Source organism: Lissotriton vulgaris, chromosome 1_1, assembly GCF_964263255.1.
Source record: "Lissotriton vulgaris chromosome 1_1, aLisVul1.2, whole genome shotgun sequence".
Lineage (NCBI taxonomy): Eukaryota > Metazoa > Chordata > Amphibia > Caudata > Salamandridae > Lissotriton > Lissotriton vulgaris.
In genome coordinates, this window is record NC_141685.1 from 1,096,430,397 (window position 1) to 1,096,574,575 (window position 144,179).

General features: G+C 48.1%; 1 protein-coding gene across 1 annotated transcript; it reads left to right on the forward strand.

Annotated features, from left to right (window-relative positions):
* Window positions 1–33,580: 33,580 nt before the first annotated feature.
* PHF5A (PHD finger protein 5A) lies at window positions 33,581–101,635 on the forward strand. The gene is made up of 4 exons (XM_086963513.1): window positions 33,581–33,789; window positions 42,472–42,495; window positions 74,807–74,973; window positions 100,577–101,635. The coding sequence occupies exons 1-4, from the start codon at window positions 33,738–33,740 to the stop codon at window positions 100,664–100,666; spliced, it is 333 nt and encodes a 110-aa protein (XP_086819639.1). The 5' UTR covers window positions 33,581–33,737; the 3' UTR covers window positions 100,667–101,635.
* Window positions 101,636–144,179: the final 42,544 nt, after the last annotated feature.

Here is a 144,179-nt window from a genome sequence, read left to right on the forward strand (position 1 = left end):
GCCGAAACGCGCGTCGATACTCTTACCTTTGTACCACATTTGTTTTTAATCTTTTGTTTATTGTGTTTAATAACTGATAAATTGTATATTGTTCGCCAAATTAATTTTTTTGCCTTTGATTGATTTACTTGTTTTTAACTTTTATATTTTGTTTTATGTATTGATAATAAAGACTGTAGCTTTCCCCCTTGGAATTTGTTGTTCGCTCATCTATTATTAAATATAAAAGTAATGTTAATTGCCTAGGTAGTTTGTTTACATAGGTGACTATATTTCCTCCAGGCTTCTTCTTCCTTCGGACAAACAGACTAGATCCAAATTGAGGTCAGTGTCCTAGGCCTTCGCTCCCCACCAATATTACTGCCACACCATCCGCTGATCAATCCCTTCTCACTTTTTTCTTGAAATTTGGCACAGATATCACAAGGGAGTCAATAAAGCTTGGTCCACTTGGCAGGACAAGTTATTGGATTTGGTGGGTCCTTTGGCCTGCATGTTTGACATGGCTGAGGCTTCCCGACTGGACAATCTTGACTTTGATCCCCCTAGTTTATCTCTATGGATACAGAGAGCATTTTGTTTACTCTGTAATGCTAACGTACCCATAAGGAAAGGCCTTCTTCTAAAATTGGACCCAAAGCTAGCCAATCTAGCAACTCTTGATCTAGGTGTCAAGGAAGATGGTCTTCTATTCGTGGACTCCTTTATTAAGGACCTTAGCCGCTATGTTACTACATTCTCGCCCATTAATAAAGGGCAACAATCCCTGAATAAGATATTTTCCCCGCTTGTTTTTGTACGGGCCGGTGAAGGCAGGAGCCGCTTTACCAGTTGTTCTTTCTGCAACCAGGCATCAGGAGGCTCCTTCAATTCATCTAACTCCTATCAAGACTACAAGCCACAGTTCTACCCGCAAAGAGGGAGAGGTTGTCGTGGTCAAAGAAACTTCAGAGCCAATATTCAACAAGGTGAGTCTGTCTTTTAGTCCTCCTCGTGTAAGAGACCATCTTCTGTATTTTCTGTCAAAATGGGAAACAATAACACTGAAATCTTGGGTGTAAAATACAATACCGGGTTATTTTATAGAGCTTTACACAATGCCTTTTCAAAACAGATTCCTCGTCCTCCAAAGTTCTTAGACATGTCCATTCTAATCTCTCTCGAGGTTCAGGCTCTTCTTCACAAACAAGCAATCCAAATATCCAACCCAGATCCTTCAGGTTTCTTCAGTTCCCTCTTTTTAGTACAAAAGAAAAACAAAAAGTTGAGGACAGTCATCAACTGGATTGGATAGTAAGATTAGACTTGAGGTGTGGAGCTGCGGCCAGGGCGACTGACTCTGGAATCTGGGGCTCACAGTTCGATCCCCGGTACCGGCGGCAGGTCAGCACAGCACCATATTAATCAATCAATCAATCAATCTTTGTATTTATAAAGCGCACTACTTAGCCGTGAGGGTCTCAAGGCGCTGAGGGGATAGGGTGTTGCTACTCCTCGAAGAGCCAGCTCTTGAGGAGTCTTCTGAAGGTGAGCAGGTCTTGGGTCTGCCGTAGGTGGTTGCGGAGGGTGTTCCAAGTTTTGGCGGCGAGGAAGGAGAAGGATCTGCCACTGGCGGTCTTTAATTGGATGCGGGGACAGCGGCGAGGGAGAGGTTGGTGGACTGGAGCTGTCACGATCGCGCTGCGCTATGAACTACAGTTCCCAGCATGATGCGGTGGGAATCTACCATTCCCATGCTCCTTTGCGGTTCTCGCGAGACTTGATCACGGAAGCATAAGGAGGAGGGTTTGCAACGCTCAGCATCGGGAATTCTCCGGTCCGAGCTGTCCTGGATGAAGCGGTTCGTCGTGGGGTGCGGTAAGGGTATTTGCACCTGGATATTTGCTCAGTCGCCTTTCTGGAAACGTTCTTGGTTCGTTGTTGGTGGCTTCGCTAGCTACGCTTTTTGTCTGGTTGTTCACGGGGTCTTAGCCCCTTCCATGTCATGCGGATTTGTCCCGGTCGGCATTGTCGGCCAACGGAGGTAGTGGAATAAGAATAATCCACGGAACCCTTGCTAGTACTTTTTCTGTTTTGTTCTTCCGATAAGTTTGGGAGGAACAGAGAGTTCTTTGCTCCTGTACTTGAGTCCAGAACAGTGGGCATTACCCTAACGGAGAACGTCCTTGTGTGAGGTTAACATAGGGACGACCTCCAAATGTTTCTTTCTACTGTAGATGGATGGGGTATGATATGTATGGTATTTAATCCCTATGTCCTTTGACTCCTTTTATTAACAGGGATTGATCAGGAGTGGTGTGCTAAACTCTCGATCCCTGTGAAGTGTTCAAGGAGTGAGCTAGGGTTATGTTATGGCTTCACAAAACAATTGGTGTTAACTATTGTGTATGCTTGCATAACAGGAGGTTACAAGTCACTGTTGATTTTGTATTATTACAGCAACACCTCTATCCCATCATCTGCCATCACTTTCCTCTCCCCTGAAGGATTCTTTTTCTTTACAGGTATATAGTAAAGGTTAGGTGGTACTTGGTATTACTGTATGTAGAAATGTCAGAAAAGGAAAGTTATTCATGAGTTTTTGTTCTCTTTTTGTCTTTTCCAGATCTCCCTCCCTGCTGTCTTTTTCCTTTCCTTCCTGGTTCCTAACATTCCCCCACAATATCCCTCGCTTAATCAGTTCAATGGTCTGTGCCATAACGGCAATTCCAGTCATTGGATAGATTGAGAGGTGGAACATAATCTTCAAACCAATCCCGAGGACGCCCCGCATAACAGAATTCCCGATCCACGAATATTGTCCTCCCGGTCGGGTTGAACCTTATGGCTACCATGGAGGAAGTGATAGTTGCTTTAGCGAACTTACAGTTAGAAGTAGCAGCATCAAGACAAGAGACAGCAGACCTGCGGGCCAGGTTTGACTGTCTACCAAGAAACCCGTTTGATGTGGGCGCCCCTGCTCCTTCCATTCCTGTGGTGTTGGAGATGCCAGTCTCCATCCCTCTGGCCTCTCCTGAATGCTTTCAGGGGGATTCAGAGAAGGTGCAGGTGTTTCTCACACAGGTAGCACTTCATTTTTCATGTAAGCCTAAATCATTCCCAACCAATCAGGCTAAGGTGGCCTTCGCGATCTCTTACTTGGTGGGGAATGCCGCGCAGTGGGCTGTGCCACTAGTCAATCGAAATGATCCGCTGTTACATGATTGGGAATCTTTCAGACAGGAATTTATGAGGGTATTCGATAGAAGGACTGACTCATACACGGCGGATCGTGAGTTGCTAGAGCTGAAACAGGGTAACAAAGATTTGGTGGGTTATCTTAACGCGTTCCGAAGGTTAGTGGCGGAGACCAGTTGGCCCGATAACAAACAGGCCTCCTTGTTCCATCAGGGATTAAGCGAAGAGTTAAAAGATGTCATAGCTCAGATTGACTCGCAACCTGCTACTGTTGAGGATCTGATCAATCTGACGTTGAGGCTTGACCACAGGCTGAGCGAACGGAGAGGGGATACTCGTAAAAAACCTCTTGGAGAGAGGAGGCTGAGTACGGGCCCAGTGGAGTATAGAACCGAAGAATTGGAAGTGTTGTATGGGGAAGCACATGTGGAAAGGATTTCATTTAGCGTGATCAGGGCCCCTCAGTATGGAGTGATTTTTGGTATACCATGGTTGGAGAAACACAATCTGAGCATAGACTGGGGTAGTAGAACTTTGATCATGGAGTCTGACTACTGTTTGGAGCACTGTCATGCTGCATCTCTGCTACCTGCTAGAGCATTGTCTAGAGGGTCAAGTATTGCTACTGCTGCGGAAAAATGTGTGTTACTCCCTACAGCATACACTAAGTTCTCAAAGGTATTCAGTGAAACCCATGCAGAAGAACTTCCCCCACACAGGCAGTACAATTGCCAGATCGATCTAATACCTGGGGCAGTGGTGCCTAGTGGGCGTATTTATGCGTTGACAGAACCGGAGAAGCTGCATTTGAGGGCCTATCTTGACAAGTTGTTAGGATTAGGTTTCATCCGCCCGTCCAAATCACCTGCAGCCTCGCCCCTTTTCTTTATTCCTAAGGCCAATGGTGAATTGAGGGCGTGTGTGGATTTTCACGCATTAAATGCCATTACAGTCAAAAACAGATACCCTCTAACACTCATCAGTGTTTTACTGGAACAAGTCAAGGGGGCTACTGTGTTCACTAAGTTGGACTTAAAAGGGGCTTACCATTTAGTCCGCATGAGAAAGGGGGACGGGTGGAAGACTGCCTTTAAAACCAGGTATGGTCTTTTCGAGTACCTAGTGATGCCATTCGGACTCTGCAATGCCCCTGCGGCATTTCAATTCTTTCTTAACGACGTTCTTCGTGAGATTTTGGATCATTATGTCATTGTGTATATCGATGATATACTGGTGTACTCTGAGTCCGAGGAACTCCATCAGAGCCATGTAGAGACAGTGTTGAGTATACTTCAAGCGCACAATTTATATTGTAAATTGAGTAAGTGTGATTTTCATGTCCTGTCTGTGGAGTTTTTGGGGGTGATCCTAAGTCCGGATGGCCAGGAGATGGCGGAACGCAAGGTTTCGGCGGTGATGAACTGGCCTGTTCCATGCAATGTCCGTGATGTTCAGTGCTTCATTGGCTTTGCCAATTTTTACAGGCGCTTCATCAGTCACTTTTCAAAGTTGGTGGCCCCTATCACTCACCTGTTAAAAAAGGCTACCGTGTTCAAATGGACCCAGGAGGCGCAGACTGCATTCTCTGCTCTCAAAAATGCTTTTGTGTCGGCTCCGGTCTTGGCCCATCCTGATCCTGACAAGGCCTACGTGGTGGAGGCTGATGCGTCGGAGGTGGCAATAAGAGCAGTATTGTCACAAAGAAACACTGATACGGGTCAACTCCATCCAGTGGCCTTTATGTCTCGGAAATTGAACGCTGCCGAAAAGAACTATCATATTTCCAAAAAAGAACTTCTGGCGGTCCGTGACTCCTTCCTCGAGTGGCGGCATTTTCTAATGGGTGCCAGACATGTAGTCACCGTTTACACGGACCACCGCAATCTGCAATTTATGACGGCGGCACGTCATCTCTCCCCTAGACAACTTAGATGGATGATGTTCTTTTCTGGTTTCATTTTGTCATCACATATCGGCCGAGAGCAGAGAACCGCAAGGCGGATGCTCTTACCCGTCAGTCATCGGTGGTTCTGCCTGAGGGGGCTCCGGTGGCCAGCATCATCGACCCTGGTAAGGTCCTGTGTGCATTACAGCCAGATTCCTTTCTGAAAGATGTCGCGAGGGGCATTACTTCGTTTTCCTGGAAAACTTGGCTGCAGAGACACCCTGAATGGACAATGCATGGGGGCCTTCCGGTGCATAACAAACGGTTACTGGTACCCACTGTGCAGTTACGGAAGCAGGTTTTTGTATGGTGCCATGACTCCCCGTGTGCTGGTCATTTAGGAGAAGCCAAGACTATTGACCACGTTCTCCGTCATGTCTGGTGGCCCTCCTTGAGACTTGATGTTGATGTCAGGAAGTGGGTTTCCGCTTGCGAACAATGTGCTAGGATGAAGTCAGATCATGGTCGTCCACAAGGCCTGTTACAACCTCTTCCTACTCCTTCTGTTCCATGGGATAGAATATCTTTGGATTTTGTGGTGGGCCTGCCCAAAGATCAAGGATGTACGGCGATTCTGGTAGTGGTCGATTTTTTGACTAAAATGGGGCACTTTATCGCTTGTGCGCAGGTGCCCTCTGCGGGGCAACTAGCGGGGAAGCTTATGTCACAAGTGGTACGTCTCCATGGCTTGCCCAGCGTTATCGTGTCCGATAGGGGTGCGCAGTTTACGGCCCTGTTCTGGAAGAAATGGTGTTCGATGCTCCACATTCAGACCGCTCTCTCTACCAGTTTTCACCCGCAGACTGACGGGCAGATTGAACGTCTGAATCAGACACTCAAACAATATCTGAGGTGTTATGTGGATCAAGGTAAGGAGAACTGGGTGGATCATCTATGGCTGGCGGAGGTGGCATACAACAACGCCACGCATGGTTCCACCAAGGAGACGCCTTTTTACTGTAACTATGGCAGGCATCCCAGATTCCTTCCTTTCGTTCATCCGCGAGCTGATCCTGCGTTGCCGGAGGTTGCAAAAAGGGTGGTGCACATTCGTGACACTTTGTCTAAGGCTCAGTCACATCTGGAAGAGGTCAAAGTTAAGTACAAGGCTGCTGCTGATAAACACCGGAGACAGGGTCCGTTGTACAGCAGAGGGGATGTGGTGTGGTTGTCCACTCGGAATCTACGGTTCAAGAAACACAGCATGTTCAATCCTAAGTACATAGGGCCCTACACCATTGTCAAAAGGGTGAATCCGGTTGCTGTGAAACTGAGACTACCTTCTCATCTGCGGATCCACCCGGTCTTTCATGTATCCCTGTTGAAGCCAGCTCGGGGACGGGGTCCCTCTCGGCCTCCTTCAGTGGTGGTGAATGGGGAACTCGAGTATGAGGTCCGGAGTCTGTTGGATTCTAAGTACCGGGGTCGTAAACTATGGTATTTGGTTTCCTGGAAAGGTTACGGCCCAGAGGAGAATACGTGGGAGCCAGCTGCGGGGATTCATTCTCCTGCGCGGGTGGCGGCTTTTCATAGGAGACATCCTGCTAAACCGGGGCCTTGACGTCGCCTTCCGTGTGAGGGGGATGTACTGTCACGATCGCGCTGCGCTATGAACTACAGTTCCCGGCATGATGCGGTGGGAAACTACCATTCCCATGCTCCTTTGCGGTTCTCGCAAGACTTGATCGCGGAAGCATAAGGAGGAGGGTTTGCAACGCTCAGCATCGGGAATTCTCCGGACCGAGCTGTCCTGGATGAAGCTGTTCGTCGTGGGGTGCGGTAAGGGTATTTGCACCTGGATATTTGCTCAGTCGCCTTTCTGGAAACGTTCTTGGTTCGTTGTTGGTGACTTCGCTAGCTACGCTTTTTGTCTGGTTGTTCACGGGGTCTTAGCCCCTTCCATGTCATGTGGATTTGTCCCGGTCGGCATTGTCGGCCGACGGAGATAGTGGATGCAGAATAATCCACGGAACCCTTGCTAGTACTTTTTCTGTTTAGTTCTTCCGATAACTTTGGGAGGAACAGAGAGTTCTTTGCTCCTGTACTTGAGTCCAGAACAGTGGGCATTACCCTAACGGAGAACGTCCTTGTGTGAGGTTAACATAGGGACGACCTCAAATTGTTTCTTTCTATTGTAGATGGATGGGGTATGATATGTATGGTGTTTAATCCCTATGTCCTTTGACTCCTTTTATTAACAGGGATTGATCAGGAGTGGTGTGCTAAACTCTCGATCCCTGTGAAGTGTTCAAGGAGTGAGCTAGGGGTATGTTATGGCTTCACAAAACAATTGGTGTTAACTATTGTGTATGCTTGCATAACAGGAGGTTACAAGTCACTGTTGATTTTGTATTATTACAGCAACACCTCTATCCCATCATCTGCCATCACTTTCCTCTCCCCTGAAGGATTCTTTTTCTTTACAGGTATATAGTAAAGGTTAGGTGGTACTTGGTATTACTGTATGTAGAAATGTCAGAAAAGGAAAGTTATTCATGAGTTTTTGTTCTCTTTTTGTCTTTTCCAGATCTCCCTCCCTGCTGTCCCCTTCCTTTCCTTCCTGGTTCCTAACATTCCCCCACAATATCCCTCGCTTAATCAGTTCAATGGTCTGTGCCATAACGGCAATTCCAGTCATTGGATAGATTGAGAGGTGGAACATAATCTTCAAACCGATCCCGAGGACGCCCAGCATAACAGGAGCTGGCCGGTGGGGGTGCAGAAGCGGAGTCGGCCCTTGAGGTAGGCTGGTCCGGTGTTGTGGAGGGCTTTGTGTGCTTGGGTGAGTAGCTTGAAGGTGATTCTCTGTTCAACGGGGAGACAGTGTAGGTCTCTCGGGTGGGGGGTGATGTGGCTGCGGCGTGGAACGTTGAGGATCAGTCGTGCGGAGGCGTTTTGGATGCGTTGCAGTCGTCGCAGGTGTTTGGCCGGGATACCTGCGTAGAGTACGTTGCCGTAGTCCAGCCTGCTGCTGACGAGGGCCTGGGTCACAGTTCTTCTTGTTTCGGTGGGGATCCACTTGTAGATCCTGCGGAGCATGCAGAGGGTGTTGTAGCAGGAGGAGGGGATGGAGTTGACCTGCTTTGACATGGAGAGGGAGGAGTCTAGGCTGATTCCCAGGTTGCGTGCGTGGTCGGTGGGTGCTGTTCCTAGTGTGGTTGGCCACCAGGAGTCGTCCCAGGCTGAGGGGCTGGATCCGAGGATGAGCACCTAAATCTTGTCCGAGTTCAGCTTCAGTCGGCTGCTCCTCATCCATTCGGTGACGTCCTTCATTCCCTCGTGGAGGTTGGTTTTGGCGGTGTGAGGGAGAGGATCAGCTGTGTGTTGTCTGCGTAGGAGATGATGTTGGGATCGTGTTAGCAAACGACGTGGGCATGGGGGGCCATGTAGACGTTGAACAGCGTCGGGCTGAGGGAAGAGCCCTGAAGTACACCGCAGATGATGTTGGTGGCTTCGGAGCGGAAGGGGGGGGGAGGCGGATGCTCTGGCTCTCCCGGAGAGGAAGGATGTGGTCCAGTACAAGGCCTTCTTTTGGATTCAGGCATCTTGGAGGCGTGTCTTTAGTGTGCGGTGGCAGACCGTGTTGAAAGCGGCTGACAGGTTTAGGAGGATGAGGGCTGATGTCTCGCCGTTGTCTAGTTGAATCCTGATGTCGTCTGTGGCGGCGATGAGGACCGTCTCTGTGCTGTGGTTTCTTTGGAACCCGGACTGGGATGGGTCTAGAATGTTTTTGTCCTTGAGGTAGCGGGTCAGTTGCGTGTTGACGACTTTCTCGATGACCTTCGCCGGGAACGGGAGCTGGGAGATGGGCCAAAAGTTCTTGAGGTCCTTTGGGTCCGCCTTAGGCTTCTTGAGAAGGGCCTTGATCTCGGCATGCTTCCAGCTTTCCAGAAATGAGGCTGTGTCGAGGGAGATGTTGATTACTTTCTGAAGTTGGGGTGCGATGGCTGCGTCTGCTTTGTTGAATATGTGGTGTGGGCAGGGGTCTGACGGTGATCCTGAGTGGATAGAGTTCATGATTTTGAGAATTTCATTGTCGTTGATGTTGGTCCAGGAGGTCAGGCGGTTGATGCGGGTGGTGTTCGCCGGGGGGGTGGGGTCTGGCGCTGTCAGGGCGGTTGTGGTGTTGAATCTGTCATGGATGTCAGCGATCTTGCGGTGGAAGAAGGTGGCCAGTGAGTCGCACAGTTCTTAAGAGGGCGGGATGTCGTCGGCGCTGGGGTTGGAAAGTTCCTAGACGATGCCAGTGGAGTTCATTGGTGTGGTCGAAGGGGACGTGGGTGCTTGTGGAAAAGATGGGGTCGAGCGTGTGGCCGGCGGCGTGGGTGGGTGCGGTGACCAGTTGTCTGAGGCCGAGGTTGTCGATCAGGGTGGCGGAGTTGGCATTGTTGTTGTTCTCGAGGTGGAAGTTCAGGTCTCCGAGGAGGATGTAGTCCGTGGAAGTGAGTGTGTGGGTGCTGACGAGGTTGGCGATGGAGTCGCTGAACTGTGGCCGGGGTCTGGGGGGGGGGTCTGTAGACGAGGGTTCCTCTGAGGGTGGTGTTGGGGATCGGTGTGGATCCGGAAGTGCAGGTGTTCGGCGGTGCTGAGCGTGTCCTCTGAGTGTGTGGAGACCTTGAGGGAGGACTTGTGGACAATGGCTATTCCTCCTCCTATGCCGTTGGTGCGGTCTCTGCGGGAGAGTTTGTAGTTGTCCGGGGCGGCAATGGCGATGTCGGGTGCCGAGAAGTCGTTCAACCAGGTCTCTGTCAGGAAGGCGACGTCTGGGGCGGAGGTATTGACAGGGCCCAGAGCTCGACAGCATGTTTGCGTGCGGAGCGGGTGTTCAAGAGTATGCAGGAGAGGTGATTGAGTCCAGTCTTTGGTGGTTTGGCGGCTCTGTTGCAGGTGAATCTGCAGTTGCGGCAGGAGAAGGGTCCCTGGGTGCGTTTCGGGGCGGCCTCGATGCAGGTGTGGTGTTGCCTGGCGTTGAGTGAGTGGAGAGTGCTGGCGTCGTACCGGAGTCTGGCGTCGTGGTGGTCCAGGGGTTCTGCCGCTGGATGCGGTCCAGGCGCGGACGGGTGCAGATGGGCTTGCCTCTGGCGCGGCCGCGCAGCGGCCACCATTTAAGGCGGGGAGGGAGGGAGGAGCAACTGGGAGGCGGGAGCGGGGCAGCGAATGGACGGGCCGCAGGGGAGCAGCGGGGGGATCAGCAGAGGTTACAGAGGTGAAAAAAGGGGGGGTAGGGTGGAGATGAGCAGGACGCAAAGGCAAGAAAGGCAAAACGAAGTACTAAACAGGAAAGAATGCACAAAAGAGCACAAAACAATGGCAACAATAAACTCAGCTACAGGGGCACAGCGGACAAACAGCAGCGATCAGGGGGCACAGCAGGATCAAACTCACGCTCAGAGGGGCAGAGAGGGGGAGAGGCACTGGCACACAGGTGGAGCTGTGCGGCAGGAGGGGAGTGACCTGGCCTGCAAGCAGGGTATGGGGTCACTCTCACTGCCGCGCAGCGGCCGCCATTTAAGGCGGGGAGGGAGGAGCAGCTGGGAGGCGGGAGCGGGGTGGCGAATGGACGGCGAGGGGGGCGGGCCCGCAGGGGAGCAGCGGCGGGATCGGCAGAGTGCAGAGAAGAGAAAAAAGGGGAGAGGGGGAGACGAGCAGGACGCAAGAGCAAGAAAGGCTAAACGAAGTACAAAACAGGAAAGAATGCACAAAACAGTGGTAACAATAAACTCTTCTACAGGGGCACAGCGGACAGACAGCAGCGATTAGGGGGCACAGCAGGATCAAACTCACGCTCAGAGGGGCAGAGAGGGGGAGAGGCACTGGCACACAGGTGGAGCTGTGCTGCAAGAGGGGAACGACCTGGCCTGCGATCTGACATGACTCTGGGCAATAGCTTGCTTAATCTTACAGACGGCCCCCAGCGCCGGGATGCCTTCGGGTAACTGTTCGCGCTTTACAAATGCTGGATTTACATTTACTTACGGGATGCTTATCTTACAATTTCTGTTCATCTTTCTCACAGGAAATTTCTTCAATTTCAGAGGCTGGGACAAAAACTTACTGGTTTTCTTCCTTTCCCCATTGGCCTTTCTTAAGCACCATGGTACTTCACAAAAGTAATAAAGCCAGTGGTGGCATACCTCCAGTTCTTTGGGATCAGATTGATAATTTACCTGGATGATACACTGATTATAAATCAACATGTCCAGATTCTTCATTCCCATCTTCAACTCACTTGTTCACTTCTAGCAAAGTTGGGTATCTTGATAAACACAGAAAAAATCTGTCATGATTCTCATCAAACCGATAGAGTTTCAAGGTTTTCTTGTCAACTCCTTAACTGCTACTCTTCATCTTCCTCCTGAAAAAGTAAGGTCAATCAAAACCGAAATTCTTCACACGCTTCACAGTTCACAAATGTCTCAGGTCATTGGCGAGGGTAGTAGGCCTTCTCGCTTCCTCCATTCAGGCCATCTTTCCGGGCCTACTTCATTATCGGGCTCTTCAGCGTCTCAAAATCTGTCATCTGCAGAACGGCCTAGCCTATTCTGATTCTATCTACATCGACCTAGAGTCTCACCTAGAGCTTCAATATGGGATCAACCATTTAGACGCCTGGAACTTCAGGACTATCTTTATATCAGCCCCCAATCTTGTGTTAGAATCAGATACAAGCTGATTGTCCATTATCGACTGGAGGTGCATTGTCATCAGAGGAGTTCATATTGCACATCAACTGTTTAGAGATGCTGGCAGGCTACTTTGCAATCCAAAGTCTAGCAAAAGACAGGGTTCAGTGATCCACTCTCCTCCGTATGGATAACATCTCAGCAGTCCGTTATATCAATCATCTAGGAAGAACAAAATCCAAACCTTTAGCTGAATTGCCAAAAGGTTTTTGGGAATTCTGCTTGCTGAACAAGATATTGGTTTGAGCAGAATACTTACCATGCATTCTCAATTTCATTGCAGACTAGCACTCCAGTCGTCTTTGGGGTCATAGCGATTGGAAACTCCACCCATCAGTATTCCAGTCCTTTCAGAATCGATCTGTTTGCCTCTTGGCTCAACACTTAGGGCCCGATGTAGGTAAAATTGATTTACCGATTTTCAATTACCGAATTTTACCGATTCGGTAATTGAAAATCGGTAAATCAATGTGGTGGACATGTAGGTATTTCCAGATGTGTAAATACCGAATCTGTCACATTCGGTATTTACGATTCTGTAAATACAGAATCGGTATTTCCCATTGATTCCTATGGGCTTCAAATACCGATTCTGTATTTACAGAATCGGTAAATACCGATTTTTGCAAGGGTGCAGGGGGTGTCACATTGACACCCTTTGGCACCCCACAAATAGGCATGTGCGCCATGTGGCACACAGACATGCCCAAAGGGCATGTCTGTCTGTCACATGGCTAGGTGTGCATGCACACATGTGCATGCACACCTGAAATCGGTATTTTACCACACAATAGGATTGTGTGGTAAAATACTGATTTTGTAGGGCCTTTGGGACTCAGAAGAGTCCCACCTACATCTGAGATTTACCGAATCGGTAAAAATACCGATTCGGTATTTTACAGAATCGGTAACTTTACCGATTCAGTAAAGTTACTGATTCTGTAATAATGTGCCCCTACATGCCAAATCTTGTTTACCGGTCGGTAACGGCCGAAAATACCGATTTTCGGCAGTTACCGACCGATCTACATCTGGCCGCTAGTTACCTAATTTCTTCATTTGGCAACCGGACCCTCTTGCCTAAGCTATAGAAGCCTCTTTACAGGACTGGTCCCTCTCAGTCAATTTTGCATTCCCTCTGTTCCTTATGATCAACAGGGTTCTAGCTCAGGCCAGGCTTTAGCAAGCTACCCTGGTCATTGTAGTGCCATTCTGGCAATCTAAAATATGGTTTCCTCCACTTCTCGAACTAGCAATAGACTATCCTATTCTTCTTCCATCGTTTCCCAATGTTCTTCTGGACCCTATGGGCAATCCTCACAACCTGGTGCTTGACAACTTACACAGTCTCTCGGCCTGGAAGATAGCAGGCTCAACCAATCTTTCCATTTCATTTCGCCAGAAGCTTCAAAATGTATTAACAGAACCAAGGCCACAGGCACAACTAAAGCTTGTAAGTTCATTTGGGCCATATGATCAGGTTTGGGAAATGTATCAATCCATTTTCAGACAATATAATCTACATTGTGAATTTCTTGCCAGCTGAAGCCAATGGATGTAAGTTATACAGGACCATCAACTTGTACAGATCGGTAATTTGCATGAACCTTCCCTGTATTGATGGCAAACCAGTAGGAGAGCATCCACTCATCTGTTGCCTATTGAAGGGAGTATAAATGTATGTTCCTCCTTTATCAAAGTATAACAAATTGTGGGATGTTAATGTTGCACTGAATATATTTATTTCTTGGCCTGACAATGCAAAGCTTTTTCTAAAAATGCTTTCGGCAAAACGTACTAACTTGTTATGTGTTATATCTGTCAAACGTTTGTCGTATGTGAAGGCGTTGGATGTTTCTTCTTGCCAATGCATTCCTACGTGAGTGATGGTCACTGTTAACAAGAGCACAAAAACAAACTTAAATACTGTGTTTCATCCTTATTTTTCAAATCAACCGAAACTTTGTGTTGGTCAGTGTCTTAAGGTATGTGAAAAGCAAACACTTGATCTCAGAAAGTCCTTTCATTCCCAGCTCCTCATTTCCTTTCAGAAACCCTACAAGCCTATTTCGGCTGCAACCATGGCTCGTTGGGTTAGATGGTTCATGTCTTTGATAAGTATTAATACCTCTGTGTTCGGGGGCTCGTTCTTACCGGGGTGCCATGGCCTCTAAAGCTTTCTAGGCAGGTTCCAGACTAGAGGACCTTCTGAGATTGGCTGACTGGTCTAATGATAATGTCTTTAGAACGTTCTACTGTAAACCTGTTCATACTGCAACTTCTATGGTGATTAACATGCTTTAAACAAGCATAATAGGAGTCTCCAGTCTAGACATAAAATGTAGATTTTCTTAGTAAATTATGAAGGAAAGTCTATTAAAGTTTATTAAAGACAACTTAGAGAATATTATCCCGCCTTAAAACTCAGTAATTTCTGGTTGTTTCCCTCCTGCATAGCAGCTCCAGCTTTCCAAGCTACTTCCTTTTCAGGATGTCATGAGCCATAAGGATCCTTAACCTTTTCTTTTGCTGCAACGCATCCTAAGGACCTTTTGCTTTGCCATATTGAAATGTTGCATTGGCTTTACTTTTACATTGGCATTTTCTATTGTGTTCTTTATTTTTCCTTTGTTTTCTGGTTCTATCTAATTTCTTGAGCAAGAAAAGAGAGAGGGGGGGAGGAGCCTAGCTGGCAACCGTGATGGCCGCCTGAACCCTCGGCTCCGCCGACCCATCCGCTTCCCTACCGAGCCGCTCTTCCTCCTGTGAGCTATCCTGTCTTCGTGAGGCGGTATCGGACTTGGGAAGCGACGCCGGTTCCAGCGATGTGCTCCCCGTCGGTCTTCCTGCGGTAGAAGTGTCAGAACGTCCTTGCTCTCTTGCTGGTGTTTGCCGACGGGGACGGTCCTTTGTTCTCGGAGGCGGCCGGCTTGCTTCAGATACCATCGGCCATTGAGAGCGTGACGGAGACGGCCGGCGGGACGCGGCAGCTGTTCGGGATCCTCCGCAGCAGCGCGACACTTCTTTATCGGATGCCCACGCTTCCACGGCTCCATCGCCCCATTGCAACAATTGTATCTGTTTCCCCGGATAACTCTGTTAGTCTTTTATCCTCCAGCGAACTGAAGGGGGCCATTTTGGACGGAGTGCTCAAAGCTGGTAATTGTTGCGGGCGCTTGCTACGATCGCCGCTGTCCTGCCACTGTGCACGGCGTTGGAATGAAGGGTGCTACCCAGGTCCCCTCGCCTTGGCTGCACTCGCCGGAGTGCCGATGCTGTGACCGGCTGCTGGGAATGGATGCTGGCGGCTGGGCAGGGGGATTGCACCTCGCCTGTGAGCCCCATGTTCAGGGAGCTGCACCATCATTCTCTCCCGAGACGCCCTTACATATCGGAGATGTCTTGAGTGCCCTGGACGACTTGCGAGCTGCCTTGTGTTGCGGTGCCCGGGACCTGGGGGGCCGACTAGAGGCCAACCTGCCCCCGCACTTCTCGACTGGCCGAGTTGGCGTTCGCGTGCAGAGCACTTCGCCACACCCTGGGTTCGACTGTTGCGAGCTGCCTCTCCAGAGCTCAGAGCTGCATGGAGGCGCCGAAGGTGAGAGAACCGTACACCATCGCGACATTGCCTGCCACAACAGTTGAGAAAAGTATGCTTCCTGAACTTGTACCGACGCTAGGGAGTCGCCCCTGGACGCCATGTCTGGTGCCTCCTTTGAGAACTGGTGGCGTATCTGGCACTCTTATTCTGGGCATGTTGCTTACGCTATGGTTGTTCACATCTGGAGGATTACTGCTGTACGCTGCTTCGTTTGGTACACTTGTGGATCAAATGGCTCTGCAAGGGGTGGATATTGATGGACGGTGCCTTGTTTCGCAGTGGTCATCCCGGCTGCTTCTCCTATTCCACAAGGCTTTTCCACTATTATACCTCACTGGAACACTGGACCGCAAGGGACAAGGTTGACGTTGCTTTTTCCCTTCTTACTCACTGCGGTTTGCATTGCCAAGACTGTTAGGGATGGACGGGGGAGCTGGACGTTGGCTGTGTTTCGATTAGGGGTCGGGGTGAGGCGGCCGATAATGTTCATGATGGTTGTTACGGATACATACGATCGGCCCTCCTCCGGTAATACGTGTTTTCTTTTTTCTTTCTTTCCTTTCTTCTTCATTTCGGGTACTCTTTTTGGGCGACAGGCACACTGCTAGGGGGGGGGTAGGCCGTAGCCTCTGCATGCGTGTAGGGTGGGGGGTAGGGGGGGGGGGGATTTATTTCATCCGTTTGATTTCTATGGGCCTTATTTTTTCTCTTTATTTCTACATTTTTTTTCTTTCTCCTTCTTCTTTGGGTCAATGGCGTTAGTTGTAAGGGGGTGGGTCGCAACCGACACACAACGTATTCTGCAATGGTCAATCCTTGTGTAATGTCTGTGTGCCGCCATTTTGATTGGATCTCAATGCTTGCTGGACTTATTTGATGCACATCGCCCACTTCAGTTTTGGATGATATGTTTGGTCCTTGATCCTTTCTAGTCTTTACAGTTTAATATTCTTCATAAAAAACTTTTAAAAATAAACCTTCACTTCTCCTGCTTCCCAGTAGTACGATCCTCTCCAGTATGCCCCAGGTCGATTGTAGTTTGTTTACAGTACTACTGAGTTGCCGTATTGTTTGCTGCTGTGCTCCGTAAGGTGTCGAGGCCGGCCGGATGGTTGTAGGCCCGTATTTGTCTCTTGATACTGTGCAATAAAGGTTTTCAAAAAATTAAAAAAAAAAAAAGAAAAAGAAAAGAGAGAGGGCTCTTCACAGTCAAGTGGGAAATTATACATGGTACTGCAATGCTATTGGATATGGTGTGCATTACGTATTTTATTCCCATTGGCTAACCTGTTGCTAAGCCTCTTGGGATTTATAGTTCTCACTGTTCTTGACTGCTGTTATGCAAATTAAAGCAAGATTAGATAAACATAATACGTGCATTTGTGTCTTAAATAAAATTTACTTTGAAAGTCTACATTTTACCTACTCAGGTATAACTGGCAAGCTTGACCAGTCCATTTTTAGGTCTCGCCTAGGCAGCGCTTGCGCTGCCTCTTCAAGACATGCTGTATTCAGGTATGGCCTTTAAGCTCCACCCATTTTCCGCCGATCTTTTCAACTGGCTCCTGTTACTGTCCTTTGTAAATGGTGGTTTTTTGATTGGTGAACAGGCTTAGTAGTCCCTCCTTAGTTCCTAATTTTCTCCTGTTGTAACCTTCCATTAGGACTCCCCAGTTACAAGTGTACGTTTTAATTACATTCTGTGAGCACTATTTTCATAACCTCTTCAGTGCGTCGGATGGCCCTGGCCGTCTGACGTCACGGTGGTCGTGTGCGGTTGACGGCCTGGGGAAAATTCCTCAGCACCGCAGGGGAATTCTGGCCACAGAGAAGCATTTAAATGACTTTCTCTCGCCTGCAATACACGCTCTCCCACAACCACTTATTTTTTTTATAAACAAATTTTTATTGATTTTAACAAGAAATACCAGCCAATCATCAAGATGCCATGATAACAGCAGGATGTGTGCAATGTTCTGGACAATCCGAAAGTTAATTACATACAGAATCAAAAGGACAACTCCTGGAGCATCCCCTACGAAAATTAACCAAGCCCCCCACCACTTCCCCCAAACCCAACGATACTTCTTGGGGGCAGGTATGCGCTGCATACATTGTTTTCTCCTGCGTGGCGCACCAGTCGCCATTTCCCCACAGTGGGAGGGTCAGGACTTTTCCAGAGAGAAGCTATGTCCCTCTTAGCCACCACCATCGCTGAAGTATAAAATAATTTTTCATTTCTGACCCATCTAACCCGTCCATGATGCCCAAGATCGCCTGCTTCGGGTCGTGTGGGATCTCCCACCCCAATACCTCAGTGAGTTCCTCCTCAATGTCTCCCCAGAATCGCACCAAGCGTAGGCACAACCATACCATATGGAGAAAGTCAGCTAGTTTGTGACCACACCTCGCGCAGGTGTGGATTGGTTGGAACCCCGCGTGGTGCAGGCGTGCCGGTGTCAAATAGGCAGCATGTAAGAAGTAAAGCTGTATTATATTGTGTAGGTGGGCGGTCAGCGGGCTGGAAAAGCAGGCAAGGAGGCCGGATATAGTGGGCAATAGTAGTCTTTTATTGCACACGAGGCAGCTCTTTTAACAAAAAACAGGGGTGAACAAAAGATATGGCTCCCCTGTACAAAACGAGGTGAAATGTCTTCTTCCTCCTCCGGGTGATGTAGGGTCTTGGGAGGGGTCCGGGTCTTGGGTGTAGGTGTCTTCGGGATGTCCTGGTTGGTGGGGGAAAGGTCCTCGGATGGCAACAAGAGAGAAAAGAGAAGGAGCTGTTAGTCCTGCTGGGGCTTGAGGTTTGCACAACCGTTACCATCACCAAGGTGTGAGGAGTCAGAAAGGACCGTGAGAAAAGGGTGGGGAGGACGGGGGAAGGCAAAGCAAAAGAGGGTGTCCAATGAGGGTCGTGTAGGGAGAGTCTTTTTACAGTGCGAGGTGCTGTACACTTTATACACGGTGCCGAGCTACTAAGGAGAACGTGCCTAGAATAGAGGGAGTATTTACAAAAGGGGGCGGAGTATTTACACTGAGCACCTAGAGTGCTTTAAGGAGGGTAGCTGGTACTCACGCGCTCCGCCGCAACTCTCCGTCGAGTTGCGGCCGCTCTTCAGCCACCTCCTGGGGACTCCACCAATCTTCGGACCACTCGTCTGCTTCTCCGCTCCCGTCTTCTTTTTCCGCAGCTACAGTCGAAATCTCCAGCCACGATACTCCGACGACGTCTGGATCTCGGCTTCCTTCTTTTCTCTGTCTTGACGTCGGCGGTGAGGCGGGACTTCCGGGGTCAGGGTGAAGCGTTTCCTGTCCGCGGCATCCCCGGATTGGGTCCTGCAACAGAGAGAGGGGCGGGGTTCCAGTTGTCATGGACGCTTTCGTGGCTGCCTCTGGTCGCGGTTCCTGGAAGGGTGAGCATCGGAGGGGCGGCAATCCTAGCGGGGTGAGTAAGGGGCTCACACCCCACGGGGCCGTATCACACATACGTAATCTAGCAGAGGCAGTGATTGTCCTAGGTGCCATAAGGGCATCGCGCCAGTCTTCCTTCTTCAGGGAGCCCACCCATTCCTCCCATTGAGTCCGCAGCCGATCAAGCGAGGGTAGGGGTATTGTTAGTGAGTGTCCGGTAGATGCGGGAGATGTCCCCCTCCCCAGGTCTCCCAGCATGATTTGTGCTTCAGGTGGACTGTGGTCCGGGAGACGTGTACCAGTCGTGAGGTGCACCTGAAGGGTGTGGTACAGCTTTAAGTATCTGTAAAACTGAAATTGATGTAGGGAATATCTAGCCCAAAGGTCCTGAAAGGAGCGCATGTGGTCACCCCCCCCAAACATCACCCAGCTGTGAAATACCGATCAGGTCCCATGACCGGAAGCCCTGGAGCCCATTGACTTCCCTGAACCAGGTACCCTGCCACAAGGGTGTGCATTGGGTCAGTATGCGGGTCCATTTGGTGTAGAGCGCGTCACTTCCGGCAGACGAGATGGGACAGGTACCCCATAGATCATCGATTGGAGGTTGGCCAAGCCCAACTCACTGAGTTCCAACCTGTAGGCCGGATCAGACCATCCCCCGTTAAACCAGTCATGCAGCGAGAGTAAACGTGTAGCCAGGTAATATAGGTATAAATGGGCCATCCGTCAAAGGAAGGAATTTGACAGACGCCCAGGGCCAAAAGGGATCTGCCCCTCCCCAAAGAAATTTGGAAGCCATGCTGTCAAGCTCCCGGAACCACGCTCTCGGAAAATTAAGGGGAGTACTTTGAAGCATGTAGAGAATCTCAGACGAATCATCATTTTAAAAAGTGCAATTCTTCCCATGGGATTCAGAAGCAGTGGCTGCCATTTCGACAGGTTTGCCCTAGCCCGCATCACCAGGGGAGTAACATTGAGAGCCCAACTGAGTTCAGGGAGTAAAGTCACCCACATCCCTAAATACTTAAATGACTGGTGGCGGAGCGGTATGGTGGACTGCCACTCGAAGCATTCTCTGGAGATGTGGAGGGGGACCAAGACCGATTTATCCGGATTAAGCCGGATGCTTGTTCAATAGACCGGAGGATCCGGACGTAGTGGGGGCCCGAACTCGCGGGGTCCGCCAGATAAATCAGGACATCGTCCACGTAGAGGGCAATTTTGTCTGCTTCTGTATTGGGCCACTCCCAGCCCTGCACCTGTCTGCTAGAGCGTATCAGGACCGCCAGGGGCTCCATCACCAGAGCAAAGAACAAGGGAGAGAGGGGGCAGCCCTGCCTCGTTCCCCTGCAGATCCGGAAGGATTCAAATAGAACGCCATTCACCAAAACACACGCCCGCGGACGAGCATACAGTACGCGGATGAGACCACGAAAACGGGGTCCGAAACCCATCTCCGTCAGGACGTCGTCCAAAAACCCCCAGTCTACTGTATCAAAGGCTTTCTCAAAATCTACCAGGAGGAGTGTCAATTAGGGGGTGATTAAATTGTGGTGGGCCAGGGTTGAGTGAAGCCTCTGCAGACAATGTTGGGTACCACGTGATGGCATGAACCCGCATTGGTCTGGATGGACCAGTGCGTGTAAATGGGGTTTGAGGCGCTGAGCAAGTATTGTGGCATACGGGGGGCGTTAGAGGGCGCACTGCAGAATGGCTGGCGTGTGAGTCGGCTCTGCCGGACGGGTGCGGAAAAAGCGATCCCTTTGCCCCTAAAACTGCGTCCCCACCTGCCACGAAGAGAAAAATGGACATCGGAAGGTGGTGGCGATAACCTGTCGAAATTGCAGCACTGTGGCTGGAAGCCTGAATGAGAAATCGGCAAATATCTTGATGGAGGTGAGCGGCGGAACAAGATGGCGGCGACCGCGACTCATCGCGACGAGACTTGTAGGAGCTTGTTGCCTCTAAACACACTGTGAGCTGCGAAACCGCCACCCCGCTGTGGCAGAGCTGCTGCGCTGCCTGAGACAAAGCCTTAAGTGCCCCAAACAAACGGTACCGGACCGGCGGAGGGGCTGCGTTCCACACGAAACAAAATAGCGGTCGCGGTGAAACGCACGAGCGGCGGACCCGCGAACAGTACTGCAAGATTGCTGTGGCCCCGGGAGACTGCTCGAGAGACCGGCAGCGCCTGGTGAGCGAGGTTGGAGGCTAAGCAGGGACGACTGGAGGAGGGGCGGATGGTGGGAGACTTCGCGTACAGCGCCAACGTACGCCATTGAGAGGCGAGCACCGCGGCACACGCGCTGCGCGGCGGCTGCACCCCAGCGGACTTCATGTAAAGGCGGCAGTGGGGCGATCACGCAGGGAAGGAGTGCTATTGCTTGGCAATCGACGGAGCGATTGGGTCTCTGCAGCACACCACCTAGCACAGCTCTTCATCACGACTTCCAACTGTAAGGAGAATCAGGGCACAACAGTTGGCACGGAAACGGCACAATAGATCCCATTGCGCATAATGGCAGGACAGCGCGACTGTCGTAGACACAGCTTCTGGTGACACAATGAACAGTGTAAGGTCAAATGCATAGACCCTTGGCAGTGGGGACGCAAGGCAATCTACAAAGGCGTAAGCGGACAGCAACAGTGCCCACGGCCACGGCCAGTCCGGAACCACGAATAAGTAGTCCAACTGCGGCTCTCAGCGGCATGGGGAAACCCGATAAAAATCAATCGAAACTACCCTTCGAAACCAGGAAACAAACACAAAAAACTGTACCCGCCACGGAAGCAGAAGGGGAACAAGACCTGGGAGGCAGTACAAACATGGAATCGGTGCTACGTGCCATCCAGCAGAGCTTGCAGGAGATGAACACTAAGATGAACGCTGTCGTCCTGAGAGTGGACTCACTAACAGCAAAACTGGAAAACCACGAGGAGCGGTTGGTAGAAGCTGAACAACGGCTCTCAACGGTCGAGGATCTCTCCAGGGACACAACGAAAACATGCGGAAACATTGAAAAAACCCTGGAAACCCTAAAAGCGAAGGTGGAGGATCAAGAAGCCAGGTCTCGCCGCAATAATGTGCGCATTTCGGGCTTGCCGGAGACGACCAACACTGGCAAGATGGAGACCTACGTGGAAACAATGCTAAAAGACATATTCGGTGCGGGGAGCTTCTCGGAGGTTTTCCTGGTCGAGCGCGCACACCGCTCCTTGGCGCCCACCCCGAAACCGGGGGCCACCCCTAGGATGATTATTGCCCGCGTCCTCAACTACAGGGACAGAGACACTATACTCAGACTTGCTAGAGAAAAAGGAACAGTCGCGTATCAGGGAAATACCCTGGAGTTCTACCCTGATCACACCATGGCGGTGCAAATGGCGCGGAAGGAATTTGCCTCAGTCAAAAAGAAACTCAGGGACATGGGAGTCGGATATGCAATGCTCTACCCCGCGAAACTCAAAATTCTTACGGAGGGCAAACCAGTGATTCTCCCGACGGTGCAAGCTCCACAGGAATACGTCAAGAAACTGGGCAAGCGCCGCAAGGAGCGAGACAGGGAAGACAGAATGAGCGACAACGACTGACGACCTTCATGGCGGACTAACGCGAGTGATTTAGCCGTTGGATTTCAGTTGGCAGTGCTTTGTGGACACCGAGGCTCACGATGACAATGGAATGTTTGGTGATGCGCCATGTGGACGGCGGTTTGCTTTAGACACGACGAGTGCCAGCACGAATGTTGAACAGTGACTATCTATCGCACTCTTTGCTGCACGATAGCTGAACGAGACACATGGGAAGCAATATTCGGGGTGCATAGACTACGAACTACTGGGCCAACACCACCGCACTCCAGAACTCTGCTGGACCCTTAATTGGTGAGACAACGTGGGTATAATGGAGCCCTCTGCCGGCCATTGCTTAAGACATAGTTGAAACGTTACTGGGGGAGGTGATAGGTCACCGTATGTGTAACACGATGGGATGGAAAGGGACAGACTTTGTTAACTATGCAACTGAATTACGCACCCGTCCACATCCACTATGTGGATGGAGATGTGTGCTCCTGGCGACACCCCCATGCGGGTGTACCCCAATACAAGTTCTGACACTGGTTTAAAGTTTCTAAGGGGATGGCTTTGGCAAAGTTTGGGTGCTGAAGTGGGAGGGGGGAGGGAAGCGAAGTTGGGGAATGTTCGCGTATATGCACTGTGTCTGAGAGGCATTGCGACTTCATTCATTGCTTTTACTGATACTGATATGACTACACTCCTTACCAGAGGACTAAAGCACACACGCAGCCGAGAGCTGCGAACCCGTATATCAGACGCTCTGTTTGGCGCTAACACACAGTCTCATCAACCAGACGCACAGAAATGACACGTCCTAGTACGCTGAACTTTATTACGTGGAACATACGAGGCCTAGGGAACCCAAAAAAGATACGACACATGTTTGCGTACCTGGATAGAACTAATGTGGATGTGGCCTTCCTGCAAGAAACACACCTGGCACCCACTAGCACGTCAAAACTGGGGAGTAGGTGGGCAGAGTCGATCACTAGCTCAAACTACTCAACTTTCTCAAGGGGCGTCAGTATTCTGATAAAGAAGGGGACCCACTTTCAGATTACAGACACACGCAAAGACATGGAGGGCAGGTACATGGTGGTGGTGGGAAAGGTGAGACAACAGCAGATTGCTTTGGTAAATGTTTATAGCCCGAATATAGATGACCCCACCTTCTACAGAAAATTGGGGCACACGCTAGCAGATATAAGAGCAGATAATATATTATGGGGAGGAGATTTCAACGTTACGCTTAAGGATGGGCTTGACAGAACGCTACATACACTGGAACCACATGTAAAGGCGAGGGAGGTGTTACTAGACGCGATTGCTGACTTGCACCTGGTTGACATGTGGAGGATATCACACCCTGGAGAGCACATAGCAACACACATCAATGCGGCTAATAGTAGCTGGTCCAGGTTAGACTTCTGGTTAGGCACACAGGATACATTAACATGGGTGGGGGACATTAAGCACCTCCCCAGAACACTATCGGATCATAGCCCTGTGCTCTTAAAGCTGCAAATCCCGCATTATGTATCGCCGCCTTATGTGTGGAGATTTAACGCACAGGCCCTGAAAGAGCTGCTGTATGTTGACACAGTACTGAAAGCGATCACAGACTATTTTGAGCTAAACACGCCCACAACAGAGGACCCTTGCCTCCTGTGGGAAGCTTTTAAAGCAACTATACGAGGTGTATGTATAAGCACAACTTCTGGTATTCTGAGGGACATACGCCAACAATTGCAGAGGCAGGAGGAGGAAATAAAAGAGCTGGAAAAGCGATACACGCAGACGGGCGATACTGCTTTGTTGGGGGATATAAGGGCCGTATTGACAGAACACCACAAATTTGCTGCAGATGAACTAAAATATATCTTCAAACGGACGACTGCCAGACGGTACGGTGAGGGTGGTAGACCGGGCAGGGCACTGGCTGAAAAAATCTGTACAGGCAGGGCACTGCAACACGTTGAGGCCATACAAACTGCGACAGGCGAACGAACGCATGATATGAAGAATATCATGGGAGAGTTCATGGGCACATATGGGGCACTGTACGAGGCCCGACCAACCATACCGCAAGAGGTCCTGTTGGCCTATATGGCAGATGTGGAAATAGCGTGGTTGGCGGACGGGCATAGGGAATACCTGGCAAGACCTATTACAGCACAGGAGGTAATAGACACCATTAAACAACTTCCCAACGGAAAGGCCCCGGGGCCGGACGGTTTTGTGATCGAATTTTACAAAGCATTTGCGGACATACTTGCACCACATCTCATAAGGCTATATGAAGCCTCACACGAGGCGCAAACACTACCGGCCTCGATGAGGGAGGCGCTCCTCATTGCCATACTGAAACCAGGCAAGGATGGGTAAAAATGCGACTCTTATCGCCCTCTCTCGTTAATAAATGTGGACACCAAAATACTGGCGAGTATACTAGCGGACAGATTGAAACCACTCATGCCGCTGTTGATCAGGCCTGACCAGTCTGGCTTTATACCAGACAGATCAACCACACATAACACCCGTACCCTGTTCGCGCTGGCGCACTACCTGCCCCCAGACATAAAAGCAGTGGCGGTCCTACTGGACACAGCCAAAGCCTTTGATATAATTGACTGGCCCTTCCTCCATGTGGTACTGATACGAATGGGCTTTCCGCCACTGTTTACAGGCTGGATTACGATGCTATACACAAACTTAACAGCGCGAATTCGAATAAATAAACATCTCTCGGACCCGATAGCAATTAGACGCGGCACCAGGCAGGGATGTCCGCTCTCGCCTATGCTGTTTGCCCTTATACTCGAGCCTTTGGCATGTAAGATTAGACAACATCATCACTATTCGGCCATCCAGCTCCCAACACGACCCATACACATATCCTTATACGCTGATGACATGGTCCTATATGTTAAAAACCCTGACCAACATCTCAACCCGCTGCTGCGGGAATGCATTAAGTTCGGCCAGTATTCAGGGCTGCAGATTAATTGGTCCAAATCCCTTGTGCTGGCATTAACAGATGGTACCAAGCCTACTGCACTGGACTATCCCCTGGAGTGGCAGGACGAACCAACTAAATACCTAGGTATATGGTTCCATAGGGACCCGGAATTAGTTATCCGCACTAATTACGGGAGAGCTATATCTTCACTGGAAGACAAAATCAAGAGGTGGGTTGAGTTGCAGCTGTCCCTGGCTCGCTATTGTGAAAATGGTGCTCCTACCTAAATTTCTGTACCTGTTTAACAACATACCTATTAAACCCCCAGCGGCAGTGTTCCGTAATATAAAATCTCTTATACTGTCATTAATATGGGCGGGTAAACAGGCCAGTTTAGATTTACAAACAATGACCCTGCCATACGCTAAAGGAGGATTTAAGGTTCCAGATATTTACCTATATTATCTTTGCGCTCAGGCGCAATTCGCGCATTACTGGTTCTATGAGATACCATTCCTGACACACGTAGCGGTGGAACAGGGTGATGCGGATCTAATCCCACTGACAAGTATTTTGCCCCATAACAGACCCAGATTGCATGCTCATGACATTAACCCGGTAAATGCCACAATTGAAGCATGGCGACTACTAGGCAAGGCAGCGCGAAGCACGCCACTTAACGCACCAGCTCTCCCACTGGCTCACCATCCAGCCATATCTGTAACTCAGGAGCAGGTCGGAATGGACCTACTTAAACATGCTGGCATAGATAGATTGGGCGATCTATACAAGGACGGGAAGTTTGTAACGCTACACGCACTGCACTACATTCAAAATCCGACATTGCTCTTTAGTTTCAACTACTATAGACTACAGAGGGCAGTGAAAGAATACTACCCGACATTCCCGGACGTGCTAGCCCCTTTGCAACTAGTCCTTACCACACCCTCGGCCTCACACTTGGTGTCTAGACTTTACAACAGCGCGCAGACACACATAGGGGGCAACACTGAACGGGCCCGGGAAAAATGGTGCGCGGCGCTAGATGATACCCTCACAGAAGTGGAATGGGAGACATCCTGTATACTGACGGGAATGCAGACACCGAATGGCAATCTGAGACTCATTCACTATAAATACTTGCATCAAGTGTATCAGACACCCCACAGATTACACAGGTACGGCTTGAGGGATAACTCTAACTGCGCAAGGTGTGGGCAGGATGATGCGGACTTTATGCACTTAGCATGGCACTGTAACTGGGTAGCGCAGTATTGGGTACAAGTGATAAAGGCCATTAACGACATGCTGGGGGCGACGCTGCCATGCACGGCCAAAATCTGTTTGCTAGGACTGGTGCCGCAGCTGAAAGCGCAGAGGCGGCGACTGTGTGTGATCGCCCTGCTAATGGCGAAAAGGAGATTATCACTGCACTGGAGCAGTAAACTGAAACCCAGGGTGAAAAGTTGGTTGGAGGACTTGGCATATTGCTGTGACACACTAGCCACATACGAGGAGGAACTGCCAGCGGGCTCGCGCCCCAGAGACTATTGGGCGCCCTTTAGACAATACCTGGTAACGATTGCTGCAGACCGGGACACACAAACAGAGCTAAATTGACACTGACCTCATGTTGGAAAGGGGGAGAACTCGGCGAAGTGATGGAGGGGGGAGAATTCTGTGATGCAGTGCTTTAAGTTTGTTAGGGGTTGTGTTGAATTGTTCCTCTAAGTTACGGAAGTTGCAAATAAAATGAACAAAATGTAAGACCATAAGCGCCACTGTACCAGTGTACCACATTGTCGCATTACACACTTGATAACTACGGCATGGACACGCCGCCGGACCTACGGTTGTTGGCTGATGGGCCGTGTATGAGTAGCGTTATGATCCATGACAACAACAGAATGTTGAGCCGGCCTCATCAGGTTGTAGGCGATGTAAATGTATATTAACTTTGTGACAATGTGAAATAAAAGTCTTACACCAAAAAAAAAAAAGTATTGTGGCATACAATTTCAGCTCTGTGTTAATAAGTGAGATGGGACGATAGTCCGTGCACCGAAGCAAGGATTGCTGGGATTTAGGAAGGACCACGATGGTGGCCACGTCAGTCTCTGGCAGAAAGGAACCCTTCTCCACTGCCTCACTGAATAGCTGGGCAAGGTGTGGAGTCAATGTCTCGCGAAACAGGGCATAATATTCTTGGGGGAGACCATACGGACCCGGCGTCTTGCCGGACGAGACAAGGGCAATCGCTTCCCCAATCTCTTCACGGGTGAGGGGGTGCTCCAGGACCTCCTGAACAGCCTAATCCAGATGAGGGAGTTGATGTTTCCAGAGACTGGGAGGGGTCCGGGCCGTGTATAGCTGGCGATAATACACAGCAAAGGCCTGGGCCATGTCGGCTGAGGAATTACATACCGAACCATCCCGATCTATGATTTCGAGGTTTATATGGTTCGCTCTGGGGTAAGTGGCCAGCCTGTCGAGGAGGGAGCCTTTCCTGTCTCCCCATCCATACACCCTAGCGATAGAGGAGCGCCAGAGTAGTTTATCCGCAGCCATCGACAATTGTCGAATCTCTTTGCGTATGTGGGCAAGGAGTCTCACTTCTGAGGCATCAGGGTTCAGGGCGGTGGACCGCTCAAGGCATATGGCCTGTGCCTCGCGTGAAGTGAGCTGGTTCAGCTGCAATCGCCGCTGGGTTTTGAGTTGCCCGTTGGCGACTCCACAGATCGTGCCTTGCCAGCCTCCCAGAGGGTACCCGGAGACGACACAGACCCCTCATTGGTCTGGAAATAATGTTGGAGTTCCCGTCCTACCACTTTCCGGAATTCCTTGTCTTGGAGGAACCATGCATTCAATCTCCAAGTCTGACACATTGAAGCAGGAGGGGCACCCACGGTGAGTATATCCGGAGAATGATCGGATATACCCTGCTGGAGGATAGCGACGTCCTGTAGCCTAAGGCAGTCGGTTGACGGAATGTAGATGATGTCTATACGTGTGTGTGTGTTGTGCACGGCTGAAATATGAGTGAACTGCCTGGAACGCAGGTGCCATGTACGCCATGCATCACAAAGACCTAGGGATTCGGCCCAGCTCGTTAGGTGTTTCGCATGCACCAGTCTGCCGTGGGAGGGGATCCCAATCGTGTCCAGATCCGGAGAAGGGACCGCGTTGAAGTCACCCCTCAGAAAGGTGGAGCCCGGGGGCAGAGAGGCCAGGAACCCAAAGGCAGCGGCAAGGGTCACGCCAGCCGCGCTGGAGGGGAGTATAAACCACCAAATTAAGGGGTATGCCGTTCAGAGTGCCGGACAGGGCCAGGAAGGTGCCCTGGTCGTCATGAATGACACGTGTTGCCACGAATGGAAGGGAGCAATGTACCAGGATCGCAACCCCACGGGATCCACGAGTGAAGCCCAAGTGCCAAACCCTGTCATAACCTTAGCGTGTTAAAAAGGGACAGTGATTACCCAATAGGTGTGTCTCTTGCAGCAGTAGGACCTCGACCCCAAGACGCTGCCCGTAGCGAAGTCCCGCTGTGCGCTTGAGGCGAACAAGGAGACCATTGTCGTACCAGGACAGAAGGCGTAAAGATACCCCTTGTTGTAGTATGTCAGCCATCCTGGTAGACTGTCCCAGAGAAGGGGGAGATCCCCGAGGGAAGCTCAACCGGATGCAGGGACAAGGGGATGCGTGGTTGGGAGCCCAGACATCAGTTACCATGTCCCCTGAGGTGCAAAATGTGACTTCCTGCGAGTGCTGGTGTGATGAAACAAGGAGCCAACAAGAAACAACAAAAGGAACTCGGGACAACGGTCCCCCCACCCTATACTTCAGAAACAGAAGCATCTGTCACCCTAACAGTGATAACAACATAGGACCAAACTAAAATGCTTGGGAATGTGCAAAGCGTGGAGGACCCCTCCTCATTGCAGGATGTTCATACACAGTTCAACAAGAGAGAGAGCAGAAGGAAGTCGGCACGGTGCCTCCGGCCGCGGAGCTAGGCCCGGCGGGCAGAGACGGGTTCAGGCCGGATTGCTGAGAAGAATTGGGCTGCGAGAGAGGTCAGTGTCAGGGAGGTCAGGAATGGAGGAGGCTGGCGAGGACCCCGCCCCAGAAGACCAGAAAAGCCGGAGCGTCGCACAGTTGGAGGGTCCCCAAGCGATGGTCCAGACAGTTGGGAAAGATTCAAAGGGGAGTCAGAGCGGGCCCTCCTGTGTCCACGGCGCCTCCCCAAGCGGTTGCGCCGGGGCCTGGGGTCTGGAGGCCCGGTACGAGTATAAGCACCCTCCACGCCATCTTGCAGGGGAATCTGACTGTTGGGCCGAAGGGGACGTTCTTCCATGGCCCAAGCCCATGCATCTGCCGGAGAATCAAAAAATAAGGTTTTATTGGCGAACACCACTCGGAGACGTGGCGGGAAAAGGAGCCGGTACTGGATGTTGAGGGCTCTTAATTTCTGCTTGACCTCACTGAACGAGCGACGTTGACCCTGGACCTCCCAGGTGTACTTCGGAAAGATCATAATCGAATGGTTTACGTAAGGGAGGCGTCGCAGCTTGCGTGCTTCAGCCAGGATGGAGTCTTGGTCTTTGTAGTTAAGGATTCTCATTATGACTGGTCGGCGCAGTGCTCCCACCGGAGGCCTAGGGCAAGGGAACGGTGAGCTCACTCTATAGCAAACCAAGGGGAAAGAGAGCCCTCCGGGAGCCAGGATTTCAACCATTTCTTTATGAATTTGGCGGGGCGGCCCTGCTCCGCCCCCTCCAGGAACTCCACCAGGCGAGGGTATTGCGGTAGGATCCGTTTTCTGCATCCTCTGCCCTCCGATGCAGCTCCTGGGTGTGTGACTGGAGGCGCGCCACCTGCCCTTTAAGCCTCTCCTCTAGTGTCTGGCACAGGTGGTGGTGCGCACGGGCACAGGCCGAAGGCGTTCAGCGCCGGATGAAGAGGCAGCCTCAGTCTAGCACGGGCCGGCCGGCCACTCGCGCCGCAGCCAGACGTTCACCAGCCCCACCGCTCGATATAGCGGTCGAAGATGTCTCTCCGCCGCGGGACACCTGGAAGTGACCACAGGGATCTCCAATGGAAGGGGGCTCACTAGGCCGCCCCGCGCCAACTGCGGCCTTCAAGCCTGGCCAGGCCCCTTGGTCTCCCGCCTCCAGACTGGCGCCACAGGGAGGGGGGAGCACAGGCAGCGTTCTGGGGCCCACGGCACACTGCTGACCCCCCCAGAGCCGGGGGCCCTCATCAGCCCCTCCACGGAGCGCGGACCGATGAGCAGCTCAAGAGATCCGGGGCCGCGGGGAGCGCCGCTCAGCTCTGACAATGCGCATTTTGCCTGCCGGTCCCAGCCGGCCGATCTCGCCCTAGAGGTGCCCCTTAGACGAATGCAGGCAGCCGGGATGCAGCCGGAGGGTTGACGGCTATTGAGCCAGTAATTATGCGGTGAGTTGGCTCTCTGGTGATGCGGATCACAGGCGGATGGCAGAGGGGTCTGGGAGCGCACTCAAGGTGCGACCGCCATCTTGGCTCACCATGCCCCGCCTCACCACTTTATGTGCGGCACATACCACGCGACACACGCTTCACAGCCGCCACACTTTATCACACAGCATGGTGGCCGCTTGGAGAGACCACACGCCTTTTTTTTTATGCACGGCAACTTTTTTATGCGTAGTGCGCTTTATTATGTACCTATCTACCACACATCGCTGTTTCACAGCAGCCACGCTTTATCTAACAATGCAAAAAGAAAAGATGATGGACAGAATGTTGACTTATTCAAACATTAACCCCCAGTCACAGATCTGGGTTAGATCCATTGTTTTTTTTGCATACCATGCAATTCCAGTTTAGACCCAGTCATATGCAAATCAATCTTCTTCCTGCTCCCTTTGGGAACAGTCTAGCCTAAACTACTAGGCCAGGTTCTCCTGGACCAGAAACAAGCAACCTGGAACCGGTTTTAGGGTAACACCCGTCATCAGCCAGGTTAGCTTGAATCAGGTGGCGTAGCGAACACTGGACCCACATCTGGGCGTAGCCTTCCCACTTAGGACAACAAATGCAAAAAGAACAGATGATGGATGGAATGCTGAATGCCACTGGATTCAAGCTAGCCTGCCTGATGAATGTGTTACCACAAAACCAGTCCAAGGATGCTTGTTTCCGGTCCAGAGAAGACCTGGCTCGGCAGTTCGGACTGGACTGTTCCCATGACGAACAGGATCAAGAATGATTTGCATATGGTTGGGTCTGAACTGGGGTGGCGAAGTGAGCTAAAGAACGATGATGGATTCACCCCAAATCAGTGACTGGAGGTGAGTGTCTGAAAAGTTTCAGTGCTCCCATCCATCATCTCTTTGTGTTTGCTATGTACGCTTTATCACACAGCACAACAGAAATAAAGATGTTTATCCAGGGCACCAAATCCTTGTCCATTGCACGCTTTGTGCTTCCGTCTGACGGCTGTCTGTAGAACCTTCAATGGAGCTACAGTGAATCGTGTTTATACTGTGAGGTGAGCATCTTTCTCAGTCTTTAACCTGGAAAGCAAAGTCATTTTATTTACTGTCCTTGCCTTACCCCATACCTTAATGTTAGGCGTCTTTTGGTAGGACTCGCACATGTTTGGGCGTCTTCCCATGGTTAATCCTGCTTGTCTTGGATTTCATGCCTGCCAACACATGGAAACCTGCCGTCCGGACCCAACCTGCCCGCCCCTACCAGTAAGCTAGTGCTCAGACCCGAGGCGGACCTGAAGACACTGGCGTCTCCCTTGTATGGGATTAGTGCTGGCCTACACCCCTTTGAGGTCGCTGCTCATTTTCTCTTTTTTTTGTAATTACCGCTTCACAATCAATCAAACAGCATTCACATTTTAATCTCCCTGTGCCGTTTCTCCCCGCCCCCTAACGCCTCCCACAAAACTGCTTCTTATTAGTTGCTTTCCAACTTTGCTGATGCCATAGCGCACCACATCAGCTCACTGTTGCCATTGGCTACGGAGTGCCTGTACCTACCATACAACTAGTGTTGTGCCCCTTTGGACACAGCGCAAGGAGCATATTCCTAGCTGCCCCAAGTGACTCCCTAACCTTCTGGAAATACTGTCTGCCAGAGTACCTTTCTTTATTGCTGTTTTGGTATACCACTTTTGTAGTACACACCACTGGCTGTGCATTACTCACCTACTGGATTGGACCTAAAGCTAAACTGCACTGCCGGATCTGCGGAACTCTACTATACTATGGTGGCTGTGTTCAGACACCTCAGTGTGCATCAAACACCCCCTGCCAGGCGCGCAACACCCATTGAACTCACCGGGCTTCAGCCCCCCCCCCCTTCCCCCCCCCTCCCCCGTCGTGTGTGGCAGCCCAGGATGAGACAGATCCTGGGCACACACAGAGCCGCACCCTAACGTTTAACAGGTCTTTAAAAGACCAATTGAATGTTAATTAGGCCTTGCTGTTGTTTCACCCCTTGTTGGAGGCCCTGCAGCTCCACTCTGCCTACTGATCAATGGTTCAAACCCCCCCCCCCCCAGAAATGTTTTCTTAGCCCCCCCCCGAAATTTGGCTCTAGTTGCGCCTCTGCCCCCTGCCAATACACCCTTTTGACATTGCAGCTCATGGGGTGAGCACCGCGTATTAGTGCCCACAGCAGAAGTCTACAACCACGGTGATTCCCTCTTGAAAAAATATTGGCAAAGCCAATACCTTTACACTCACAAACCTATTTCCCATTATCTGGTTCTGCAGCGCTGCTAGGTTATTGGAATGGCAATAGCGCTATGCAAATATTATCACTCCACTGCATTAAAAAACCGAAAGTAAATAACATTGTCATTTTCAACGCAGTTATTTTACAAATGCGAGACCGATTGTATTGCAATTGCTTGTTTTTTTCCTTATTCTGGGTCTTTCTTTATTCAATTATAGATCCAAGACTACAGGTGCAGAATTCAAATAAATAAAAATCCTGGACTCAAGTAGGCTATCTCACTTGGAACTGGGAACCGATACTACCAACGACTCCGCCGCACTCCATGTAATCGAACTGATGGAATTCCAGCAGAAACGTAATCCATTGCCCCTTTCAAATGCAGCCGCCCTGTTTACGTTAATTGGCGTTACGTAAACTCGCACGCGCATGTGCGTCTTCCGTTTTCAATGGCCTGCAGAGCACCACGTGTTTCTCGGAGACGCGTCACAAATACGCGCCCAAGTGGATTTTAGTCGTTCGTGTAGATGCGTCATCTCTGCAGTTGTGTTTGCCGGTAACGTGTTTTCGCAGGTCTGAAAGGTCAATAGTTTCGGAACCGATCGCCATCTTGGAGCAGGAAAGGAAGAACGTTGCAGAGACATGGCCAAGCATCACCCCGATTTGATTTTCTGCAGAAAGCAGGCTGGCGTGGGTAAGCAAGTTAAATATCTTGGGGGACGATGTTTACATAGAGCTCCACCGCGCATGTTGACGTTGTATTCAGTTCTCCCTTATAGAAGCACGCACTGTTCATTATTGAGAGGAGGGAACCATTCCACGACTTAGAATCTTAGTGCGAGTTGACAGTCAAATCTAGTGATCCTTTGCTAGTCCTACCTATACTAAGTTGGGGTAATACTCCCTTCTCAGTGGAAGAAAACAACTTTTCCAGCTTTCCCGTGGGGATGGAAGTTAGGTCGATGGGACTACACAAACCACACTAGTGGCCCTGTCAAATTACCCTAATTTGGTGGGTGCCGCTCTCTTCCATTTAATATTCCACATCGCGATAAACCCAATGCTTAAACGTGCGTCAAATTCGGTCACCATCTTTTCACACCTTTGTCGTCCAAAAAATAAAACAAAACTGTACATTACCTCTACGTCGATCCCAGTCATTATAACGAGATGAATCCCACCACCAAGACAGGAAATCAGGATAAGGAATGCACTGTACACCCAGTCCACCCTTACCTGGGTACGATAAATGGACGTAGTTTCTACAGCCCTTTCGTGTGTGCGTTTTTTTTGTTGTTATTCCTGTATACTGGGACAGCGATGTAGAAATTCAGTGCCGGGCTGTGTCCTCATCCGTTGTCTATCCACCCTTGCTGGGCATTAGTTTGGGGGACGGTTCATTGATGGAGCTCCAAGCCAGTCCTGCCAAGCGTCACGCAACAGGTGTGACACTCCCGCATTTCAGTGCGGTGATCCGCATCACCGCACTGAAATGCATTGTCACGCATATTGCCACCGCCTGCCAGGCGTGCAACCAGCGGCGCCTGTGCCCGGGCTCTCTGCTGCTCGGACGTGCTGCTTGCTGAGCCCAGTTCCTAAATAGTTAACCAATCTGCTCTCAGCCGTGGAGTGGCTGAGAGCGCTACAGTGTATCTCTGCCCAGGCTCACCTACTGTGTTTTGCCCTGTAAACAAATAAATGTGGCGCCGGCGGTTCGGGGCTTACTCATCACGCTGTCTGCAGGGGGAGATAGGGGCTGCCCTGTCAGCATTCAATACTGCTGTCAATCACTGAGGCACCATGGGGCCGGGATTAATAATCCGGATGTGCCGGTGGTACTGTGCCATCACATTCGGAGGAAGTAGGTAGAAGCAGCGGGGGAATCTAAGTGCAGGCACTGGGAGACTCGAGTCTCTTTGCGGCGTGGCACTCACTCCTTGGCCACGAGGCAGGCCTGGTGGAGTCGGGTATTGTCTGCTTTTGTTAAATCGCTTAGTTTGTAATAGCCCGCGCTGACTGAGGTGCTGTGGTCTTACCTCTCTGGGTCAAGGGAGAGGAACAATGTTAGAAAATAATAAAGTAACAACCGCACCAGCCTCCTGTGAAACCTGTCTCCCGGTCCAGGCTGCGTTTTCGATGGCACGCTGCAGAGAAAATGAATTCTAAGTACTGCAAATGTTATTTAATTTCCCTTGATTGTACAGTATGCGTTTTCAGTATATTGAAGGCTTACGTAGAGGACATTCCTCTTTTCAGCCCCTCGTTGTCGCAGCTAGGTTAAGTAAAGCCAACCGGGTGTGATTTTGAATGGTTTCTCTCCACTAGAGAGCGGGTTCTTTTATAGAAGCCACCGATTCCAAATCGCCCTGTTAGGGTGCGCATTTATGGAGGCCAGGCAATTGTGCTGTATAACTTAATGTGTTGCATAATTCGATTTTGTCAATTTCGTAGTTTTCCACTTTCCCTTCTCCTTTATTCTTATTTGGCTATCTATGCTCTCGTCCTCTGTCTCGTCTGACCTTCCAGACCCCCCCCACCATCCCCACGGTAACAACCGCACCAGCCTCCCGTGAAACTGATGCCCTTTGTGCTTGTGGCTGTACTAATAATTTTCATGCTCTCTGCCCCGCGTCTGAAATAAGCTGGGGGCCAACAAACTCTGTGCTGGTGGAGGGCTCTCTGCCCCGCGTCTGAAATAAGCTGGGGGCAAACCAACTCTGTGCTAGTGGAGGGGCTCTGTATCGAGTGCGCGCACTGGATATTTTTCGCCTTTAGAGGGGTCGGAGCACCATCTCACATAGCGAGCTCTCCCCTCTATACTGGTCCCCAGCCCCCTCACCCGAGACCACTTTAAATTTGCAGATCGATTTACAATTTCTGTTTTTCACACTGGAGGGTCAACAACATTCCAATTAGCTTGCCATCTCAGCATCACCTCGTGGAAAGTGTACAGTGTGACCGGGGTGCCTGTAGTCTTGGCACATGTGCACACGTAAAAGTGCTGGGCAGCAGTGGTCTGCCAGTTCAGATGCACGACAAAGTGATAATCAGGGGCCATATTCGGAGGCTGCCCAACGTCAGACACACCTCACACTGGCCCTCTTATAACCAAACAGTTCTTGTTCAGCGCCAGAAATCTGCTTCAGTGACTGTGCAGCACCTGCCTGTACAATACGAATGTTTATTTGTAAATTGTAACAGGTGCAGAGTACTCAATGAGTATACGGTCTGTCTGACATGTCGGTTAGGGCCCTTCCATTTCTGGTGCAGCAGTTTTAGAAGCGCCCCAGTTTCTCATTCCTCGAACGGCTGTTATTTCTAATATTTATATGTTTTCCTCGTCTTCATTGCTTGATTTTTGCTTGCAAGAAAGTGTCACTCATACTCGTTGAATGTCACTCCTAATTATACTGAAATTTTGAAAATGTCACACATAAGCGATCTGAAACCTTGGCAGCTATGCCAAGCATTGTAAGGTTTTGTGATAGATTTCCAACTTTTCTGGTGTAAAAGCAGGTTCTGCAAAAGACACACAATTGATGGACGGAATGCAGAACAAATCAAAACATTTACCTCCTCAGTAAAGAGATCCGGGTTAAATCAATCATTCTTTTGCTCACCATGCCACCTCAGTTTAGACCTTTGTGATATGCAAATCAGTTTTGACCCTGTGTCTTGTGGTAACAGTCCAACCCGAACTGCCAAGCCAGGTCCTCCCTGGACCGGAAACAAGCATCCCAGGACCAGTTTCGGGGTTTCACTCATCAGCCAGGATAGGTTGAATCCAGTGGCACAGTGAGCCCGGCACCCACGTCTGGGCATACCAGGCGCACCTAGGGCAAGAAAACAAAAGACACCCAATTGATGGACGGAATGCAGAACAAATCAAAATATTCACCTCCAGTCAAGAGATCTGGGTTAAATCGTCATTATTTTGCTCACCATGCCACCCCAGTTGGTGGTTTTTGTAAAAGTAGGTTCTGACTTGCTCTCATCCTGTGATGGGCTCTATATCATTGGTTATTGTGCTTAATTAACTATGCTGCAGAGTTCCCAGCTCAGCATCTCCTTCCTGTAAGTTTAACCATTTATGTTTGTGAGCATGGCACCTTTTTTTAGGTTTTGCCGGAGACGGCGTATGCGCTGTTGGCAAAATCTTTTGTAAACCAAAAAAAGCTTCAAATGTGCTTTTAGCCGCCCATAATAACCATTGGTTGGCTTCTACATCACTCTTGTTTCCTTGCTTCTTATTGGTCAGTCCCTCCTGCTGAAGCTTCAGTGTTTGTCCTGCTGTGGAGCATGGACAAAGTACAGCTTCCGGTTTGTAGCCAGTTTCCTTTCACATGCACCTCCGGGTACTTTACTTTATTTCCATGCACTCTGAGTGCATGTGTCTGTAGTTCATTGTTGCCACTCCCTCCTCCCCTTTGAGCTCCCTCACGTGGTGCTATTATACATCTCACCTTTTATTTTCCAAAAGAGCTGTAAATGGCTAATGTGAGATAGCACAGAGTGGATGTAAAAGAGCAGGCAGCAGGTATGTCTGAGCATGTTATTGGACAAGTTCTCTGTATGTGCACATGGGTCACATGATTGAACCTGTCAGAAATATTAGCGGGAATGGACGCCTGTGGAGAAAGTGCGTCACATGTAGGTGAGGTATTTTATTGCCTAAAAGTAATGAGCACGGGTCACCAGTACCAGAGTGGCTGATTTCGGCCAGTGTGGAAATAACGCTCCCACCTCAGACCTGTCTTCAAAAGAAACTTCCCAGTGTTTTCAGATGATGGCTTTAAAAAAAAATGTATTTGGCGTAAATGATGCAGTTAAGCCAAGAGTGATCTAACTTGCACACTGTACATGCCAGTAAATGAAGCCCTTTCTTTGGCTATTTTAGCTTTAATTTCCCACTTTGCACAAAGCCCCTTTTCTGCAGCGCTTTCAGAAGCCCACTTCGTAAGAGTGTTGATTGCTGTGTGATGTGCAGGGCAGCAGCTCCAAAGTCAAGCAAGACTTAAAGATGTAATGTTTTTAAAGGACATATTGTCTTTTTGAGGGTTTCTTTAAAAACACTTGGTTTTAGCTAGGAAGGCTGTGTTGGTCCAAATCGACCGCTTTCTTTAGTAGCAATTGTGTCCTAAGTGAAGAATATTCAAAGTTCATCCTTGGGGGTTATGCTATGTTAATTACTTCAGAACTGTAAATAAGTCTTGCCCGCTTCCTAATGCCTTTCATATTGCTGCTCCTTCTTGCACCTCCCTCGTATTTCTTGCTCCCCAGATCTTTTTTTTTTTTTATTTAAAAACATTTTTTTTAGACAGTGCACAGCAGGGCGGGCTGCTGTGCAACATGAATTAAAAGTTTTAAAAAAAGCGCTAAGACAACGGTCAACACTGGCTGCCTCATAAGCTTTAAATCATTTATATTTTACTTTAAGCCATGTTGCAGAGCAGCTGGAGCTGCTTTGCAACATGTCGAAAAAAATGACTACGCTAATAGATCCTACATGGGTGAAGCCTATATGCTTTGCCTGTGCTTGTTAAATCACCTATGTTTCTGGTTACTGTGGACCTTGGTGGGAATCTTTTTCAGTGAGGGAAGACCTGTAGGGCAGTATGCCTGGCTCTTGGGCACATACCCCTTTCTTTTGCATACATCTTCAGAGATATTGGTCTACGAAATCTCTGTTGTTGGAAGTCACATTGTCTATTCAGTGGCATTTCCACCCAGAGAAATTGGCAACAGAAAACCGTATGCATCTGGATCCACCATTGAAGCTATTGGCTGATGCCAGCTCCATTGGATGGGGAGTAATATTGGATTCCCTGCCAGCGCAGGCCAAGTGGACCAGAATTGTGTATTTCAAATCATCAGACCCTAGAGAACTGACTGCAATACTAAGAGCCTTGCACCATTTAAGCAACAACTTCAAAGAACAATGTGTTGGTGAAATCAGACAACGCAGTAGCCTGTATAAATCTTCAGGGCAGCACTCACCCCGAAGCTATGAACAAGGTGGCAGAGGCTCTGGGTTTATAGTCAGAGAAACCTCTATTCTCAATATCCTCAGTCCACAGCAGAGGTTTGTTCAGTGTCAAATCTGAAGGAGAGCAGGCTTTATTTTCCTCACATATGTCATTGCTGTCCAAGACCACTTCCCAGAGACATGGAAAGATTTGGTTACACATATCTGGACGTTTCTGCCCGCAAGGACAAATCTCTTCTTCCCAGATTTTGTTCCGGCGAACCAGAGGTAGGACCATGACTGATTGGTGCACTTCTAATCAAGTGACCAATGAAGGTATTGTTTTCATTCCCTCGGCTTCTCTAAATCCAAAAATGCTTCTCAATATTCTGAGAGACAGCAGAGGTGATTGGAGTTGTTCCATACTGGTCATGCAGCGGTTTTTTCCACTTCCCAAACCATTAAGTGTCTATTTCAAGACCTATTTCTCATTCCATAGGTCCTCCTTGGGATCGCCCTGTGGTTCTCCAGGCTTTGCAGCGTTCACTCTTGTGAACCCCCTTCTATTTACTGACTTGAAGTTTCTGTCTTAAAAGGTTGGTTTCCTTGTAGCCAATACTTTGGGTTGTTGGATTGGTAAATTATCTGCCTTATGTCATTCACATTTTCTTTGTTTTCTAGAAGATCTAGTGATTTTAAGACTAGACTGATCTTTTACTTCTCAAACTTAATCAATCTTTTAATGTTTGCCTAGAGATTCTTACCTGTCCGCTTTCCGTCCTCTTCGTCTAATGAGGAAAGATTGTTTTAGTAGTAATATGTTAAATGGGCATTATACACTTTTCTTGTCAGATCTTGCTTCTTCAGAAAACTGTCATCTGTTTTTCACCTTTGGTAAGACAGCAGAGGTAGGAAGGTTTCAGAAATGACTCTGAGCAGAAGGATCACAGAGACTATTTTATTGGCCTATCCTGAACAAGAGGAATTATACCCTGTGTGTATTCACGGTAAATCAACAAGAGTTTTCAGCATCTTGGGTGGAACTTCGGCGAGTTCCTCTGCATGAAATCTGTAGAACTTGGACCTGGTCATAAGATTAAATATTTACTAGACATTATCTTCTTTAAAGGATTAGTAAGTGGAATGGGATTTTTGGATCTGATTTTTTGCTTTCTGCTGCATTATAATGTTTGGCTGGTTGAATGATTTATGAATTTTTGGGTGAATTGGGTATATGAATGTACATTAAAAGTGGGGTGCATTATATGATGTACAGCTCACTTTGAGATCAAAGGCCTGTTGGCTTGTACCTTATGTTGCAATGATTGGGATGAGGATGTGGGACTTGGAGGCAATGGTCCGAATACTTATTGGTCCTTAAGTCCCTCCTTTGCTTTCAGGTTTTGATATGTGCTTGGGGATAACCGGAAAAGGATGTGGAAATTTAGGCCCATTTCTAGTGCCCACTCAGGGTGGGCGGGGTTTATTGTGCCTTTTTTTTATTTTTTATTCTGTCTTGGAGGTGGGATTTCACCTCGTGTTCTAATGATGAGTACGAGTGGCACTAGGAGTAATGAAGATTGTAGGCCATTATCTGCTCATTGTAATGTAATCGCCCTTATGGAAGTCTGACTCCACCCTCGTTTTTAGAGTCCAAAAGCTGACAGGTTTGCATGCTAATTTAGTGGGAGTAGGCAACAAATGGAGCCCTCCTATGTTGGTGCTTTTTTATTGGTCAACCTGTTTATTTCTTATTCAAATAAGGTTTTCGTAAAAGCCAACATTTTACACTTATGATCTGCAATTTAAATTTGGCATTGTTTAATGCCCAAAAAATATTCTCACATCCTACATAAACAACTAGATTGCAGCAAGTGCTCAATCAATTTGAAATTTATTGTTGTTGTAATTTCCATTTACTAATCTCAGTAAAAGCAAGATCGTGAGATTTGATAAAATCTAAAAAATGGATTATCATGGCAGTACTAGGCTGAAATCTTAGTTATTGTTACAAAATAAAACTACTTCTATCTGGCCATTGATGGATCTTTGTTTTGGAGACTGATGCTTGCTATGAAAAATACTATGTCTAAATCTCTTATGAGATCTCTAGTATTAGCTTAACATTTGACTCTTGGCTCCTTTCTCCAGACCTACAACTTTTTCTTTTTTCTATTCACTACATGATTGTAGGTGAGCCACTGAAGTCTGCAACTAGCTTACAGTTCCATTTCTGTTCAAGCCATTTGCCTGGAGTTGGCCTTTTGCTTTGCTAAAACGAGTGTTCACCAATTGTTGTGATTCTTTGAAGTTCAAAGAGCAAAAAAAAAAACCTGCTGTCTTATTTAGCCAAATACTCCTTTAACACTTGGATAAAAATAATACTTGGCGGAGCTGAGGGTGTGAGCTTTACCATTATCATAACCAGTGTACACTACTGCAAGAACTATAATGAGGTGGTCATGCTAGAGAGATTTGAATTGTTTGAAAATGGAAGTTACCATGATGTTTACCAGCCAAAATTGAATGTTTACAATGGCCTACATATTGCAAAGCATTCATGAAACAAGAGTTTAGATGTATTTATGTGGTGTTTCAGTTGAAGCAGTGGCTAATACATTTCTTAGGAACATGGTATAATATTCAACCTGAACTTAAGGTACTGTAGATTTTATGGTATTCAACCTAAATCTTTGTAATATATTATGGTGAACTGACCAAAGAGATGCTTTTGTAGTATCTTCCTTTGTGGGTAGTGTCTACCATCAGGCTTACTCGCAGACTGTAGAAATACTGACAATAGAATTGCATTTTAATAAATAGCTTTCTTCTTCAATCTTACTTAATTGAAAAAATGTCTGGTTTGTATTTGAAACTATATATTTAATACATCTTTTGTAATTCACTAAGAGTAGGCAACCACTCCAGGACTGTTTTTTGGCTGAGCGCTAAATGAGTGGGAGTAGGCAGCCTCTCAATTGCTCCCTTCTCGGTGTGCAGTACCTTATTCAGATTAAGCCAGAACACAGGCACTCATTTAGAAGTGTGTGTTAATTTGGTGGCAGTAGGCATCCACTCCAGCACTTCCGTGTCGTAGCATTCAGTTGTGGTGAGATTTGCCTTTACGAGTCTGCGTTGAGCACATAAACGTAGAGGAAGCAAACACTCTGTACCGCGTTTTTAGCCTGACACCATGGTGATATCTTTCACTCCCCACTCCATAATGTAAAGGTGAGGGAAGGTAGTGTATTGTTTACATAGGTGTGACAGAAGGAATGTCATCTATTGCATAGAATTGTTTCTTCTGAGGGAGAAGGGGTTTCAGTAGGATTCACATGGAAACCATAGCTAAAATAGGTATTCTAGATGTTGCAAATTAAGCCACTAACTTTTTTCCTCTTTTTCTTTCAGCTATCGGACGCCTTTGTGAGAAATGTGAGTATTTTTCTGCAACAGTGAAGGAGGGTGTTGGAGCACATTGAACTCCATTTCGTTGCAGCAACCTTGTGATGATTTCTTCTCATGCTTAAAAACAAGCTCATCTTCTTTCTGCTTTTTTACAAGTGTGGGAATACCAATGCTGTCCATGCAGTCCCTTTCTGAGCCATCTTTCCTATTAGAGGGCAATTAGAAGCATCTCCACATGGCACTTAACAACTCTAATAAACCTATTAACAGACAGAAGTCGTTCAAATATTCAGGACTCCTTAAAAAAAATCCTTAAGTACACATTAAGTTATTCATTTTTTTTCAATGATGCACAACTTTGTACCTAGCAAGACTATAACACTTCCTTTTCCTTAACCTTTCCCAGAGATATGGCAGTGCTGCATCCCTTTAGCTTAGATAAGTTACATATCAGAAACACTGTGACCCATCTCCACATGCATAGTAGCTCTAGTCTTGAGCAGTCCATGTCTATTTGTGGCTCCCTTATAAAGTTGAACCCAAACAACCCTTCTCTCCAAAGAGATCCAACCACTCTGAATTATCTTAACCAGGCCTCGAAAAATGTACTCCCCCCCCCCCCCCCCCCCCCCCCATTTGCAATTGCAAGTAGCATTTTATCAGGTCGAGCTAATTTTGGCACCTACTAGTCCCATCTTCGCTGCCATAGCATCTATCCTATATTTTTAAACCAACATATAAAAAACACACTATAGACAGGCACAACGGACACCACCAAGGACGCAGAAGCTGGAGCCAACGGACAACTTATATACACAACATCACAAACCACGAAACCCAAAACTCACTGGGATCTCAGCAAAACCGCCACTTGGCGCAAACATCCGACCAAAATCATGTCGCAAAGCAAACCAGCCTGACTACAAAAGGGTCGGAACACAAAATAGCCCTGGCGACTGAAAACAATAAAACTATCGTTCATGTACACAACGAGCAGTCAAAAAACTTACTAAATAGGTGGCCAACCAACGACCCGGGAATCAATAAATTCTGCTTGGCGGAAGCATTTGCCCAATACAACACCATCATTAAACCCCCAAAATGCTCAATTACGAGCACATCATGATGGAAATAAAGTTGTCCAAGAATGCGCTAGCATAGCAACCAACTACAGCAGGAGAGAGAGAGTGAAAACACTGCTTCAAAGCGATCAACACAGATACAGTACACCGAGAAGGATTACATAGCACCATCCACCACTCCGGGCCAAGCACCCACACTTCAACATCAGATAGCCAGCGCAACTTGACTCAGACAAATCTGAGCTTCGTTGCTACCAACAACAAAACCCCACGATCAAGAGACGAGGCTGCGACAAACCCGAAATCAGATACCATCAATTCATCACCCGACATCCAGCATAATCTGCTCCAGGCGTCACGGCTAAGCGAAGAGGCAACAATAAAGCCAATATTACACATGATCAATGTAGACAACGTCGGCTGCCAAATAATTTTTACCCCCGCGTACGTGACCCAAGGCAGACACGACATCTTAAACGGGAATAATATCCTAAAATTGTCGAAAGAAATTAAGGAACTAAGCGCCATTAAATCGTCCGACTTGGACCGGGTTTAATTTCTAACAAGTACTAATGCAACAACGTATGAACAAACAAGGACAACATGGACCTCTGCTGCTATAGCACAAGCTATTCTAGGGCAAACAGAGATTTTCCAAGCATGGGGCATTCAATTATCACAGCCAACTGCCCCAAGATACCCGCTTCCTCTACAGACAAATAGTGGCACGCAACTTACAAGAAGACTGGCTGACCTTGCCCCGAAAAAAACAGTCTACTCTATATTGCACAACGCCAAAGGCAGAAGCGAGGCAGAACCTACAGGCAAAGAGACGGACTCAGTTAACCCCTTCCATGCTGATGACGAACCCCAGCCGTCATGCACTACGGTGCTCGTGTGCTGATGACGGCTGGGGTTCGTCACGGCCCGCCCCTGTTCGTGCTGTTTACAGCACACCAGGGGAATCGCGGCAGCATGGAAAGGGTTAAAGCAGGGGAACAGTTAACCATAACTGACTCCTGGAAATGGCTTCCCAGCATATTAAACAATAAACGACCTAACTGACCGATCTGCCAAGAAAGAAATAAAGCAGTACACAATAACATACATAATATTTCATGGAATATAGCGGGCGCAAAAAGACTGCTGGACGATGGTCTCTCCTTGGATGAATGGGACAAAGCCGACATAATAGTCCTACAAGAGACATGGATGCAGGAAGAAATTGCATTGGCGGGCTACATCCACTACACGGTGCCAGCGGAAAAAAAATTAAAATCTACGGGAGAGCAATCGGAGGCCTAACGGTATATGTGTCGACTGCTCTTAAAATCAAGACCGAACAACTCCAATCGCCGGATCCAAGTTTACAGCTAATTAAAATGTCAGGCCAGAAAACGTACGGTCATAAAACCATAATATTGATCAATTACTATACCCAACTAATCTGCAGGTAAAAAAGACAAAATATACTTTATTATGCAAGGAAATACTAAAACTTCGAAGCTCTGAACCAACTTGGAACATCATTCTAACAGGAGATTTTAACTCCAACCTCACCAGAGGGAGACGAGATATTAACCTCAGATAACATACACTGGAACGTCCCCCAGCAGGCAACAGCTGCAACAAAGAGCCGAAAGGACAGCCTAGCCACTCACTTAGTAACAGACCTAGAGTACCTAGGTATGCGAGTACTGAATGGCAGGACAGAGAAAGACAACCCACCAAAGAAAACGTTCTGGGGTCCTTATAGTCAATCCACATTGGACTTTACGATAATAAGTCTTCCATTGATTCCTCCATTATTCACTTTTTATATCGAATACACAACAATGAGCGATCACAGCATGCAACACCTGAAACTCAACTTCTTTTCAGAGACACTGCAACCTCTGTATTCCCTGGAGGGCCAATTAGGAACAATCAACCAGAAACTAATATACTGGAACAGTTCAACTAAACAGAATTGGACTTTAATAATAAAGGACGCTCTCCAAGAGGGAAACGGAGCTACAACAGACAAGATACAAGCCTGGTCTTTTTCTTGCAAAATGAAAGCTAAATATGAAACCAACAAAAATATTGGCAAAAAATAAGCACCCGACTAAGCAACTGCCCTGGGCACTAAATTAACAAAGAGGGGCCTTATGGAGAAGCCAAAAAAATCTGCCATTAAAAGCGAACGATCCGAGCAGCTTGAATACGTTTCTTGCCCACAGAAAATTATGTAAAATAGGGATCTGGGAGCTGAAAAAGAAGGCGAACGACGACTTTTGGATTAACTTACTGGCCAGCTCTAAGTTACAGGATTCAAATACATTTTGGACCATAATAAACCAGTTGACAAGGCCACGAAATGTTCTGTCCTCAAATATTCAAGAAACGGTATGGTCAACTTTCCTGTCGACAACATTTGAAGGAAACCGATGGAAAGCTCCTGAACAGATACTGGAACCAGCTGAACCACATTTAAACAGATGCGGAGAACATCACAACACTGACTGTACGACAACGGCACAAAGGACAAATACGTGTACTGCAGCCACAGATGGCTGGTACACGGCAGACGAGATTATCACCATCATTAGAAAGGGAAAAAGTAATGGAGCGCCGGGCCCGAATGGCATCGCACAAATTGCCTTTAAGGATGCACCAGATTTTTGGGCACAACATCTCGAAGAGCTTTTTACAGACGTTCAAAGTTACAACCGCATCCCAAAAAGCTGGAAAGGCTCTATCATCACCCCAATACACAAAGGAGGAGATAGAGCCAACCCTTTAAACTACCGCCTAATAACACTCCAAGACATTGAAGCTAAATACTTTGCCTCTCTCCTCTTAAAAGACCTAGTAAATTGGGCAGACGATAAAGCAATAATCCCAATAAACCAAACCGGCTTTAGAGCCGGCATCGGAACTACATCTAATATATTAACAATAACCATGATAGCGGAAAAATGCCAGCGCTCGAAGCAGGACCTGAACCTCTGTTTTATCGACCTGAAGGCGGCCTTCGATAGCATCGACCGCACGCTATTATGAGAAGCTGAAAGCTTGGGCCATTCCCGAGAAAATACTGAGGGGGCTACTCCTATTCTACACAGATACTTGGATACAAATCAAGTTGGGGGACGGATCACATCTATCAAGAAAAGTATACACATCGATTGGACTAAAACAGGGTTGCGTTTTAGCACCACAGCTTTTTAACCTATTCATATCAGACCTCTCCGGAAATTTAAACATTTGTAATGCGCACGCAACGAAACTTGGTAATTTTCATCTTACCCATTTGGCTTACGCCGATGACCTTGTGCTTATGAGACTAACTAAAGTGGGCCTGTCCAGGCTACTGGCAGTAACATCACAATTTTTGACGGCAAATAACCTTACTCTGAATTTATCTATGACAAAAACGATGTCAATAACTAACCGTCGTACACTCCAACTTAATATCTCACTTGAGGGAAAATCACTGGAAAGAGTAACAAACTATAAATACTTAGGATACTACCTAGATGACAAGCTCACTCTGAACGCACAAAAACAATATATGAAGCAGAGAGCCAGAGCATTAACATTCGCACTTAGCTCACTGGCAAAAAAGTTGCAAGGCCCCTCGCTGAATCCTCTATTAACAGTGATGGCAACCAAAGTACTTCCAACACTATCCTATGCCAGTATAGCCATGCAGGGCAAGGATGATATTACCTTAAACAGCCTTGCTGCAAAAATCTACAAGAAGGTCTTGCAACTCCCACGCTCAGCTTCACCCGCCCAGATGCGTTTAGAATTTGGCCTGATGAACGAGACACTGGGAAGACTCTATACAAGCATTAGAGTTTGGTATAGAATTAAAACGAACTCTACAAATAACACCTTGGACAGCTTGTTATGGCAGGAATTAGAAAATCAACAAAATTCTGCCGCAAACAAATATCTGTCTGGGGCAAACTTGCACAGTAACCTTGTGGGAAAAAAAACAACCATTCACGTCCTTTAAACGGGTTCTAAAAAAAAAGCGGCCTAATTTCATTCATTAATTACGGATAAAGCCATCTTTGCCGCCCGCTCCCACTCATGGACCGTGATTAATAGTTATAACAATCTCATCCCGGCTACCTACCTTGCATCAACGTACTCCGTATTCATTAAAAAATGGCTGATGGCAGTGAGATTCGGAAAACTACCAACTCTGGATGACGAGCCTGTCTGGAAACGCTCGGATGCAAACACCTGTCGACTATGTGGCATTACAAAAGAAGATATAATCCACATTATATGCCACTGCAAAACACTGACCCAGGAGCGAACACTTTTTCTAAAGAACATTTTTAAGGCCAAAGGTCTACACACCTGTAGATCGGCCATTATTGGTGCCTTAGACTCAACAAACACAATAATCAATTGCAAATTTATAAAGTTCTTGATAGCCTTTGAAAAGCGGCTGAAAGCTCTTGATATTTTAAAATAAGATTTTCAGCATTTTTAACGACGAGCAATCTGATAAAGCTCTGAATCAGCATCATCTTAAATTTTGTATTTTAAACTGTACTAAGTAGAATTTTATTGACTTTATTGTAATGGTAAATTCTCTTTATCTTCGTTTTGTTATGGTTTTAATTAACTAAACAATAAAGAACTAATTAGAAATTAATAGTCCCATCTGGCGAGTAAACTTAGGCTGGAAAGGCACAGGTGTTCAGTTCATTCAGAAAGTGAATGAGCAATAAAGAAGCCATTAAATCTTGTTTTTTTTTTCTTGACACATTTGTGAACTGTTCAAGGATAGAGGTCAAATCTAGTTTGTCTTTAATTGCTGATTGGAAAATGAGGATTATTTTTCGCTCTCTTACTAGAGTTAAAGGTTTCTGTCAAGTGAGCGGTCTGAAGATGTCAGTTATTTTTCTCTAACACAATATTTATATAAATAGCCTGTAAATTAATATTACAAATAATTTCCAAATATATCAGGAATTACAAAAAAAAATTGCTTTTGTAATTAAGAAGTGTGATGCAAACAGTTAAATAGGAGCAAAACAAACCAGAACACTTTACTTGGTGATGTGCAAATGACACATATTTGCAGAAACTCCATTACCAAACATAATAGTTTGTACACTCTATAGTTTTATCAGTAAAGGCGCCTGTCCATGGGAAAGTTTGTGGCCATTTAAATGTAAAATCTGGGGGGCGTGGCTAAGATGGCGGCGCAATAGGACGTGGAATCCTGTCCCTCTGGTGCCGCCAAGTTTTAGCTTTGATATATCACCCACCTGGTGTGCCACCCGGTGATATGCAGTGCTGGAGCGACCTCGGCGGCTGATCCTGCGACAGTGGGCCGATTCTCTTTTGCAGCAACCCCATAATTGTGGTCCTCTGCAGCGACGTGTAGTGACGGCCTATAGCTGTGTGCGTCCCGGAGCTCCCGTATCAGTCGTCTGAGAGTGTTTACCCGCGGTGGGGATCTGAGCAGCGGGCCAGTAGAGTATCCACCTGCGCGTGACTAAGTCGAGAGCAGGCAGCGGGGCGGCCAGTGCTGCTTTTGTGGTGAGGAGAACCGGGTCTGTGCCATTTTGGGGCTCTTTTTCCGCTAACTGGCCTCACCTCGGGCGGGAGTTAGTGTGTCGGGGCCCGAGAGGAACGCAGCGATTGCTCCTGACCGGCTTCCCGGTGGTAGCCCGCGGTGCTGCTTTCTACGAGCCTGGCAGTACTGGAGGCACCAGGTTTTGTCCTGGCCCTGGATGAAGAGGGGCAGTTGGCGGCAACGAGTGGCGAGTGAGGTGAGGAGCGAGCAGTCCTGAAGTGAAGGGGGTTGCTCGGGGGTTTTGCTCTTGGTCCGCGGACAGTGAACGCTGGTGAGAGGAGCTGTCAGCACACCTACACAGAGATTGTGGTATTTCGCCGGGGGGGGGGGGGGTGGATTGGAGTGTCATCCTGGGAGGGCCCCCTCTGCTGAGGTTGGTCTGCGGTGCTCCACGTACAGCCTGGCCGTGTGATGAGCCTGTTCGGCGGCGAGGGGGAACCCCCCCCCCCTCTTGTGGCTGAGACTGCGGGAGCACTGGGGCTTGAGGCTCCGCGGCCTGGGAGAAGGCGGTATTGATGCTCTGCGTGGCCTACAGGGAGTGAGGATTGGGTGCTCCCCGGGTGCTCCTTTGATAAGCCAGGTGGTGCAGCAATTCTGGGGATGTCTTCCTGCGTGCATGGTACGGGCAGAGACCCAGTGAGGAATGCTGCCTGGTGTCGGTCCGGACGGAGAGTGGCGGTAAGGAGGGTGCAACTGAGCAAGGCTGGAGCTTTGGTGGGCTTGATCGATCCATGGATCGGCAGACGACACGCACCTATTCCGTATACCAGTTGGTTGCTGTTGGCTCGGGCTTTGCATGAGGTGATTTTGTCCCCCAGGGAGGCGCAAGGGTGGCTGATCCCTGGACAAAACGCTGAATTGGGGGTGACTTAACGCAGTGGTGAGCCCTTCGCAGTGCATATAAAGGGCCTGGGCTGACTCTCCGTGACTTACGCTGTAACACTGGACAGAAGGGCTGGTGGGAGTGCCGAATGACGTCTGTCAGCCCGGTAGCCTGGCTTGACATCGTTGAGTGACAGGGCCGAAATAGCGACAGCGAGGGCACGCAAGGAAAAGTCACTAAAAGAACTACTTCTCAAGCAGTCCAGTCACTCCTCTATGCAGGGAGAGAAGGGTGCAGGCCAGTCGGAAGGTGATGATGCCCCCGTAACAAGCCATTATGGTAGAGTTATTGACAGCCATAAAGGAGGACATTCAGAAGCTAAAATCCCAGCTAGCTGCAGATGTCAGAGAGATGCGGCGCAACGTGGATGAAATGGGGGAGAGGGTGGCAACTCTGGAGGAGCACGATGGAAGTAGGGATGAAGAATTACACCTTCTGCAGCAGGACGTGCTGCGTCTTCGTGAACAGAACGAAGATCTGACAGCCTCCACCCTGGTTAAGCGACACACGTTTAAGCCTGTGACCAGCTATCTCAGCGAGAAGAATATCCCTCACTCCTGGGGCCACCCGTTCCGCATCCTATTTAAGCTCCAAGGAAAGCTCCTGCAGCTCAGATCTCTTGAGGAGGCATTGGAGACACTGGGCATCGACAGCGGCACGGCAACGGAGGGTGCTGAATGGCGTGGCTCCTGACGTGCTCGGCACAACTCGGCTTGGCAGCGAGTGGGGAGGGCGTCGCCCATCTACAAGCCCTACCAGGCTGTTTGAGCGAAGCAGTGATTTCCTCCCTGTCCCAATCTGCAGGGAGCCCAGCTCCCCCGTGACATGATGGCCATGTGAGGTGTTTTTGGGAGGTGTCGGGGGGGGGGGGGGGGAACCACACACACAACCCCCCCCCCCCACCCCCCCCCCCCCCACACACACACCCACCCCCACACACACACACACCTCCCACATACACCCACACAACCCCCCCCCTACACACAACTCCACACACACAAAAATGCAAGTGTCCGTCTGTAACACAACTGGTGCTCATGTAAAGAGCTCTGATACCTTTTGGCTCTAGTTTGCTCAACAAAAAAAGTTTGGCAAAAGCTGCATGATAAAGCATAAAGGATGTTTTCTACCATTATTTATCAATGTAATTGCTTTCTTAGAATTACTCCTTGAGGACCCCCATTTCTCTCCCCCACTACTCATACTTCTGCAGATGTCATCTAAAGCGCAGCCTCTTTTAGGCAATCTTTTATTCCCTGCAGTCCATCAGGGGTTAAAACATCTGAAATAGCAAGCAAGGATGAAACCACGGCATGAAAAAGTCTGTCAGACCAGCTGCTTTCGCGTTGCGTTATAGTTGATACACTGTATCAGGCGCGCAACACCCATTGGCATCAAAGGGCTTCAGCCCCCCTCCACCCCATGTCGTGTGTAGCAGCCCAGGACCGCTCTCAGCCGCACCCGAGCACTTCACAGGTCTTTAAAGAGCTTGTGCATGTTAATAGGGCTTTGTTGTTGTTTCACCCCTTCTAAGAGCCCCTGCAGCCCGACTCTGCCGATTGCTGGCCGACATCATCTCATCGCGCGGCACACCTACATATGTGTCGCGCCACAGTAATGTGTCGCGCCACAGTAATGTGTCGCGCCACAGTAATGTGTCGCGCCACAGTAATGTGTCGCGCCACATAGTGTGGAAAGCTGTGCCTTAGGGCATGTATGTGTGCCAAATGTGCACCTATGCATATTTCAGGGGTGCAACAGGGTGTCCTTTGGACACACCTGCACCCATGAAATTATTCTCAATTTGCGATTTAGCAAATTGCGAATCGCAAATTGAGAATAACTTCCCATTCATTCCTATGGACCTCCTGGCCATGGAAATTAATGGGAAAGTATTCCTTAATTGAGATTCACAATTTGCTAATCGCAATTAAGGAATTTTAAGAAATCGCAAAAAAATGCGATTTTGTACATAACCTATTTGCGATTCTCAAATAGCGATTTCTATTTTTTTTTAAACTTGTTTTTATTGTTTTATACATGGAAGGCGACGAAACATACAGTTGCAGTATCTTAAACGTATACAGTACATTTACAGTCGGGTCCGCATCAATATAGCATCTGCACAGCATTAGGAATTCCATCAGGTCAGAAAAAAAAACAATGGATAGCATACAAACTGCAATTAGAACTCTCAATCTGAAAGGGCATCTTCCACGTCAAGCCGTGGGGGCTCACGTATATCTCCCCTGAACTTGTTCCATGCACCCCAGATTTGCCCCAACTTCCCCTGGCACCCCCGGTGGACACATACTGCTTTTTCGGCCACCATCGCATCATCCATGTCTCTGCACCAGTCCCGCTATGTAGGTAGCACATAAGAGCCCCACAGCCTAGCTATGTTGCGTTTTGCCATCATCATACCCAACATGGCCCAATCTTGCTGACGATGGGTTAGGTCCGTAGCACTTACAGAAAACTATTTTGAATTCATGGGCAAATTTTATCATCAGACCCAAGGCACCTCTATGGGCAGTACATTTGCTCCCTCGGTAGCCTGTTTGTATATGGCCCAGTTTGAAACTACACACATAGACCATGAGTCCAACCCTTTCCGCAATAACATCCAAATGTGGAAACGCTTTATCGACGATATTCTGATCTTGTGGAAAGGACCCACAACTTCCCATGAGGCTTTCCTTGTGTGGTTAAATGCGCTAAACCCACATTTGAAGTTTACCATGACTTCATCACCCGAGGAGATTGCTTTCTTGGACTTAACCATAAGACTACACGAGGGGTCTATAAGCACCACCATGTATCGGAAACCCACCGACCGCAACAGTCTCCTCCACTACAAAAGCCACCACCCGAAGGCCCTGCGCACCAATTTGCCCTTTGGGCAATTCCTGCGTATTAGGCGCAATTGCAGTAATGTGCGTGATTACAAGAAGGAATCCACAATCCTGTCTAGGAACCTTCTCGACAGGGGTTATCCTAAAAGCGATGTCCTGAGAGCTAAGAAACGGGCGAGGAATAACAATCGCGAGGCACTGCTTGAACGCAGGGAAAAGGCCCCAACTGAGAACCAACCCATCACATGTGTGACCACATTCACCCCCCTGTCTAACCAAATCAGGAAGACAATCAAACACCACTGGGGAATATTGAACACAGGTGACATGACCCTGGAAGACCCAAGGTTCGCTTTCAAAAGATCACAGAACCTAAAGGATATTCTAATTAGCACCCGACCCAAGAAGGCCAGAAAGGAAACGCAACAGACACTGTGGCATCTTCCACCGGTCACGGGCCACTATCCCTGTGGTATGTGTGGAGTCTGCCGGTACACAATGACAATTAAAACTATACAGCTCTCGGAGAATTTCATCTGGGAGTTGAGGCACCATACCAACTGCTACACCTCACACTGTATATACCTCCTCACTTGCCCTTGTGGTTTGCAATATGTCGGAATGACAACCCGCCCCATCAAAACCCGTATCATTGAGCACCGTAGCAATTTCCGCTGCAAAAAGACACACACAAAGATGTGTAAACACTATGTAGACCAAGGCCATGACGAGGATTCTGTCAAGTGGGTGGTACTTGAGTCCAGCCCCAACTGCCCTAAGAATGCCCTCTTCCAGAAGGAACAGAGATGGGTCCACCGTCTTTCCTCTGATAGATTGGGTCTCAATGAGGACATCCCGTGGCACTCACTGTGAGCCATCCAAACTCCAACTTATCATATTGTTGCCATGCAGCCTCACAACCAACATCTGGCTGCAATCTTTAATTATACCTCCCCCAACTGGGTTCATATCCCATAGTGAGCGTTACACACAGTGAGCACAACACACACTGTTAGATGCGACCTCCCAGACTGTCGGCTTCACGACCAGAATTAAAGTCACAGCACTTTAGGGGCTATGCATGACACACTCGGAACTGATGACTGTGCCAAGTTTTTTCCACTATCATCCTTCATGAGCCATCTACACTCTACCCCAGATGAATACACACCACAAGCTTCAAAACAAAACCGCCTAGAACATGCTAGGTCCATGGATCCACTCAGGGGTTAGGCTACATAACACCAGTCTAAGATGGCCGCCGCAGTACTGATCGGCATCATATTTGATAATAATGTGCGACCAATTATTTTTTAACTCTGGAGCGAAACCCGGCTCCCATGGAACATAAGCTGCTGATTTATGGGTATCCTAACTCTGCAAAGCGGTGCGCTATTCAGCGTCATAGCCCCCCCGTAGCTACCGATCGACTAGTCTAAGATGGCCGCCCCGCGATCGGCACAAACCACGTGACACGCCGATAGGCGGAGACGCGCGATCCGTGTTGATTCGCTGCCGCCAGTGTAAATAACCCTCCCCGCCGAGCTCCCACATCTACTCGAGCTCGGCGGAGAAGGGTAGGTCACGCAGCGAAGGCACGAGAGATTAGAGGTAAGTGCTGTAGCGGGACATTAGGGCTCTAGACCAGGAGTTCCATGTGGTTTTAGTCACTGCCCATTTACTAATGGTTGCCTGGCGGTTTGTCTACCTTGACCCCAGTTTCAACCTAAGGACTCATCCTTGATGCTAGATCCCGCCGACCCCTCATGTGGCTGTTAGTTCTTGACAGTTTGGTGAGTCCACAATGTTAATGTGTTAAAACTTAGGCTCTTTTAGAGTCAGTGTGTGTGCAACTCTTCACCTATTCACTTTGATATTATTATGGGTGTCCTCCTCGCGTTTAACTGATGCAAAAACACATGGTATGAACCCAGTTATACACTTGAACCTGGACAGCTGCTGCATATCTTTATTTTAAAACCTTTTAAACTTTTTATTTTAACCTCTTCACATGTCACAACAATCCACCTCACCCACTCAGTGATTGTTCAGTGTTCCACACTGTAGACACTCGGCATACATCACCACTGAGGCATGCAATGACTGTTACTTGAAGCACTAGTACAGCATGCCACATTATTCACAGGTCTTTCCCTTGGCGTGACCTATTCTGCTACCTGCAAATTGTTTATAATGATTGTTGCTTTATCTCCTTTCTATGTCTAGGCATAGGACAACTCCCACAGAGGTAAACACACACAAAACTCACACATGACACCAGCATGTTTTAGATCACCTTGTTAAAGGTCCTGATGAATCGCGGGCAACTTTTGCCCACAGCGAGAAACATGTCGACCGTCTTCACCACTAGCCCCATCTAGGTTCACCTGACCTTACTCGTTGAGTCCTAGTGAGCTAGCCCCCTGGTTTTTAATTGCAGCTAGGGACCCCCTGAATAAAGTTGATTCCGGTACCCTGAGCTACATTTTAAATATCCCTTTTCACCGTCACATACCTCCCTGCCCACACACCCACACCTCACCATAAGGCTGTTGGAAAAAGATCTCCGCCAAAGAGCCCCTCTTTGAGGTGAGCCCGTCGGGGACTGCATCGCCTCCCCGACGAGGAGCAACCGCCGATGATGAAGCATGACATCCTTCGGGGTGTGTGAGGCAAATCCATCCAACAAAATGGATGCCCTTGGGTGTTACACTTACACCTTCGGTCACGCCAATTAACTTTTTCCCTAATCACGCCTAGGAACAGTCCGGCACCCCTCCTTGTTAGGTCCGTTGCTTCCCATACATTTAACAGGCAGCGCCAGGGATCAGGCAACAGGGAAACGATTGTGGTTTGGGAAATGGTGCGCATCACAGCAGTCCAGTACATTGCCACCCGACCACAGTCCCATATAGTGTGATAGAATGTTCCCTCCTCCCCGCATCCACGGAGACAATACACATGGGAAGCCTTTCCTATCTTGTAGAGGACTGTTCTGGTGTAATATGTGCAGTGAAATATTTTCAGTTGGACCAATTTAAGCCTGGAGGGGATATCTGTCTCCCGCGGTGAGGAAAGGGCCTCTTGCCACTCCGAGTCACGGAGGTCACCGATATCTCTAGACCAGCTCAGTCTCAACTTAGATAACATGTCAGGGAGGTTGTTAACCAACTTTCGGTATGTAAAGGACGTTGCTTTGCACGACATGTGTTCTGTCAACAATCTATCTTCAAGAGGGGTGGATTCCTGCTGATTCATCCCTGCCGGGATGGCTGTTTGCAGCGCATGTCGATATATCTAAATCGTTCCGACTGCGCCATATCGTAATTGGTTTGCAGGAATGAAAAGTCCACTACCGTGCGTTTTTTCCAAAGGTCTCCCACCACCGAAATGCCTGTGCTGTCCCAGGCCTGGAACCCCTTACTGTTGCGCAGGAAACCCAACCTATGCGAGTCCCATAAGTGTGTCATTTGCGTGATAACATCAGAGCGCTGAAGGCGCCTATGCGCTTTATACCAGAGTTGTGCTGTGTAGGGCCCAATAGGTCTGACGACACGCCACGACTGTAGAGGTTCCCCAACAGGCCTCTGGATTCCAAACACTGTCTGTCTGCTAAGTATGCAGGCTCAGTCTGTGGGGCAACAGCCAATAGTTGATTTGCTTGAGGTGGGCCGCTCAGTAGTGCAGTTCGATATTTGGGAGTGCGATACCCCCGTCGTACCAGTCTTTCACCAGCTTGGATTGCGCAATACGTGCTGGCCTCCCATCCCATAGCAAGGTAGAGACCGCCGCCGTAATCGCTGTAAAATAGGAGACCGGGAACGGAGTATTTTCAAGGAGATACAGGAAGCGAGGGAGTGACCTCATTTTGAATAGTGCAGCTTTGCCCAGGAGGGTGAGACGGAGGGAGCGCCATACCTTCACATCTCGTTTGAACCGGTCCAGTGGGGGTTTCAAATTTAGGGCGAAGAACTCGTCTAGGTCCGATGACACATAGACACCCAGGTATTTGAAAGCCGTCTCGGTGGGACGTAAAGGGCAGCTCGCAGGGAGCCGAGGTGGAAGGCCGGCAAGAACGAACAGGACTGATTTAGTCCAGTTAATCCTATATCCCGACACTCTCCCAAATTTTTCGCAGACATTAAGGAGTTCTAGAATTGAATTTTTGGGGGAAGTGAGATCGAGAAGGATATTGTCCGCATATAGGGATCCTCCCATACATCCGACCACTGGATGCCCTTAATGGAGGGCTCCCATCGGATCCAGATTGCTAATGGCTCAAGGATCAGTGTAAATAACAAGGGGGATAACGGCCATTCCAGCCTTGTCCCACGTCCAAGTGGGAAGTCTCTAGAGATGTGACCATTTGCTGCTACCTGGGTCAGGGGTTTGGTATAGAGTAGACGGATCCAGGCGCAGACCTTAGGGCCAAAGCCCATGTGTTGAAGCACCGCGAACAGATCAGGCCATTCCAAGGTATCGAACGCCATAGTGGCGTCAAGGGAAAGGAGGACAGCCGGTTCCTGTATATGTTCCCTGCGGGCCAGCACCGCCTGCAGGCGGCGCAGGTTGAGTGTTGTACTACGGTGTGGCATAAAGCCAGACTGATCTGGGTGTACCAGATTGTTAAGGTGGGGGGCCAGCCGCAGCGCCAGTAATTTGGCGAGGACCTTTGGTTCCACATTTATTAAGGAGATAGGGCGATAGGAGGAACAGGACATCGCCGTTTTGCCAGGTTTATGGATCGGGACAATCGTGGCAAAATGTTGGTCCCTAGGCAGTTCCTCTGCTTCTAGACTATAAGAAAACATATTAAGAAGATAGGGGGCCGTTGTTTGTACATTTTTCTTATACAGTTCCACCGGAAGCCCGTTGGGGCCCAGTGCCTTACCAGACGCTAGCGCATAGGTTGCCTCCTGTATTTCCTCCGCGGTGATGTCTGCCTCAAGGAGGAGCACTGCTTCTGGGGAAAGGTGAGGGATCGTCAGATCTTTAATATAATCGTATGCCTCCTCTATCGTGTAGGGCGCTTGGGGAGCATATGTGTTTTCAAAATGGTCGGCCAAAAGGCCAACTATAGCCCCAGGATCCGAGGTCGTATACCCCGAGGGGGACGACAGTTGCGCAATGACTCTACCTGCTTTTTCTTTTTTGTCCAGCCAGGCCAACATCTTCCCCGCTATATCCCCTAGCTCATAAACCCTGTGACGGGTCGTCTGCAGTGCATTTTTTTTTTTGTAAGACTTTATTTGCATTTGACAGTTATACAGTACATCATTCGCGTGTATAGAGGATATTATCACGCCGTAGGCATTCCGGTGTTCATGATACACAGCTATTCAGCCGACAACCTCTAGGTCCGGCAGCGATTATGATCATGGTGCGTCAAGTTTTCAATTATCATATACAGTATTATTAGTCTTACTTTTTAAATTATTTATTTAAATTAAAACAAAACTGTAGACTCATCAGGAATTATGAACAGTTCAATAGAGCTTCAATACACGGACATTCATCTATATCGGTGGGGCTTTACTGATGTACTACGCTGTATTCTACCCATGAGTTCCCCGTTGTCTCCTACCATCACACCCATATCCCTCCCCGTATCCTAATCATGAGTATGTATTAGTTCCCAAGTACATCCTCCTCATCAGAGCTATCCTCTCCCTCCTCCGGCAAAGGTTCACACAGTTCACCTCTATACTTATTCCAGGGTAGCCAGATCTTGTTCCACTTGCGAGGGTTGGCCCTTATTTTATAGACTGCACGCTCTGTAACCATCAGTGTATCCATTTGTTTACACCACTGCGCTAATGTCGGCGTGTCTGCCGCCCCCCATTTCTGTGCTATATCGCGCTTGGCCACCATCGCTCCTATCACCACCCACTGTTGACCTTGTCTAGATAAATCTGTCCTCCCTCACACATTCAACAAGCAAACCCACGGGTCTGGTGTAAGTGAGACTTCCAGTGTTTGTGAAATGGTTCTCATAATCCGCCTCCAGTATTCGCTAATGACCGGACATCCCCAAAGTGTGTGAAGGAGTGTCTCTTCCTCTCCACAGCCTCTCAGACAGTTCGGATTCTGCGCTCTATGTATTCTATACAAAGGGGTTCTTGTGTAGTAGACTCTATGGAGTATTTTAAATTGTACTAGGCGGAATCGGGCCGATACTCCGGCTTCTCTCGGGGATGCCAGTGCAGCATTCCAGTCTGTTTCGTCCATTTCTCCCAACTCCGTCTCCCATTTATCCCGTAATTTAACTAGTGGGTCCGGTAGATTATTTAATAGTTTTCGATAGGTGAGTGATGTAGCTCCTGTTTGCATATAGTCAGTGAGCAGGCGGTCTTCTAATGGAGACGATTCAGGGACTTTGGTCCCCGGCTCTATAGCCGTCACCAATGCGTGTCTGATCTGTATGTACCTATGTCTCAGTGGGTCCTAGGTCATATTGTTGTTGTAGGAGTGAGAATGGGATCATACCGTTACTTGTCCATAGGTCTCCCACTGTGGAGATTCCAATGTTGTCCCATAGGGTAAATCCTTTGCTATTTCTCAGGCAACCCAGTGCTTTAGTGTCACACAGGGGTGCGAGTTTGGTTATAACATCCCCCCATTTTAATCTAGCCTGCGCCTTATGCCATAATATTACCGTGTGCTTTGTCGGACCTATCAATTTAGTCAACAGACGTTTATTATATAGTGGTGCCAATAGGCTGTGTGTTCCTAATTGGGTTCTGTCAGCCATATATGCTGGGTCGTCTTGTGGTGCGTGGAGCCATTGGTTTATCACCTTAAGTTGGGATGCCCAGTAATATAACTGTATATTTGGCAGCGCTATCCCACCGTCGTACCATCCACAGTTAAGTTTTATATGAGCCACGCGAGCCGGGCGTTGTCCCCATAGCAAACCTGAGAGGACTGCTGTCACCTTCTTAAAATATGAGGGTGGGACAAGGGTCGGAGTGTTCTCCAATATATATAAAAAACGCGGAAGCGCCTTCATTTTAAATAAAGCCGCCCTGCCCAGAAGCGTCAGTGGTAAATTCGCCCAGTGTCTGGTATCTGCCTGCAAGCGAGTGAGATGGGGTAGTAAATTCTGCTTAAAGTAGTGCGAGGCGTCTCGGGTTACATAAATGCCGAGATATTTAAATGAGGTGTGTGCTATAGTCAGTTGGCATTCGCTGGGTAAAGGCGGCAGGGGACCCCTCAGTTCATATATAATCGATTTTGACCAATTTATGGTGTAGCCTGAGTAAACACCGTGTGCATTACACAGATCAAGTAGAATAGGAATACCTGCAGCCGGGTCAGACAAGTATATTAACATATCATCAGCATAAAGGGAGACCCTGTCCTCCCAATGCTCCCCCCAACTTACCCCCTTTAACAAAGGAGTGTCTCTAATGATAGTCGCTAACGGTTCCAGAACCAACGCAAACAGCAGAGGAGAGAGAGGGCAGCCCTGCCTCGTTCCTCTAGCCAGTGGCATGTCACGTGAAACGTGGCCATTTGCCGTCACATGTGCCACAGGTTCCGTATATAAGAGTTTTATCCACGCTATGAATTTAGGGCCGAAGCCCATGTGCGCTAGAACTGCGAAAAGGTATGGCCATTCCACTAAATCAAACGCCATCTTGGCGTCTAGCGAGAGAATGACTGCTGGTTCTGACAATAGGGGGGCACGCGCCAGCGCGCCATGGACTCTTCGGAGGTTAAGTGCCGTGCTCCTATGCGGCATAAAGCCAGATTGGTCTGGGTGGATCAAGTGGGAAAGGTGGGGCATCAATCTGGTAGCCAATATCTTTGCCAGTATCTTGGCTTCCGCGTTGAGTAACGAGATCGGTCGGTATGAGGCACAGTCTGCTGGTGGCTTACCCGGTTTTGGGATGGCAACTATAGTGACCAGCCGCTGATCCAGGGGCAGTACCCCCTGCTCGAGGCTATCCTTGAACATCGCCAATAATGGCTCACTGAGTGTGTCAGACATTGTTCGATACCATTCAACCGGGATTCCGTTGGGGCCCACTGCCTTTCCAGTGTGTAGTGTGTGAATTGCTGCCTGAACCTCTTGTACTGTCAGGTCTGCCTCCAGATCTTCCACTGCATCTTGAGGCAGGGTTGGGGTGCGAACCGGTTGGAGAGCCAGCGTCTCATCAGCCTCCGTAACTACCCTTTCAGGAGTGTATACCTCTTGAAAATGATCTGCGAGGAGGTCAATTATTTCCGACGGTTGCAAGTGTAGTGTCCCACTGCGGTCTGCCAGTTGTAGTATGGTCCTGTTACCTTCTTTTCTCTTATCTAACCAGGCCAGCAATTTACTGGCCTTGTCACCTATATCATATATTCTATTCGCTGTTATATTCTCCATCGTTTGTAGGCGGATATGATCAGTGTGGGCTTGCTGGCTTAGTGTAAGTGTGTGTAATGTTTCCTCCGTCGGGTGTTCCATGTGGGCTACGTTTGCTATCTCTAGGTCCAGTTCTAGGTCCCGCAACTCCTGCTGCTGCATGCATTTGTGTCCCGTTATTGTTGTAATGGCATGACCTCTCAGGACCATTTTGTAATCTTCCCATAAAGTAGTGGGGGAGGACACCGAACCAGTATTTTCGGCAAAATAATGCTGGGTCGCCTTTTTCAGTTCTTTCCGTACATGTGGTACCTTGATATACCCCGGATAGATTGGATATAGTCTTCTTCGTACCCTTCCAGAGCATAAAATGTTTAGTAGTAAGGGGGAATGATCCGAAACACCCCTGGGCCTAATCTGCACATCACTAATTGTAAGGTGACCGTACCCCAATGTAAGAAAGTAGTCTATACGGGACAGGCTATTATGGGTCGCCGAATAATACGTGTATTTCCGATCCTCAGGGTAAAGGTGCCGCCAAACGTCCACCAGCCCTTGTGCATCAATGAATTCTTGGAATCGGGACGGACCAGACACGTGCGCTCTGGCCGGGTATCTATCCTGCGTGTTGTGTGCCACTGCGTTGAAGTCTCCCCCCACCACCAGGTCACCTTCTGGGAGATCTAGCAGCAATTTCCCTAACTCGGGAAGAGTGGTTGTGTGCAGTGCCGGTGGAATGTATACCGAAACCACGTTAAGTGGTTTACTCTCCCACTGACCTATCGCCACCGCAAAGCGGCCATATTCATCGGTTCTCGTGGAATGTATTATAAAACTAGATGCCTTTTTCATCAGTATACCCGTTCCACGAGATCCGGAGGTGAAGTCTGAGTGTACCACCATACTGTATCCCCTTCTGTCCAATGCTTTGCTTGCCGTTCCCACTAGGTGTGTTTCCTGAAGAAGGATTAAATCTGGATTCAGTCTCTTAATTCCCTGCAAGACCAGCCCTCTCTTTATCTTATCCCCTAGACCTCTCACATTCCAGGACATCACTTGTAGTGGAGGTATCGGGCCTGTGCTTATATTCTCATGTTGAGGAGTAGATTGTGGGTTGCGTGCCATGCATACTTATCAGGTTTAATCTGTACATTCCAACATCTACGTGCCATAGTACTCAGTACATACCCCTGTAATCTTTCAGTTTGCCGTGTTGCCTATTAATTCCCGAGTCAAACAAAACGAAAAACCACAACCCCCCCCCCCCCACACCCTGAACTACCCCCCTCCCTGCCCCCCTGCTATACGGACTCAGAACTGCCCGGCCCCCCCAACTTAGCAGAGTGCCTGTCCCATTCCCCACACCAAATACTTGCTCGCGGGGGTGACGAGTCTCCGGAGCCGGCGGCCCCTCATACACTCCATGGAAGTCCTCAGCCCAGTGTCCTGCAGCCGGCCCCCAGGCAGAATCCAAAACTAAGAAACAAAATTGGTATGTCCTTTATGAAGATTAGTGTCCCTTGCTGGCGCCTTCCTCCACCGTGTCTTCATCTTGTGAGTTGTCTTCCTCCGTCCTGTGAGACGTCTGCGAGCCCTCTGGGAATCCCACGTGTTTGTCCTTTTTTGATCTGTTAGATTTACGGGGTTGTGTCGCCGGTCTCCACCCATCAAGCCAGTCTCTCGCAAGGTCAGGTGTATCAAAGAACCACGTTTTATTGTCCGATACCACCCTCAGTCGCGACGGAAAAAGCATGGAGATGGGGATCGCTCTCGCCCTCAGTTCCTTCTTGACCTCCAGGAACGTACTTCTTCGGCGCGCAACTTCCGACGTATAATCCAGGAAAAAGGCCAGAGTGGAGTTAAGGATCTTCACTGCAGGGGACACCCTAGCCGCCTGCAAAATGGCGTCCCTGTCCCAGAAGTTGAAGAGTCGAGCCAAGATGGGTCTCGGCGTCGCTCCCTGCTTAGGTTTGCCCCCCGGAACTCGATGTGCTCTTTCCACAGAGAAAAAGGCAGACAATCCCTTGGGTTGGAGCTCTTTTTTAATTAGGTCTTCCACCTTCGGATTCCGGTACGCCAAGAATTCGTATGTTGTTCCTTCTTGAGCGACCTTCCTGGTCATCCAGCTTCTCCCGCAATGTTCTGTTCTCCGTCGCCAGTTTTTGCATCTCTGTCTGGAGCTCAGAGACGTCCCCCCACTAGGGACTTCGTGACCACTTCCATCGACTTCACTTTCTCAGACATTTTTTGGAAGTCGGCACGGATCAATGTGATCTCAGTAGAGATTGAGCCCACGGTGGCCTGTACTTGAGTCAGTGTCCTCATGACATCGTCCAATGTTGTTTTTTGCGTGTTCGCCCCTTCCGCCATCTTGCCGGCTGAGGCCGACGGGGAGGATGATCCCCCACCACTGGCAAATCGATCAATTCGGGTCTGTGTGGCGCCTCCTCTTACATTCTTTCCAGCCATTATCACCTCTTCGTACCCTAGAAGCCTCACCGGGTACTCCGTCCAATCGTTCAGGGCGTCACAGAGAACTGGTGTGTAGGTGGTCAACACCTGTCTCCTTATGTGTGTAGCGGGCCAACCCCTCTCCGCACGCCCAGTCCTCGGTTTACTATTCCTTCAGCGGGTCTGGTGCCGGTGCCATGAGGCCGGAGGTTCCACTCTCAAAGTTGATCTCGATGGGAAGGCGACGATGTCCAAAGACAGTCGACTCGTTGAGTATTATGCGCCAAGATGGCGGACCAGTCCTTTGTTCTCCTTAGGTTTCGGTTTCACTTGTCAGCCGTCCGGAGGAACTTTCTCCTGATCTCTTGGAGAACGGTTCCTTAAATGTAGTCATGGCTAATGAAGCCAGTTGAAACAAGTTTTGCCGCTCCCGAGCTCATGAGCCACTTCCCAGATTGCGGTCGTGCATTTCCGGTGGAGACGAACCGAGCCTCCCCCGTCTCTTGTCGGCCGACAGTTCAGGACACGTCCCGGCTTCTCATGGCCAACTAGGCCTCAGTGTCGTCTCGACGTATTTTCTGTTTCCAGTGTTGGAAAGACTTCAAAGTTGTTGCCTTGGGTCCCACCCGGTCCTAGGCTTCGGAACCCTCCGTTAGAGCTTCTTTTCTGCACGGATAAGTGGTCGGATATTAGGAGAGGCCGTCCGGTCTACGGAGCTCCTCTGTTAGGCTGCCGCCATGCTCGGCTGCTAGCCACGCCCCCCCCTGCAGTGCATTTTTAACCATTTCTTTCTGGTATGTCACCCACTCTGTACGTTTCAGGCGGACCGCCTGGGCGGTCCTCAGCGAGGGGTGAGTCTCCTGTTCGTGAATTGCAGTGGTAAGAGCCTCCTCGAGGGTGTCAAGTTCCTGTCGTTGTGTTTGCTTGTGACCAGCGATGGAGGCTATCGCCTGCCCACGCAGAACTGCTTTGTAGGCCTCCCATAGGGTGCTGTGAGAGTCCAGGGAGCCAGAATGTTCCTGAATTTTTTTTGGGTGGTGTTGGTCAGAGCCTTCACAAGAGGGGCAGCCTGTAGATATCCCGCGTGAACTGGGAACATGCGACGCCTATGGATACGGTGATTTTTGTATGTGAGTAGCAGCGGGGAGGGATCAGAAATTCCCCTGGGGAGGATATCCGCTTCCTCAATGCCTTGTAGTCCATCTGCAGACATCAAAACCTAATCTATCCGAGAGAGACAATCATGGGCCGCGGAATAGTAAGTGTATTGTTTCTCATGAGGGTGTTTGTGCCTCCAGCAGTCTGTAAGCCCCAGGGCGTCAAGCAGTCCAAGGAATCGCCCCCCCCCCCCCCCCCCCCCCCACTGCCTTTGTGTGTGGATATCTATCAATCTCATCGTCTGCAATATCATTAAAGTCGCCGCCTATCACCAACGTCGTTACCGGCAAAGCCAATAGGAATGTCGTGAGGGCAGCATGTGCTGTAGCATGTAGGGCAGGAGGGACATAAACGGACACAAAATTGAAAAGACGACCCTCCCATTGACATGTCACAGCCGCAAAACTGCCCTGGTCATCTATTTGCGTCTGTTGGCACACCAGCGGGAAATTTTTCCTTATGAGGATCCCTGTGCCCCTAGAACCAGAGGAAAAGTCTGCATGTGCAATGAACTTATATCCCCACTTATCCATTGCCTTTGAAGCCGATCCCACCAGATGTGTTTCCTGCAGTTGGACTATCTCTGGATTACAACGTTTCAGGTATTGCAGTACAAGACCTTGCTTCACCTTGTCTCCCAATCCCCGGACATTCCATGTTAGGACGGTTAAGGCTGACTGGTGGGAGGGTTGTGCCAGACGAGTCTCAGGTGTACCTGTCGCGTGTGTAGCCATCTACAGATGAGAGTAGTGATGTGCAAATCAATAGGGGACCCAACCTGCGATGCACCTTCATTAGAGCACCATGTCGCCTTCGCTACTATACAAACAACAAAGGTAACACAAGAAAACAACCCATCTACCCTCCCACCCAAAGTCTCAAGGGACCAAAACCTAGTAACATTGCCTACCCTTCCACCCCCTTCTCATTCTCTCTGCTGAACGGACTTGCAACTGTCCGCCTCCCTATCTTAGCAGTGAGTATATCAACAGGAATTAGTCTACGATTGTTTCCCCCCAAGGCCCCTCCTTCCCCCCCTGCTAGACTGACTCACAACCGCCCGCCACCCCAACTTAGCAGAGTGCTTCTTCCCGACCACACTACTTGCTTGTCAGGGGTAAAGGGTCCAATGGGAGCAGTAGTCCTTCCTGCCCACCAAGGCCCGCCTCAGTCCAGCGTCCCAAGCGGGTTAGACCTTGGATGTCCATATGTATCATGAAAGTATCGGGAGACACAGTTGTCTCAGCGCTATTCTAGTTGTTCATTCTCCGCCGCCAGCCCTGGTGAGTGTTCCATATCTTGGCTTCTCGATTCCTGACTTCCTGAAAATTCTTCTCCCTCTCTGCGGCGGTGCGATCTGTTTCCACGCCTGTCGTTACTCACTGTCCTCCATCCTTCGAGCAAGTCGTGTGCTGCTTCCGTGGTGTCGAACTATGTTTTCCCGTTTGCCACCACCCTGAGCTTTGTGGGGAATAGATTGATTGATTGATTGATTGATGCTTTATTTCGATATGCACATATCATAAAAGCAGTACAAAAAGATAAAAACAGCATGTCGAAAAAAGTAAGACTGTACATTTAGTAAAAGGATAAAACACATTAGGTCAGCATAAATTAGATAAAAAGAGAATTAAATTGATATGGACAGTCTTCTAATTCTAATCAACCAAGCCCATTTTAAAAACTTAGCGACAGCACAAACAATGGGAGGGGCTGTGTTAGTTAAGAGGATCCGGAGTGCAACGGAGTGCTGACGAGTACCCAGTTCTCTGCAGATGGGACCGAGCCAGCGTGATCTGGGGCGACCGTAGTCCGGGCATTCAAAAAGAAAATGTGGCACCGTCTCTGGCTTGTCTTGACAAAGAGCACAGTAGCATGATGTAGACTGGGATTTATTCCACCTCGAACAGAAGTCGGCCAAGGGTAGGGTTCCTAACCGAAATTTAATGTACAGGGACCTATCCATAGCCACTGATATAATGTCCATGTACGGCTCATACATGACAGCGTCTTTTAACAGCAGAAAAGCTGCAGTGGTTTTGCAGTGCTGCTGGCTTCTCAAGCGCTTCGTACAGACCCACTCCCAGAAAAGTTTTTTTAAGGTCTCCTTTGGAGGAGCGGAGTGGCTATGCCAGCATGAGTCCAGGCCTAGGTCCCCTAAAAGTTGTTTTATATCCTTCAGCCATTTGATGCTACGCCAACCGTCAGAATGCATCACCTCTGCCAGACCATTGGCATAGGATTTTAGCTCTGGGACCCTCCACAGACGTGCCCACAGCAAAAGGGGTCGAAGCCGAGCCTGGTCCCTTATGGCTTTACAGCCCGTGTCCATGAGCACTGGGATGGTCGGGCTACTCGATGGAATGGCAAGGAGATCCTTGATGAATTTATTTTCAGCCTTGCTCAGTGAGTCGACTTTGCCCGAACCCCACAGTTCCGCTCCATAGAGTGACGCAGGGACCGCACGTGCTTTATATATCTCAAGTAGAGGGGCAACACAATGTTTTGAAGAGTTGTTAAACTCCTTAAGAATGGCGCCACCCACCCTTTTGTGGGCCAATGTCATTTTATCAATGTGGGCGGTCCAGCTCATCACATCGTTCAGTCGGATTCCCAGATAATCAAATTCTGCCACTCTTTCTAGGGGTATAGAGTTCAGGATGGGAGGGCGGCCAAGTTTGCGAGGTGGATGTATAACTAGGTACTTAGTCTTATCTACATTGATAACAAGGCCCTTAGTGGTACAGAAGTCCTGAAAGCGGTTCAGCAGTGTCTGGAGACCTTGGGGGGTTTTAGAGATGAGGAGGGTGTCGTCGGCGAACAGCAAGGTTGGAATTTTTACACCTCCCAGGGTGGGAGCGTCTGCTGGTTCGACCAATAGGTGATCTACCACCCCGTTAATGTAGAGGGAGAATAAGGTAGGGGCCAGAACACAACCCTGCCTTACTCCCCTCTCGACCCTGATCTTGTCGGTCTTTTCCCCATTCAACCCCCATCTGACCTGGGCATAGGTGTTGGTATGCAGGTTAATAAGGAGGTTTAATATATACGGGGGCATCCCTAAACCATAAAGGACCCTCCATAGTTCCTCCCTAGGTACCAGGTCAAAGGCAGTCTTGAGGTCAATAAAGGCCAAATAAAGACTGCCTTTGGCCAGCACCACCACCTTCCAGTATACTAGCAAGAGCCTGAAGACCTGTTCGATGGTTCCTGTACCTGAACGGAACCCGGCTTGCATATCGGACAGGATGTGATTATCGTCCACCCATTGGGAGATCCTCCCCAAAATGGCTTTCCCCGCCAATTTCTGGCTAGAGTCTATTAGGCTTATAGGCCTATAGTTCCCGGGTGAATCCCGACTGCCCTTTTTATAGATGGGTACCACCTCCGCACCTCTCCAGGAGTCTGGCACAGGGCCTCCCCCAATGATTGCGTTCAGGAGTGCAGTGATTAGTACCCCCCATTCTTCCGGATAAGCGCGGAGGATATCGCCTGGTAGGCCATCCGGACCAGCTGCTTTCAATGGAACCAGGGTTTTGATCTGCTTTGTTACGTCCAAAACAGAGAAAAGTTCCAGGTCACGATCTAGGGTAAAGGGTGGGAGGTTAAAAGAATCGTTTAGTGGGCCTTCAACAGCAGAGTAAAGTTTTTGGAAGTGAGAGAACCAGGTCTGGGCATTAATGGTACAGGTCCTCCGGGTGTCGTCAGGACGGTTCCTTTTGCCCACCAAGTCCCAGAAACCTTTGGCATCTTTCCCACGACTGGCAGCCAGGAGGTCCTGCCAGAAATTTTCCTCCCACTCCCTCCTCGCATTTTTTTGGCAGAGTGCGTAGTATCTTCTTGCCTCCCTAGCCTTGGACGGTAATTTGGACTTGACTGCCTCAATAAGAAGTGACTTCGCCTCCCTACACTTCTGGTTGTACCAGCCCTGTCCCGTTCGTGAACCTTGTTTCCCTCTGCTCGAATTAGCTGGGATTACAAAGAGGTCACTAATAGCCTTAGTTATGACACAGAACCTAGGTTCCACCTCCATCAGCCCTTCGTCTTGGTGGTAGAGATTGACTAGGGCTGAGGCAAGGAGCTGCCTAATGGCAGAAGTTTTCTCCTCTGAAAGTGCCAACTTCGCCCACTTTAGCCGTCGTCCGCAGTTTGTGACCACTGACAGGTCCGGGGCGGGGTTACTAGGAAATCTACTCGCGGTGTTGTTGAGACACCTGTAGGATAGGGTGAGGGACAGGAGATTGTGGTCACTCTCTACCGATGGTACAATCACCATGTCCTCCACCATGCTCCACAGGTGTCTGTCAAGGAGAAAATAGTCGATCCGTGACATGTGCCCTGGCCTGTTGTAGGTGTGGGCCCCTGCTTTATCCGACCTTGTCCTGCCATTAGCAGCCCTGAGACCGAACTCCATAGCTAAAGAGTTGATCTGGAGGGCCACTTCTGTCCACTTTTTAATAGGACTAAGCTCGAGGGGCGGAATCCCCCACCCACTATCATGTTCCTCTTGGTCTGTTAGGATTTCTAGATCCAGAGGCTCGAAAGTGCAGTTCAGGTCACCCGCCAACAAGGTACAGGACCTGTGGGAAGATAAGCGGAGCTGAGCCTCCAGACAAGCTATTACTGAGGATTCTCTACCCCCCTTTGTGCCTCTGGCGTAGATGTTAAAAATATTTAAGATGACTCGGCCCTGGGAATTTCTCAGCAATATATTAAGGAGATCCGGGCAATTAGTGTCCCGCTCCACCACCCTGCAATTAAGATTTGAAGCCACCCAAATAAGTAGGCCACCCGAATAGCATGGAGTAAGGCAGGTCTTGAGATCTCAACGCTTTTTTTAACCTCCAGGAAACTCCGTCTGCGCCTAGAGAACGCCACTTTATAGTCCGGAAAGAAGGTGATGGTGGAGTTTTGGACCCGTACTGGAGGTGCAATTCTCGACGTTTGCAGGATGACGTCCCTATCTCTGAAGTTGAATAGTCTGGCGAGTATCGATCTTGGGGGGGGGTGTACCTGGTTTGGGCCTGCCACCGGGAACCCTATGAGCTCTTTCCACCGAGAAGAAGCAGGAGAGTCACTAGGGTTGTAGTCTCGTCTTCACTAGATCTTCCACGTATAGGCCCATTGCTCGTGTGCCCTCAGTCTTTGGAATACCTAGGATGCGAACTTTGTTGCGTCTCAAGCGCCCTTCCTGGTCATCAAGTTTGTCCGCGAGCAGCTTGTTGTCCTTCTCCAAGTGGGCGACGGCTGTCTGTAGTTCCGAGGTATCCACCACCAGCGATTTGGCGACTATTTCTACTCCTTTGACCCTGTCTGACATCTTGTGAAAGTCCGCACGCAGTAGGGAGATGTCAGTTGAGATTGTTCCTATTGTAGTTTGGACGTTCGACAAGGCCTTCATAATGTCCTCAAGCGTGATCTTCGTTCCGTCACCGTCCGCTCCTTTACCTGTAGGCGTGCGGCCCTCCGTGTTTGAGTGAGAGCCTTTATCAAAGGCATATTTATCCAGTTTGGCTTGCGCCAGTTGATTCCGCGTGCCTTTGCCCGCCATGGCGCCAGCGAGGTGAGTCAGGCAGATTGGAGTGTATTGGTAGCTTCTCCCTTACTTAAAGAGCTTGTGATGGGTTGCGTGCAGGGTGTCATACTGATCGCTGCTTTTCAGAAAGTGGGGACAGGATGTGCGTGTCTCCCCGTGTACCAAGTCTCAGTGTGTGCCAGTATGTCGTTTTGTGTCTGCTCTTTGCAAAATGTAGGCATGCCACCTGAGGCACCTTTCTCGTTCTGCACCTCACACTTTGCTGATTGCTATTGACCAGTCTCTCGATTTGGGGGGGGGGGGGGATCGGATCTGCAGCTTTCCCACCGATCGTGTAGCGTTCCTGTAGGTGAGAGCTATAGTTTTTTTAAACATTTTTTTTCCCCCCAATCTCGTGCACCCGGGTATAGCGTTCTGAGCCTCCCCGTGCCGGTGTCTCGTCACCGCCCCTCCCTCGTTAAGAACTGCAAGGCCGTGTGAGGGCCGTGGCTCGTTCCTCCTTACTTGTGGTGCCGGTGCAATGCCCAATTATAACGCGGTATTCTCCGATGGGCCCCACCGGTCAATCGGTATGGCCGCTCGACAGGATGCAATTTCCGCGCTGTTTCTATGCCGCTGGGCCCCTCCGCTAACGCGTTCTACGTCTCGTGTATGGGCCCGGAGCTCTGGTTTTCTCCGCTTCCCCAATGAACCTCTTCAACTGCAGCGGCGTGTGTCCTGCGTTGCCGGCCTGTTGTTCGCAGCTCTCTGCCGCTCCTACGTCACTTGCCCAGGCCTCCGATGACTTTGCTCCCCGGTCTCGACTCCCGTGATAAGCTGTTACTGGAGCTGCCGGCTTTAATTTTCTTCCGGATTTTTCCCGGTCTTCCCCGCCCGGTCCCGGACCTCGGCTCTGGGGTCGTAAAAGACTGCAGATTACTGCTCGGATTTTTGTGAAGGACAGCAGTGTCCCAGGAGCCCTTCAGCTACGCGGCCATCTCACTTGGCTGCTAGCCACGCCCCCCCCCAAATAGCGATTTCTTAATCGCTATTTGAGAATCGAAAATCGGGTGGATGATACATATGGCCCTAAGATGCTTTAAAATTAACAATTGTAGAAATTAATTGTTGCTTTACAAGATTAGGGTATTTATAGGGCCCCTACAGTCATAAATAATTTATAGCCATGAACAAAAGACCTCTTTTGGGGATAAAATATGAATGATGATATGGTTCATTATACCAGGATAATGAAGATTTATATTAAGAATAACAATGTTGTGTATCTAACAGCCCTGAAGAAGCTATGTTGTCGTGAAGCACCTGTTGGCTGTGCTGATTATACATTTGTCACCTGGATTTTTGGAGTTGGGATCATTGATTCACGGAAAAATATCGACAAACTTCTGAATTGTGGTGATCAGTGTCCAAAATGGAATAAAATACCTTTAAATCAAAATCACAGACTGGTTATGTTGAAGTAAATGAGTGTTCTTAGATCTCAAGGATTCAATTTTATATGGACATATACATAGCACTGGTTTGATTGTCCATAATCTGAAATTTGAGTTTCAGGCTATTATTCCTGTAAACTAAATTGAGTTTTACTTGATTATTCTGTATGTTAGCAGACTTACAGAAAGAAGGCAGGATTACACAGGACCTCCATACAGTACTCACATGCTCAACTGTTAACCGTTTTTGTTCATTGCAACAAAGCTCCAGACTTGCCAGTTGAGCCTTGCAGGAAGCATGTCTGAAACTCCTCCGTACATTTCTGGAGGAGTACCTCACAGTTATGATCAACACCTCCTTTCATCTTGGAATCCCTATAGGACCCCAAAACATGCCGTCATTGCACACCGCTTTGAAAGAAAAAATACCCAAAACCATTGAGCCCAGCTACTGACATTGCCTTTTAAAGAATTTTCTGACTCCTGAATGGACCATTGGGTGAAATGGCTAGTCTCGTCTCGTCTCGTCTAAGGCAAACCTGTCTGCATCCTGACCATGGCAAGCACCAGCCACTATGCCTGGAAGACTCCAAAGGTGCACCTGCTAATCTGTCATACCTCTGAGAGTTTACTTAAACTACACCCCCTCCACTTTGCAATGCAACAACCTGAGGCTTCTCGAAGCGAAGGGCCAATCTCTGCTGTCGCTACGTAAAACGCTATTGCACCGTCTAGATTTGGGTGATGGTAACAAAAAGGAACACTGAGTTACCTCCAAGACACTTAAAGCTGCACTTATTAATGTCTGTGTTCTTATTCATCAGGTATGTTACAGAACCGTTGCTTCCAGACAGTTGGTCAATGTTGCACTTTTGTGTTCACCACGGTCTCCTTTGTCTGCCACATGCAGTGGCAAATGGCACAAGCCGATTTTACATTATTCTACTCTGGCATTGATATAAAGCAGTTCCACGATTGTATGTTGTAAATTAACTGTTTTACTTAAGTGTACTACTTCAATTACATCTTTTTTTCCATATGTTTTTACTTCGTTGAGTCTTTAGGAACACTGTGTTCTTTGTATCCCACCCCCCCTTTTTCAGGTGTCCAGATTTATAGACCTCATATATTAAATTTTTAAAAAAGGTTGAATGTTGGAGCCTGTACAATTTTTTTTCTTCTGTACCTATACTGCTCCTCTTGAAGTGTTGTCAAATTATAACTGTTACTGGGGGAACCTTCTCTTTTTTAATTTTTTTTATTTTTTATTATAAAGTTAGCCATTTTGAAAAAAGTTATTGAAATATTTAATTACATAGGAAATTATACACTATTCTGCCTTCTACAGTCAGCCCTCCCACCTCTGGCGCCTTTTGCATCCCATCCTCCCCATGGTTGCTTCATTGCAACATAAATAGTCTTTTAACACCAATATGATGTCATTAACATTTCTCCATGACCTAAATGTGAGTTGAGCACTTCCGCTAAATGAATTGTAACCACATGCTCATGCCTGAACAAAATCACAAGAGACCAACTAATTGACAGTTATAGAAATAACTACTAATATAAACTTAAATTAATTTCAAACTTTATCTGCAGGACATTGGGTATTACAACCTAGTGATAAGTGAGCAGGTCGGTACCCACAAGATATATTCCATCCCATGAATGTTGGGCAGAACACTCATCCCAAACAGGGCCGGACTGGGAACCAAAACCGGCCCTGGCAAAGTGCTCGGCCGCCACCCTCCCCTCTCCCCCTCCGGGGGTTGTGTATGCCGCCGAGCTCTTTACCGATTGTTACAGGACCGATTATGCAGCTATGCTGCAAAAACGACCCTGTAACAAATACGGCACCCAAAGGCCCCAAACCGACCCCCCCAACAACCTGTGCGGCGCACCGGGGGATTGCCCCGCGCCCCCTACAGCCAGTCCGGCTCTGATCCCAAACCATTCTGACCTCCTGTAGTTGAGCTCATACCATAGTCTTTTAAAATTTTGCACCTGTAATCCACCTAACATACTTGGGTAATCATATTGCTTTAACTTTTCCCCCATCTTTCCTTGGCATGGAGCCTGGTGTAATTCGTCCTCCACAAGATATCGGTCCAGTGGTTGTTAACATCCTGCTGTTCTAAACAGAGAAACTGCCAGTGTCTAACCATAAATTGTTTGAAATGCTTGGTAAGGAATACATGTCTGATTGGGATTTTTTTTATCTCCCTGCACCATTTTTTTCTGCTGAATGGTCTAAATTATTGTGTTTTAATTTACAATTCTTTCCCCTTTTCTACACATTGATACTCTCTCATCTCCTAGACCGTGCCACTTGTTGTCGAATGTTCTAGCCAAATTGTGTGCACCATGTCAAGCCAGATATTCCTTTAAATTGTATTGGTGCCTGATATTCCTAATCAAAAATGTGCTTCTTGTGCTGTAATTGTGTACTCATCTTTGTTGTCCTCTTTTTGGGACAAGGGTTGTTACTTTAAAACTTATTATTGACCTGTATTTTCACCTTAGAAATTGCCACTACCAGCCAGGTAGGTAGCCAGTCTCTCCTCCCATCTGTGTTCTGACTTTTACCCCATTTTATTGCTGCAATCCAAGCCAAATTGTTGGTAAAGCTTGTTTTACCTACTTTGTGACAGGATTTCAAATAGCAACCCTCTGTAAACAGTGTCCCAATAGAGGGAGGTTAAGAAACTTGAGGTGGGCTAAACTCTTCTCTGCATTATTGCTCCTGGTTAAAAAATTTATTTTTTTATTTCTTGTGTCCTTTTAGTCCCCTTATTATTGCCTTCCCGGTACCTGGCTCCCTTGTTTCCCCTCATTATCATAGATTTTTTTTTTTGCTTTGTCAGTCTTTTCCGCTGTTTCAGAGTCTCCTTGCTGTTTCCTCTATCTGCTCCTTCTGTTTCTAGTTCTTGTAGCAGTGTCCTGCCCCATAATGTTGTGGAATAAATTGGTTGTTTCTTCTCCCTCTCCTTGTAGGTGATGGTAAATGTGTGATCTGTGACTCGTACGTCCGGCCGTGCACACTGGTTCGTATCTGCGATGAGTGTAATTATGGCTCCTACCAGGGTCGCTGTGTGATCTGTGGTGGCCCGGGCGTCTCTGATGCATACTATTGTAAGGAATGCACCATTCAGGAGAAAGATGTGAGTACTTAACTGTTCAGCATCCATTCTTGTCTGCGCACTGGCCTGTCACTACATAGTCACAGCAGAATGGGGCCCAAGCAAATTTCTGTTGATGAACTGCTGCTCCCCTTACTATTTGGATTTGGTTTTCAGATGCAGCTCTTCCAGTGAACCCAAGTTCTGCTCTGTGGCCTCTTCCTTCCTATTCTAGTGTGCACTAAAAGCATACAAACAGGGGTCTGAAGTAGTGGCTTTCTTGGGGCTCACAGCATTGTCGAAGTTGGGAATGAAGAGGGAAAATAAAGTGCAACTGTAATAGATTGCCTGGCATTCATGAAGAGGGCATGACGTTTTCATATGCTAAAGGTATGTGTGTGTGTATATATATATATCTCCTAGTGTTGGTCACCTCTTGATAGTTCTACATGGGGCTGCTTTTACATAGACGGAGCGTTTGTTGGTTTGTTAATAACTTTGGCCCCATTTGAAAAATCTTCACACAACTCCCCCCCCCCCCCCCCCCAAAAGTTCATCCACCGCAGTTCCTTTCTGGAAAGTTTCGGGGTGACCCATCAAGCAGGGAGCGAGAAAAAAGTGTGTTGGGGTGTGAGATCCCAAAGAACAAAATCCCTTTGCATTTTACATAGACTTACTTTAGTTAGACAAGGCTACAGCAAAAACTGCTGAATAGAATTACACGACAGGCAGCTAGATCTTGGACCGCCAATTGTGCGTTTTGTGATTTAGCATAAATCCGTTCAGTAGTTTTTGAGATATTGAGGGGCAATAAATATATAGATTTTTGAACGATTGGGCTTGCGAGAGTTTGAATTTAAAAATGGAGCCCTGTGATTGGGCGAGAGGCACGTTTTTCCCATTAGCCTTCAAGCTCTCCCAGAAGCGTGAAGGCTTGTGAATCTAGCAAGAGCACATGCTCTGGTTGTCTGTTGGAGTTTTAGAAATGAAATGGCCTCCATTATTGTTTACCATGAAAATGTGCAAATTTGTGGAAATTAAGTGAAAAAAGGGTATAATTGGGCAGCAGAAAGGCATCCTGTCCCCCTAGATGTGGTGAGGAGGTCTCTAAGGCATAACTGCTGCAACTAAAATAAACTATTTACGATCTCGCGGGATAACGAATACCAAAAGGAGTCGGTGAGTTCTCAATGCATTCTTCTAGTAGAAATACATATTGTAGCCCTTGTTATTAGGAAGAAGTTTCTAAGACATAAGTATTATGATGAGTAGAAAATTAAATTGTCCTTTTTAGGTCGAGGCCTCGTCCACACTGCTGTAAGCAGTGGTGGGCGGAGCCGAAGATTTAATGTTGTCTAGTATGGGGGCTTGAACCCGCCCCTCTTCTCCATTGGCTGGACTCGTAAATGCAGGCCAGCCATTGGAGGAGAGCGGCGTCACTCGGTTCTAGCCCCGGCTTGAGCAGATTCGGGGGCGTGTTTTTTTGCAGTTTTTAATCAGTGATGTCATCCATCACTCAACTGCTAAAAACACGCCCCCGAATCGCAAAATGGCGGCGCATTTCTCTGAGGCATTTCTGCTTTGCCTCGGAGAAACGTGGTGGTGTGGAGCGCTCCTCGGGGAGACCGGTGCCAGTTGCATTGCTCGAATGCACAGTTCACCTCCGTTCCCACAGAAACCTGGAGCTTCTCTGCTTGTGCCACATCAAAGTCGTCTACGTATCCCATTTCAAACTGGAGTTTGCACGAGTATTGTTTTCCTTTCGCATCCTTTGCTCGTCGGGGGTCTGACCTTCCATTACAATACCCGCGCCACACCAGCATTCATTCCCCTGTGGACGTCGAGTTTCCGGGGCGGGGTCGGGATGCACAGCAGACGGATCGCAGACCGCGCTCCCCGACAGCCGCCGCCTCTGGCAGGAGAACAGGAGAAATGGCTTGTCTTTGCGCGTCTTGTTAATACTTAGTTGTTGAACCAGATTTAAGGCTGTTGTGTTTGTAAACCAGCTGGGTTTAAGTGTGTGCAATATGAATGCAGACACTGTTGTGGAAGAGGCCTTCTAGTGCAAAGAGCCCTCGCGCTGCGTATGACTCCGGCTGCGCTGGCAAATAGTGGAACCCAGTCATGGCTTGCTCATGATCACACACAGTGGAGAAGCCGGGAGTACACGATGGATTGCCTGCTCACAAAGTGAACAAGGTCATCAATAGTCTGATAGAATAAATGAGAGGTGGGGGCGGGGGGACGTTCACAGTCGATGGGCGAGGGATCGGGGTGTAGAAGAGATGACAGGCTGACAAATGTCGATTGGCTTCAAACACTCAGGAGACCTGGGACTCTGCTGCAATACAGTAGGAGGAGACGCATACAGAAGTGGGAGGTGTGTAGAAAGAAATAAAGCGAAGACAGCTGGGAAACAACCCTCATTCAGAGGGTAAACCAGTGAATTGTGCCACAGAGTGTCCCAGCAGCAGCCAGATGCCAACACACAATGGGGCATCTTGGAATCCTATTAAAAGAGTTTGTCGGTGATCCAGACGGGAATAGGCAGAACTGCTGTCATTTCTTTTCTCCACGGACCCATAGCATCTGTTATTTCGAAGCCTCGAAAGAATCACCCCAAACCCCCTTTCCCCTTTCTCCCCCCCCCCCCCCCCCCCCCTTGCCGGCATAAACTATAGTGCCATTATATTAGGTACGCTGGAAAGTACAATTGAAGGCGCTATATAAAGCACGTTATCGTATTCAACACAGCAAATCCGCACATTCATTTTTTTATCCAAACCTTATTCTAAATAGAAAAAGACTTTGTATGTTCAGCATGGGTTGGTCATATAAAGTAAATAATGCACACATTATACATGAATGATGTAATGAGGTATAGTGTCTGATCGTTTATAAGATTGCACACCTCAAATCGCCATCCAAAATTACACATGCGGTACATTATGTATACATCTACTCTTAACGAATTATAACAGAAGGGGGGAGAGAGAGAGAGTCAGTGGATTCAGTCTCCCTGAATGTATACATAAACAAAGTGGAATCCACTCAAGGTGGTGGTGATCCTTAAAGTGATGGGAAAACACACAGTGTTGTTTAAATGCCCCTCACACACCAACAGGCCCCTTGGTGTCATGCTTCATCATCGGGGCCTTCGCACCCCTCTACGGGATGCGGCGTGCTACGACTCGCGAATACGCAGGAGCACTTTGAAGTGGACTATGTGTGGGGGTGTGTGTAGGATCAGAAATGTGAGTGAGGTGAGGTGAAAAAAGTGAAAAGTTAAAAAATACCTGGCACGTGGGAGGAAACTTTTTTTTTTAATTTAATCCCCGGCTGGTATTATTAAAAGAAGTGCAGGGCGTGGTTAGATACGAGTTAAGGTATTAAAAACCACTAGTATAGTGTCAACATGTTTCGGAGGTCACAGCCTCCTTCTTCAGGACAAGGGTTATGCACTTACCCTCCCCTTACTCACATGCAGAATGTAAAAGTGTATTCAAAAATTAATAAAATTACCACAATGTGTAATATTCCTAACGGTGTTTTTTGTGTTAGCGAATGCAGTTGCGCCCAGTTGGCGAAAGAACCTGCGGAAAGAAATGCATAAGTAAATACATGCAGATGTCACAAGACCCTCATTGGAGGAGAAGAGAAAACCTTATCTGAGTATCACCAGGTCATACCAAAAATAATGGGACCCTGTAGATAAAAGAAAAAGCACACAAGTGGACATGACAATACTGACACACACACATATACAAAACACATAATCACTCTCTGCTCTGATTGAGAAGAGCACATGAAAAGAAAGAGAAAGTCTTACTTAGAGTTCTAAAATATAAGACCTCTTGAGCCTAAGCGTATATTGGGGATCCTTCCTTCCTGCTCAGAAAAGACCTAAAAATATGAATGAACGAGGTTCAGTTGGAAACGGGGCACAATATTCAATCTACCAGGCTACAGGGAAATGCTAGTCATTGACACCCATAAACTCACGGTTACTGCATCAGCAATTCGCCTGCCTTCCCTCAACGCGGCTCCGATGAAGTGAGCCTGTGTAGCGTCAGGGTCCTGATATATATACTATCCCTCCTACTAATTAGAGATGGTAAATTGGTTAATTGGGATCAGTGTATGCCCAAATACGGGAAAAACAAACACCGAAGGTCCGGTACTGCGCTCTAACTGAACGTTGATGGCGCACATGCGCACTGCCGCCTGTCAGTTTTCATCCACGTCATCTGAGGGAGAACCTTCCCTATGGGCAGTTCCTACGTCTTCGACGAAACTGCAGTGACATCGCCAAGTTTAAATCTCAGGCTGAGGATCTGAGTGTGAAATTGAGACAAAGAAAATACCCTGAAACTGTAATCAGAAAAGCATCAAAAAGGGCAAGGAACAACAACCGAGAGGCCCTCCTGGAGGATAACCCTCGTAGGGAGGAAGCCGAAAAAAGAACAGTATGTGTCACCACATACAGTCCAGTTACCAACCAGGTGACAAAGCTGGTGAACAAACATTGGCGCACTCTGACGAGTAGCGGTCTGACCTTGGAGAAGCCTTTGTTTGCACATAGAAGGGGCAGGAACTTGAGACATGCTAGTCCACACAAGACCCCCTCCAACCAAAAAGGACCAAACAAGACTTCAAGGCATACATGGTCACCACCCGTGTGGTAATTGTAACAACTGCCACCTCACCAAAAAAAGCTTGACCTTGACCTTCTCAAATGGAACACAATGGGAGCAACGTGTGTTCACAAATTGCAACAGCAAGAATGTTGTATATTTAATCACGTGCCCCTGTGGTAAAGAATATGTTGGTATGACAACAAAACCTGTCAAAGTGAGATTAAATGAACACAAAAGCAACATCAGATGTAAGAAACTCACTACCAAGATGTCTACCCACTTTATTGAACACCAACATTGTGTGAATGAGCTGCAGTGGACTGTTATTGAACAGTTACCCTCAGAAGTGGGCCTTTTGGAGAAGGAACAACGATGGGTGTTCAGGCTGGGAACTGACACAGTGGGGCTTAACGACTCTATCCCTTGGAACCTTTTGAGATAGTAATTGTCTCTGATACAATATACTGTCCGGATCCTGAATTATGATGCATATGGTTCATCTGGCTATATTGCAATCGCTTTACCAGGCACACATGGCCTCCTTCCCCTGCAACTGACATCACTCTGTATACTGACCATGTCAGTGTCTATCTTTGTTTCCTATTTATAATAGGTTATTTTCCTCTTTGTATAAATTCGGGGGTTTAGATATTACTGGATTTTATACACCGTTCTGCAGTACTGTATGAATTGAATACCTATTTAATAACATGTTTTAGGTTGTCCCTCAATATTGCAACATGTAGATTTTGCCCGTTTTACGAACTGAGGCCAGTAAATACACGCGTTTTCCGATAAGGCGTTAGGCACTGTAGAATGCTCCTCCGCGTCTTTCATGGCACAATGAGTAGCGTGTCTGCCTCACGCGTGCGCGGTCGTCCCTTTCGTCCGCGCATGCGCACCTGACAGGCGGCAGTGCGCATGTGCGCCATCAACGTTCAGTTAGAGCGCAGTACCGGACCTTCGGTGTTTGTTTTTCCCGTATTTGGACATACACCGATCCCAATTAACCAATTTACCATCTCTAATTAGTAGGAGGGATAGTATATATATCAGGACCCTGACGCTACACAGGCTCACTTCATCGGAGCCGCGTTGAGGGAAGGCAGGCGAATTGCTGATGCAGTAACCGTGAGTTTATGGGTGTCAATGACTAGCATTTCCCTGTAGCCTGGTAGATTGAATATTGTGCCCTGTTTCCAACTGAACCTCGTTCATTCATATTTTTAGGTCTTTTCTGAGCAGGAAGGAAGGATCCCCAATATACGCTTAGGCTCATGAGGTCTTATATTTTAGAACTCTAAGTAAGACTTTCTCTTTCTTTTCATGTGCTCTTCTCAATCAAAGCAGAGAGTGATTATGTGTTTTGTATATGTGTGTGTGTCAGTATTGTCATGTCCACTTGTGTGCTTTTTCTTTTATCTACAGGGTCCCATTATTTTTGGTATGACCTGGTGATACTCAGATAAGGTTTTTTCTTCTCCTCCAATGAGGGTCTTGTGACATCTGCATGTATTTACTTATGCATTTCTTTCCGCAGGTTCTTTCGCCAACTGGGCGCAACTGCATTCGCTAACACAAAAAACACTGTTAGGAATATTACACATTGTGGTAATTTTATTAATTTTTGAATACACTTTTACATTCTGCATGTGAGTAAGGGGAGGGTAAGTGCATAACCCTTGTCCTGAAGAAGGAGGCTGTGACCTCCGAAACATGTTGACACTATACTAGTGGTTTTTGATACCTTAACTCGTATCTATCTAACCACGCCCTGCACTTCTTTTAATAATACCAGCCGGGGATTAAATAAAAAAAAATGTTTCCTCCCACGTGCCAGGTATTTTTTAACTTTTCACTTTTTTCACCTCACCTCACTCACATTTCTGATCCTACACACACCCCCACACATAGTCCACTTCAAAGTGCTCCTGCGTATTCGCGAGTCGTAGCACGCCGCATCCCGTAGAGGTGTGCGAAGGCCCCGATGATGAAGCATGACACCAAGGGGCCTGTTGGTGTGTGAGGGGGATTTAAACAACACTGTGTGTTTTCCCATCACTTTAAGGATCACCACCACCTTGAGTGGATACATCTACTCTTACACATAAACACTTCAGTCATTTCAGAAACCTGCAGCTCCGTGTTTAAAATAAGTACGAGGCGCTACGTTGGCCGAGGCGCTCGCATTAACCCAGCTGTGTAACACTGCCCTGAAAGGGTAAATTGTAAGACGACCCGCGCACACGTACATAACACGTTTATTGCTCACTGCAGGGAGTTTACTGTCGTCAGGGCACATTTCATTTTAATAGTCCGCGGTTTTCCTCTTTCCACCCCTTTCCTAACACTCCTTTCAACTCTCAGCCTGTAAAACACATTCTCTATAAAGTGCATTTACGTTACAAGGTGTTTACGTTACAACTGCACCCTGGTGTGTGTGTGTATGCATATTTATTATGGGGCTCACTAAAGGAAGAATTCATATATTAGGTTCTGACACCAGTGACAGGTAATGCAATTTTCAGGTCCGAGGGAACAAAAAAATAATGCAACTAAGGCGGTAAAAATGAAGACGCGGCCACAGTTTCAGGTGCATTGGTACCTGGACATTAAAGCTAGGGCGCTCCTCTGTTTCTTGTTCTAGTTTTGTAAAGAGGGAGCGCTTGTTCTTTCAGTTGCATTTTGAACCACGAAACAGACGTTGAACCTCTCAAAAAGCACAAGGCGGGGAACTATGTGTATTTTCCAATTTCTCTTATGATTCTTTTTATTTCCATTTATCGTACGGTGGATTGTAAATTGTGCGTTATTGTTCCTCTGCACACGACGGATCTGAATACTATAACTGCAGTAGGTTTGTTTTACAGCATTTTTATTTGCACGTTTTGTCGTTTTAATAAGGCATAGTGTGACTTGGGGTAATATGTGCCCATACATCAAATTATTTGCTTCATGATTTGCAACATAAACGTGGAAACACTCTTTACTGGCAAATCCCATAGAAATACGAATACATAGCTCACATGCCCTCCCAAGATCACGTAAGTTAAAATGGCTCCTTTATGTATCATTTTTTTGTCTTTTGTCTGTGGGTTTTGAGAGGGAGGCTCCAAAAGTCGCCATGTAAAGGAGTTTTGCCTTAAGAAGATTGGCAGCGTTCCTGTGCTGCTCGTGCCCAGGTCGCTAAGTGGTTAATTTAAAGCTGTGCGCCCCAATAAAGCTCCCCATGAGCATCCGGGGGGAGGGTTCCGGAAGGTCGTAGCCGAGTGCATGGATTTAGAGTGCACTTGTCCTCTGCGCTCTGCCCCCTGGCCCAAGGGTGAACTTGGCGCTGTGCTCCCCAAGGAAAGCTACTGCTGAGCACCATAGGGCCGAGAAGTTAGTTCTTCATAGAGAGACTCGACAGAGCAGAAACAACTTTCCCCCCACTATTGCCACGCCAAAGCATCAAACACCAGATTTGTAATTTGGTGTTTACTCTGCCAGCTCTCAGCAGGAGACATACAAAACATGACACGTGTGCTATAGGCAGCAATCAGCTGAGATGAGTTCTATGGATTGGCTCTAAGTGATGTGAAAGGCAGCGGTGTAGAACCGGATTCCATAAAGGCTGTTCACAACTGTAGATGGCTGTGGGATCCATATATGACGTTGCTTTGGCTAACATATGCCATTGTACCATTTACATTTTCATAATGTTTGGGTTACCTACATGTGTTGTTACAATAGCTCCTATTTTTCTTTATTATTTAAAAAAAAAAGGATAGTGCAATGTTTTTAAATGAAGTAATTTAATTTTGTTTCATGATCTAAAACTAGGAACAATTGTTATTAATTGCTCCCTATTTTGTAATTACATTTCTTATATTTGGTAATTATCTTTTTTTTATTTTATTTTGGTTACGGTCTATGAACCGATACATAAAACACATAAATTTAGACACACATACAAGAAGTTAAGACTAAAATAATTAAGAGTTCAATTTGAAAAAGTGCATACGATCAAACAGCAATAAAATAATGTAGTAACCAAAAAGCAATTTCTACAGATTAACTAATTGTACAGGGTTATCATTTCAAAATAGTCAGTAAGCAGTGTGTGTGTGGGGGGAACTGTGTGTGTGTGTGGGGGGCTCTGTGTGTGTGTGTGTGGGGCTCTGTGTGTGTGTGTGGGGCTCTGTGTGTGTGTGGGGGGGGCTCTGTGTGTGTGTGGGGGGGCTCTGTGTGTGTGTGGGGGGGCTCTGTGTGTGTGTGTGGCTACGTGTGTGTGTGGCTCTGTGTGGATAGCTATTTTTGTAGGTGGCTCTGTGTGGATGGATCCATCTGTGAGGGTGGCTCTGTATGTGTGTGTCGGTGGCTTTGTGTGTGTGGCTCTGTGTGGGTGTAAATGCAATAGGTCATGCATTTGCCAGCGATTAAGCTATTGGCATTATAAATGACAATGCCATTTATTTAACGATTAAGCTATTGGCAATGTAAATGACAATGCCATTTATTTATGATTAAAAAGAATATATATATATATGTCATGAGCAATGCCAATAGTGATACCTTTTAATAATACAGAGACCATTGCATTGTAAATACTTGTTTAAATGTTACGATCCCACAAAACAAACGTGAAAAATAGGGAGGAGTAGGTGTTGGGTTTAAAAAAAAAAATAGATTCTGGTATACACACCTGTTACTGTAGGATGGAGTCTTATTGGAGATTGTGTTTATCTGAGACTACTATTTACGACCATTGGCTTGGGAAGAGTTGAGTGTAGAGTTAAGCCTGGTCCCACACCCTACTACGCACAAAGGTCATCCAAGATAGCGGTCTCCTTGGAGAGGCCAATCCCTCCCCACACCCTACTGTGAACATCCATCATCTGAGATAAAGGTCTCAAAGAAGAGGCTAGTTCGTCCGTTCATCCTACTATGCACATCTGTCATTTTGAGAGAGGGGCCTGCAAGGATAGGTCAGTCTATCCACACACGCTACTATGCACACCTGTCATCTGATCGAGAACTCTGAAAGGAGACCCCAGTCCCTCCCCGCAGCCTACTACGCACACCAGTCATCTGAGCGAGGGGTCTGAAATAAGAGGGCGCCCACACCCTACTACCCACACATTTTAATTTTAAAAAACTAGAGAAAAATTAAGCAGTTCTAGTTAGCACCACTGTTTATGGCCTCCCATATTATAGATAGCAGAACAGAACCTTCTCCTTTCCAAATATGGTTCCTAGGGCAGGGCAAAAACTGTTATCAGAGATTAGTCCCCCACTCCCTGCAATTGTATTCTTCCTTCCATAGTTCGCAATCTCTCATTCATCCATATCAATATAATTGCGACCCGTAAACCAAATATTGTTTTACTTTTTACTTTATTTTTATATTTTCATTTGTTTATACAATGTATTGAAAAAACATTAGACACTTTTGTATCAAAACCTTCATTATAACAATGTAAATAGGACACTGTACACATCAATCCACTTTTGATCCTTTATACACTTTATTTTGGTTGAAAATGCGAGAAGTATCACTTCTGTGTGTGTGTTTTTAAAAATTTTATTTTACTTTATTTAAAACATCTACCATATTCATTCATCCACATGCTTCTCATACAAACTTAATTTGTCCCTAAGATCACACACATACCTCATACCTTTTGATTAACTAAAAATAGTGATCAATAACAAATTTCAAGACCGGTCTTGAAAAATTACATGAAATTCTATCATTTCTGTTCATTCCTTAGATCTCTTTGCTTTGTACATCCACTCAAAGAGAATACCAATATTCCACACTATTTTCTTAAATTTTCTTTATACATCTATTAATCCCATTCCATAGTGCGTTATCTTCTTTGTTGTGGCTATTTATATTAACACCTTGGCTGCTAGTGATATTTTCCTCCTGTGCTGAAAATGATATTTTCCCATTGTTCATGACGAGCTCAGCTTGCCATGAGCACAGCTCAACCGTGCCTCATGATGAGCTGAGCTCGTCATGAGCAGCGAAGGGGTTAAATCCAAATGCATTTCGGCGACCAACACCTCCTTATTCTGGATTGCCACAAAACAAGACCCCTTTGTACCTCTCAGGCCTATAAAGTAATAACGGAATCCTTAATGAGCCACACATGTATTATGACCCAATTGTTGCAATTTACTACACCAGGTGTTTGTGCCACCACATGGTACACTCCTCAATCCACATACCTTCACCAGTTATTGATGGAAACACCAACACCTTATATCCCACAGGAGTACCAGCCATCATGTCGGGTGCCTATTGTCTTTAGTCACAATCCACACTTCTCCCTCATAACCTATTTTATGTCCAATGCTGTGTCATATCATCTTGTTTTCCCTGCGAGGTGGAGATGGAACACATCTCCCTACTCTCGCTGGTAAGTCATCCTTTCAGCTAGATTACAGCAGCAAATAGACATGAACTCCAACCATATTGATGAAGAGGAATAGGTTCCAACCAAACTCCTTGGTAAAAAAAATTACATATGCTCTGATGAGACTTCCTGCTCCATTATGATTTTCCAAATGTCATTGTACTCTGTGTTATACCTCTGAGGGGTCAACCAACATTTGGAAAATCATAACTAGCAGGATGTGTCCTCAGAGCACACACATTTTGTTTATTGGCACCCATTCCTCTTCTCCAATTTGGTTGGAGTTCATTTCTATTTGGTGCCGTAATCTGGTCGGCCTACCTGTGAGGTTAGGTTAATGTTTTGTCTCCGCCTCGCAGGGAAAGCAAGGTGATATGCCCCAGTATGGGACATAAATGGGTTATGAGGGAAAAGTGTGGCATGCGATTAAAGACAATAGGCACCTGGGTTATGGCTGGTAATCCTGTGGGTTATAAAGTGTTAGTGTGTGCAACAACAGTTGGTGAAGGTTTGTGAACTGAGAAGAGTAACCCTTGGTGGCACTTAAGCACCTGGTGTGGTAAATTGCAGCAGTTGGGTCAAAGTATATGTGATGCTTAGTAAGGTTTCTGTCATTACTTTGTAGGTATGAGAGATACAGTTTTTTGTTGTTGTTTTTTTGGGTGTAATCTTGAAGAAGACAGTGTTTTTTTTAATCACCAAAAAGCGTGTTGATTAGATTCTAAAAGGCACAACAAAGAAAATAATGCACTAAGGAATTAGATTAATAGATGTATAAAGAACATTTTAGAAAATAGTGTGGAATATTGGTATTCATTTTTAGTGGATTCACCAAACTAATAAAAATAATAAATGTCCAGAAATTATAGAATTTGGTGTGAATTTTGTAGACATGCTTTGAAACTTGTTATTGATCACTATTTTTATGAAATAGAGGGAATGAGGTTTGTTTGTATACCATGGGGCAAATGAAGTTTGTATGACGAGCATGTGAATGAATGACTATGGTATGAGATGCTTTTAAAAAAGCAGAAGTGATCCTTCTCGCATTTTTGACCTATATAAAGTGTCAAAAGAATAAATAGTAGTGTTGCACTCAGTGTCCTATATACCTTGATCAAATGAGTGAATGAAAATAGTGTTCTGTGTATTTTCAACACGTTATATAAACAGAAATTAAATGATGTAAAAAGTAAAACCATACCTTGTTTTTCCTGATATATATATATATATATATATATATATATATATATATATATATATATATATACATACATACATGTATGGATGAATGAGTGTGAACTATTGATGGAAGAATAAGTTTGCCGGGATACTAATCTCTAAGAATATGACCTCACATATGACATCACTCACTGTTGTATAACAACTTTTTTCTATATGCAAATGATGTTCTGTTGCATGTCGAAGACCCAGAGGTCAGTCTTTTCCCCCTTCTCACAGACGGTACAATGTCCTTTGGATTTTCTGATTTGGTGAATGGAAGACTCTGTGAGAAATCTGGGCTTTAAGGTGCTTTGTTAGGTGTTGAGGGTCTTCGATGGTGCCTATATAGCATTCCAGGCTAACTGACAGAGAGCTGAGCGTTGAGTCAGGCTTCCCCCCGCAGGTTGTGTCACTATAATGAAGATGGTGATACTGCCCCACCTGATATGTTTACTCCTACCAACATCCTGGAAGTTATTTGACTTCCTTGGGTCCTGTGAGAAAAGAACACTTTTTTTTTTTTTGGCGTGGTCGTACCCATTTTCATTTTTATTTTTTTTAATTCGACATTGTGGCACTGCTGTCTAGTGCCCAGGTTAAACACTGTGACCTGTAAAAAAATATCTGATCTCTGATTGGGACTTCGCAGTCTCCTATAAATCCATTGTATATGATGATGAAACTACACCAGTGACATGGAAATTAAATTTCACCTGTGGACTGCAACACTTGTGCCATCTACTAGTTTGGCAAAGAAAGCATGGCTTCAGGTCTGCCTTTATAGCCTGACTTATTAGAAATCGTTTTCTTTTTAATAATGTCAAGTTCAAACCTATATGTTGAGCATAAGTGAGCCCTAGAGCATCAAAAGTGAAAACCCATTTTTTTTTTCTTGCCTGGGAGTATCGGGCCTCGAAATCTACTCACCCAATCGCTTTGGCGACTGAGTTTTTATCTAGTTGAGCTATTTTTGAGGCTTACTGACCACTTCTGGCGAGAGCGCTTCAGCTGGGAAGAACAGGTCTTCTGTTCTTTAAGAAAGTGAATGAGCAATACGACGCCTTTAAATTTTGTTTATTTCGTCATGCTTGCTGTTCATTCAAAGACGGAGGTCAAATGTCAGCTAATGTCTTCTTATAGTTGCTGCATACTTTATCAGGGAGATTGGTATTTGCTTTCCTGTCTTGGGCACCAAAGTTAGATTTCTAATTGTAACTGTTTTTGACAACCGGGCAGGCACACAATATTTAAATAACTTGTAATTGATATGTACAAATATTTCAAAATCTATTTCAGTAATTAGAAAATTACTTTTTTCTAAGTCTGAAGTGATATGGAAAAAAGATTTTTTTAGGATCAACCTAAATCAGAATATGTTACTTGGTAATGTGCGAATATTACATATTTTTGCTGAAACCTGTTGTCAGCACATTATCATTTGTACGCTGTGTAGTTTTACTAGTAAAACTGCATGTCCGTGGGAAAGTTTGTGCCAGACTTGCTGAACTCACATATTTTAAGGTGCTCTTGCATGTCATAATGAAGAAGAAAAAGAATGTGATTTTTTTGCCTAGGATCACACAATTGGAGATTAGTTTATGGGTCAAGCTCATTACAGGTGGGTTAAGCAGATTATTCAAGTATTTAGGCCTGCAGGTCTGGTAAAGATTTTCTGATTTTTCGAGGCCTGAGTATTCTCCAACTGTCTTAAAAAAAAATACATGGTTATCAAAAAAGCATACATTAGGTCTGTATTAACATGGTCAATTTTCATGTGACAACATACAGAAAAAACGGAAATAAGAAATGGAGATATGAACTATCATACAACAACTTGATACTTAAAGAAACCTTCATGACAAGTCCTCCCTTGTTAACATACATCAGAATTGGGCCACTTCCCATCGGTCTGTCACTATACGTTTTCCATTATTTCCATAAAAGGCTGGGTATCTCAGTTCTCCTACAGCTCCCCATCATGTCCTCCTTGATACCAAGTTCCAAAATCAAGTCAAACCATCTTCACAGCTTGCCAATCATCTCTTGGTGGGACTGGGCTCAGAATTCACTCGAACCAATCCAATTCTACCTTGTTGTTTGTAGGTACAGGTGCAAAGTCTTAAATCCTGAGTGTTCTCTTGTAGCCGTTGCTCCACTTTAAGACATCCCTCATCTCATCCCTGTCTGATCTAGATCTGTCACCTGGGAACAAACATAGTGCCTGCTCTGTGGAGGAGGAATACCCTATCTGAGGGAACTACCTAAATTAATCACTGCCACCTACCCTGATTAATAATCCAATGTATTACATTTTCCTCTTTTTTTAATAAAAAGTCCTAGCAATAAATAAAGATGCCTTTAAATTCTGTATTTATCTTGTCGCATTTACTGCGCTTCAAATACAGAGGTCTGATATTAGGCTATATCTTCTAACAACGTACTACTTTTTTTGTTGTTTATTTAAACATGGGGGATTGGTGTATACACATTCTTCTAACTTTGCAGTCAGAGAAAGAAAAGTGAGTTATGTGACAAACTTGCCAGGAAAAGGCTGCAAGATGTCTTTTTTTTTTTGGGGCAACCTACAACATTATGTAAATTAACTGTTTTATTCGTCACATATACTACACTACTTCCACCCACCTCTAGACTAAGACATTTGTTTCTCACTTTAGACAACGTTTATGTACATAAATTTGATATGAGTGAAAATACTTGGCTGTTGCAACTAACAGAATATTTCTGCCTGTATTATCAACGTACAAGTGCATTTGTAGTTTTTATTTCTGATATGTTGGTAAAGTATACGTGTAAATGACTGTTCTCTAAGTCCTCGTAAAGCAAGCGTTGGCATTCAAGAGTGAACATGTTGTATTAGCCCTTTACTGTTTTGAGAACATGTTTGGAATTGTGTAAATACTAATAAATGAAGCTTAAAAAAAATTAACAAAAAAACTATTTGCCCTGCAGACTATTATGTGCCCACTGTCATACATTCCTAGAGCCAACATTGTATGCCAAAGAATACTCCCCATTACGAGTCGCAAAGCAAATCAGGCTATGGAGGAGCAGCGGTTCTAAACTACTCCAGCACAAAGTTCACTATTGCGAATAAGGCAAGGAGTGACTTATCCTATCTTCCAGGATCTGACAGGCGGCAGGGACCTGATGAGTTGACATTGGGCCTGATGTTTTTACAAATGGCACAACTGCACAGGGACTGTAAAGAGGACCCATGCTTTCTTTCTACATTTCATTAATCCTCATTATTGCAGAGAGTGTTTAAAAAATACAACGTGTCCTACCTTTGGGAATGACGTGGTGTTTAAAAAAATTTTTTTTTTACAATATATGTCCTTTTACACTTGAGAGTGGTGAAGACAAGCGGTTTAACAATCTACCCCTTGTTAATTGTTGGGCATGGGAGGTGTGTACGAAATACCCAAATCCGAAATCCTTGGTCCAGGCAAGGTGAAGGGATTTAAGAGTTTTCTGCTTTGTCCTTTGGCAATGTGGAGGTGTGGGAGAGGGTTAAAAAATGGACTCCCTCTCCATAACACAAGACAGAAGGGTTTAAGGAAGTAGAGGAGCACCTCATTTTTAGGTCGATCCTTGGCACAGCACGCATGCGCTGCTCTAAGGAGAGGGCCTCTTGCAGCTGAACACCACTTTTCACAAGCTGCACGGGCTTGTGTGGCCTAACCAGTGCGGTTATGCGCACGGGTGCCATCTGTTTCCAATTATCGTGACCAGACGCGGGCACGATAATTGAAAACAGATGGCCTACTGCTCGCAAGCGCGCGCACCACTCGCAGGCTTGTTTCATAAGCTCCCACTGCTGCTGCTTTCAAGCCCTCAATCTGCCCCAGCTGCTCTGTTAAGTGCTGTGCGCACTGCCTTCCGGGACATGCAGTTCCTTGTGACATGCCGGAAACTGCTATTCGCAAGTGCGGACTCTCAGCGTAGAAGTCAATAGAAAATGTGTGAGGCTATGTACACGTGCGCAGAGCAGATGGCTTGACATTTTTGCGTATGGTTGGACAAGATTGCTGAACTGCACACGCACACCGAGAATTGCTGCAGGGTTGATGCACCCGTCTCTTCATACACAGAGCCTGTTTCCTGACCCTTATGCAGTTCGCCTCTTTTCTCAGCCTATCCATGCACACCGAGCTTGCTCTTCATGCACAAATCTGTCCTACTATGTCCCCTAACAAACTCCGCAGGTCTTTTCACACACAGATCTGTCACCCTCTCCTTCACACGCTAAACCGATCGCTTTGAAGTGATTGTCGGGGTGTGGCAATTCCTTAGTTCAGTGTAGCTAATATGTCATAGACTTATAATTCACAAATTACAGGCTTAATGCAAGATTCGACAAAGATGGTTGAATTGCACTTTTCTAGAACCAAATAAGGACAAATAGAACACACCACAAACTTAAAATAGTTTTTCCAAAATGACAATTGTATTGTATGAATATGGTATTTACATGTTAATTAATCTGCCTGTCGATAAGGTAATAAAATATCCAGCGATTAACGTGAATAAAGTGCAAACAAGGTGACTTGTGGTGATTGGTGAAGAAAGTGCTATACACATAAAATACAGACAAATAACAATTATGTTGATCTGTTCGTTCTTTTTCGCATGAATCCTAGGCCCAATATGTCTTCAGAGTAGGGTCAGGGAAGCTGCATGGACTAGCATGACTACAACGTCTCGACCCTGGGTGGACGCGCAGCTAATTAAGCGTCAGAGGCGGGTCTTCATCGGGACTTGGGTGGGGAAGCAATTGTTGACAGCCACATGCAATAAATGAAAAAGATCCCAATGGACCTGGATCGCTTGCAATTTCAAAGTATTGGTAGATCTACACCGCCAGCTTGTGGTCTCAGGAAACGATAAAATCTCGAGAGAGCTTCACCAACCGGTTGGGCCTGAGAAACAATAATTCCACCACGCTGCCTATGAGCGATCGTAACGTTGAGAAGGGACGTGAAAACTTCTGTCGCACTAACTGAATCGGAAGTAGACTTGTTTAACTGTGCATGCTGGATGGTCATGTTTAGCCAACAAAGAGTGAAATGAAGAATATCAAATAAGCGGGCCTGAAGAGGATCTTCTGAATTGGCTATAAACCGCTTCACAAACCTATTGCATCTCACAGAGTACACTGTTTTGGTAGAGTGTCTTGGGGTTCATAAGAGAACATCCACAAGGCATTCAGGTTATCCTGCTCAATCTACAGGCATGAAGATGGAGGCTCTAGTGGTTGGGGCCAGAAGCTGCCCCAGCGACTGTGAGAGGTGGCCTATCACGTGAGGGAGACTGATGGGGGGGGACACATAAAGAGGTGCATCAGGTCCACATACCTCACACCTCTGCAATTCCAGGGCATTTAAGATGACTCGAGCTTATCTAGGCAGATCTTCCGCAGGACCCGTGGAACCAAGGGTATGGGAGGAAATGCATAGAGAAAGGGAAAGTTCCAGCTCAAGTGAAACATGTCTCCCACTGCTACCACAGTGGATACTGGAAGGCACAGTATATCGGGCAGAGAACGTTGCCCAAGTGGCCAAGAGATCAACCAGGGGTTGCCTCTTAGGTGGAAGATGTGTTGGGCTACGTTTGGATGAAGTTAATCCGTTTATATTTTGGTTGCTTAAAACCATCCAAAACACACTCAAAATAAGCAGCAAAAATCCGAGTCCAAACCAGTTTGGCAAAGTGCAATCAACGTTTAGATTTGATAATTGAGATAAAAATACTTCTGTTAAAGTGCAACAGTGACGTTAAATAATTGCAAACCTGTTTTTAAACGAGCCTGACATCTAAAACCACAATAATTTAAAAAGAACCATAGGAGGAGCTACGTCAGCAAACCAGATGGCTGCTTAGGCTCCCGGCTCCGCCGACCTCCGTAGTCCGCCGCGATATCCTGTACGTTATCCTGACTTTACGCCTGGTCTCTGTGTGCATGAACTGTTCCGCACTCTTATGGTGAAATCCGGAAACTTTTATCGGCTTGTTGGATGAAGTTCTGTCGTGTTGAAGTCTGCGTCCTGCTCCAGCGGTGAAGCCGGGGCCTCGAGTACTTTCACAGCCGGGCTGCAGTGCAACAACATCGGCCAGAAGAACCAGGCTGGGTCCGGTCAACCAGAGTGGGGGCTTTGTTTGGGCCCGAATTTGGTGGCGATCATCTCTATTGCTCATTATCGATGGAGGAGTGATTCTGCTTATTGCTGGCTGTGAGTGGGGGTCCCCGTCCCGCGGACCCGGTATTGGGGCCGCCGAGGTTTGTGATTCGGGGCCTCTGGCCTGCGGCCTTAATGGTGTGGACCGTGGCTGCGAGCAAGGACCAGTCACCCTCCGCATCTGCACGTTCGCAATCCTGTTTGTCCCCCCGGGGATGCCGGATTCACCCGGGGAGGTGATTGGGATTGGTGTTGGGCATGAGACCGTGGATCGGGCGATGCATGAGCCATCGCTGAGGTCGGTACTGGCGGAAATTTGGGCGTTTCGCTCACAGGTGGACATCTTGTTGAGCAAATTGGACTCGCGCCTATCTGAGATGCTCCTGGTAGAACCGGAACCGGCCTTACGGTTGAAACCGGAATCTGCAGCCATTCAAACCGTGGCCATTTTGACTCCGTGCGAGAGCCCCGTGAGGAAACAAGCATTGGAACCATCGGATGGTGCCCTGGGGGACGGTGTTCCCGAGGATGTCATGGTATCCCTGAACCTTCCACCACTATCGGCTCTGGAGATATCAAAAGGCGTTCCCCTCCCGGAGACTTCTGTCTGTGACTTTCCTTTCACTTTGTGGTCATCTTCTCCTTTCTTGGTGACTCTACGACTCCTGTGCAGGATACATTGGGACTGTTCATCCATGAGGGAGAGATCTTCAGCGTCTAAAGTTCCCGTGGACCCACTGCCTGCGAGTCGCCATGGATTGATTTTTGATGACTCTTTTCTCCTTTATTACCTCTTTGTGTGCCTTTGGGTCTCGATTGGGGGGGGGGGGGGGGGGGGTCCATGTTCTTGTTCGGAAGGGCCAAGGTTAAGTTTGACTAGGTCGGGAAGGGTTGGAGTGGCTTTCACAAGTGTTCGACCTGCAACGGTTTGCTTTAAGAGGCTGGGCGGTGTTTTCCGGTACCCTCTACTTTCTTCTACAGTGTTGTCATAAGTGTTCTTTCAGTGATAGTGGGTGGCTGTATCTGGCGGGGGGTCTAAAGGGGCTGGGAGCCCAAATGTATATGCCCTCCTCCATTCTTTTTCCTTCCTTTAGGGTTTTAGTTATTGGGGGCGACAGGCACGCTGCTAGTTGGGTTAGGCTGTAGCCATCTGCAGGGGTGCAGGGTGGGGGGCTGGACGTTTTTTTTTTTTATTTTGCCTTTTTTATTTTCTATGGCCTTTCTTTTACTTCTCTTTCTTTCTTAAGGATCAGTATAGCTACGAATCATTCGGACTTTTTTCGTATGCTTGTATCTAGTGCTCATGCTTTTATGATATCCGATTTCCGGGTGGGTAGGCTCCGAGAATTGGCGCAACATGGAATGTATATTGTGTGTTCCTTTGCATCGATCTGTATGCTTTGGCGCCTATTCTCTATCACAGTGGTTATTATAGGTCTATCCCAGAGGTCTTCAATCTGTGGGGCGCGACCCCCAGGGGGGTCGTGGGGTCCTTTGAAGGGGGTCGCAGATTCTGTCCCTGGCTTGGGCTGATGAGGGTGCTCACGGCGAGGCCTAATTCACACCGAGGTGTGAAAAACATCGAAGCCTCATTAACAAGTAAAAGACTTGTCAAGTACTCGGGTGTGGCTGTGTGTGTGTGTCCCTGAAGCCGTTTAGAGCTGGGGGAAGTGGGGGAGGGGGGCTGGGGGAGCAGGCTGTAGTGTAGCCTGCCCTTTAAGGTCAATGGATATTGCGCGCCTCGAGCTGTGGGTTCCGTGACACATCCCCCGCCCCCAGCAGGGAGGCACAGAGATGCCCTCCCATGATCGGGAAAGAAGGAAAAACACGCAGAGAGATACTGACCCCCCTCCCCTCCCCCATGAGAAAGGCACAGAAAAGGTGGGTGAATGAATGATGGGTGGATGGATGGATGTAAGGATGAAGGATGGATGAATGGGTGGATGAAAGGGTGGATGGATGAAAGGATGAAAGGGTGGATGGATGAAAGGATGAAAGGGTAGCTGGATGAAGGATGTATGGATGGATAAAAGGTTGCATGGATGGATGTGTGAAAAGGTGGGTGGATGAATGATGGGTGGATGGATGGAAGGGTAAATGGGTAAAGGATGGATGTATGGATGGAAGGATGAAAGGGTGGATGGATGAAGGATGGATGGATGAAAGGGTGGATGGATGAAGGATGGATGTATGGATGTAAGGATGAAAGGTTGGATGGGTGAAGGATAGATGGATGAAGGATAGATGTATGGATGTAAGGATGAAAGGGTGGACGGATGAAGGATGGATGGATGGATGAATGAAAGGGTGGATGGAAGGAAGGATGAAAGGGTGGATGGAAGGAAGGATGAAAGGGTGGACGGATGAAGGATGTATGGATGGATAAAAGGTTGAATGGATGAATGATGCATGGATGGATGTGTGAAAAGGTGAGGGGATGAATGATGGGTTGGATGGATGGATGAAAGGGTGGGTGGGTGGATGGATGAAAGTGTGGATGGATGATGGATGGATAAAAGATTGCATGGATAAATGATACATGGATGGATGTGTGAAAAGGTGAGGGGATAAATGATGGGTGGATGGATGGATGAAAGGGTGGGTGGATGGATGAAAGGGTGGATGGATGATGGATAGATGTGTGAATGGGAGTATGAAAGGATGGATGTATGGATGGATAAAAGGTTGCATGGATGAATGATGGATGGATGTGTAAAAATGTGGGTGGATGAATGATGGGTGGATGGATGGAAGGGTGGATGGGTAAAGGATGGATGTATGAATGGAAGGATGAAAGGATGGATGTATTGATGTAAGGATAAAAGGGTGGATGGGTGAAGAATAGATGGATGAAGGATAGATGTATAGATGTAAGGATGAAAGGGTCGACTGATGGATGGATGTATGGATGGATAAAAGGTTGCATGGATGAATGATGCATGGATGGATGTGTGAAAAGGTGGGAGGATGAATGATGGGTGGGTGGATGGATGAAAGGGTGGGTGGATGGATGGATGTATGGATGAAAGGGTGGATGAATTAAGGATGCATGTATGGATGGGAGGATGAAAGGGTGGATGGATGTATGGATGGATAAAAGGTTGCATGGATGAATGATGGATGGATGTGTAAAAATGTGGGTGGATGAATGATGGGTGGATGGATGGAAGGGTGGATGGGTAAAGGATGGATGTATGAATGGAAGGATGAAAGGATGGATGTATTGATGTAAGGATGAAAGGGTGGATGGATGAAGAATAGATGGATGAAGGATAGATGTATGGATGTAAGGATGAAAGGGTGGACCGATGGATGGATGTATGGATGGATAAAAGGTTGCATGGATGAATGATGCATGGATGGATGTGTGAAAAGGTGGGAGGATGAATGATGGGTGGGTGGATGGATGAAAGGGTGGGTGGATGGATGTATGGATGAAAGGGTGGATGAATTAAGGATGCATGTATGGATGGGAGGATGAAAGGGTGGATGGATGGATGTATGGATGGATAAAAGGTTGCATGGATGAATGATGGATGGATGTGTGAAAAGGTGGGTGGATGAATGATGGGTGGATGGATGGAAGGGTGGATGGGTAAAGCATGGATGTATGGATGGAAAGATGAAAGGGTGGATGGATGGATGAAGGATGGATGGATGGATGGATGGAAGGATGAAAGGATGGATGGATGTGTGAAAGTGTGGGTGGATGAATGATGGATGGATGGATGTGATGAGGTCTAACAGGCGCATTTATGTTTGTCAAAAGATGATGATGAGGAGTACCAGTTTCTAGAAACTTTTGTCAGAAGGGGGTCCTTACCCCTAAAAAGGTTTTACAAGGGGGTCTCGGCATCAAAGTTTGAAGACCTCTGGTCTATCCTGTTTCTTACCCTGTCCCCCGCATTATCTGGTTTGATTGTATGGCACCTGATCCTCTCTCATATAATATAAAACGAAACCTCTGACTCATTCTGGAACTTAGTTGTGCATTCTTATACCAGTTTTGTCCTGAATCGCTGCCGAACCTCTGGGTTATCGGCTGATGAGCTGTGTAGTACTGTAGTATCAATGGTTTTAATTTATCTAGCGGCCGGCCCCCGCGGTTGTAGGCCCAGGCTTGTATTTTATTGAATGCTACAATAAAGGTTTAAAAAAAAAAAAAAGAACCATATAGTCAGGCTTTGAGAGGGGCATCTCAGCACTTGTCATATACTTAACAAATCTAGTCACAAACTGAGGATATATATATATATATATATATATATATATATATATATATATATATATATATATATATATTACTTTAATTACTCTTACCTTGTGTGGTAAAAGCATGTAGGTGGTAATGGCTTGCATGGTAAAAGCTGTTTCCCCCTGTTATGAACCCCTCTGTCTGCCACAAAAGCATTAAAGTAATCCAAATGTTACTCGCATACCAAGAGCTATTTGGCTTGATCAATGCATTTTTTCAAATATACTGCGTAGAAGCACGGGCTGCTATGCAACATGGCTTAAAGAGAAATAAAAGCGATATGACGTGGTCAATGTTGGCTGTGTCATAGCACTTTTTTCCCTTTAAGCATGTGCTTCTGTGCAACAGGTCTAATAAAACATTGACAAAACCCATAGATCTTGCGTAGCCGAAACCTATTGGCTTTTCCGATGCTTGTTGCTGTAGCTATGCATGTTTTTCAGGTTTGGACTGGGCAGCAAGTGCCACCATTAGTGACTGAGACAGCTAAAATAGTGGCTCGCACTTGCAAATTAGGGCAGTTTTGAAAGGCAGGTGTAAAGGCATGCTGTAAAAGTGTTTTAGAAGGTATGCATTTGTGTTTATTGCCGACAGTGCTTGTGAAATAAGGGAGTCAACAGTGAAAACCAGCCCACCACCCCCTAAAACATGCCCCCCCCCCCCCCCCCCCCCTAATGGGCATATTTGGGGAGGGGGGCCCAAATATGCCCATTAGACCAACCTGATGACCTTCTAGACGGGTGAACCCGTGTATCCCATCAGCAGCCTGTTAACATGTTACACCTTTACAATCCCTTTTTTGCTTGAAAGGACTTGAAGAGGTTTTAAGTGCATTCGTATACTTACTTAAAGAGCTGCCTCCACACACTGCCAGCCTGAAGGGGCCCATCAGAATCTTTCAACTGGATTCCCCTTTTAGAGCACGCACACAAATAGATAACTTTGTTTCACACTGCTGCATTCTTTTTAAATGAGCAGCTGGGGATGAGTCTTTCTCTCTGTGTCGGTAATCCCATGTGAGCAACTGCAGAGGTGCTAGGTGCTGTTAAAGCGTAGAGTGTGCACACCTTACATGGAACATAGGTCATGAGTAATGTAATATGGGAGGCAAATAGCAGTGCATGGCAAGGTCTAATGGTTACTTTACGACACAAGTAGGGGTACCCTGACCCCTTGGAACATGTGTGGTCAAATTTAAAAACCAACATGGTTAGATTTCTGTGATCACGCTGGGCTTGCATGGTCCCCTGGATTCCTGCAGGAGTCCCATGGGGGCACAGAGGGCTGCACTGGCTTCTGCATTAGGAAAAATGAAGGAGGGTGGGGCAAGAGTGTCAGCTGTGGGTTGCTGTGAACAGATGAAGGTTGTGCATGGTGGGTTTTGCCTGCTCACAGGGTGTTGGACTCTGGGCCTGGCATAGGGGAGGCCCGGCAGCCAACACCATGCCACGCACCACATGGAGGGGTTGGCTGCACGCAGGAATTTGGGCATATGCCCTGCACCCATTTGCACGCCATTGGCGGCCCGTGTCTGCTGCTTGCGGATGGTTGGCATAGTTACATATGCTAATAATCTTACTTTACATTAATAAGAAAAACTCAAGTTCACTGACAAAAAATTGGTTAATGTGATAGTATAGTTAGTTGAAAATGCCAATTTAAACATAACATTTAAACAAAAACTGAAATTTAACAGTTATAGGTATTTCAAATAACTATCTTGCACCCTCGCCATGCAAATATTAGGTGACATTGTGCACATGCTGATGACTACTGAACTGACATGATATACTGTGCATGGTGGGGGTGCAAGGGATAGTTATTTGAAATAACGAACTGTTTAATTTCAATGTGGGTGTTTTTTAATTTTCTTTTCAAACATTACGTTTAAACTGAAAGTTTCATCTAACTAGAACGGCACTTTAACGTGGTGTTGTGTGTGTATATATGTGCAAAAAACAAGCGCAGGGTAGTTTCCAAATTTAGGTGGAGAGTAACTCCTGTATAGAGCACCCTACACTACCAGCGACGCACTGAATTTGCTCACCTCAAATATCTGTTTTACTTGCAATGTTAAAAAGCATAGGATTAGCTTAGTGCCATCCACGCGGAGCTAGAAAGGGACAGTCTTTTGCCATTTCTACAGCAAAGTCTTTAAGCATAGGATCAGCACAGTGCCATCCATGCCAAGCTGTAAAATGGCAAAAGCCTTTTACCACTCCAAGCACAGTATTACAGCGTTGGACTGGTAAAATACTACCCAAGCCTAGCTGGAATGAATAAAAGCAGCACCTGACACGTGTTTTGCTATCGTTTCTCTTCAGGAAAGTTTCGCTTTGCCCAGAAACAAGGGAGCACTTGTTACAAGTCACAAAAATAGCCTTTCGGGCTTAGAGTGCTGCTTAAATTATGCAAAAAAAGCAGAGAACTCTCAAATGGTATCCAAATCTGTAACACTGTCCCTGGAGTGATAGACTGTACTATTAAGGAATGCCTGGTCTGCCATATCATTTGTGTCTGTCATTCTGCTTTGATAAGACAAGTATTTGTCCCACCCTCTTTACTTTGACTATTACCTGTTTGTCTTCTGCACTCCCCCATATCCATTTTGGCTGGCCCCAACCCAATGGCGGCAAGAGCATGGTTTGTGGGTTGAAGGTTTGTAGTAGTAGTGTGGAAAGTAGTTATGCAAACTACAGGTCAGAACTAGATGCACCGAAGGACTGAGCCTTGACACCATTCTTGTTTTTTTTCTCTTCTGCCTATAACCAGAGGTACTTTGTTTTGTGGGAGCTTTGTGCTGGGCTGAGAATCTTGTGGGTGGTTCTGCATCTCCCCTACATATCCGTGTCATTGTAGCTGACTTCCCTTGTGTAGAAATAACTTATTTCTCTATAACCTCTTTATCTCTTTTTTGTTTCCCCTCAGCGTGATGGCTGCCCCAAGATTGTTAACCTTGGTAGCTCAAAGACTGATTTGTTCTACGAGCGGAAGAAATACGGTTTTAAGAAGAGGTGATTTGAAGCAACATCATTGGACTGCTTGTTGGGGGTTTGCCCTATCAAAGTTCTGGGCACTGTGGACATTGGAAACTTTTTTTTTTTTAAACGTCCTAGGTGACATTGTGCTTTTTGAAAAAAATTTGTTATAGAAAATTAAACAAATAACCAGAACCTAGCTGCATCTTTAGTAAGAAGAGAAATTGTGTGACAACAGGTTCACAAAGTTTTCAACTACATTGACTGTAAGAAGCTGTTTTACTGGCAGGTTGAGGAGTTTATACAGCACAAACGGACTCCGCAATATTAGTATGCCATAGGTTGATTGTATAATATTTTTGCAAGCCTGCCCTTTCTGAAAGGCTCAGATGCTTACACTTCACCACTAACACAACTCACATGCACTCTGAGGGTGACCATGCCAGCTCTCTACTTGCCTGGTTGGCCTACCTGGATAGGGCCCACACTCCTATTGCTATTCTACGTGATCCAATGGGCGTGCTCCTCCACTCCCAGTGGGAAATCCTCCACGAATGTCTGACATTTGAACTCTACGCAGATGATCCAGAGCCTCCTTGGATCCAAGAGGAAGAGTTCACCTCCACCCTTTCCTCAACTGCCAGCTACCTCCCATGCAGACCTAGAAGCCCTGATGGCCTTGATGGTGGTTCGAAAAAACATAATGGAGGGGACCCCTCTAACGTTACTTTGAGGTCAGGGAAAAGGGTTAGTATACTAAAGAAGTTCCCTCATGACCTATGTAATTTTAGTTACCAACATTGTTTGTATATTGCAATTATGTTCACACAAAACAATCACCTCAGGACTAGTATATAACGTTTCTTTAGTATTTTATTTCATCATTCTTTGTTTTTCATGTTCATTTCTTATAAAATATTTTTCTTTTTTATCTGTAATACATACGTTATTTTGTGCAAAACTCATATTCCAACAATTACAATTTCATAATAAATGGCCCCTTGACTATAAAAACAAATCAATATTAACACAATTCCACTCATTCAATATCATTCATTCCAACTAATAACCAGCCACACACACCATACATATGCAGTATCTGAACAAATCTTGATTCATAAGGCAGAAAGGTATTCTGACTGACTTTAAACCATAAGTTGTTAAATTTGGTTCCATGCAAGGTCGACGCGCGTTTCGGTGGATTGTCCACCACCTTCCTCAGGACCTATGCAGATACAAACATTCCATATAAACCAGAAGCCAGGGGATCTGAAATCACAAAATATATGTTGTTGTGCATATGTACAAAGCATAATTTTTAGACTAATAATTCACATGTTAATACTTGAGCTGGCTGACAGCCACACAACTGTGAACAAGTGTGATGGTGGTTAGGACTACGATTAAGGACTTGGATGCTGCCAAAAGCCTGGCACTGATGGCTTACTGCTCAAATTGTACCATACCTACCCCAAAACCTAAGCCTCGAAGGTAGAAGAGCTTTGAGACATCCTTGATGGAGGCCATACTTCCCACATCCCTTCAGGAAGAAATACTTGTCCAAACCCCCCAAACAAGGATCTTCTCTGAGGATGGCAATCGGTTTGTACAACGCTGAGTCCTCCAGTTGGGCTTATGAAATCCTCTGAAAATCGTAGCCTCTTGTATCCTACCCTTCCTTCCTGATCTGATCCACTTTGACCAGTGCAGATGTATCACCCACAGAAGTACATCCCTCAATCTATGTAAACTTTACTTCCTCACGGGGGCAGCTTAGCCTTGATCACAGAAAGGCATTTGATACCTTGTCGTAGGATTTCCTATTTGCCATGCTCCGGCATCTACGGCTTTGGCCCCTGCATCATCTTCAACATCTGTCTTATCTACTCAAGACCTATGGCATGAACGACTTGTTTCTGATTCTTTCCTGTTCTGATGATGCATGATGCTGAGTTGTACCCCTCTTCCGCCCTGCTTCTTGCACTTGCCATAGAGCGACTGGAGGCCTGTTTGAGGGTGGTGCAGTGGGCTGGAGAATCCCATTATGTCCTCGTGGTCTTGCTTTTTGCTGATGACCTCCTGATATACCTTCGGAATCACTGTTGTGATGCCACCGAACTGGGCCTTGATCCTTTGCGGTGGTGTCCCGCCTCTGAGTGAATTTGGCAAAGTCCTGTGCTTTCCTGCTTTCTCCTGCTGTTCACTCACCTGCCCACTGGCTCAGTAGGTATTTCCCCTGCTGGGAGGGTACATCGTTCCACTATTTGATGATCATGGGTCATCCTGCCGAATTTGTGCTATTAGATGGCAACCTGAGCAGGGCTGTTATCTCCCTCACTTTCAAGGTGCCACTCTGGAAGTCCCTGCCTCTTGCTCCGATCAGGCGGATGCTCATATCCTCCTGGCTTGCATATTATTTTACTAAACTCACAATTCTGCTAACCCCAAGTTGTTTCTCCTCGCCAACCAAGGTCAGTTGAGTATGGTAGACTTCAAACTCAACTAACTCTTGGTGCAACTCCAATGGCTCGTTTGTTAGCTGACAGGGCTCTCCCTTCAAGAGACACGTGCAGAGGGATCCCTGCTTCGTCTGTGTTACCGTAACACACTTCTCCCCTCCGCTGTCCTGTTCCCCACCTGCTCCAGGTAGCGCTATTATGGTCTTAAGATCCCGCCCTATGTCGCTCTAGGGGCACCCTACTGCCTAGAAAACACTCTTCCTGGTCTCTCTGACCCTTGTGGTCCCCTTTTCTGAGGTGATTTGGCACTGATCCACTAAAGATACCCATGAAAACCTATTTGAGGATGGCCGCCTCCTCACCTGTGAAAACCTCATTGATCAGTTTGCACTACATAGAGGGCAATACTTCGCAAATGGGCGAATACAGCACATCCTCTGCAGTCCCCGATCCATTGTGGACACCGAATCGGAGGCGCATTTTCTTGTCCGACCTAGCTATACTGAGTGGGACACACACGTCTCATGGTTTTACAAAGCCCTGTTGCCCAATTCCTCCTACTCTCTCAGATTCCTTAAGGAGAAATGGAATATGGACGCTAACAGGGTCTTCCATGGCTGAGTTGATGTGGGGGCTGGCCTTTCCTCGAACTGTATTCTGCATTTTCAAGCTGATTCTATACTACATTTGCCAACAATTATACCTCTCCCTATTGGCGATTAACAAATACTTTACTACTACTGCTGCTCTGCCTCTTCAATGGACTTCCAACCTATGATATGGTCAGGTACCACTCGAGCGCCATACTAGACCAAGATAGTTGGGTTGGTCTCATCCCTTACCACCAAACCTATCCCTCCCCAGAGTGGGTGGTGATAGCCCTTGGGATCTACAAGTGCTCCAAAACTGATAATGTAGCGTCCCGTTTTGCTAATTTGGCTCTGTGTGCTTACCTCCTGTTGGAAAGCTGTGTCCCCCCACTCTGTTGTGACCTGGGCGGTTGCTCCTTTCAAGACGACTGAAATAGATAGTAAATCCCTGCACAGGGAGGAGTTCAGAGGACTCTGAAAATACGTACCTCTCTTGGAAGAGGCAAGGGTGACCATTGCAAAGGCGAGCTTTTTCCCTGTTGTGAGCCCTTCCTAACCCACACTGCACGGCCCTACTATCTTTTTGACTCTTAGCTCCCTATCCACTGGTCCAATTTGCAGCATTGCTTCTACTTCCCTCCACTCTTACCTACCAACGACATACCCTCTCAGCCCTCCCTCACACCCACAGCCTTCCCCCATCTCCTAGGCTTGCATCTGTGCTAACGGTCCCAAATCCGCCTACTTGCCCCAACCCCCACACAACCCGCTGCTGGGGAGATTGGATTTTGGCTTTTGTATTGTGCCCTAAAGAAACCCCAGGTTTCTGCAGAATGGTATTACCACCAGTTTCTTTCTGTTCCCTCTAACATTAGGCATTCCTGTTTTCAAATCTGCAGTAAATGAACAATTGGAATATTTCCGATTGTACTCCAAACTACTCGTCCAGTATTGTTATCCAATCACTGAAAAGAACCACATATGGCATTAGAAGTTTCAAAAAGGACTCTGCATGTTGTTAATGGACTAGTCCAGTAGGGTGATGTTCTTTTGCCAAGTACATTTAGAACTGAAACTGAACAAGATGTGAGTGATCTTCCCAAATTGTCTTTATGGTGTGATCTGAGAACGAGTGATCTGGCCAAATTGGTGTCTTTATGGTTGGATCCAAGATTTCCAGGAGTGGTCTCTTTTTTTTTTTTTTAGGTCTGGCGCCGCAGCACTGCTCGCGCAGCGAGAGATTTCTTGTAGGGGGTTTCAAAACTGACCTAGGAATTGCACACGCTTGTGCGTGTGCTTTTCCTTTTGGCTTTGGCCCACGCTATTAGCCTTTTCGTGCGTCTTTTTAACAAAGACAGCATGCAATTGGACAAAGGCGGGCGCATTGCCCTGCCCACGGCCTATTAGTGTTGGTTACTGGCAGGCCCATCATCTGTTTTGCATTATTGTCCCGATACTGCAAAACAGATGTCTCGCTGTGGCGCGCGCGCACCACTTGCGTGCTTGTGTTGCTTACAAAAGCTGCACGATGTGCGCAGCCGGGACAGGGGCTTTGTTAATGGCGGCGCATGTTTATTTTTTGGATCACGCTTTCACTCAAACAGAAAGCGCGATGCAAAAAATAAACTCAGACCCGCTTTTACCTCCTGTTCCGCTTGTTGTTTGTTTGTTTATAGTTGAATCTCAAAACACAAAATAAACCAACTATACGCCTTTTTAAAAATAAGTATCAATACATATATTCTAAAGTAAAAAAATGAGTTTTGTTAGGAGAATATCGCAGATTTAATTCTGCTGTGATAATTTACACGTGTAAATGTGCGTAAGGGCTGAGCAGGGAGGCGTGTACTCTTGGTTACATTTCTGGCACCGGGTCTTCGCTGAATGTGGTTCCCAGACACAGGACAGACACACAAGTGGGCGCTGCACTGACACGCGGCCGTGAGAATGATCCCTCTTCAAGTTCCCCAATGGGAACACGAGCATCTCGAAATCTATGTGACAAGAGCCTCGGGGGCTGGACTGGGTGAAATGAACTGTGGCCCGTGAACCAGGGGGGGGGGGGCATTAGAGCACAGAGCAGGGAGCTCATCAGGGAACCCACAGAGCTAGTGGAAAGCAAGGACTTGTATCCTTGTTAAAAATGCAGCACATTATGTGTCAAGTTTACAGCCAAAGAAATAGTTATATTTCTAAATGTATGTCTATTTATAATACAGCCCTCTTTCCGGTGTTGGCGTTTGGATGGATACTAAAATCTAAATCTCACAAAGAATCATGAACGGTTCCGGAGAAAGGCAGGGCCAAGTCTGCACAGCCCCAGCTCTGAGAGACTGAATGAGCCGTGCAGGAGAGGGGCGGGTACCAGCCAGCACAGCTCCTGCTCTCAGTGAGTGAATGAGGCGTGCTGGAAAGGGGCAGGCTCCATTCAGCACAGCCCTTGCTCTCAATGAGTGAAGGAGCAATGCAGGATAGGGCAGGTTCCAGTCCGCACAGCTCATAGTCCGCACAGCGCATAGTTCGCACAGATCCCTGTCCGCACAGCTCCCTGTCTGCACAGCTCCCTGACCGCACAGCTCCCTGACCGCACAGCTCCCTGACCGCACAGCTCCCTGTCAGCACAGCTCCTGTTCTCAGTGAGTGAATGAGCCGTGCAGGATAGGGCAGGTACCAGTCCGCACAGCTCCTGTTTTCAGCTGAATGTGCCGAGAGGGAGGGGGGGTTCCAATCAGCACAGCTCCTCTTCCTCCTCAGGGAGTGAATGAGCTGAGTGGGAGGGGCATGTTCCAGTCAGCACAGCTCTTCCTCTCAGTGAGTGAATAAGCCGTGCAGGAGAGGGGCGGGTTCCAGTCAGCACAGCTCCTGCGTGAATGAGCCGCACAGGACAGGGCGGGTTCCAGTCAGCCCAGCTCCGTCCCTCCTGTGAGTAAATGGCTGTACTGCCTTCACTAATCCTGATTTATAGGTGCTCAGTGTTTCGGGTCTGTGCCCAGCTCTGCCTCCAGAGCAGGCAGTCATTGCACATACAGGAGGTGCGGCGAGCAGTCTGATCTCATTTAGATTTGCAGCCGCCCTCTTCTCCATTGCTATCTGCGACCACAGGCGCCTGCTGTAATGCAACCATGTGACTCGCTGCCACTCGAGCTCCGATATCACACAGAAAACACCTTGCGGTGGCCGGTCTATGGGACGCCGATGCATGATTGGTGTTTACTCTTCAATGGGCCTTGGACCGGGACCCTGGTACCACTGCACCCACCACCTGCACACTTGACAGCCGCAATGCTGGGTCAATTCTATAGTGGGAATATAATCTAATGAGGTTAACATTTTATTATGACTCGTGGTGTAGATTACTTCTGTTGGCCTTCGTGTTGAACCGGTAGATTATCCCTTCTTTTTTCTAAAACAAATTTCTCCCAAAATGTGATCCACAGATAACTGCCTGTTTCGGTTTCCACACACTTCGTTAATTGTCACAGCGGCTTGACGCCATAAGTAGACAAGCATTTGCAATGCAATAGGTCTCGTAATTACTATATATTGAGCTATTGGTATTGTAAATGACAATGCCTTTTATTTAGGGGTTTAAAAAACAGTACATAAATCAAAGGCATTGTTATTTACAATGCCAATAGGTCAAAGTTTATAAAATGCGAGACCGATTGCATTGCACATGCTTGTTATTTTTTGGGTCACTGTTCTTGGTTGGAGTTTTACAAGTATCGGATAGTGAAATGCAAATAGTATGCAGCAGTGGCAATGGTTACAAATCAAGTGCCAGACCAAGTAAAAGCTCAAAACTAGTAAAGCATACAGTCCAATATCTTAGATCATCCTTCCCAGGTGCTCTCTGCTAAACAAAGGAAATAAAAAACAATATTCATTCGGTGTAGAGGGGGAGTGGTCAGTGGATGGGAGAGGGGGGCTATAAGGGCGAGGGGGAAGTGGGAGAACAAGTGGTTCGGAGGAACCACTGCAATTACTAAGTGAGTGGTACTTCAGGGTTTAAAAAGGAATCCAATGGCTGTTTGATCTCGGCCCTGTCGACTCGTCACCACAGACCTTAAAAGTCCATCAGTAGTGTTGCTTACTGAGCCGGTCTCATCCTAACCTTTGCAGCTTAAATAGGGTGGTTTCCAGGAAATTCTCCATGCAATCATTCCGTTTGGGAAGGAGGGAGTCATAGGATACCAATTTGTACATTTCTGCTAGCCATGAGTCCTAGTTTGGACAGGAGGGTGTACGCCAGTCATAAGATACAGATTTTTGCTGTGACTAGTGCTGTGACGAGCCATCTTGATTGTTGGTTTGTAATGTCCTGTAATTGGGCAGTCATGAAGAAGGATCAGTTGAGCTGCAGCAGGCCCTCATAGGGGGAGTGTACATGCAATCATGTTAGTAAACGGATGTCCAGTAATGGACCAGTGTGCGGGCACTGGCACAGAAAATGCACTGTCTCCTTCCAGGAACCCATATCGAAAACGTTTCAGCCGAAAGTAACAAGGCCCACCTTAATCAAAGAGGGGTCGGTGGCAACCTTGTACTACTTTAAAGTAGCTACATTTTTGTCTAACCTCTCCTGATATGGCCTTTATGTGTAGCCAGTAAGTCTGCCCAATCGTCTTCTGAGTACTGGAGATCCAGCTGTACTGACATCCATTCTTTCATGGTGCAGGCTACAAGTGTAAAGTATTTTTTAGTCTGTCATTATTTGGTAGAGGCCAGACACCACCTCTGTATTTTCCCTATTTCTTCGGATATGCAAGGATGGGAGAGGTCTGTAGCGCCACGGGGAGATGCCACGCTGGACGCATAGAGTTTGGCAACATTCAGCCTAGGTTTCTTACCTCAGAGAAAGACATAAGTCAAGTTTCCAATACCTGTGATTAGTCGAGAGGTGACTAGGATCATTAGGAAAAGATAATTGAGTTTAGATAAGATGTTCATTATAAGTATCTGTGTCTTGCTCTATGTGAAGAGACTAAGTTGGGCCCATTGCTGGAAATCCACGTTGATATTGGCATGTAAGGGGCCTTCATTATTTTCCACCATGTTGGTCAATCCAAAGGAGACCATAATGCCCAGGTATTTCAGAGTGTCAGGTTTCCGTGGGAAAGGGTGCCGTTCCCAGGACAGTGGGTGTTGTGTTTGCCGTTATAGGCGTGGTGTCTCAGTTGTCAAAATTCACCTTCACTCCAAAATGCTGTAGAATCGAGAAATTAGGTCTGTCATGGCATCTAGTGAGGATGTCTGGTTGGGGAGGGCGACCAGGATGTCATGAGTGTACTGTGCACATTTGTGAATCCCCTTGGGGCGTTAGGATGCAGTGTATGTTAGGGGAGTTTCACATGGCGCCAGGGGTTCCAGGGCAAAATAAATAGGGGGAGCCCTGTCTTGTGCCCCTGTGAATAGGGAAGGGGGGGGGGGGAATATGTGGTTGTTACATGCCACCTGAGCCATTGGTTGAGTATAGAGTTTTTGAACCCAGGCCAAAACAGAGGGGCAAATATCACCACGTTGGAGTACATAAAACATATAATCCATTCTGACCCGGTTGAATGCCTTTTTTTTTTTTTTTGCATTGAGAGAGACCGGCTATTTTTGGCCTGTGTCACTGTGTATCTGCCATAGAACGTGAGGGAGGGCGCAGAGGTGAAGCATGGAGGATTGGTGATCAACAAATCTTACTTGGTTTTGGTGTATGACGGCAATTCGCTAGGAGTTTGGGCAAAATGTTGGTCTCCCCATTAAATGGGAAATTTGCCTTTAATTTGTGCACCGCAGTGGCTCCTTCTCAAGCTTGGGAATAAGAGTAACTTTTGCACTGTTGGCTTCTGCAAGCAGATTAGGAGATCATTGCATCTCTGAAAAGACATTGCTGAGTAAGGGTACTAGAAGGTCCTAATGCACAAGTTACTACTTGTGTAACAATATATCTGTAAGAGACATTAGTTAGTGATAAATTCCTTACCTTAAAATATTCCCCAGGCGTCAGACTGGATCCGGAAAGTTTTGCTTAGCAGTACCCCTGCGCGTCGGTAGGTGGCGTCGTGCGGCTCCGCATCCGTCACTGGCATCGTGAGCTTCGAGATGACATCACGGAGACTACTTGGGCACCACCCATGCGCACTGACGTCAGTTCTGTACACAACTTTACGTACCGAAAAGCAGAGCCATGCAAGTTACTGAGCATGGGTGCATAAAACTAGGGCCCTGAAAGGAGATGACTTTTTCCCTAGTAATCAGTTCGCAGAACGGGGAGGATGGGTGGAGCGGTAAGGAATCTATCACTAACTAATGTCTCCTACAGATATATTGTTACACAAGTAGTAACTTGTGCATCTGAAAGAGACACGTTAGTGATAGAGTCCTTACCTTAGAATAGATACCCCAGCAATACCAACCCCGGTGGTGGGGTCTGCGAACAGGATTACACCAGAAAGTCATGGAGCACAGAACGGCCAAAGAAGCTGTCTCTCGGCACCACACTGTCACGGCAGAAGTGTTTGGTAAACGTGTGCAGCGAGGCTCATGTAGCTGCCTAACAAATATCCTGCAAGGGAATGCCACATCCCAAGGCAGTAGTGGCTGCAGTTGTCCTGGTCGAATGGGCATGCAGCCCCACAGGAGTCGCCTTCTTGGCCAAGGAGTAAATGCTTTGATGCACAGAACGACCCACCGGGATATGGTCTGCTTGTTCACAGCCCAACCTTTTTTGGCGCCCACGTAGCCAACAAAAAGCTGATCATCCACCCGGAACTGCTGTGTTCGCTGCAGATAGAATGCGAGCGCACGTTTTGGATCCAGAAGGTGGAGCCTCTCCTCTTTCCTTGAAGGATATGTAGGCAGAAAGAAGGTGGGCAAAGTAATGGTCTGCCCAATGTGGAAGGGTGTGACAACCTTTGGCATAAAAGAAGGACTTGTCCTTAAAACCACCTTGTCCAGATGAACAGAAAGGATAAGAGGTTTGGAAGAAAGGGCTTGGAGCTCACTCACTCTTGTAGCAGAGGTGATAGCAATCAAGAAAGCTGTTTTTAGAGTGAGAAGATGCAAAGGACAGTTATGAAGGGGCTCGAAGGGACGCACATCAGAAAAGTCAAGACAATATTTAAGTCCCACTAAGGCATTATGAAGGGTACGGGTGGAAACATATGCGTAATGCCTTTAAGAAAACGGTTAACAACCAGGGACTTAAAGATATGGAAGCCGCAGAGAGGGCCGAAAGATAACCTTTGATAGTGTCCAGAGCAGAGCCCTGCTGGGCCAAAGAGAGAAGGAACAGAAGAACCTCCGAAAGGGGATCCACAGCCTTCGCTGTGCACCATGCCACAAACCTGTTCCACTTGCAGGCGTATACCATTTTGATGGAGGGACGCCTGGCTGCCAGAATGTCATCGCAGACTTCGGGAGGAAGATCGAAAGGTGTCAACTCGCACCGCTCAATCTCCATGCATGGAGGTGGAGGCTGGACAGGTGCTGGTGGAGGACCGTCCCCTGCTGCTGCGACAGATGATCCTCCCGAAGAGGCAGATGGATCGGGGGATCGATGCTCATACTGAGTAGCTTGGGATACCATACTCTTCAAGCCCAGTCCGGAGCCACAAGAATCACTTGGGCCTGGTCGCGCCTGATCTTCTTCAGCAGTCTAGGCAGAAGTGGTACAACAGACCGCAACTCCACTCGCGACGAAAAGCGTCTCCGAGCGAGTTCCGCCTTGGAAATTCCAACGCACAGAACTGATGACATTGCGCGTTCTCTTCGGTGACAAATAGATCTAACCAAGACTCTCCCCACTGCAGAAAGAGACCTTGCGCCATGTCCGAGTTCAGATGCCATTCGTGATCCACCATGTACCGGCAGCTGAGTTTGTCCGCCCTGGCGTTCAGAGAACCTGCCAGGTGTTCAACCACTAAGGTAATGCCTTGATGTTCCAGCCATGTCCAGAGGCGGAGAGCTTCCTGATATAGGGTCCACGACCCCACCATGTCCTGTTTGTTGCAATACCAGATGGCGGTGGTTTTGTCCGTGAACACCTGCACTACACTTCCACGGACAGAGGGAAGGAATGCCTTCAGTGCAAGTCGGATTGCCCGCAGCTCTAGAAGGTTGATATGGAGCCCGGAGTACGCCGGAGACCAGAGGCCGAGGATCTCCGCCTCTCTCACGTGGCCTCCCCATCCCAGGAGGGACGCATCCATCACCGCTGTGTGCTCCGGTTGGGCAAGGGAGAGGGATCTGCCACTGACCCAACACTGCAACTGTCATGCAGCGCCCTCCGAGATCTGGATGCGATCGGACAGGTTGCCCTGATGCTGTGCCCACTGGAACTTCAGGTCCCACTGCAGAACCCCCACATGCCATCTGGCATGTGTCACCAGCAGGATACAGGAGGCCATCAGGCCCAGAAGCCAGAGGGTCAGCCTGACAGAAACCCAGGATGGAGGTTGAAAGAGCGAAATCATAGCCTGAATTTCCCGGACCCGCTGCTCGGGAGGATAAACCCGCAACGGCGTCAAAATCAGAACCTCTCCGATAAAGGGGAGCTTCTGTGAGGAACTCAGGTGCGACTTCGGCACATTGATGGAGAACCCCAGCAAATGCAAGAGGTCGGCTGTAGTCTGGAGGTAGATGACGACTGCCTGGGGCGAGCCCGCTTTCAACAGCCAGTCGTCGAGTTAGGGGAAGACTGACACCCCTAACCTGCGCAGAAGAGCAGCGACCACCGCCATCACCTTTGTGAACACCTGAGGGGCACTGGTAAGGCTGAAGGAGAGCACGGAAACTGAAAATGCTCCTGGCTTACTGTGAACCGCAGGTAGCGCCGGTAAGCCGGCAGGACGGGGATGTGAAAATATGCGTCCTGTAAGTCCCACACCACCCTCCAGGGTTCAGGGCAGCCAGGACCTGAGCCAGAGTCAGCATCTTGAACTTCTCCTTCCGGAGGAAGAGGAAGCGATTGACGTCCCGGAGGTCCCCTAGTCCTTCTTGGGGACCAGAAAGTAGTGGGAATAACAACCATGTCCTACTTCTGGCCCAGGAACTTGCTCGATGGCCCCCTTGGCCAGGAGGGCCGAAACTTCCTGACGGAGAAGAGTCAAATGATCCCCCGACAGGCGATGGAGCCGAGGCGGCATGGCCGGAGGGGAGGACAGAAAGGGGAGTGTGTAACCTTGGCCGATTATCTGCAGCACCCACTTGTCCGATATAATTTTGCACTAATGGTGGAGGTGGTGGCGGACTCCGCCATCCACCGGTGTGGGCTGCTCCCTGAAGCTCGGATTAGGAAGGCTTGGAGGCGGAAGCAGCGGGGGTGGAAGTGCATTGACCCACCCGCTGGTTATCAGACCCGCCCCTGCGGAATCCATGGCCGCGCTGAGGCTGGTTCTGCACCGGCTTGCTGGAAGAGCGTGCCTGGGTTCCCCTGCCCTGGCCACGAAAGGAACAAAACCCCGGCATGGCAGGGTTCTTCGTGGAAAGTCCCAAAGACTTGGCCGTGGCCCGGGAGTCTTTAAAACGCTCCAGGGCATTGTCTGCCTTATCGCAAAAGAGGCGGGAGCAATCATAGGGCATGTCCAGGAGCGAGCCCTGGACATCGGGTGAGAACCCAGTGGAACGCAACCAGGCGTGGTGCCGCAACATCACCGTTGTGGAAATTGCCCTGCCCAACGAATCAGCTGTGTCCAAACCACACCTGATGGCAAACTTTGCCTCATCCTTGTATTCTGCAATCGCTTGGGGAAGGACAGCCTGGACCTCCTCAGAACACTGAGGCAAGACCTCAGCTACCGAATCCCACACTGCATGGGGGCGTGCGTAACTGCCCAATAAGCAGGCGGTGTTAACCGACTGCAACCCCAAGCTGGCTGAGGAGAAGAACCTCTTGCTGAACTGGTCTAGCCTGTTACAGTCCTTATCTGGTGGAGCAGTGGGAAAGGCACTCTGCAACGTCGAGGACTGAATGACCAGGCTCTCAGGCGTGGGGTGAGTGGTCAAGAAGGCAGGGTCGCCAGGCGTCATCGCCTTTTTATCCAATGGCGCCCCTGAGGCCGGTCGCAACCAAGTACCCAAGAAGACTGCGGTGAGAGCCTCATTGAAAGGGAGCAGCGGCTCCGACGACGTAGACGCCGTCTGGAGTACCTCCGTAAGGGCCACCATAGGGAGGACGAGAGGGAGAGCCGACGCAGCACCATGGTATAGGAGCACCCTCCTCCAAAGTAGGCGGAGGAGAGGCAAACCCCGGGTCAGAATACACATCAACCTCGCCCGCATCTTGAAGGTTGTCCACCGAATCCTGCTCGGAGTCACATTGCCGGGCAAGGAGGTCCTCTGAGCCGTCCCAGTCCTCGTCTGGCTCCGGATTAGAGGGAGCCGGCTGCGGCGGCAGGGCCGGAGAGGGGACAAACGGCGTCTGGAACGGCGCCGAAAACTGCGCTGGTCGGGGCCGAGCCGGAGCCTTATCCCAATGCGTATCCCAGGTCAGAACAAAATGGTCCGAGAAACAGGGCAGGGGTGGGATAAATGGCACCCACTGGCGGAGCCAAAGGCGGCGCCAGGGCCGGAGGCAAGGGCGGGGCCGGAGCCAGCGGCGCTGGAGCCGGCGCCGCAGGATCCTGTGGCGCTGGTGGCGGACACCGGTGGGAGCCCGCGGCCTAAAAAGGCAGTCCATGGCTTCAAGAAACTCTGCTCAGGAGTCGCCGACGGACCTGGATATAGCGCGTAGGCTGCGGGACTCCCCGGCTCCAGAGGAACTGCCTCTTCCGCCTCCAGGGAGCGATTGGGGGGACATTCCAGTGTGGAATTTGAGGAGTACTTGGTTGTGAGTGTGTGAATCGCTTGTTCCAGTGTATGTTGTTTCTCGAGAGCCTCCTGTTTCCTTTCCTCCCAATAACATGTATGTTAGTGTGGTTGCAGACTACAGGAAAAAGCCAATCCTCATGTGAGAATTTTACCCGCTCAGCTTACAAGGCTGCCTATTACAGACTGCTGAAATTCCACGAAAGTTATCTTCGAATCTGGAGAACAATCCTTGAATTCAACAAAAGCATTGAAGGTTGCCAAATTAAACAAATGAACAGCCAACTTCTTATACCAAATATATGATTTACGAACAGCATTGTAAGGCTCCAACCTTTGATCTACTCTAGCTACCCCACCCATGTGCTTACTGTAGTCTAAAATAGACACATGCGTGTGCACTTCAGCTACCTGACCCAAAATAGTCACAGGTGAAGTACTTTCATCAGCATGCGGACGTCTCTCTTGTCTGAAAATTCCAAAGTTAGAAGTTCATCATTCAATCAATCAATCAGAGTACTTGTAAAGCGTGCTACTTACCTGTGAGGGTCTCAAGGCGCTGAGGGGAGGGTGGTGCTGCTACTGCTGGAAGAGCCAGATCTAGAGGAGTCTTCGGAAGGCGAGTAGGTCTTGGGTCTTCCATAGGTGGGTAGGGAGGGTGTTCCAGGACTTGGCGGCGAGGTAGGAAAAGGATCTGCCGCCGGATGTTTGTTGGATGCTGGGGACAGCGGCGAGGCTGGCGGAGCGGAGCTGGCGGGTAGGGGTGTAGAAGCTGAGTCTGCTGTTCAGGTAGGCTGGTCCGGCGTTGTGGAGTGCTTTGTGTGCGTGGGTGAGGAGCTTGAAGGTGATCCTCTTGTCGACAAGGAGCCAGTGAAGGGCTCTCAAGTTGGGGGTGATGTGGCTGTGGCGGGGGACGTTGACTATCAGTCGGGCGGAGGCGTTTTGGATGCGTTGTAGTTGTCGTAGGCGTTTGGCTAGGATTCCTGCATAGAGTGCGTTGCCGTAGTCCAGTCTGCTGCTGACGAGGGCCTGTGTCACCGTTCTTCTTGTTTCGGTCGAGATTCACTTGTAGATCCTTCGGAGTATGCAGAGGGTGTTGTAGCAGGAGGCGGAGATGGCGTTGACCTGTTTAGACATGGAGAGGGAGGAGTCTAGGATGAATCCTAGGTTGAGTGCATGGTCGGTGGGTGTTGGTGCTGTTCCCAGTGTGGTTGGCCACCAGGAGTCGTCCCAGGCTGAGGGGGTAGATCCAAGGATGAGTACCTCCGTCTTGTTAGAGTTCAGCTTCAGACGGCTGTTCCTCATCCAGTCGGTGACGGCTTTCATTCCCTCGTTAAGGTTGGTTTTGGCAGTGTGCGGGTCCTTGGTGAGGGAGAGGATGAGCTGGGTGTCATCGGCATAGGAGATGATGTTGAGGTCGTGTTGGCGGGCCACTTGTGCGTGGGGGGCCATGTTGACGTTGAACAGCGTCGGGCTGAGGGAATGAGCCCTGGGGGACGCCGCAGATGATGTCGGTGGCTTCGGATCCGAAGGGAGGGAGGCGGTCGCTCTGGGTTTTGCCGGAGAGGAAGGACGTGGTCCAGTCAAGGGCCTTGTCTTGGATTCCAGCTTCTAGGCATCACTACGAAAAGGCACTGCAGTGCCCCCACTGAAGGCTTTTTACATACAAGCTCGTTAGGGTAACCTTTACCGCTTAAGTGGATTGTGCACATGCAACAGTGTCCACTTTGAATAATTCCATGAACAACTATACACTAGTGTAGAAGTTATCTACATATATATGTTGACCTTTGTTAAAAAGTCCTTAACCAAGCTCCCACACAATTCTCTCACTGGCTCAAAGTGGAAGGACAACCAGGGGGTCAATAGAAGAATCCCTAGAAGTGTACACTCTGAATTATAGACTTATCAATTAATTAATCAGGATTTGTAGAACGCTGGTGTTTCACCCGTGAGGGTCTCTAGGGACTGATAGCTCATGCTGTGGCATCACACTGCCTGTTTCTATTGGTTGTACATCCAGGTCTTGTGGGCCTCCTGAACTGCTGGAGTAATGGTGAGGCTCTGAGGTGCAGGGAGAGTGTGTTCCAGGTCTTAGCCGCCAAGTGGAAGGAGGAGTGGCCATCCAGTACTACTCTCAGACAGCATATACACCTTAGTGCAGAGGACTTCAAACTTTTTGATGCCGAGACCCACTTGTAAAACCTTTTTAGGTGTAAGGACCCCCTTCCGACAAAAGTTTCTAGAAACTGGTACTCCTCATTATCAACCATAAATGCGCCTGTTAGACCTCATCACATCCATCATTCATCCACCCAAACTTTCACACATCCATCCACCCTTTCATCCATCCACCCTTTCATCCATACATCCATCCACCCTTTTATCCTTCCATCCATCCATACATCCATCCTTTACCCATCCATCCACCCATCAATCATCCACCCACCTTTTCACACATCCATCCATCCATGCAACCTTTTTATCCATCCATCCACCCTTTCATCCATCCATCCACCCTTTCATCCATCCACCCACCCTTTCATCCATCCATCCACCCATCATTCATCCCCCCACCTTTTCACACATTCATCCATGCAACCTTTTATCCATCCATACATTCATCCATCCACCCTTCTATCCATCCTTCATCCGTCCACCCTTTCATCCTTCCATACATCTATCCTTCATTCATCCACCCTTGCATCCTTCCATCCAGACATCCATCCACCCTTTCATCCATTCATCCCCCCACCTTTTCACACATCTATCCATGCATCATCCATGCAACCTTTTATCCATTCATACATCCACGCTTCCATCCATCCATCCACCCTTTCATACTTCCATACATCTATCCACCCTTTCATCCATACATCCATCCTTCATCCATCCATTCGCCCATCATTCATCCCCCCACCTTTTCACACATCCATCCAGCCTTCATCAGTCCACCCTTTCATCCATCCACCCACCTTTTCTGTGCCTCTCTCATGGGTCAGTATCTCTCTGCGTCTTCTTCCTTCTTTCCCGCTCATGGGAGGACATCTCTGTGCCTCCCTGCTGGGGGTGGGGAGTGGTGGAGGGGGCAGATAGGCTGTAACAACATCTCACGATGAAGAACAGACTCTCAGGCACATTTCTCCCGCACAGGCGCCAGGTATGAGGGCTCCTGGGATTTGAACCAATGATTTATGGGACGTGTCACGGGACCCACAGCTCCAGGTGCGCAATGTCCATTGAACTCAAAGGGCTACACTACAGCCTCCTTCCCCGCGCCCCCCCGCTCGTGTATGTGAGCCCAGCTGAAACAGCTTCAGGGACACACACACAGCCACACCCGAGTACTTCACAGGTCTTTAAAAAACCTTTTACTTGTAAATGAGGCTTTGATGTTTTTCACCACCCTCGGTGTGAATTAGGCCTCCGCCATGAGCACCCTCAATCAGCCCAACGCCAGGAACTGTATGCTCTGACAGAATCTGGGACCCCCTTCCAAGGACTCCACGACCCCCCTGGGGGTCGCGCCCCACAGATTGAAGACCTCTGCCTTAGTGCCGTAACGTGCCCTCTTGCCAGGAATGTATTGCCTAAAAACGAAATGGCCCTTTAACAGGGCCAAAGACTGAGCCACATCTAATGCTTTCCCTGGAACATAGATCTCTGAATAACCATCTAGAGAATGATCAAGGACAAGCTAAATCTTGAAGAGACGGTCACAATCCGAGTGATCCTTTGACAATGCTGTGGCCTTCTCAACAAAATGACACCTCCAAAGCAGAAGTAAATACCGATCATCCCTCATCGTTGCAGGAAATACAGCAGTTGCCATCAATGGACTAGTAGACCAATATGAAGAAATTGACGGCTTGATTATCATTCTCATCAAAAAGTTAAACTCTAGAACTTCATCTCATCCAGGTTCATGTGTGTCCACTTACTGGTGCTAGAGTGGGACTTAAGTTTGGCACTGTTGTCCCTCACATACTTTTCAGCATAACATTTTTGTCTGGTGAACCATCTCATCCAAAAACACATCGTCCATAAGCAACTGAAAGAAATGGATAGGCAAAAAGTTTTCAGTATTGACTCTACACCCTGCAACACCACTAAAGGCATGCAACACAGGCTTTACCATTTTTGGAACAACCCAGAGTGCAGCACTTCCAATGGGAAGCCTTTACAGCTCCAAGCTGTAATCATTATCAAAATACTTTATTCGGTTTTGCAAACAGAAAACCGTAAAAATAGTATTACAGCAATAAAAATAAGCAATTTTTCTTAAAAGAATGTACATTATTCTTAGACAGATCTTAAAAGTAATTCATATAAACATTAATACAATCATGTAAAAAACTTTCCTCCCAATAACATGTACAAACTCTAAAATAAGATTTAATTATTACAGCAGTCACAATACGGGCATCGATTAATTCGGGAAGCTTTTTCTCAGTCTCAGTGCAGATTTTAAAAAGCCAACCACAAATAAAGTGCTTTCTGGCATATACATTTGCAAAAAACATAGGGCCGGGCGGACCTGGGTAAAATTCATCTTTTTTAATAAGGGTTTTAAAAAGAACCTCCGTGGGGTGTCATAATAGTGGCAAAAGCACATAAAATGCGTCAAATCCTGTGGAGATGAGTCATCGCAGCCACAGGGAGACAACATCTGACCTCTATGGCTTCTCCTTGGAACAGCAAGAAGCAGGTGATAGTAATTAAACCTGAATCTAGTTAACAGAAACCGCTCGTGGGGAGAAAGGGGCCATGTAACATATGGTTCCAGCCATAAGGTGGTTTTAAGTAACATAAAATTACGTACTCTGGGTTTTACCAATTCTACCCCATCTCCATTGAATTTTCGCCATAGAGAGAATGTTTTCTTAACATGGGCCACATCCCCAATGGTGATCGTATCAGGACTTAAAAAAAGGTCTGGTCGCCCCAAATCGCTAAAGCAGGTTTTTAAATATTTTCGCCAGGGGGTGTTAAGCATATTTTCCAAGGTCAGGGCCTCTTTAAGCAGCTGGTGATTAAGAGTAAGGTCTTTGTTTAGCCAGCACTTAAGCCAAAAAAGTAAAGGGCGCATGGCTAAAGTATCACCAATAAAAAGGAGTCCAGTTTCTTCATGAGTAACTAAATGTGATGTTCCTTTGGGTTCTCCCAATAGCTGTTTTAGGAAATTGTTCTCCGCCACCTGGATGCCCTTCACTGCTACATATCCCCACAGCTCACTGCCATAACTGCTAATTGCAACACTTTTTGCCTGGTATAACTTCAGCATTGCAGCAATTGGGCGTTTGCCCATTTTGCGTGCAAAACTGAAGATAGCAGCATTCGCCGTATGATTTCCCCTCTTTTCCTCTCCACTAAAGCGCTCCAATTTAGATGGTCATCAAACAAGACACCCAGATAGGAGAAAGTTGTAGATATAGGCACTTCTTCCTCATTTATTCTAAATGAATAATTTTGCTTAGGCCGGGTCCCAACCTGTAGTATATAGGATTTAGAGCTATTAATGTCTAGGTCGCGATCAGCCATAAAGCTACGAAATGCATTCAGTAGGGATTGCAGGCCTCTTGCAGTTCTAGCCAGGAGGACCGCATCGTCGGCGTAAAACAGGACGGGAAGACTTCTTCGCCCTACATATGGGAAGTCCACCACAGTTTCAATTGGGGACTTTTCTAGCTCGTTAATATAAAGATTAAAAAGGAAGGGCGCTAAAATGCACCCTTGCCTTACTCTCCGGGTGACTGGGAAATCCCTTGATACTCTGAGGTCCTGGGAAAATCTAATGTTTGCCCTGGTGTCCCTGTGTAGATCCCTCAGGAAGTTAACTAGAGTGGCATCCACTCCCATGGCGTCCATGGACTGCCACAATCTCCCCCGATTGAGACAGTCAAATGCGGAGGAGAGGTCCATAAACGCCGTGTAGATGGCACCCTTACGGGCGACAGTATACTTCCCGAGGATTATATACAGGTTGAGGCATTGAGCCAGAGTAGAATGCCCCGGGCGAAACCCATACTGAATGTCAGAAATGACTTTATTGTCTTCAGCCCAAGAGGACAGTCTGTTCAAAACTCCTCCCCCCACCACTTTAACAACCGAATCAATAAGGGAAATCGGTCTGTAGCAAATAGTGCTATTACGATCTCCCTTCTTGAAAATTGGGACGATCGTGGAAGTACCCCATGACTCTGGGCAGCCTTCCACCACCGCTGCATTAAGCAGGGCAGTGAGGACCGGGGTCCAGAGGAGCTGGTTTGATTTAAAGAGGTCTGTGGGTAGGCCATCCGGGCCAGGAGCCTTATTGCAGGACAGGCCAGAGATGCCTTTCTCGACCTCACTCAGCGTAAACGGGGGCAGAGCTACATTACTTCCCCCAACTTGGGATATAGCTGGGTCGTGGGGCACTTAAATATGGACCCAAAATGATGTACCCAGTCATCTTCTGTGATATTTGTACTGATGGCATCCGCCCCTTCCCTTTCAAATAAGGGTTTATTAATTATACCCCAGAATTTCGAGCTGTTACCTAAAGTATCTGGGTCAAGGAGCTCCTTCCACGTGATGTCCTTTATTTCAGATTTGAGTTGCCAAGGCCCTTTTGTAATTAAGGCGGAGAAGCCTAATCCGAGATTGACCTCTTGGGATGGACCTCAGACCCGCCTTTAACTCTCTCGCCGCACTCTAACATAAACTGTTGAACCACTTAGGGTCTCTGAGCGACGGTTTTTGTGAAGGGATAGACAACAGTGTTCCTGCCTTAGTGGCAATAGCCTCAAAGGCATTGAGTATGTTCCCAAGGGAAGAATCAAGGGACCCACATGTTGCTAAATCGGTAGCACAAGATTCTCGAATCTTATCATAAAAAGCTACAGGGTTTACCTGAGACCACTTAAGTCGGCGCCTACCGTCCGTAAGTTTCAGCACGCCAGGTGCTGCCTTCTTCCCTTGTTGGCTCAGTAAATCTCCACCAAGTCTCGCACATACAGGGTTGTGATCACTGAAAATGCTACTTCTGATTTTAAACTCCAAAAGAGAAGATTGTAAGCCAGTAGAGATGAGAACGTGGTCTATAAAGGAGCCCCCATTATGGCCTTTAAACGAAGGAACAAGCTGTTTTCTGGAGTCGTCTTTCATTGGCATGGCTGAAATCAAGTCAGACTCATTGAGTAAGTTGTTAAGTTTGTCTCCCTGCAATGAGTGCTCAAAGTGTAATCCCCCCACCTTTGCGCAGCCCAATTCCCCCATGCATGTTAATGCCGGGTCTCCGCATGGTCGTAAATTAAAGTCACCAGATACCATGAGGCGATGAGAGCAAAGGCCACAATGCTGTTTAATAAATTTGCCCAGTAAGATGATCTTGTATGACCCCACAGCATGAACTGCGTTGTAAAAGTTAATCAAGCAGAGAGTTGCATTCCCCTGCTTTAGAACAACAGCTTGAAGATCTGAGTGGGGGGAGCAAATTTCCTTTATTCTACATTTCAGCGCTAAGGCTGTATAAATAACCACCCCACCCTTAGCTCTACCCCTTGTTGAGGGCGATGCGGGAACAAAAAAATCTTTTTAGCCCTCTAGGAATAAATTACATTTCACCCTCCCAACTTGTCTGTAAACAGATCACCGGGAATTGCTTGATAAACAGCACCCACTTTGGGTCAAAGTACTTCCCGCCAGTCCTGCTACGTTCCAGGAGATGATATTATGTGATGCCATCTCTACTGGATCCCCCAAGAGGGCATTTGGTTGTACTTCTGATAGCACGGGGACACACGCCCTTGGGGAAGGCTGCCTACAAGGTGAAAGAAGTGTAGCCGACTGGGAATCCAAAGCCAAAACGGTCAAGTCAGAGCTTAGGCCCAGTCAATCACAATCTTCCAACCCTGAAAGGGCAGCGAATCTATTAGGCCCTTGAGGGAATGGTAAAAAGGGGCGCACCTCTAAGGTGGAATATCTTGGGATGCGTGGAAATATAAGCGAGCTCACATTATTTTCATTCTGGTTATATCGATGGTTATAGCCATGGGAGTTATCATTGCGAGATGACACAGGTTTATAAAAATAGCCCAGGGAAAGAGTCTGTATGTTAGAACCCCTATAGGTCCGGCCCAATGAGGACTCTCTAAATATTCTTTCAACAATTGTTCGATCGTTGAAATTTATAATAATGCAATCCCCGCCCCTGGTTTTCTGGCGTTACCCACCCAGCACACGCGGCGGACCATTAAGATGTTTCGGTCTACTGAGGTGTTATTGGAGAGCCAATGTGTAACCTTGTTCTTAACCCTTTCCATGCTCCTGACGAGCTCAGCTCGTCATGAGGCACAGTGGAGCTGTGCTTATGACGAGCTGAGCTCGTCATGAACAATGGTAAATCTTGTTTTGCAGCACAGGAGGGGAAAAGTCACAGCAGCCAAGGTGTTAAGCTGGCTAAATGCTTCATTAGTGTCTCTGGGAAGAGGTGGAACATTCCCTAAAATTACCATCAAAGGTGTTGATTCGGGGGGTAAATTGATAGATGTTCGGTTTGGAGAAGCAGCAGAGTGGTTACCCACAACTGCAATCACAAAAGAGGGGCGAGGGTTAAAGACAGTTTATACTCCGCCACCCCGAACCCCCAGAGACCTATAGTGTACACACAAAAGGGGTGGGAAGAGTAAATAATAACACCATATATACTAATACGGTGCAAGATAGAGCCAGCCCCAATAGGGCAAATCACTCTATTTGAAAAAACTGCCCTCACTCACATACCGAAGTATGTGACATGCTTCATCATTGGGCCTGCTTACAATACGCCCTGGTGTACCCCACACAGGACGGAGCATAAGGGAGGGGGAAAAAATAATAAATTCCACTTAACACAACATATAGTCAAACAAACTAAACAGACACAACACTTAACACATCCAATGAGGTGAAAATAGTGCAAACACCATGTGTTTCCAAACCGGAAAGTGCGACAAAGAAATTGTGCAGTATGAGGAGTGATTTAAAACTGATTAGAGGTGTCAACCAGAAAACAAACTTTATTAAACTTTACTTGGCACCTCTACCAGGATTAAAAGATGAGAGAACAGAGGATGGGAAAATGCCTTCAGGAGATGATTAGGAACCTCAAGGCTTCCCTCCTACCACTGCCAGAGTCAACATGTTTCGACCGCTCTTGATGCGCCTGTATGGTCACTCCGGTCTTCGTCAGGACCGTCGCATTCGGTTTCTCTCAGGGTACCCCCGTAATCCGGAGGAAAGTTATTACCCCAACAGGGAGGTAGGTCCAGTTAATCCATACCCATCCTGTGTGATATATGGAGAGTGTCCCCTTAAGTGCGGGAAAACAATCACGAGTTTATGTATTAAAAATACTCGTACTGGTGTCCGGTGTACAGGACGCCAGAGAACACAATCATTCCAAAGGCTCGTCCTGGCTGATTCTAGCACGACCCGTGGCAATGCGTACGCCACCGGTGTTGTCGCCTGAGTGCCGCGGAGCCTGGCCCTGTTGTGACGGTGGTGGAGTCGCAGCCCCGGTCCGACCCTCCCCAGGACCGCCCGCTGCCTGCCCTGTATGATTGGGAACCAGGTTTCTTGGTAGATTGGGGAGAGTTGAGTTCCCCTGACCTGCTACGTAGTGTTGGGAACCCGCAGTGGAATTTGAACTGAATAAGTCATTGTTAGGATTCTCGAAGGTAACAGATAATGGCACAATGTTCATATGAGCTACTAAACTTTTCTCTATATCATTTAATTTGGACACAATAGGTGCCAGTTTGTCCTCCAGTATGTTAATTAATAGTAGTTTCATAGGTTCTACTAAGGAATGTATATCCAGAGGTAGAATTGCAGCCTGGGTATCCCTTGTAGCTGGGGCTGGTGATAACGGGTCATTTGGTTTAATTTTATTTGCTAGTTTGGGAATGGCTTTACACTTCCTTTTTCTTGTTCCAATAGAGCTACAATCATCCCTTGAGCCCCTGGAGAAGGACAGGCCATTATTATTACCTTCATTTGGCATGTCAGTGTTCTGTTCAATAAGGCCGCCCTTCCCTGGCATAGCAGTATGAGAGATGACCTGCATGTTAGTTATTATCACTTCAGGTGATAAAGGCCTATGCGGAAATCTCCCTGCGCCCTCTGTGCCACCAGGGCTCCTCTGTCCCGCGAGAAGTTCTCCTTCTACAACTAAAGGGAGTGAGGTACCACCTGGCATTAGGGGAGAGTCTTCTAGACTCTAATTACCATCATTGCTCAAAAGATGCCAGATGCCTGTAGGTGATCTAGATAAACGTCTGTTAACCATCTCGATTTCTTTATCAATGACTAGCGCAGACCTCGTGAGGAAGGCGTCCATTGTTGTGACAGTGGATTTAGCAGACGCTATAGGCCCCGAACAGGACACCTGGGTCTTTTTCTTCCTCATTCTGAACCACCTCTTAGAAGAGAGCAGTAACTTTGCTAGTTGAAAACCAGGAAATAGTATCACTACAGCCGATGACAATCAAGGTAAAGATACACAGAGCAGACAATACATTAAATGGCAACAATTAATCTAGAAGAAAATAGCAATAAAAATGATCGAAATGACCTGGCCCAGCCCGGCCTCTTACGGCCCCTGACGGGCACAGACGGGCCCGCGCGCGTCCCGCTCCGCGGGAGCCCGCGCTCGATTTCAAAGTTCCAGTGGGCGGGAGAACTGCTGCGCGCCTCTCGCCAGACCGCTCTGCCCTCTGGGTGATGAAGTCCAGGGCAGCGCGCGGTCTGCGAAATGAGGAAGGCGGCGAGGACTAGCAGAAGGCCCCTCAGATGTCAGCAAAGGCCAAGCACAAAGGAGAATCCAACTGAGGTGGCTGGTAAACGACGGGAAGTCTAACAACTGCTCCACGCCGTAATCCAAATTCCTCTTTCTGCACTATTGGTATAGCCATGTCCTCCTCTAAAAGAGGCACTTCCTCCTCACTGATAATGGCTTAATCATCAAATGATTCCTCTCAGACAATACATTCACAGCCAGAATCTTGGACTTCATCCTCTGCCTCAGATGTAGAGTCAGTCTCTGAACCATGGTCAGAGGAAGATTCAAAAAGCAGACCAACAACTTGCTGAGCCATCAACCTGCAGTTAACCATAATCATTGCTAGTAAAAGTAACACAAATAGTAAGTGAACAATAAACAACACCGTGTAAAATAAATAATAAACTGTAGCTTTATCAAACTGAAAGTAAAACTACTGGTTTATAGCATTCTAGAAGGAAAAGGTCATCAGTACACAGCACACAAAGACCGATATACTCAAAAAACAATACCACCTACTTGCAAGATACAGCAAGACTGAAGATCAGAGGGGCGTGGCTTGCAGCCTACTGCGATGTCTGCAGCCTAAGTGTGCTCCTGCCCTTCCGTAGCTGTTTACCGACTTTTCAGCCATCCGGAACCGAGTGTGGTAAGCTGGAGGCATAACATCTAGGACCCCCCCCTCCGTATTACAGAAGAAGATCTGCCCCCTGATGCTTTGTTGGCTGGCCGACGCAGCCCGGGCCCTGAAGATCCGTGCAGAGAAAATGGCGGCCCGGCCCGAGCCAGCTGCCTGCGGCCGCCGGACGAGATTTCTCGTGCCCCCCCTGTGGTGTTGCGGCCCACCGGCGCACTACCGGCGAGCTGGGAAGTGCAGCGGAGCTCGCGTGGAGGAAGAGAGGAGGCGCCCATGAGGTACGGCGCGATCCTGCCTGAGGCGCCAGGAGCGACTGTAAATCGAGGTCCCGGCTTTTGGGCCTAAGCAGAGCCCTGGAGTTCGCCTGTTCAGAGCCGGTGAGGAGTGACTGGGGCCAAGCCTGGCGGCCGGAGATAAAGCGCCGCAAGTGTGTGCCACGGGTGGGGGCGCTGCAATCGGCCCGCCCCTCCCTTTGATAGTGAGTAAGAGTGTGCAGGCCCCAGATGGAGGCATAGTGACGCTCCGGTCTCGGGTGGCAGGACCGGCTTGCCGCAACGCGAAAGGGGCGCAGTAGAGAGAACTTGGTGAAAATCCTGGGTAGTAGCTGGATGAAGCACACCGGGAGAAACAATACTGCCCAGCGGGAGGTTTTGGTGTCCGGGCTGAAGTGTGGAGCCACAGGAGGTGGCCTGCTAGTGAAGGGAGGGCTGACCAGAGGAGGTGAAGGTGGAGCCTGGTAACCCTTCCCAGCCGAAATAGCTGTGTGGCTAACTACCCATGCACAGAGGGCAGGTCTCCTGGAGAATGATAACCGGTCTGATAGGCCTGCGTGGGGACGATGGGGGGGGGGGCCCTAAATGCGGATCAAAGAACTGTGCTGCGACCTACAGTGGCTCCTTCCCTATCTAGGGGGAGCAGTGAACTGTGGACCTTCCAAGTGGGCCTGGCTGAAAAGCTTTCTTGAAGAGGTGGTGTGCTGGTACGAATACTACCCTGCCTCTTGGGACCGGAGGTGACGAGCCCTCAGATGTAAAGGGGACGGATCGCTCTACTACCAGGCGGTGAGGGTGAAAGATGGCTAGACCGAACGTCAATAGGTGGTTGACCCGGGTAGTGTACATCTACGAAGCCTGCTCTCCGCGTCCAGCTGTGAGAGGTCTGCGGACATCTGTAAAAATGGCAGCTGGAGGAAAAGGTGCGAAATCCAGCGCCCAGAGGCAATTAGCAGAATTTGCTTGGGCTAAGGGAGGAGAAAAAGGTGATTCGCCACGATCGGACAAGGAGGGACCATTGGTGACCCAGGCGCCAGGACCTCAGCCGACTCTACATGATGTTATGGCGGCGATAGGTGGCGTACGTACCTCGGTTGATTCAGTCACGGTGGAGGTCTCGTTACTCAGAGCTGACTTCAGGAAAATGGACGAGAAGGTGAAGGAACTGAAAATTGTGACGAGTGCCCTGCAGGTGGACACCTCGGAGCTCCAGAGCCAGATGCTAGAGCTGCAAAAAAAACAGGAAAGGATGTTGCAACAGTTTGATGATTATGAAGGGCGGGCCCGCCGCAACAACATTCAAATTTTGGGGGTTCCGGAACGGACAGAAGGGCCAGCAGCGGATCTATATGTGGAGGACTTAATCACAAAGCACCTGAAGCCCAAGACATTGTCTAGCTATTTCTCTATTGAGCGAGCCCACAAGGTGCCAGGTGGACGACTTAAACCGGGCGCGCCCCCTAGGCCGCTGATTGCCAGAATTTTCAACTACCGTGACCGGGATATAATTTTGCAAACTTCGAGGTCCGGCCCCCCTGTGAAAGTGGATAACTATGTGGTATCGTTCTTTCTGGACTTCACGGCAAAGGTCCAGGCGCAGAGAAGAAGTTTTCAAGCGGTCAAACAGGAATTGAGGGAAAGAGAGGTGAAATATGCGATGTTCTTTCCGGCGCGGCTGAGAGTGGAATCAGATGGTAAATCGTGGTTCTTTGACTCACCAGAGGCAGTGTGGGACTGGATGGAGGGCTGGAGCACCGTGGAAAATCTGAGGAGAAACCGACCTGATAGACCTGGACTGCAAAAAGACACTCGCTCAGAGTCGGTGGGGACGGCGGCTGCGGGGGAAACAAGCAGGCTGGAGGAGCAAGAATGAGCAGCTCCTTGGATCCATGGCGAGATCTGGACTTGAAACTATACACAAGTAGGGGGTTTAACAGGGGAAGAGACTTTGATTCATTGAAATGAGACTGTTTTTGCACTCGGAGTAAATGATGTGACTTATCTGTTGACTATATTGATGTGATATGATGTTGCTTAGCTTTAACATTATAAGGATGGCTGGGACTTTAGATAACTGTATAGTGTGTCTGCAGGAGGGGAGACCGGTTCCCTCTGCATTTTTAGCATTACCGGGGGGTGAGAGGCACTCTGCCATGTTTGGGGGTGGGTAGTTCTAAATCCAGAGGCAGGGAAGCAGGGTGCATGAGGGGGTAGGGGGGATGGGGGTGTTGGGGGAATTGTGGATGTTTTCGAAGCACTGACATGTGTTTACACAGTGGGCAAGCTTATTTCGTTGCTAGGGGTCTGTTAGACTGTCCTCACTGTGATTATAACGAGATTTATTGTTTTATTTCTTATGTTTCGCTTATATGTGACAGACTGATAAATGTTGCGAATTCCTTTTTATGCAAGTTGTCAATGATGTTGACCGTGTTTCCGACCTGGGACATGATGTATATTGGGTCGTTAGATTATGGCTGACCGTGATTCCATGCTCTCTGTCCTTACCTGGAATGTTAATGTTTTGGGTGATAAAATAAAAAGAGGTATTGTTCAACAATACCTAAAGAGACAAGCCCGGGACCTATTCCTCTTACAGGAAACCCACTTGGTTGGCAAAAAATGTAAGGCCCTAAATAGATGGGGATACAATCTCCTTGTGCATGCTGACTACACCACTGGCTCTCGGGGTACAGATATTTTGGTTAGAAAAACCGTTCCTTTGATAGTTCGTAATACATGGAAGGACCTGTTGGACCTGACCCTCTTGGCAGGGTCATCCCTGAATGTTTTTCCTTCCTCCAATATTCTCTCTGACCTGTTTTTGTTGGTTTAATGACTCTGGGCACTTTACCACTGCTGACCAGTGCTAAAGTGCATATGCTCTCCCTGTATAAAGTGTAACTGTGTTTGGTATACCTGATTGGTTCATTGGATTTACTGTCAGTCCCCAGTAAAGTGCACCAGGAGTGCCAGGGCTTGTAAATGCCAATACTGCTAGTGGGCCTGCAGCGCTGGTTGCGCCACCCACAGAAGCAGCCTTTTAAAATGTGTCTAGGGTCTGCCATTGCAGAACCTGCGTGCAGTCTGGTACTGTCATGCTGGCTGGGCAAGTGCACCCACTTGCCAGCCCCTAAACCTTCCCTTAACTTCATATTAGTCACCCCTATGGTAGGCCCTAGGGCAGGGTGCATTGTAAGTGTAAGGTAGGACATGCCCTGATGTGTGTGGCATGTCCTAATAGTGAATTACAGCCAAATTCGTTTTTCACTATTGTAAGGCTACCTGCTCCCCTTAGGCCAGGATGGGCTGCTGGAATTATTACACTCTATAATCCCAGCAGACTCAGGGAACATGGTAGAAATTAATGTTTAGTATGCCTGAACTCAGAATAATAAAATATTTATTTTAGTAAAGTTTATTTTAATATCCTGTGTTTGCAAATGCTACTTTTAGAAAGTTAGCATTTGCTTGCCTAACCATTTCAGCCCGCCTCTGCAGTATGGGTATCTGACTGTCTGGGATGTGTGAGTGACAGGGCTGGGGGATGACAGGTGGTGAATGCAAGGATTACACCTTAGTGGGAGGTAGGAGTGCCCCTTGACTCTTAATCTGGCTGTGCTCTGCCACCACAATGCTGGCTCCGCCCCCCTGGGGAGCGACTGATGACTCCGCCTGCACCTGGCCCAGGAAGGGCGAAGCCCCATCATCAAGGTACTCCTGGCTGCCCCTGTCCACACAATGCTGGCTCCACCTCCCGTGGAGCGTCTGATGTGCCTGGCCTCACACTGAATGCAGAAGCCAGAAGTACCCCCAACAAGTGCTCAGAGGCTGAGAGCAGTTATGCAAAGGCCCCCCTGGCCTGTGAGAACAAAAGAAACTGTGTATAAAAGTAGGAGCCCTGCTCCTTGTAAATCAGAATCCTGTTTTACCTCAAAGGACCTCTACCCGACTAGAAGGAGAAGAGACGCTGGAAGGACTGGCCTGCTGCTTGCCTTGCTGAGAAAGGAGAGGAAGAAGACTTGCTTTAAAGACTTTGCTGCTTTGTGCTCTAAACATTCTCCAAGGGCTTGATTGAGCTTGCCCCCTGAACTGAACCCCAGGACCAGTGGGTTCTCCTGTGCTTTGGCTCGTCCCCTGCCTGAGGCCGAGTATTTCCTCCCGCCGGAGGTGAAATCTGCCCCCTCTCGCCCCCTCCTAGGGCCGTGGTACTCGGGAGCCAGCCTGCCCTCTTGCCCTTGAGAGCCTCGCTCCGACCGGAGTCGCTCTCTGCCCCAGGGCTAAGGCCGGCCGCTCCACTACCCCTGCCTGTCTTAACGGAGCGCCTGAGCGTGATTTTGACCCCTCCCGCCGGAATCCTGAGGACGTGAGCCATCTGTAGCCTGGACGGCCGCCCGTGCATTGCCTTTGCACCCGGCCGCCCCGCTGTGCTCTGCCCCCAGGAGAGGCCGCGCTGCACTGAGAAGGGAGCCCCCTCGCTGTACCGTCAGTACCGAGGGCCCCCTGTGCTGCGTGTCACCCCCGGAGACCCTCTCGCTGCTGCCAATGTTAGAATTGGGGGTCTCTGGTTGGCGCAAGTATGCACTTGTGACAAGCAGGGACCCTCTCCTCTAAGTCAGGGCGAAGGATGACCCCTTTAGAATGACCCTTACTCACCCTCTAGGTGCGTGGCGTGAGCAGACAAGGCTATTCTCCAGGCGTTGTTTAGTTAAGCATTTGTAATCACACACACACTAAAATACACCAATCCCCCCACAAATGGACACCAGGCTGTGAGTATATAAAAATACGCTTCTTTATGTAAAATATATATATCTCTATGCAGTTCAGACTTAGAACAAGACCAAATAACGTACCTGCCACAGGTGCCCTGACAATTCTGGAAGGGGGTACCACTCCAGGTGGGAGGGTACAGAGCCCCAAGGAGGAGGACCGAGTGTGGGAGAGCCCACCCCAGTCTTTGGTCCAGTCGTCAGGTACAGGCCTGGGGCTGGTGGGTCAGTGCCAGGATATCATACCTGGACTGACAGAAGAGAGAATGGACAAAGGGTGCCAAGCACCTGGGGCTACTGCCCCCCGCACTCTGAGGCCACAGAGGTTTGAGAGCCCTGAGAGGCATGAGGCCTGGGTCTCAACCCTGACTACTGTCAGTGGCCACTGTGATTTGATGACTGTCTGTTGGGACACACCTGTGAGCAAGTTAAGGTTAGAGGCTGCACAGGTGGTGTCCACAGAGAAAGAGAAGGGTGCCCCATGGATTAGCGGGTGAACCCTGAGAGTATGGACAGAGGATTTGAAATAGGTTCATATTGGCGTAGAACTGGAATATGCCCCTGCTGTTGCGGGCCAGGTCCAGGTTCTATCGCCCAAAGCAGGGAAGCCCATCACAGTGGTGATTGGTCTACCCTGCGTTTTGGCTGGAAGGGGGTTGTGTTGGACCTGACCCTCTTGGCAGGGTCATCCCTGAACGTTTTTCCTTCCTCCAATATTCTCTCTGACCTGTTTTTGTTGGTTTAATGACTCTGGGCACTTTACCACTGCTGACCAGTGCTAAAGTGCATATGCTCTCCCTGTATAAAGTGTAACTGTGTTTGGTATACCTGATTGGTTCATTGGATTTACTGTCAGTCCCCAGTAAAGTGCACCAGGAGTGCCAGGGCTTGTAAATGCCAATACTGCTAGTGGGCCTGCAGCGCTGGTTGCGCCACCCACAGAAGCAGCCTTTTAAAATGTGTCTAGGGTCTGCCATTGCAGAACCTGCGTGCAGTCTGGTACTGTCATGCTGGCTGGGCAAGTGCACCCACTTGCCAGCCCCTAAACCTTCCCTTAACTTCATATTAGTCACCCCTATGGTAGGCCCTAGGGCAGGGTGCATTGTAAGTGTAAGGTAGGACATGCCCTGATGTGTGTGGCATGTCCTAATAGTGAATTACAGCCAAATTCGTTTTTCACTATTGTAAGGCTACCTGCTCCCCTTAGGCCAGGATGGGCTGCTGGAATTATTACACTCTATAATCCCAGCAGACTCAGGGAACATGGTAGAAATTAATGTTTAGTATGCCTGAACTCAGAATAATAAAATATTTCTTTTAGTAAAGTTTATTTTAATATCCTGTGTTTGCAAATGCTACTTTTAGAAAGTTAGCATTTGCTTGCCTAACCATTTCAGCCCGCCTCTGCAGTATGGGTATCTGACTGTCTGGGATGTGTGAGTGACAGGGCTGGGGGATGACAGGTGGTGAATGCAAGGATTACACCTTAGTGGGAGGTAGGAGTGCCCCTTGACTCTTAATCTGGCTGTGCTCTGCCACCACAATGCTGGCTCCGCCCCCCTGGGGAGCGACTGATGACTCCGCCTGCACCTGGCCCAGGAAAGGTGAAGCCCCATCATCAAGGTACTCCTGGCTGCCCCTGTCCACACAATGCTGGCTCCACCTCCCGTGGAGCGTCTGATGTGCCTGCCCTCCCACTGAATGCAGAAGCCAGAAGTACCCCCAACAAGTGCTCAGAGGCTGAGAGCAGTTATGCAAAGGCCCCCCTGGCCTGTGAGAACAAAAGAAACTGTGTATAAAAGTAGGAGCTCTGCTCCTTGTAAATCAGAATCCTGTTTTACCACAAAGGACCTCTACCCGACTAGAAGGAGAAGAGACGCTGGAAGGACTGGCCTGCTGCTTGCCTTACTGAGAAAGGAGAGGAAGAAGACTTGCTTTAAAGACTTTGCTGCTTTGTGCTCTAAACATTCTCCAAGGGCTTGATTGAGCTTGCCCCCTGAACTGAACCCCAGGACCAGTGGGTTCTCCTGTGCTTTGGCTCGTCCCCTGCCTGAGGCCGAGTATTTCCTCCCGCCGGAGGTGAAATCTGCCCCCTCTCGCCCCCTCCTAGGGCCGTGGTACTCGGGAGCCAGCCTGCCCTCTTGCCCTTGAGAGCCTCGCTCCGACCGGAGTCGCTCTCTGCCCCAGGGCTAAGGCCGGACGCTCCTCTACCCCTGCCTGTCTTAACGGAGCGCCTGAGCGCGATTTTGACCCCTCCCGCCGGAATCCTGAGGACGTGAGCCATCTGTAGCCTGGACGGCCGCCCGTGCATTGCCTTTGCACCCGGCCGCCCCGCTGTGCTCTGCCCCCAGGAGAGGCCGCGCTGCACTGAGAAGGGAGCCCCCTCGCTGTACCGTCGGTACTGAGGGCCCCCTGTGCTGCGTGTCACCCCCGGAGATCCTCCGCTGTCAGACGGGATCCCAAAGTGCTAACCGGACCGAGTCGCGCTGCCTGTGCCGACTCGGCCCAACCCCATCAAAGAAGAAGTGATCGTGTGCTTTTGAAGTCCCCCCCCCCCGGGCTAGGGGCCCGCAACGTTTGTTTTCCCCTTTGGCCGTCCCTGCCTGCGAGTGCCCCAGGTCCTGGAATCAGCTGTGGTGCGAGCCGCCCTTTCCAGCTGACTCGCACCGCTCTCTGTGTGCCTGCCTGCAGCTCCGCGCTGCGAGAGCGCTCCAGCCCCTCCCGCTGGAATCCTTTAACTGTCGGGAAGCCGAGGCTGCAATCTGAGCCCCTGCCCGAGTGACTGGGGCTGCGCTGGGTTCTTGGGCCTTCCCTCCTCCTGGACAGCTCTGAGGTCAGTGTGTCCCCCCGTGTGGGTCCCGCAGACCAGGGGGGCCATCCGCTCCACGAGACCCGGCCGGGCTGATCGCGCCCCACGCCAGATGCGTGAGACATGGTAGGGTGCCGTGATTTCTCCCGTGTAGAGTGCACAGAAGCGCTGCGAAGCGCACAGAGGGCCTAAGACTGGCCGAAGGTCCCTGGAACCGGCCCAGGAAGCGAGAGCAAAGTAATTTGGGACAGAGAAACTTGCCAAGAAGGAATTTTAACAGAAACATCCATTTTAAAGACTGAAAGTGCAATTTAACCTACAACAAAGAACTGTTGGTGGAACATTTGAAAGAGAAGCTTGCCTATTTACAATCTGTGGTGCTACACAAACGTTATTTGGTCTTGTACTAAGTCTGAACTGCATAGAGATATATATATTTTACATAAAGAAGCGTATTTTTATATACTCACAGCCTGGTGTCCATTTGTGGGGGGATTGGTGTATTTTACTGTGTGTGTGATTACAAATGCTTAACTAAACAACGCCTGGAGAATAGCCTTGTCTGCTCACGCCACGCACCTAGAGGGTGAGTAAGGGTCATTCTAAAGGGGTCATCCTTCGCCCTGACTTAGAGGAGAGGGTCCCTGCTTGTCACAAGTGCATACTTGCGCCAACCAGAGACCCCCAATTCTAACAGGACCCGACTGGGCGATTTGCCGTGGTTGAGGCTAAGTGGGAGGGGAGAGCCTTAAATATAGTTTCAGTTTATTTGCCACCGGCGCTGGGTAGGGCAGCCTTGGTGAAGTTGGGCCAAGTACTAACCGATCTTCCAGATGGGGTTCTAATAATGGGGGGGGGGACTACAATATGACCATGAATGACACAACTGACAGGCACCCAAGACGGCAGGGCATTAGGACCAATGAGCTTATGGCGGACTTTACCACGGCACTGGGTCTCTCAGATGTGGGACGGGAGTTATAAGGTGTTCCTATAGACTTTACCTATTTCTCTAATGTGCATGGCAGCCTTTCCAGGATTGACTACTTTCTAACGTACAGGGCCTCGGTTGGTAACTTCATGCGGCCTAGGACATATCCCGTGGCCTATCAGATCATTCCCCAGTAGGGATAGACTTTACTCATGGGGAAAGGCAGCAGAGTCGAACTATAGTTATCAACCCAGGGTTGCTCAAAATCCCAAATATCACTGAGGAGCTCGGGCTGCAGACGGAATACTTTCTGGAAGAAAATGTGGGCTCAGTAGAGTCGGCACAGATGATCTGGGAGGCCTACAAGGTGGTTCTGAAGGGATATGCCCTGTCGCTGAAGGTGAAATATGTTGCGAAACGGCGTGAGATTTTAGAACAGCTTGAGGATGCACTTAAACAGCTTGAGGCGGAATATGCGATACATCCTTCGGATGGGGCACTCCATAGCCTGCCGCTCAAGAAGGAGGAATACAAATTAAAGGCTCGAGAACATATGTTGGGTAAACAGGCGGCTACCCATCACAGGCTGTATGAGCTTGGAGATAGGGCAGGAAAGACACTGGCTTGGTTGGAAAGGAAGGAGCAGGGTGCTAGATGGGTGCCCCGATTGACGCTGCTGAGTGGGGAAGTTCTCTACCGCCCAGGTGAAATAGCAGATGCATTTGCTAATTATTTCGAAACCGTATACTCGCCCTCAGCCGTATATACAGCGGAAGACTCACGTCAATTGCTGGCAGAATGCGACGTGCCGACTCTTTAAGAAGTGGATAGGGAGCTACTGGAGGCGGACCTTTCTGACGAGGAGATTCGGAAGGCCATTGGTCAAATTAAATCTAGAAAGGCAATGGGGCCCAATGGTACCCCGGTAGAATGTCTTAAGGCAGTGGCTTCCCAGGTGGTCCCACACTTGCGAGAAATGTATCAGGAAAGCTGGGAAAGGGGAGCCTTACCGCCAGATCAGCGACTGGCAAGCATTGTGGTGATAAATAAAACTGGTAAACCGGTGGATGACTGTCGGTCTTACAGACCGATCTCACTGATTAATGTAGAGGCAAAAGTCTTGGCGAAGGTGCTCGCCACGCGGCTGGGAACAGTGATATCCTCCCTTGTGCACCTGGACCAGCCTGGATTTATGCCGGGGAGAAATACGGCACTAAATATCCATCGGCTTCATAACGTTCTGGCGCATCAGAGATATGTAGAAGAGGATGCAGTCATACTGTCCCTTGATGCCTCCATGGCGTTTGACTCAATTGAATGGCCATACATATTTGAAGTTCTGGAAAGAGCAGGATTAGGCCCTAAATTCATACGGTTGGTACGGCTACTTTATACGGACATTCTTGGACAGATCAGAGTAAACAACTACACATCCAGACAGTTCTCACTTCGAAGGGCCACCAGGCAGGGTTTCCCTTTGTCGCCACTGCCGTTCTCGCTTATGCTGGAGCCCTTGGCGGCCTGGATACGGCGTGATGTTATGATAAGGGGTCTGAGATGGTCCCAAGATTGCGAAGACAGAATATCACTCTATGCAGATGATATATTGTTGTATCTTGCAAACCCATACAGGCCCATCCATATGGTCTTTAATATTTTCACAAACTTTGGGAAATATTTAGGGTACGCGATTAATTGGGGCAAGTCGGTGTTGTATGTGCTTCATGGACAGACCCCACATCTTCCGAAAGACTGCGCTTTAATGGTCTCAGATGATGCTTTTAGATACCTGGGAATTTTTGTCACGCCGGATCCGGCCCTCTTTCATATTCGCAATTTAGCACCCTTGTTGGCACGATTGCGGGCTGACCTCCAACTTTGGAGATCTTTGCCATTGTCATTGGTTGGCCGTGCTGCTCTTTTTAAGATGCTCGCCCTTCCGCGGTTTCTCTATATTCTGCAGAATTGTCCATCTAGAGTTCCAGATGCCTATTTTACTGCAGTGGAAGGTGAGGTGCGTACGTTACTATGGGATGGGAAGGCCCGAGGATTGCGCTACAGAAATTGATGAAGGGATGGTATAATGGGGGCATTGCGTTACCAGACATATGGGTGTATTACTGGGCCTCGCAACTAGTGACTGTGAATAGGTGGCTATATGCCCAGCCGGATTTTCCGGCATGTGCTTTGGATAGATATCAGATGGATAGATCTGGATACCTTGGGGCACACTACTCTAGTACTAGGAAAACACACTTTGTAGGTCCCACTCAACACATGCTGCAGGTCTGGAAATTAGCCAATTCTCGTCTGGGTTGGACGGGTAGGCTTACCAAAATGACACCGCTGTGGTATTCCCAGAAGCTAGGTATGCTTTGTCAATACCCGGGATTCGATAAATGGGATATGATTGGTATCTCGACGGTTGGTGACTTGATCAAGAAACGTAAAAACCTTCGGTTTGAGGAGCTCTAGAAGGCATACCAGTTGGCGCCCAGTGAGGTTTTTCGCTATCTACAAATACAGCATGCTTTGATGACGGCGTTCCCTAGCTATGTAGATATACTGAAGTCGTCCCCTCTGGAGGACCATCTGTTGGACGGGCAGCTGCACACCAAGGCGACCTCCCTCACTTATAGGAAACTTAGTAATAATGTGCCTGACTCGTTCGGGAAGCTTGAAGAGAAGTGGGAGGGGGACGTAGGGACAATTGAGGAAGAGGATTGGAGGCAGGCGTTAATGTCTCCCTGAGAGGCTGCCATCACGCTTAGATTCCGCCTTATCCAACTCCGTATTTTCCACCGTTCATATCTGACTGGGGTCACTCTTGCGAGGATTGGGTCTAGGCCAGACGATCTTTGTCTAAGGGGCTGCCGGCAGTCAGCCACATTTTACCACATGATATGGGAATGCCCGATGGTACAGAGCCGTTGGGACAGAATTACGTCACATTTCCGCGCTGGGGAAACCGCTTACTTTGACGCCACGACTGGGCCTGCTCAACATATGGGAGGCGACTGATCATACGGAGGTAGAACAGCAGTTTGTAACGTTAGGTTTCACACTATTTAAGAGGGAAATTGCTAGGGGATGGGGTGGAGTATGACCACCTGCAGTGGCGGTTTGGCAGAGGGAGCTAGATAGGTGCATGGTAGCTGAGAAAGAAGTGTTTATTGCAAGGGGGTGCCTGAAGAAGTGGGACAATAAATGGTCCAAATGGAACTTGTATAGGGGGGACATCTGTGTATCGCCTGTGGTGGCATTGGAGATGCGAAGGAACAGAGATGGGGAGCACAACGTGTAATATGTGGGTCTAACTGAACTTGATTCCTAATGTGATGCTAAATGTAACTTGCATTGTGTATTGTAGGAGTAACAGTGAATTTGTCTGTCATCTTTCAAATAAAAATATTTTTAAAAAAAGACTGAGGATCAACTGGACCTAGTCTGCACGGACACAGCAAGCACCAAAGAAGGCCCACTGGAAAGGAAAACACACACAAAACAACACATTACACACATCACAAGGCAGTGTAGAATGTGCACAAATCAATACATTACTTTGAAAGACAATCACACAAAAAGCTAAAGATTCAAACATCAGTCAACAATAATTGTACAAACAGGTCTAGGGTACACATTAGATGAAAAGATTTAAAAATGAGTTGCTTACCAACCACAACTCCAAAATGTACAGGTCTGCCAAAGCGGCACCCTCAAAACAGGATTCGCCACCAAGAAGAATCGATTGGCTCTACAATAAAAAAAAAAGAAAATGAAAGCACAAATAAAAAGGATAACAAAATATCAATCAAAAGACACTGATATTCGTCCGAATGGAGATGTGACAAAGGCAAATAAGCATTGGCAAAGCCAAATAGGTTTCACCTCTAAAATATATTGGATTTAGTCAATGTATTTTTAGATGTGCTGCACAGCAGTACGAGCTACTGTGGAACATGGCTTAAAGTTTAAGAAACAAAACACTATGATGTGTCCTGCGTTGCCCACGTGATTGGGCTTTTTTTTCTTTTTCGGCATGTTGCACTGCACTGTTTTGTAACATATCTTAAAAGAAAAAAAGCACTATGATGAGCTCACAGCTGGCTATGTGCTAGTGCTTTATATTCTGAAACTTTAAACCAACATGTCTAAAAATACATTAACAAAATCAATAGATTTCTCAGAGGCACAACTTATTGGTTTTACCAATGCTTGTTTTAGTGACTGCCATTGGTTTTACCAATGCTTGTTTTACTGACTGCCATACCGGTAATTTTTGCAGCATCCGGAAAGCGAATTGAAGGTCATAGGTTTAAAAATGGGAGCCATCTACTGTGTCTTTATGTCTCTACTAGCAGCCTCCCGGCGTTGCCCGGGGCTGGGGGCAGCATCGCAGCATCGCAGCAGGAGTAGCGCAGCAGAGCGGCTGTTTTGTTGGTCCTGGCCGCTTCTGCCCACGCTTCGTTTTCCCCGCCGTCCCGACTTTGAAGAAAATGCTTTTTGAGCACTTTGTGTTTATGGCCCCCGCCCGTCGTTGGTCCTGGCCGCTTCTGCCCACGCTTTGTCTACCCCTACGTCCCGACTTTGAGAAAAATGCTTTTTGAGCACTTAGTGTTTATGGACCCCGCCTGTCGTTGGTCCTGGCCGCTTCTGCCCACGCTTTGTTTCCCCCTACGACCTGACTTTGAGGAAAAGGCTTTTTGAGCACTCAGTGTTCATGGCCCCCGCCCGTCCCTCGGTGCGCACCCGCAGATGCTTCTCTTACCTCTTCCTCCGCTCCTCCCCGCGCTGCTGATTTTACCGCTCCACTGCTCCTCCGCTTCTCCCCGCTCCACAGCTCCTCCCCACACTCATGTCCACCGCTGTTTCTCGGGCTCCTGTACGCCGCTCCTCCCTGCGCTGCTGATGTCAGCACGCACGTCGCGGCCGGCCGGCGCTACTTCCAAGGGACTACTTTTTTTTTTATCGTACATTTTTTAAATAAGGTACATACATTTTTTTTATATAGCCTATGTCCTTCTGCTTGTCCTGATGTTTTCAAACATGTATTGGGTGTTTGGATTGATGGTGTAATTTTCGAGTTTACCTGGCTCAAAGGTCACAGTTCTCTCTTTATAATAGTATAGATTAAAAGTCTTTATTTGTAGAGTGGGTGCTTAGCGGTGTCAGAGACTAATACCCACAAAAAGTCACTCTTGCTAAATAAAAAGCTGAATGCCGCATTCGCCAATCCAACATGTTTTGTGCTGAAATATTCACACCCTTGCATTTTTCTTAACCCATTTATGTTGGCTGCTTGAACTCTGAAGTCATAAAACGTACGTGATAGCAAAGTATTCGTAATTAGGTGTTAAAGAAAAAACAACATACAACTATGCAACTTCCTGACGCTTTTACCTTACTTGAGGAAAAACTCATGGGACGTGATTGCTGAAAAGTTACATGTCTGTGACGTGGTTCGCCTTGTCATTGTAATAAACACTACCCATGAAAATGCTTTGTTTTTATTACACGCTGCTGTGCTATCTGCAAAAAAAAAATTAACAAAGCTTTGTTAATGTTTTTTTAAAGGATGGCTTAAACTAAATAAAACAAAGCACTATGGTGCGCCCAGCACTGGCCATCTTAGCGCTTTTTTGAAGTAATGTGGGAGGGGGCAGGAGGGACGACAACAAAGAAGCTGGAGGGTGGTTGGGATAGGGCCAACAACAAGGACGGGCGAGATGGTGGAAGGGATCAAGAGGGGTAGATGGATCCTGCAAACACATGCACTCTTAAGGAGTGCATTCTTACAAAGAGGAAAAAGTACCTATACAGACTGCAGCCAGTAGAAGGACGCAGGATGCAGAGAACTGAAATTGTACTTGGTCCAAGCTCCAAGTACGACTGGACTTCGGCAAGCATTAAAGAGAAAGTGGAAACAGCAGAAGGCTTTGACCAATCAGAAGCAACAAGATGAAAGCCGACCAATGGTAAGTAACAGTAGGTATGGGGCCATTGTTAAGCTATTTCAAATGTACAATAGCTTTCAATGACAGCGCATGTGCACTATATAGGCGAATCCTACAAATCTGTGCTACTGATTATTAAATCGAATTGGGGTGATCTTCAGGGGTGTTTAACGGGGCGTGGCTTGTGAGCCGATGGGGATGGCTGCGTGAGCTTGAGCTCCGCGCCCATTGCCCAGCTTTTCTTCTGTTGTATGTGCCTCCTGGGTCCCCCAGACACGTCCCGGAGCTATATGAAGCCGCACGGACCGAGGGGGCACTGCGACCTGCTGCACTGACGGAGGAACGAGCAGCGATTCCCGTGAGCTCGATCGCCGATGCTGAGGGCCGGGCGAACAAGATGGCGCTGAAGGCGGCTTTCGATCCCGGCTGGGTTTAATGTCGGACGACCTCACCGGCGACGGAGCGCTGACCGCTTGATGTCTAGGGCGCCTATGGTAGCGGAGCCGAGGAGGGGCTGGAACCCTGTGGAGAGAAGCAGCGGTGGACTGTTCTGCATTGTGGGGGCGGAGTGAGGAAGTCCACGCCGGCAGTCGCGCCAGGGGCTTTAACTGCCCCTGCCTGGGAATCAACAAGGGGGAAGAACGCTACGCTAGTGAGGACCCCACCCAGCTGGCTGAGTACGGGGCACCTCACCACCGGGGGAGACACCCGGGACCCTCCGCCGCAGTACTGGAGTTGGAGTGCTGGAGCTGGGCTGCGAGAAACTAACTCTCCTGGGTGCCTCAATTGTCGGAGGCTCCGGGGACGCACCACCACCGCTTGGGAGGAATACACTACCGCTTGCCTGGCGGCACCGCCTGCAAGCCCAGGGGAGCGGCGGGGCGTTCCCAACCGGTGGCCCCCTAGAGCGGGCCCCCCCCCACCTCGCGCAGCAACTGGTGAGGCTGCGAGATTAGGGAAGACGGCGGACGCTGCGCAGTGAGTGGAGCGTTGGAGACGCACCCTGGCGGGGTGAGCACTGTGAAGGTGGTGGAACCACTGCGGCTTCAACGGAGGGGAGAGACCCCCCTCCCACTGGGGTTGTGTCCGGAGGACCGCGGGTTGGTGCTCCTGGCCCCTCGTCCTGCGCAGATCCAGGTTACTTAACAGTTGGGGTAGAGACACTTGGCGGGGTGCGACCACGAGGAGACACAGAGTGCACTAGTGATTGCGGATGGGCCTCTTCTTCTTCCTCCCCTTTCCTCCTTTTCACCCACATATTTGATGACCTGGAGTGGACGGAGGTGACTCTACCTGGGAGCATTGAGTGGAGGCCTTTCGTTGGGGTGCGAGCGTGCCACGTAGTCTGGATCACCTCCATCTGGAGGCAGTGGAACTGAACGTACTCTTGCCTGACCAACTTGCCTGAATTGAGACCTTTTCTGAGCGGAACCGCCCTGGGGATGGACCGTGTTGGGATGGTTGGGAGGAGTACAGAACGCATTGCTGCGGGCTTGGAGAGAGTGCAGCGGATATTATTGAGTGCGATTACCTGGACTCAACGACAGTAGTTATGGGTAAACCTCGAAGTAAGAAGGAAGAGGACCCCCAGGCTTCGGGGGCAGAATCTCCGCTCCAAGAGAATAATGGCGAACCGGACACCTCCAAGGAGCCTGGAATACAGCTCCAGTTAGATAGGATATTGGCGGCCATTACTGACACCCGGGTGGCTCTCCAGCAGGGCATCGCGCAAGTCACAACGGGACTGGGTTACTGCGCGCAGACCACTCGAAACTGGTGGACCGCGTCCGACAAGCCGAGACCACGATTCAAAAGCTGGAACCAGCACAGACTGCGCTGTCCACCTCAATGACGGGGGTCCTGGACCGCCTTGCGGAACTCGAACGAAGGGCTGAAGACGCGGAAGGCAGAAAAAGGCGCAACAACATTCGCGTAGTGGGTCTGCCAGAGAAAATTGAGGGATCGGATATGGTGAGCTTTCTAGAACACTGGATTCAGACCGTTGTAGCCCGAGAAGGGCTGTCTACTTTCTACACCCTAGAGCGGGCGCACCGAGTGCCGGCGAAACCGCCCCTGCAGGGTCCTCCCCGACGACCAGTTGTGGCGCGTTTGCTACACTTTTGTGATCGTGACTTGCTCCTCAGGAAAGCCCGCAGCGACGGCCCATACAAAGTGGACAATAGCAGTGTTACCATTTTCCCAGACTACTCATTCGACACACAACGACGCCGCATGTCCTTCCAAGCAGTGAAGAAGGAATTGCGAGCTGAAGGACTTCAATATTCATTATTCTTCCCAGCCAGGTTGCGCATTACAGTGGATGGGAAAGCACACTTTCATGACTCCCCTGAAGATGCTTGAGATTGGCTGGAACTGTGTAGATCAGGGAAAGATGGCTGATAACCCGGAACGCAAGAGCTAGCAGCGGACCCTCAACCTCGGAGATCGCAGAGATTGCGGCGTGGAAGGAGGGGCTCACAGAAGCCTTCGCTCTCACAAACAGTTATGGAGCGCAAAGTGGCCCTGGAAGCGGTCTCTGCAATATCGGTTGAGCTTCAGAAAACCACGCCGGATGCATCGGACATTGGCAGTGATGAAGCTCGCTCAGAAGCAGAGACTTATGGGTCGGATGATCAACGGTTGCCAGAGGTCACTCCTGGGGCGGCGGATGGACTGCTGGATGAGTAGCCTTTGTTGTATTGGCTGGACTGGGCTTGTGGTCTGGGCTGGGGGCTGTGCTGTTGGGTCTGAGTGGGGAGAGAGGGGGGAGTAATATTTAAGGTAGGGACTAATGACAGGATGTTATTCTAGGTTGCGCTCCCTGAACTTTGAGTATTGACGTGACTGGATTGTTGATGGGGCGGGGGTCGGGGGTGCGGGCGTGCAGACTAATACCGGACTACGAATGATTGCTGTGGGGAATTGGGAACGGCCTGGGGAACGGGGTAGTGGACGGGGTACTGAGGGCGAGCATTGACTGTATCGTAAGCTTTTCCGTGAGTCACCCATCAGGCTCCATCCCACCGCGTGGAATTTTCATTGTGCCTTAACTTGCATGGGGCATTCTTTTGGGGCAGTTTGGATGGGATTCACTATGTTAGTGCCTGTTCTTGGGGGGGTGGGTTTCATGTTGGGTGGGAAGAGAGAGTTGGGAGTTGGGGTTGGAATATTTAAGGGGACTTGTCTGCCACTGAGGGTTATTACGGACAATTGCTATCAAGTGCTGAGTGTACATCAGGAGTGTTATTCCCCCGGCGGCCAGGGAGAATGGGCTGCTTCGGGTGGCTGATTCATCAGCGTTACTGGTTCCCCACCTGATGTTAAGTGCATAACCTGGAATGTTCGAGGGTTACACTCCATGCAACGTAGACCTAGGATACGCTCTTATTTGGTACGCAGAGGCGCACAGATAGCGTTACTACAGGAGACACACCTGACCCGATCGGAGGGGCTCGCCCTGCAGCGTAGGTGGCGCGGACAATTATTTTATACCACATACTCCGCGTTTGCGCGAGGGGTCCTAATTTGGGT

Coding starts and splice junctions, on each gene's coding strand:
- PHF5A (XM_086963513.1), top strand. CDS start 33,738: ATGGCCAAGCATCACCCCGATTTGATTTTCTGCAGAAAGCAGGCTGGC. Junction 33,790..42,471: donor CAGAAAGCAGGCTGGCGTGG/GTAAGCAAGTTA, acceptor TTTTTCTTTCAG/CTATCGGACGCCTTTGTGAG. Junction 42,496..74,806: donor CGGACGCCTTTGTGAGAAAT/GTGAGTATTTTT, acceptor CTCTCCTTGTAG/GTGATGGTAAATGTGTGATC.